The 136,606-nt window shown below is 41.9% G+C and overlaps 8 protein-coding genes across 11 annotated transcripts; 5 read left to right on the forward strand and 3 right to left on the reverse strand.

The window, feature by feature from the left end:
• Window positions 1-3,994: 3,994 nt before the first annotated feature.
• LOC124110369 (monocarboxylate transporter 13-like) lies at window positions 3,995-7,325 on the forward strand. Its single transcript, XM_046469681.2, has 6 exons — window positions 3,995-4,503; window positions 4,988-5,131; window positions 5,421-5,663; window positions 5,784-6,173; window positions 6,362-6,487; window positions 6,981-7,325. Exons 1-6 carry the CDS (start codon window positions 4,134-4,136, stop codon window positions 7,199-7,201), a joined length of 1,494 nt encoding a protein of 497 aa, XP_046325637.2. The 5' UTR covers window positions 3,995-4,133; the 3' UTR covers window positions 7,202-7,325.
• Window positions 7,326-21,706: 14,381 nt separating this feature from the next.
• On the forward strand, window positions 21,707-34,222 carry LOC124110371 (monocarboxylate transporter 13-like). The gene is made up of 7 exons (XM_046469682.2): window positions 21,707-22,171; window positions 22,322-22,465; window positions 24,560-24,802; window positions 27,354-27,746; window positions 27,857-27,982; window positions 28,263-28,442; window positions 34,072-34,222. Exons 1-6 carry the CDS (start codon window positions 21,787-21,789, stop codon window positions 28,439-28,441), a joined length of 1,470 nt encoding a protein of 489 aa, XP_046325638.2. The 5' UTR covers window positions 21,707-21,786; the 3' UTR covers window position 28,442; window positions 34,072-34,222.
• A 12,618-nt stretch (window positions 34,223-46,840) lies between these two features.
• LOC124110374 (monocarboxylate transporter 3-like) lies at window positions 46,841-52,096 on the forward strand. 2 transcript variants are annotated; one of them, XM_046469689.2, is made up of 6 exons: window positions 46,843-47,560; window positions 48,667-48,810; window positions 50,141-50,386; window positions 50,543-50,932; window positions 51,302-51,427; window positions 51,616-52,096. In XM_046469689.2, exons 1-6 carry the CDS (start codon window positions 47,005-47,007, stop codon window positions 51,804-51,806), a joined length of 1,653 nt encoding a protein of 550 aa, XP_046325645.2. In that variant the 5' UTR covers window positions 46,843-47,004; the 3' UTR covers window positions 51,807-52,096. The 2 variants fall into 2 exon arrangements, with proteins under 2 accessions (XP_046325646.2, XP_046325645.2); XM_046469690.2 differs by lacking the exon at window positions 50,141-50,386 and having other exon boundaries at window positions 46,841-47,560.
• LOC124110372 (zinc metalloproteinase nas-15-like) lies at window positions 51,704-82,663 on the reverse strand. 3 transcript variants are annotated; one of them, XM_046469686.2, is made up of 18 exons: window positions 82,471-82,663; window positions 79,699-79,849; window positions 79,160-79,262; window positions 70,392-70,504; window positions 68,436-68,556; window positions 68,068-68,137; window positions 67,720-67,923; window positions 67,485-67,620; window positions 66,627-66,749; window positions 66,334-66,477; window positions 65,951-66,025; window positions 64,580-64,720; window positions 63,133-63,297; window positions 62,283-62,408; window positions 58,077-58,346; window positions 57,731-57,871; window positions 53,880-53,993; window positions 51,704-52,868 (listed from the first exon to the last, which is right to left on the reverse strand). In XM_046469686.2, exons 1-18 carry the CDS (start codon window positions 82,504-82,506, stop codon window positions 52,753-52,755), a joined length of 2,349 nt encoding a protein of 782 aa, XP_046325642.2. In that variant the 5' UTR covers window positions 82,507-82,663; the 3' UTR covers window positions 51,704-52,752. The 3 variants fall into 3 exon arrangements, with proteins under 3 accessions (XP_046325642.2, XP_046325641.2, XP_046325643.2); XM_046469685.2 differs by lacking the exons at window positions 51,704-52,868; window positions 53,880-53,993 and adding exons at window positions 55,316-56,218; window positions 56,643-56,765; XM_046469687.2 differs by lacking the exons at window positions 51,704-52,868; window positions 53,880-53,993; window positions 65,951-66,025 and adding exons at window positions 55,316-56,218; window positions 56,643-56,765.
• Window positions 82,664-83,946: 1,283 nt separating this feature from the next.
• On the forward strand, window positions 83,947-84,622 carry LOC124110395 (histidine-rich glycoprotein-like). Its single transcript, XM_048391042.1, has 2 exons — window positions 83,947-84,164; window positions 84,289-84,622. The coding sequence occupies exons 1-2, from the start codon at window positions 83,947-83,949 to the stop codon at window positions 84,620-84,622; spliced, it is 552 nt and encodes a 183-aa protein (XP_048246999.1).
• A 67-nt stretch (window positions 84,623-84,689) lies between these two features.
• On the forward strand, window positions 84,690-88,221 carry LOC125377466. Its single transcript, XM_048391043.1, has 5 exons — window positions 84,690-85,117; window positions 85,222-85,817; window positions 85,910-86,489; window positions 86,622-87,272; window positions 87,471-88,221. Exons 1-5 carry the CDS (start codon window positions 84,690-84,692, stop codon window positions 88,219-88,221), a joined length of 3,006 nt encoding a protein of 1,001 aa, XP_048247000.1.
• Window positions 88,222-88,976: 755 nt separating this feature from the next.
• On the reverse strand, window positions 88,977-101,638 carry LOC124110373 (zinc metalloproteinase nas-14-like). The gene is made up of 16 exons (XM_046469688.2): window positions 101,452-101,638; window positions 99,885-100,044; window positions 99,238-99,337; window positions 97,435-97,544; window positions 96,873-96,993; window positions 96,586-96,655; window positions 95,418-95,621; window positions 94,605-94,740; window positions 94,175-94,294; window positions 93,386-93,529; window positions 91,728-91,865; window positions 91,279-91,431; window positions 90,612-90,761; window positions 90,156-90,356; window positions 89,698-89,844; window positions 88,977-89,463 (listed from the first exon to the last, which is right to left on the reverse strand). The coding sequence occupies exons 1-16, from the start codon at window positions 101,473-101,475 to the stop codon at window positions 89,360-89,362; spliced, it is 2,082 nt and encodes a 693-aa protein (XP_046325644.2). The 5' UTR covers window positions 101,476-101,638; the 3' UTR covers window positions 88,977-89,359.
• Window positions 101,639-102,352: 714 nt separating this feature from the next.
• On the reverse strand, window positions 102,353-103,822 carry LOC124110397 (trichohyalin-like). Its single transcript, XM_048391044.1, has one exon. The coding sequence runs from the start codon at window positions 103,820-103,822 to the stop codon at window positions 102,353-102,355; it is 1,470 nt and encodes a 489-aa protein (XP_048247001.1).
• Window positions 103,823-136,606: the final 32,784 nt, after the last annotated feature.

The raw sequence follows: 136,606 nt of genomic DNA on the forward strand, positions 1-136,606 counted from the left end.
ATTCGTGGTCAGGTGTAATTATACATCTACATACAAACGTATACGTTTCACCACCCGTGAATGAGCGAGTGAGTGGGTGAGTTGGGTTTAACGCCGCTTTTAACAGTATTCCAGTCATATCACGGCGTGTCAGCTTAATGTGCCCGAAGTGATGCAGGTCTCAGACGTTTACCACTTCGGTGAAACCCACGAGCACGGGTATGGTGCTGACAAACCTAGAAATCATGGTCGATACTGGAAAACTGTAGCTCTCATAAGAAGTTTCATGTCCATTATGGCTGTCCTTGACACAGTAGGGTTCTCGGTGGCATGGTGTCCAATGTTGATGAAGTTGTTCTGCCTTGAGAATCCACCCAAGCTCTTTGGGGGTCAAGTTCTGATTTTGCAATGCCAAAAGCTATGTTTGAGTGAGTGAGTGAGTGAGTGAGTGAGTGAGTTTGAACTACATTTTAGTCCTATCACGGCGTATCAACCTTACGCGGGAGAAAATCTCGAACTGAAGCGACCTTAAACAAGCTCAACACTAAAATGATTCCAGATATTTTAGTATCGAAATCAAATACAATACACAATAAAATGAGACCATGATTTCGATTTTCCAAGTTGAAAAAACAATGTGCTTACCCAGTGTTAGATCTGGGAAGTGGCCTCCCTGGTTCACCACTTTCAATTTTAGCACATCAGCCTTTACTGTCCGCAGATTAGCAAAGCTTAAGCATTCCTTTCTCTTCTGTCCATTTACCCAACTGTGCTGTGGAAGGATACCTTTTGTCTTAAATGTACATACATTACTACAAGCTAGTGGAGATCTATGTGCATGTATACAGTTAATAAAGTGGGACATACTCGGACTTAATTTAACTTAAAATTTCCAAAATTGTAAAGGATATTAGTTTCTAGTAATGATGATAATAATAAACGAATTGGGAACATATTACAGCTGGTACTGAAGTATGATAGTAGATGTTATGAACACCAACGATCTTGAAGGACGACAGGGGTAAGATGGGAAATTTCAGCTTGGATGGATCAGCAGTGCGTAAAACCGCCCTGATTTGTCAAACATTCATTCACTCGACGAGGTACACTGCCTGTGAGTTTCCCTCTGGCGATTTGAGGGAATCTGTCCCACTCCTCTTGCTGCCCTTGTTCAAGTACAGCCAACGTAGTCGGCGGCCTATGACGTTGACGCACATGTCTCCATATCATGTCCTAGACGTGTTCAAAGGTCTGGCCTCGTTACTGACCGTTACATTGTATGGATGTTGTGCTGCTGGTTGTCAGCATTGACGATTCGTGCACGGTGAGCACTGCCCTTGTCGTCCTGGAAGAGTTCATTTTATTTAATGACGTTAATGAAAGTCAAGTACCGTCGTGTGTCATAAACCTATTCTCATCTCTTCTAATGGCGATTACTCAGACATTTATTTTTCAAAATGGAATGAAATGCAGTATCATGCACGTGCTGTTTGTTGTGGGTCTCAACATATGTGTTTCGGATGTGTTTTGGCGATACTTTGATCTTGTGTTACTATGCTCTTAAATTCATTCGAAAGAATATTAGCTTGATAAAATTCTCATCTACTGAAATTGAGGTAGCTGAATTTGGGCACGTATGCTTCTCCTTGTGATTGCATCATATTTTGTTCAAATCAGATTTCGAGAAAGCTTTTGATACGATAAATAGAACTTTTATCATTAATGCATTAAAATTCTTTCAATTTGGACCATAAATTCAAAAATGGACGTCAGCATTTTTTAATGGCATGGAATCTAGTGTAGTAGTTTATGGATTTGCTAGTCCCTTTTTAAGATATTAAGAAGCTGTCGTCAAGGTGACCAAGTGTCGCCATATATTTTCATAAATTTGTGCGGAAATTTTGACAAATAAGATAAGAAAAAATCCTAAACTTAAAAGGAATTTAGATAGGAAAAATTGAACACTTACTGTCACAATTTGAAGATGATACATCTTTAAGTTTGGATGGAACAGAAAAAGGCCTTTATGCTGTATTGCACACATTGCAGATTTTTGCGAGATTTTCCGGTCTTAAGGTTAATGCGGTGAAAACCAAAATAATTTGGATTGGTTTAAAAAAAAGATCAAGATATAAACTATGGAAGGATTGGTATGTTAATGTTGATTTAGATAATATTGTAGTGGACAATTCTAAAATATAGTTTGAAAAATGAAAAGAGAAATGAACCTATGGACGGTAAGAAATTTGACTCTAATAGGTAGAAATATGGTCCTAAATAGCTTCTTGTTGTCAAAATTGAATCATGTTTTTTTCTTCCACACCCAACCCTCCAAAGGATGTGATTGATACTTTTCAGAAAAGACTTTTTTTAATTTGTATGGAAGGAAAATCCGGATAAAGTGAAAAGACAAATAATGTCTCAACACCCAAAACATGGCGGAATTAAAATGCCAATTATAAAGGATGTGATTGCATGGATCAGAAGATTTTATTGTTTTCACTCAAAATGGACTGATGGACTGAGTTAGTTGCTTGCTGTATTCCAAATAAAAGAGATTATGGCTGGCAGATGTCTCCTATGTTGATGTATGTATTGCGCCAAATACCATGAATGGATTTTGGAAGCTTGGGCAACATACTTGTCCAAAAAGAAACTGTCTATATGGTTTAACAGCAGAATACAAATAGGAATTAGCCCAATCTTTTATAAACATTGGTCAAGCAGAGGTAACACCTTCATTGGGGATTTAGTGGATAAATTTAATTTATTTGATGCTTTTTGTGCATATGTATGGAATCCAAACAAATTATATAGAATATTATGGAGTTTTGTAAGGTAAAGGAACACAATGTTTCCAATTCTATATCTCCTCGACCAACGATGTCACTCAATATATCAGATCTTCTAAACCAAAATATAGGTAGTAAAACATTTTACAAGACTTCATCAGCAGAGGAGTTTGTTAAATTTCATGGCATTGAAAAATGGGAAAGTATACTAAATAAGACATTTAGTGAAACACATTGGCAGGAACATATATTGATGGCAAAAGATGCACTCAGTTTAAGATTATTCACTTCATTCTTACAACTAACAAATATTTATATAAAATTGGATATGTTGATTCTCCTATGTGTACTTTCTGTACAAATCAACCTGAAACTATAATCCATATGTTGTATGATTGTGAACATGTAAGAAAGATTTGGGAGAAACTGTACATTTGGATAAAATCCGTTGTGGAAGGAACCATTGATTTAAACAGAGAAAATGTTTTGTTTGGATTTCAAGGCAAACACAACAACCCATAGAATATTGTCACTTTTAATAACAAAACAAGTAATATCGGACAATGTAGTAAGGGATTAATGCCACATTTTGAACACATACAGCATGAGATAATTAGTTACAAATTGTAACTATGCACACTATTTCAGTTTCTGGTCTTCTTTCCACACTTTGTTTAAAAACTAAATTGTAAGACACACTGATACAGTGCGTTGACTTTACAGGCAAGAATTTATATGTATGAAAAGACGTACATTTCTTGAATACCATGACATTTATATATAAATGATGTACCTGCTGAGATGAATAAAAAAGGAAAATAAAATAAAAATAAAAAATCACTAAAGATTTTTGCCATTCCGTCTGACAATGCTTCTGACGAAGCTGAGGACCAGTTAGGAACTATTTCAAATTTTTGTTGTCTCTAGTACATATACTTTTTTATATATTACATATCAGTTTTTACATAATCTAAGTCTGTGTTAATGTTACCAAAAAAACCAAGTTCTCGATCTCAAGAAAATAATCCTGAAGTAATCCATATGGTATGAAAATAAAATAGTTACAATAATGAATTTTGGTTAGATTATGACCAACCTACCCACCTTAATGATTGGAAAAGTAAATTACTTGTCACGGACGCACTATGGGTAGCACACATTGGGGCTACAATATCTAGACCAAAGCAGAACAAACAAGTGTGATACGTGTGGTCATGCACTTGCATTATTAAGGTATGTCCTGACATTCAAGACGCATATTCTTCTCTATAGGGTCGAGAGAACCGACACCATCACATTTATCAATAGATGTTCCCAGTGGGAGCATTACTGGTCCTGTGTAGTTTAGTTTAGATTGGTACAATGTCTGCCGGCGATGTGGCGGATGTTACTGGTGACTTCAGAATGGGTACATGGATGTGTCGAGATGGCAACAAGGGTCCCCGTGGTCCACTAGATGATGACAATGTTAAGAGCATTCGTCACAGCCACAGGCAATGTGTCGAAGACAGCAAATCTGTGGCAAGCACTCATGAGGGTACCCGTGAGGTTACTACAAGTAAATACCGGCAGATTGGATCGGTGGTCAGTTGTTTCGTTGCCAACATGTTCTATGGCGGTTTAGCAACGTCGTATGGTGTCATGTACACATACATGAAGGAATCTCTTGGTGTCTCAGAGGAGGAAGTGACTTGGATAGGAGCTCTTTTTGGTGGATTTTCTGGGATTGCATGTAAGTTAAACCAATTTCAGGATTCAGAATCTGATCCCATTAGGGTTGGCAGATATATTTCGTTGTATACGTTCAAGTTATAATTGCAAAAACTAGTAATGTGGTCTTTCATTTCATTTACGCAGGCAGCAAAAGTCCCAGCACATTTGACTCAAGTGGTTCAAGCATCACTCATTTAACATTGTGAAATTTGTTCCAGTTTCAGTTCCAAATGTATTAATTACAATTTATGGACACCAGAGTTAGGAGCTTTTTAATTACAATTTTTTTACTACTCATAAAAGATATATTTACTCGTGTGGTTAACCCTGAAATATTATATTAAATTAAACGCTCGAAAACCAACCATGTACAAATTACACATATAATCTGTTGTCCTGTTTTTGAGCTTGTGTTGTTAAACTCAAAATAGTTTATCAGTCATAATAAGCTGGAAATTATTGTACACAACAACCATATTCAACTCCATAAACCTTTATTCAAGCAATTATTGGAGTGGTGTGTGTGGATCGCCTCGGGAGTCGACTTACCACGTTATTTGGAGGTTTGCTGGCTGTCACTGGCTTTATCATCGGCAGTCAGGTGAACGACCTGAATGTGTTGTACTTCGCACTCGGTGTTTTGCCAGGTCTGTATCGCATCACTTCCTATTAATCAATGAATGGGGTGGTGAGTAACTAGTACTAACTACCAAACCCTAGTAACTCTTCTTAAAGGACAAATATAATACGCCAGCAGTTGGGTATTGCAAATACAATATGTTATCATAAAATTGTATCCAAATGTTTGGGGCCAGGAGTGTCGAATAATAAAGAAGCTTGGAAAATCATTTACTGGTTTTTAATGTGAATAAAGCAAAAATGACATTGAACCCATTAATCTTTGGAAAGTATTATATTTCTCGTTATTTTACTCAGGTACTGGTGCGTGCTTGACTTATACATCGACCATGGTACATGTCACCAAACAGTTTTCAAAATGGCGACCTGTAGCCGTTGGAATATCTGTAACGGGGATAGCTATTGGTATGTTGATGTGGCCACCATTATCAGCCGTAACTGCTGACACGACCGGGTGGCGGGGTACATGTCTCATCAATGGCGCACTGACGCTACACTTCATACCTTGCGCCATGCTGATTACTCCAAGAAACAGTACAAGTAAGTATACATTAAAAGTTTCTGATCTCAGCTCATTTCGAAAGATTTGTCGTGGAAAACTTTGCTATTTCAGTATCATATTGAAACCAATTTCACAATGTCCTTTCCCCATTCTTTAAGATTCTTCTGATGGTCCAGTTGTCTCCTTGAGTCAGACGTTGGTCAATTGTCTCCAGATATTCAGGATTCCAGGAGCAATAACGGTCTCAGTCGCTCACATCACCCTCGGCTTCAGTTACTACACTTTCTCCACCTTCCTGCCTGCCTACGTAACTGCCTCACTATCTACCATAACGACTTCAGAGGCTGCTCTCATAGTTTCTACTTCGGGATATGGAAGCATGGTTGGTCGTGTCATCTTTTCTGGAATCTCTATGGCGAGCAAGAAGGCTGCAAACTACATATTTATCTTTTCATTGTGCATGTGCGGTGTCACAGATCTCCTTGTACCGCTCTGTGAAAGATCTCTTGCTTTCTACATAAACGGGGCAGCATATGGGCTAGCTCTAGGTGAGATTTTCTTCCGTCGATTTCTACATTATTTCCTCTCCAAAACTACTGACGCAGTTCATTTATATCAAGTAAACTTTCTCCAGTTTTAGTAATCATATCTTTCAATCGTGAATTTTATCTGTGTTATAAAATTTGACGTTCGTATGTGAAAATAGCGAACTTTTAGGAACATCTCACTATTTCAGGTGGTTGGAACGGTGTGTATACACTAGTTTTAGTCAAGTTGTTCGGACTCACTAATCTGTCCAAAATATTCGGCATATGTGTGATGTGTCAAGGGATTGGAGCTTTCGGTGGAGGGCCTTTACAAAGTAAGCTTTTATTGGTAATTAACTCATATAGAGTAATACTTAAAGAATCCGACAGAGGTATAAACGTGCATCGCCTTGATTGATATACTAAGGTAGTACAAATATGATCAGTTTTTATCATATAATGGTTAGTTTAATCGATGCGATAAACAAATCTGATAAACTAGGTATAATGTTTCGATAAATATGCAAATGACGTTGCCTATCAGGAACAACTTTCATGCTACATACATCAATGTATTGACTTCTTTTCTCAATATACTATTGCCTAACGTTCCCAATATGCTTAGTTAGAGGTTTCCCAATGTGTAACCCAACAATGGATGCAAGTCATTTGAAACAAGGTAAATAACGGAACGGTATAATCAAAAAGCATGTTCCAGTTCACATCATGGCTAATTGGAGGTATCGGATGTACATGCTATACCTTCCCAACTTACATAGGCAAAACGTCTTCGATGAAACTAGCAAGGAAACTGCATGTTTTTTTCAGGTTATCTGTCAAGGTTACTTGACAAGGATATGACGTTCGTCTGTGCAGGGGGTTCTTTTATTGCCACAATGATGTTAATGCTGACAGTGGTTATGAGACAACAGATATCTTGCCCAGGCAAGCGGCAGTCATTCAAGGTTGGGATGCTTGGCATCAAGAACGACGGCTTTACTCCAAGCAGCTCAGACACACCACAGTCTAACGAACACCACTCCCACTAATATGATTCCTTGCTGTTGCTGTTGACAACGCAACCGGACACGGTTTGACAGGGACAATGTAACTGTACTGTTGGTAAACGTCTCATGCGGTATTCAGGATGCAATAAAACAGTATTTGTCAGGATTTTTTGGATTGTCCTTCCGTTTTTAAGTAGCACAGAACAGGATAATGGCACTGACAAATCCATGATGATCATTGGTTGGAATCAGAATTCGACCCCAGACACAACGGATCATATATACAAGAACTATTAAGGTTGAACCAGATACGCCAAGGGGATTTTCATAGAAAACACAAGACGATTGCACAACTTGGTCGGTTTCCAATCCAGAATTTCTATTATTTAAATTATTTCCATTCAAATATCTAATCTCATTTTTATTATACCTAACGCTAATGCTTGGGGTATTCTCATGAACTATATCTGTTTCCATTCGATTTTCGCGATATCACTGTGCTGTATATTGCACTTATGTTACGTACAACCTACATAAATTCGTTACTTGAGATTCTGCACGAAATCCTAATGTTCTTCCTCTACCCAGGTACCAGGCTTCAAGTTTGCTCGAAACCTACCACCGTGCGTTGGAACTTCCAGGTTCGCCCTGATAATGATTCTTGGTTTGTGGATGGTTTCACATGGGTTGCTAACTTGATGTTACACAATTGAAGCTTTGTTCCTCTGCCTAAAGGTAACAGACCCTTGGATCATTTGAAATGAAGGAATAAAATGGCAGTCGTCCTGGGATTATCATTATTTTCTTTGTTCAAGAAACATAATTGTCAGTTTTTATGGTCAGAAAGTAATAGTTCATTGTTTGTTCTAAACGGTAGAAATTCATTGTCTATTCGATTTTTTCGTGGTCTGAACCATTATTGATCTGCCGCACGTACTTTGAATATTGTAGAACCGCAACTCACACCGGAACTGTAATGTACACTTGTACTTATCATTATTTCGAAAGTCCTACCGACAAGGACTCTGGGGGAACAGATTGGATGCACATCTGGGATATCAGCCTGACAGAAACAATGGTGTGCATCATGGTGGTAAAAACTTGGGAATGATCCACAACAAGAGTGTGCTATCTTTCTCTTCATGATGAGAACAAGTATGATTGCCAACGTTACCAAATCCAGACGGAAAATCTAAATACCATTAACTTCTTTAATTACTGTAAATGCGGCGTTTCGGTGTAGATCCGTATACCGTTGTCAAGCAAGACATAAAAAGACAAAAAAAACATGAATCAAGTTGCAGTGTTGCTGCACGGACTCGAACTTCTGATAAACCATGACTGTCTGGGTTTCACTAAGAGTCAAACTCTTTCCACTGAATGAATAGGTTTTGTATTCACATGTGTATGATATTTTATAAGAATGATTTCTTGTAAGTAGATGCCTCTTTAAGGTTTATTATGCATAGACCAGTGTCAGGACATTATAAGTAGTTCCTATATTTATAAAGATAGAATACTGTTATAAAAAAAATGTCTGAATAGCTTCATAGTTACTTGGAGAATTCTTATTGCAATTTGTTTCGGTTTTCAAAACACGTTCACGTGACACGTTCTTTTCATAGATTCAGTTAAATAAGATGCATTTTTATGAACAAGGGAGACGTTTGGGCTTAATTGTCTAACCTTGGGTATATACCGTATAAACAGCCGACGTGACCAAGTATGGAGTTTATTGTATTTACTATTGTATTGTATGGTACTTAAGATTGCACTGCGGATTTCTTTTATTACTTTCTAAAAAAATGTGTTTTCCCCCTTTCTGACCTAGCAACCAAGCCCCATGAGCGCGTTCATTGCTGCTTACAACTGTCAAGAACTTTGCAAGTTCGCTTGTCTTCAGTATGAGCAACAAAACATTTTCATGTGACGCTTAACTTGACGGAGAGTTGTTCGAGATGATCAGAGAGCCTTTGGTTATTTCGATTATGACATTGGTGACTTTATCGTGGAGAAAGTTCCAGTTCAAGATGAAATAATTACAATCGTCTACTCGAATCGACAAGATGGCGCCTCTCTTCCCGCCCTTGCAAACTTTGACAAATTCAGTGCCGATTCCTGGGATTAGTGAATCAGTGTCACAGCGATATTTCATTGTGGAACCAGATGAAGCCGAATATGTATGTTCAAACCTCTTTTGTCAAACATGCGTGACACAGCACAAGGCAGTCGCAGTTAGGGAATGGTGCGGCCGCCATCCTGCAGAAGTTTGTCGAATCGAAAACAATGTTGCCAAAACTTCTGGACTGAGCTGGATAAACGAAGTGTTTGGAGAGATCGTAGATACTTGGACTGGAAGAAACGGATATTAAACGTTGCAGCAGATGAAGGATTGGTGAGGACAAAACGGGAAAGGGATCCAAGATTGTATTTTAAAACTTGTGCGCGATGTATATCCAAATCCCCCGAACGAAATATAGATCTAATGATCAAACTTCTGTGAAAAATGCGAGTTAGAAATGAAACCCGAAGACACGAAGTTTGTGGAACTGAGATTGTGCCATGCCGGGTTTTCTGCAGTGAGTGTGGAAGACGGCGGTGTTGTATCTAACTGTGATGTCATGCAGTGCTTGTGCGGGACGGGTTTGTTGAGTGACAATGGCCGATAAGGTCTCGCTAATTCTGTGTTTCTGTGAAGTTGTTTTGCGACTGTAACTACGCACAGAACTCTCGTTTCAGTGTCCACTCATGAATATAATGTGACGAAGTTGGGCGGTGTTGGACTTGCTACATTTGGTAGTTCGACTAATGTCTGACATGAAGCGAGAGAACTGGTAACTTTTGACAGAAGCTGTGGTATACCAAGTGTTGTGTGTGTCCGGGGAACTAAGTGCATTTTTGTTGCATTGAGATTGTGCATTCGGGGCACTTTTTCAAAGAGTTGGCGAAGTGAATTGACGGGACATGTGTCAATTATAGCCTTTGAATCGCCATCAAAACTTCCGTAGTTGTAGTCGGCCATATTGTTGTTCTCTAGACATCTCAGACGATTGTTTCTGGACTGCGCGTGATACATACGGTAACTACGGGAAACAAGACAAGACATAAATACCTGTAAAACTCTTTATTTCGTCAGTAAACTCTTTTTATCATGTGCTTTTTGTTTTTGTTGTTGGTTGGTTTGATACCCTAAAATATCACTAAAATGTTACTAGGCCTGATAACTTCATGATGATACAGGTGAGCAAAAAGGGAATTCAGTCCACTGTTCACTGGCATTCCCCGACATTCCGTAGGCATAAACGTAGTGGGCCTTAATTAATTACATTCATTGGGAAATGAATGCAATAACACGTGACCAATTCAGCTACTCTGAATGCAGGTATTACAATGAACACAACGAAAAATTAATTATAAAATACTGAACGTATCTTTGGTCGTTCCTCACTGACGTGGAAGCTTTACACCAAGTTGCATCAGTATCCGTATGTGTTTCTAGTAAAGCTTAACACACAAAACCTGTTCTCGGGGTTACCTGGGAATGCTATTTGGCACGAAAGCACCTTTCAGCTGTGCATGGACTTGGAAGGTGGTTATTAAACGCCACATGACTACTCCAGCAAAGAGACAACGTGTGAAGGGTGACGTGGAAGGTGTTAGCAATCGTGGCTACAATCAAGGCAGCCCTGATGCCACGGCTTGACCTCACAAAAGCATACCCTAAAATATAGTCATGGCATTTACATACTGTTAGGATGTTCTAATGAAATAGGATGTCTACCATACATTTTATACCAACGGAAAAAATAACTGAGCTTCATATAAAGTGGTGTAAATGTTAGGTTATTAATAATAACAACATCATTTTTGGTCATTCTTCTGATCAATATTTAATCAGGAGCAATAAGAGAGGGATGTTACAAAAACGCAATTAACAATGTTAATATCGGGTGTGACCACCATTTGCGTTGATACAGAAGTTTAGTTCAACTTAGCTAGTGTTACCGGTTGGTTCTGTCGTATATGTTTTTCCATCTCATCCCAAACATGTCCTGTGAGGGAAGAGGTCTGAAGAAACTGCTGGTCAGTGTTATGCTGCCTTATGAAATTAGTTGTGAAGCCACCCCACACCATAATGAGTATAACCTACTCATCTGCTGGGCCATCTGGTATAATGAGTATAACCTACTAATCTGCTGAGACATCTGGTACACATCTTCCCGAGGCATGAGAGTTACCTGACTTTAAAAGTCCAGTTTCAACCCTTGCCGAACTAGGCTGGAATTCCTGGGCTCGATCGTAGCGCCACCAGTGGCTATTACCAGTTATGTCCCTTCTAAACCTCTCCTATGGACCAATCAGATTCCACCTCTCGTATCACTTGCGTTTGCTTCACACAAAATGGTGGCGCCCAGTCAGGACGATCAGATCGATAATCAAGATCTGTATCGTGATAAAACGGGTCTTACATCGTGAAGTGCATCAAATCAAGGGAGCACCTTGATTAAAAACATGAAAAGATTTGGAAAATATCTGCTGACAACGAATTGGCGGTGCACATGCTTTGCAAATCCTGCAATCGATCGAAATCTGCACGACAGTTTACGAACCGGATTTCGATTTCGGTGCGCGATTTTGATTGGACTATGCATAGACTCGTTAGTCCAGCCAAAATGTAACTCCATAATACCAGCCTAGTTCGGCAAGTGTGGAAACTGGACTTGTATAGTCAGTTTACTCTCTTGCCTCGGGAAGATGTCTGGTACAATGTGTTTAACGTACTCATCTACTGAGACATATGGTATAATGAGTATAACCTACTCATCTGCTGGGCCATCTGATATAATGAGTATAACGAACTCATCTGCTGAGACATCTGGTATAATGGGTATAACCTACTCATCTATTGAGACATATGGTATAATGAGTATAACGTACTCGTGTGCTGAGACATCTGGTATAATGAGTATAACGTACTCATATGCTGAGACATCTGGTATAATGAGTATAACGTACTCATGTGCTGAGACATATGGTATAATGAGTATAACGTACTCATGTGCTGAGACATCTGGTATAATGAGTATAACCTACAATGCTAAGACATCTGGTATAATGAGTATAACCTACTTTTCTGCCGGGCCATCTGGTATAATGAGTATAACATACTCATCTGCTGAGACATCTGGTATAATGAGTATAACATACTCATCTGCTGGGCCTTCTGGTATAGTGAGTATAACGAACTCATCTGCTGGGCCTTCTGGTATAATGAGTATAACCTACTCATCTGCTGAGACATCTGGTATAATGGGTATAACCTACTCATCTACTGAGACATATGGTATAATGAGTATAACGTACTCATGTGCTGAGACATCTGGTATAATGAGTATAACGTACTCATATGCTGATACATCTGGTATAATGAGTATAACGTACTCATATGCTGAGACATATGGTATAATGAGTATAACGTACTCATATGCTGAGACATCTGGTATAATGAGTATAACGTACTCATGTGCTGAGACATCTGGTATAATGAGTATAACGTACTCATGTGCTGAGACATCTGGTATAATGGGTATAACCTACTCATCTATTGAGACATATGGTATAATGAGTATAACGTACTCATGTGCTGAGACATCTGGTATAATGAGTATAACGTACTCATATGCTGAGACATCTGGTCTAATGAGTATAACGTACTCATGTGCTGAGACATATGGTATAATGAGTATAACGTACTCATGTGCTGAGACATATGGTATAATGAGTATAACCTACAATGCTAAGACATCTGGTATAATGAGCATAACCTACTCATCTGCTGGGCCATCTGGTATAATGAGTATAACCTACTTTTCTGCCGGGCCATCTGGTATAATGAGTATAACATACTCATCTGCTGAGACATCTGGTATAATGAGTATAACATACTCATCTGCTGGGCCTTCTGGTATAGTGAGTATAACGAACTCATCTGCTGGGCCTTCTGGTATAATGAGTATAACCTACTCATCTGCTGAGACATCTGGTATAATGGGTATAACCTACTCATCTACTGAGACATATGGTATAATGAGTATAACGTACTAATGTGCTGAGACATCTGGTATAATGAGTATAACGTACTCATATGCTGAGACATCTGGTATAATGAGTATAACGTACTCATATGCTGAGACATATGGTATAATGAGTATAACGTACTCATATGCTGAGACATCTGGTATAATGAGTATAACGTACTCATGTGCTGAGACATCTGGTATAATGAGTATAACCTACAATGCTAAGACATCTGGTATAATGAGTATAACCTACTCATATGCTGGGCCATCTGGTATAATGAGTATAACCTACTCATATGCTGGGCCTTCTTGTATAATGAGTATAACCTACTCATCTGCTGGGCCATCCTGTATTATCAATTTAATTTAATCATCTGTTAGATCATCTGGTACAAACACTGTAGCCTTCTCATCTGCTGGGCCATTTGGTCGTGTATGTAGATTATTGAATGCTTTATAGTATGAATATGATATTGAATATTTAAACAGCAGCAATTGTTAGCTGTAAACTGACAATGTATAGACTTGTGGTGTGTTTTATTGGACAGTTTTATGTTTTATGTTCAAGCAATATACTGCCTATTATGGTACAACATTATTACATATAGAATGACTTTTGTTTTGTATTTACAGGTACATATAAACTGGTATGTAATTATCTACAAATAAACAGCTAAGTAGAGCTAACTCTGCAATGCTTACACTATAAATGCTTTGACTATAAAGACCATCATTCAGACCATAATATGCACATGAAGTAAGGAAAACCTCCTTGTGAAACAATGAAGAAAGGGAAGATCGAAAAGTGCCTGCTCTGCTTACATGTACCTTGTTATGTTGTTATTTTGAACGTTCCGCCCCGTAATGAGTGAAGTTTGTCTAATAAAATATAAGTTCAATTATGTCAAAACATTTATTTTTTCAATTTTGTATACCACTATCCTACACGCTAAACCTCCATTTCTTAAAACCTTGTTTCATGGGGCATTTGTCATTATATATGGTGACCATAGATATAGTTATATCTCTATCCTCAAAGGTTCAGGACAATTTGGAAACATGAAAGCAAATGCCATGTGAAGTTTACCAAGAAAACAATTTATACAAATGTGGACTTCCCAACAGATAACATGCATGTGAAATTTGGGGATAGAACATTTGGACAAGAAGTAGGCATCCAGATAAGGCCATTGGCGCCATCTTGAGCTCCCTTTCTTGGTGACCTGCTTCTGTAGGCATTTCACAAGTTCTGCTCACATTGGCAAAATATATATTGGGACTTTTGCCGAGAAGTTTAACATAAGCTTCAGGTATATCGATTATCTGATATCATTCAATAATGGTCAAATAGCCAATTCCCTTCCACTGATTTACCCACCTGGGCCTCCGACTCACCTGTTTCATATTTAGATGCATGCAAACAGATTCAGAGTCATTCAAAACTATCCACCAGACTGTATGGATAGAAGTGAGACTTCTCCAGTCTTTGGTGTGCACATTTCACAACTTGTATAATGATTTCAAAGAGCGTCATATGACTCTTGCTCAAAAGTTGTTTGATCAGGGTTACACCATTCAGTGAAGCTTTAATGGTAGACATGTGGAGGATATTTCCCAATTTGACGCATCAGTGACACAATTATGTCTAATGCAGTTCCACCATCATGACTTGTACCATATGTTCCCGCATTTGTTCAGGTGAACAGTGGACATGCCTTTGCATGTCGTAGCCACCGGTGAGGCAGGCAGGATATGCTCACCGCTTTGCGAACACCTAGAATCATCATTATTTGATAATGGTTCAGATATACATGCTTATGAAAGATAGTCGGAATCGTACGATGAACTCTAATTTTAGTTCTTATGATTAATTCTTTAATTTCTTATGATTATGGACATGATTATGTCGCTTGTACTAAGATGGTAGTGACCGAGTGAACATAATCGTGTCGTTAGCATTGTCTCTTCAGAGGAATCTTCAATGGCGTTCACACTGAAATTGTTCTCGCCCCACATGTGTGGTGAAATAAGAGCTGTATTTGATAAAACATAAAGTGCTAATCTATGGGATTGACGACAAAGAAGAACCCGAGGAAGCATCCTGTTGCGTCGCAAACGTACAATCAATGGAATTTGTAAATATACATCGAAAACCTAAATATACACCGAAACCTAAACATACACAGATAACCGAAATCTTAAATGAAATTCACAAAAATGCTGGAAAGAGAGTGAATCATCAGAGTATTGTGTACAAACACAAATTGGTGCAACTGCAAAGTGAGTGGTACGGCAATCGTCGCTAAAGGAACCACAAACCAGGAAAAGGACACATAGGTGCAACGTCACCATACCTTCGAAATCCATGGGTAGTTGACGATGTCCAGGACCATAAGGCTGAATCATCAATGGCTGTTACCACTAGTTAGTTAACGACACCCTGGACCATAAGGCTGAATCATCAATGGCTGTTACCACTAGTTAGTTAACGACACCCTGGACCATAAGGCTGAATCATCAATGGCTGTTACCACTAGTTAGTTAACGACACCCTGGACCATGGGGCTGAATCATCAATGGCTGTTACCACTAATTAGTTAAAGACACCCTGGACCATAAGGCTGAATCATCAATGGCTGTTACCACTAATTAGTTAACGACACCCTGGACCATTGGGCTGAATCATCAATGGCTGTTACCACTAATTAGTTGACGACACCCTGGACCATAAGGCTGAATCATCAATGACTGTTACCACTGATTACTTAACGTTATTCTGAACCATTAGACTGAATCATCAATGGCTGTTACCACTAATTAATTATCGACACCCTGGACCATTAGGCTGAATCATCAATGGCTGTTACCACTGATTACTTAACGTTATTCTGAACCATTAGACTGAATCATCAATGGCTGTTACCACTAATTAGTTAACGACACCCTGAACCATAAGGCTGAATCATCAATGGCTGTTACCACTGATTACTTAACGTTATTCTAAACCATTAGACTGAATCATCAATGGCTGTTACCACTGATTACTTAACGTTATTCATAACCATTAGACTGAATCATCAATGGCTGTTACCACTATGGAATTATGGGTATCGAATTTACAATGCCTTTCATAGAAATTGTTGAATATAACAAATGTTGGTTTATTAGGGCTTACACTTTCTTAGTAAAGTAAAAATTGCAATTGAGTGTTTTGGTTTGAATTCCGAACGGGAATGTACTTTACTGAGAAAGTGTAATCCCATATTTACTGAACAGCAATCCTAAAATTTTAACATTTTGACCAGTTATCATTGTGGGCCCTTATTGTGTATTTAAACAGTAATGGCCACGTATTGTCTTCAGATAACACCCGTTTTTGTGCAGGTGAATCGATCACAATCATGTGCACAGCACTATAGTGGCAAAAGTGGTTTTTCACGTGCAACTGGTCACGTGGCCATAATACTGCACATGTTTTCAGCCATACTTGTTAGCAGTCATTAACAAAAAAAGAGGGTAACGTCGCAAGGACGATGGGTTGTAGTCGACGGACTGTTTATGATTTACAGACGTGTCTACAGCAAACGGGTACCACCGCTGATCGCCTCTGCCAGGTCGACCACGTGTGACGTCACATGCAGAGGATCGTCAGATTGTCTTGCGTCACCTCCGTAACCGATTTTTGACGGCTACATCAACCAGAAATGAACTGTTTAGGGGTAGACTGAGTGCGCAAACTGTTCGAAACCGTCTGAGAACTGCTCACCTTCAAGCACGACGGCCATACTGCGGGCCGATTCTGAATCAATTACACAGACGTCAACGTCAATTGTTGGCACAGCGACACTTACGATGGACTCAGAGGAATTGGAATCAAGTCGTCTTCAGTGATGAATTCCGATTTAATCTTCGATTTGCTGATGGTAGGGCGATGGTGTGGAGGCGCCGTCATGAACGTTACGCCCAGTGTTGTGAACAGGTAGTTGACAGATTTCGAGGCGGAAGTGGCATGGTGTGGGGTGCTTTATGTGGCAATGCACGTTCCAGGCTTCTTGTCATCCGTGGCAACCTCAACGCTGCTGCTTACCGCGACCAGGTACTGGCACCAGAACTTCTGCCTTTTATGGCAGCATATGGACCCGGTTTGATCTTCCAACACGGCAATGCCAGACCCCACACAGCAATTTTGACAAGGAATTTCCTTCAGAATGCGGGAGTCAACGTCATGGACTGGCCGTCAAGGTCACCCGACCTCAATCCCATCGAACACGTCTGGGGTGCTCGTGGCAGAAGTCTGCGCACGCTCCAGAACCAACCACAGAATGTGCAAGATCTTGGCACCATTTTGCAGCAACAATGGCGTCGTCTTCCCAATCATGTGTTCACAAGCATCACAAGGTCCATGCGGAGGCGTTGTGTGGCAGTTGTCGACGCACATGATGGCAATACACGCTACTGAACTTGTGTGCCATCAGGATCTCGTGCTTGGGACTTATGATTTAAACTGTTGATGTTATTACCGAATACCGTAGGTGCTTGGAACAAATTATGGTTACCACAGTTTATTAAAATCCTTCTTTGGACATTAATGATTAAAAAATACCTTCTCTGATACATTTGTCCGTTGTATATCATATATGGGATTACTTTTAAAAATGTGAAGTTTTTAATTTGACTCAGTATATATACTGAACAGCAAAAGAAACGTCACAATGGATAGATATATGAGAAACCTTATTTGTCCAAACACTCTAAATATAATGTAGACATATTAAAAAGATTAAACTTAGCAAAACTGATCATCAAGGTTGAAATTAAAGTGTCAAATGTTCTAAAAGTGAAACACACCACTAGCTTCTGAGAAAATGGCATCACAAGTCAGTATCTCGTGTGTCCGCCATGTGCATTGATGACTGCCGTGCAACGTCGATACATGGAATGGATGAGGCGGTTGATGAAGGCTATTGACACTTGAGCCCACACTCTGATGGACGCCTGACGCAGTTCAGCTGCCGTCTTTGAATCTCGTCCCACAGGGGATCAATGGGATTAAAGTTGGGAGTGAGGGCAGGCCGCTGCATGGTTCTGATGCCATTCTCTTGTTGCTCTCGCAGAGAGGTCACGGGCGTTATCATGCTGAAACTCGTTGTTGCGGCGACGTGCCAAATGAGGTATGGCTTGTGGTCTCAAGACTTGATCAATGTACCGAGCAGCTGACACCATTGCCTCTCCCTGGACCGATGTTCTGGGAGACCACAGGGCCGACCCTCTGTGCAATTCCACCCCACACCATGATGCTCGGACCAACCCACGAGTCTGAGAGAGTAACGGCTCTCGTCTGAGAAGAGGACTCTTCTCCACTGCTGATGGCGCCAATGCTGGTGCTATGTTACCCACTGAAGACGGTCCCGGCGATGACGTGGTGTCATAATGGGTCCTCGGTGTGGCCTGTGACAGTTGAGGTGTCTGCTCGTCAATCGTCGATGCACGGTGTCCGAACTAATGTGTCGCAGGTGTGTCCTCATGGTCTGTCGTGCAGTAACAAAGCGATCTTGAAGATTCTGTCCCACAATCTGACGATCCTGACGTCGGGTGTTGACCCTTGGTCTTCCAGTACGTAGTCGGTCATCTGTTGTGTTGACGGTCTGGTACCGTTGCTGGAGCCTGTATATGGTCCTGACGTGGATTTGAAATGCATTGCTACTTGCCGGGCGGTTTGTCCAGCTTGCAATCGTCCAACGGCTTGGTGTCGCTGATTTCTTGTCAATCTTGGCATGTGGTAGCAATTCCATAACGAATGAATGTTTTCCGATCTGGGTGGATTTTTTTAGGGCAAGAAATGGGGGCATTTCAATTTACACGGAACTCACGTGCATCGGGTTACCATGGCGGTTGCCGTGATGCGTTTGGGCGATCGGTTTTGTTGTCATCTGCTTTGTTTTTTTATCATCAACTTTCATTTTTCCAGACAAGGTAATGTTAAATTTTAGAAAAAATACCCAGATATTCAAATGACAACTTTTCATGCAATGTTGCTTGGGGTGACGTTTCTTTTGCGGTTCAGTTTATTATTTTTTATACGAATCTATCCGAGTTCTCAATCATGAAATAACGAACTATGTAAACAACACGACTACTATATGTACCTTCAGTCTTTGAACCTATGGGACGTATGACTGTTTGCCCGCGAACTTTGTTTTATTTTTCTTCCTTTTTTTAATAGAAGAATATTAATATTGTGAATGGTACCTATAATAACTAATATAACATTTAAAGGCATTAGGATCTGCTAATATATACGGTCACAACACAGACAGAACAGTATTCAATGACAATCTATTTGCTAATATAGACGATTTTGAGAGAAACAGTTGTAAAGTGTGGAGACTGGAATCTTGTTTTTGTTTGTTTGTTTATTTGTTGTTTAACGCCCCATTCAGCAGTATCCCAGCTACATGACGGCGGTCTGTAAGTAATCGAGTCTGGACCAGACAATCCAGTGAATCTTGTCCTAGATCCGGCTATAAAAAAAACCATTCATGTACATATAGTAACAACTGACACTTGGTTGTGTAATGAAAAGAGAATTTAGAAATGTATTGACAATTTGGAACAAAACGAAACATAAAAAGAATTTACGCGGTGAGAAAAACAGCCCAGATTTGATATATTTTAACTTCTTGATATATATTTAACTGAACATTAGAGAGCACAATACTTCCAGAATAATAATTATTCAGCCCTGAAACGGACATTGTCGAATACTCCTACGAAACAGGTAAGTGATGTTGGAAGTTTAATTCGTCATTATTGCATAATGAACACTTCTTTCCACTTTCTAAATAAAAGATACATTTTGGAAAAGATAAAAAAAAATTCAACAAAGGTTCATTACTGTCGAATTATTAAAGCCAATTATAAAATACAAAGAAGACGAAATCCAAGGAATCTAAAAAGAAATAGAATCAAATTGATTTCAAACTGATTTCAATAAGTTAAAAGATAGTTTACAAACACTGCTCGAAGCGAGGAGTGAAACACACGAGTGTGCTGTAAAACTAAAAAACATCTCTACATAGCGGAGAGTGTAACACACGAGTGTGCTGTGAAACCAACAAACACCTCTACATAGCGAGGAGTGAAACACATGAGTGTGCTATGCAACTAACAAACACTTCTACACACCAAGGGGTGAAACATACGAGTCTGCTGTGAAAATATGAAACACCTCTACATAGGGAGAGATAAAACACACGAGTGGCTGTGAGACTAACAAACACCTCTACATAGCGAAAGATAAAACACACGAGTGTGCTGTGAAACCAACAAACACCTCTACATAGCGAGGAGTGAAACACATGAGTGTGCTATGCAACTAACAAACACTTCTACACACCAAGGGGTGAAACATACGAGTGTGCTGTGAAATTAACAAACACCTCTACACACCAAGGGGTGAGACACACGAGTGTGCTGTGAAACCAACAAACACCTCGACATAGCGAAGGATAAAAGACACAAGTGTGCTGTGAAACCAACAAATACCTCTACATAGCGAGGGATAAAATTCACGAGAGTGCTGTGAGACTAACAAACACCTCGACAGAGCGAAGGATAAAACACACGAGTGTGCTGTGAAACCAACAAACACCTCTACATAGCGAGGAGTGAAACACATGAGTGTGCTATGCAACTAACAAACACTTCTACACACCAAGGGGTGAAACATACGAGTCTGCTGTGAAAATATGAAACACCTCTACATCAGGAGGGATAAAACACAGGAGTGGCTGTGAGACTAACAAACACCTCTACATAGCGAAAGATAAAACACACGAGTGTGCTGTGAAACCAACAAACACCTCTACACACCAAGGGGTGAGACACACGAGTGTGCTGTGAAACCAACAAACACCTCTACACACCAAGGGGTGAGACACACGAGTGTGCTGTGAAACCAACAAACACCTCGACATAGCGAGGGATAAAATTCACGAGAGTGCTGTGAGACTAACAAACATCTCTACACATCGAGAAGTGAAACACACGAGTGTCCTGTGAAATTTACAAACATCTCTACATAGCGAGGGGTGAAACATACGAGTGTGCTGTGAAACCAACAGACACCTCTACATAGCAAGGAGTGAAACACACGAGTGTGCTGTGAGGCTAACAAACACCTATACACATCAAGGGGTGAAACACTCGAGCGTGCTTCGAAACTCACAAACATCTCTACATATCGAGAAGTGAAACACACGAGTGTTCTGTGAACATAAGAAATACGTCTACACGGCGAGGGGTGAAACACACGAGTGTGCAATGAAATTAACAGATTTGCGTTTGAATTGTGTGGCTTGTCACATACGGCCGTGACAAGAATTCGGCATTGCAAGAAAATTCTAGTTTTAGCTAGTTGATATGGTCAGTGTACGTGCCTGATCAACGGAATATTGGCTATAAACTTAAACGCTTTGGGTATATTGCCCTTTTGGATGGTATTTGCGAAGTGGCCATTTCAAATTGTTATCAGCGTGAATTCACACGATGCCCCTCGGTGATGATGGCAACTACAAACATGAGAACTGCGGCATCAGCCATGTTGGTGTTGACGGCGGCGTGTGTCACTGCATAAACCTAGAAGATGAAAGCGTCCCTCAATGCAACAATGAAAATGGCAACGGCATTTGTCACGACAACAGCACTGAGGAGGATTGTCCCAACAGCACGACTGAGAAATCAACTAGGAAACTAAGCACAAGATACTGGCAAATTGGATCCGTCTTCAGTTGTTTTATAGCCAATTTATTTGTTGGTGGCCTTCCAAACTCGTACGGTGTAATGTACACATACATGAAGGAACCTCTGGGTACCACGGAATGGGAACTGTCTTTGATAGGATCTCTCATGGGTGGATTCATTGGGTTTGCCTGTACGAAAATATACATATGTTGTTGAATCATATGTTTTGTTTATGTCAAACGTTTCGGGGAGACTGGAGTTTACATTTAAATTTTACACACATATATCAGTCCTCTGGATAATGCGTACCATTCATACAAATGATCGTCTTTTGTTCCAGGTATTCTTGGAACGGTATGTGTTGATTGTCTCGGGAGTCGGTTCACCACTTTATTTGGAGGGGTACTTACTGTAATTGGTTTTACTGTCGGCAGTCAGATGGACAACATATACGTCTTGTATTTCACACTCGGCGTTCTTCCAGGTAAATATGTAGAATGTCGTGATGTTTAACGCCGCACTAAGCATTATATCAGCCGAACGATGGCTGTCTGTAAATAATCCAGTGTGAACCAGACAATCCAGTGATTGATATCATGAGCATCGATCCACGCAACTGAGATACTATGACATGCATCATCCAAGTCATTTACGAAAAAGATAATTATGCTTCAGTCTGTTGAAAAAAATCAATTTGCCTGCCACAAAAATGGCATTGCTGCAAGGTGTTTTTTCTGTAAAAAAAATTCAGGCTCTTACTTTTAAATATAAATATCTGGCTTTAAGCTGTAGCTGAATAAATACCTAATCTCGACACAAAATCCAAATTTCGTGATGAATTTTGCAAGATCTTTGTTCCGTCGAAATGATGGGACGGTAAAATGGCAACTGTCATGTTACATCGCAGCACGTCATGCACGTGCAGCATGCCACGCATGCATGTTTCAAAATGCAGTATCTGTACACCGCAATTGTTGGTATTTAAAGTCACTGTCCTTCATTGTTGAATCATTATTTGTGAACATGGCACGAAGAAGGTTATCAGAGTCGCAAAGTTGGCGTACAATTCAACTGGGGTATCATTATACCGCAATCAGCAGACACGGTGAAACCAATGCTGTACAGGATCCCCCACGGTCAGAAAGACAAGGTGTGAGCAATGACATTGTAGCGACATTTCCTGTTATACCCAAATAGGCGGATGTCTACACATCCAGAAATATAAACCCTACGACCTCGTTTATGGGGGGTTCGGTAATGGTTTGGAGTTATCTATTACACGATTGTAAGCTGGATCGTGTAATAAATTCAACTAAGTGGTGTTCGGTACATTCGTAACGCTCAGCAACCATCTGTTGTTCCGTATTTGGGCAACACCTGGCCTGTGTTCATGGATGACAATGCTACGCCACATCGTTCTCGAGCAGTAGCAGCTTTTTCTCCAGAATGAGGCTACGGCGACACTGCCGTGGCCTGCCATGAGTCCTGACCTGAACCCACTGAAACATATTTTGATCACCTTGGGGACACGAGTACAGGCACTGTACTCACCGGTACAGATTCTGGCCCAATTGCTCAAGGGATGAGTCGAAGTCTGGAATCTGTTATCTGGACACGTGGCGGGCTTACCCGCTATTGATAATTTGTGTCATGAATGTCATCTTTGGACTGAAAATGACATTTTTCATCATCAGTCATGATGTGGAATTGTGTTCCTGACTCTGTAACGCCATACTTAGTTAGGCTACTGTTCTGGCACAAGTACAGTGCCACTGTGTTTTTAGAAATTTGATTAAATCAGGATAAACTTTTCATGTTTTCTTATTGTCAGAGGTTTCTTCTCGCAAACCACATTCGTTTTTCCGAGGTTATGTTTTCAGAGTTTCAATGCCAACGCTCGTACGACCAGTCATTGTAAAATATACAGGAGGTGCTTAACTATTTGCTGTGTGGGGATTTCGGGTAAGACTAGGTACTCAGCAACCTTTGCTGGTCGTAAGAGGCAGTCGAATAGATCGGGTGTTCAGGCTGTTGATTCCGTGTCATCGTACCGGACGGAGGGGCGGTCGGGTAGCCTAGTGGTTTAAGCGTTCGCTCGTCACGCCGAAGACCCGGGTTCGATTCCTGACATGGGTACAATGTCTGAAGCCCATTTCCGGTGTCCCTCGCAAAGACATTGCTGGAATATTGCTAAAAGCGGCGTAAAACCATACTTAATCACCCACTCACTCACTCGTACCAGAAGGAGTGGATCGTTGATTGCAATATCTATTACTGGATTGTCTGGTCTTGCCCCGATTATCTACAGGCTGCCGTCATGTAGCTGGGCTATTGCTGAGTGCAACAAACACACTACCACTGCGTGGGTTTGTTCGTAGACGTTGCATTGTACGTTGTATTGGTGAAAAATGGTCATACCATTTACAGTAAAGAGATATCATTTGTAAAGAAAGTTGTTGAGTGTTTCACTTCATCACGAGAACATGCAGCTATCATGTAATTTCCCTTGTGCAGTGAACTGCGATCAATCTTAAATAAAGCCAGCAAATATGTGTATCGGAAATTTACTTTCAAACAGGAATTGGCGTTTCCCTCGCCTACACCGCAACCATGGTGCATGTCAACAAACAGTTTTCAAAATGGCGGCCGTTAGCCGTTGGGGCATCAGTAACAGGGGTAGCTGTGGGAATACTCACTTGGCCCCCACTCTCTGCTGCTGTTGCCGACAATATGGGATGGCGGGGGACATTTCTCATCAATGGTGCACTGACGCTGCACTTCCTACCATGTGCTCTCTGGATAACTCCGAGCAACAACGCAGGTGAAACAACGACTTCTTCATTTCTTTGCTATTTATCATCAATATCATAAACATCATCCCCAAATGGGAAAGAAAAGATCAGTGTTGAGGCAATGACTAAATAGCTAATTGATTTTTGCTCAGCATGGAAGGTGGCCATGAACCTATGATACATAGAACAACATAATGTCTTAATGAAAAATATGAACGTGTTTTGAGCCATGAGTACTGTTCATATATAGATTTTAATCTAAATATCGATTTCTTTCAGAATTATATCAACATTATTGATAAACTGTAGCTCCCAAACAAACCCAAAGCCCAAACTGCATAATACAGAATGTAATTTTGAAACCCAATTTACCCTGCCATTACTGACACCCAAGAGTAAAAGATGTTACGATTTCTGTTGGATGACGGGTAACGGGCATACATAATTATGCCACTATTTTATACTACTTTTATAGTCAAATGTACACAGAGGGCATCTTCCACACTCTCGACACTGATTTTAGTTTTAACCATTTTTTAACAAAAATTATGCAAAATGAAAATTTCAGTATTATTTACAATTGCTGTTTACTAAAAACACTAAGTACTGTAATTTCTCTGTAATTGGAGGCATAATGTAAATCACCCTTTGTATGAACCTGAGGGATAGTTCCTTAAACATATACTCAACAATAAAAGTTCCCGTGACACCAATATTTTAGTGTATTTTTCAAACAAGAAAAGTTTGGTTTTCAATATTGTAGTACATGTATGGAATCAAGTCACAAAAACGCAACTGCTACAGAAAAGCATACATTCCATGCAAAATTGACTTTTATGCAAGCCCCATGCATTTCACAACCCAAGAATGGGTATAAAAACATGGGCGTTAACGGGATTCCATATGCATTGTTTAGCATCGTGCTGTCAACAACCACTCAGAAAAACGACAAAATTACGCAATTATTCAACATTACGAAATCCCACGCCTGGCCGAAAATGAGCGTCTGCGTGCCATTGGAATGCTTGAAGCAGCATCGAGTCAACGTGATGTTGCAAGATAATTTAACGTCCACAGAAACACCATTTGATGTTTATGGCAACGTTGGCAACAGACGAATGCAGTCAGAGACCATCCTCGGAGTGGCAGGCCATGCGTAACCAATAATCGACAAGACAACTGGATTCGAACAACACACCTAGGAAATCGATTCCAGCCAGCAACAGTGACTGCAAGAAGCATCCCTGGCCTTCGACGAATATCTTCACAAACCGTACGTCGTCGCCTCAGATGTGTAGGGATTGTCGCGAGAAGACCCGCCAGACGTCCCATTTTGACAGGAAAACACCGTCAAGCACGTCCACGGTGGTGCAGACAGCGTCCATGCAGTTCTTTTCACTGACGAGTCTCGTTTTCACCTCAGCCACAGCGATGGACGGATTCGAGTGTACCGACGTCGAGTTGAACGTTACGTCAATCATTGGGTCATGGAAAAAGATCGGTTTTGGGGTGGCAGCGTTATGGTATGTGGTGGGATTACAGCAAGACAAAGGACCCGCTTGATAGTTGTAGAGGGAAATCTCAATGGACAGCGCTACCGCGATGAGATCATCGGCCCTGTTGTTCTACCGTTTTTGCGTCGTCAGGGCCCAGGCATTACCTTTCAACATGACAACGCCCGGCCTCATATTGCTCGACTTGTTCAGGATTCTCTTCAACAAAATAACGTGAATGTCATCCCCTGGCCGGCTTGCTCCCCTTATCTCTCACCAATCGAGCACATGTGGGATGAGACGGATCGGCGCCTTCGACGTCAACCACGTGTTCCACAGACACTCCAGGAACTTCGAAACATGCTCCAGCAGATATGGACAGATATCCCACAGGACTTTGTGCGACGCCTGGTCCATTCGATGAGACAAAGATGTGTTGCTTGCATCGCAACCAGAGGTGGACACACACGCTACTGATTTGTAAATTGTCATTTTGGCATGTTCATGTTTGTCTTTTATGAAATCACGTTTTTTCTTAAGTCAGTATGGCAAATTAAACCATTTGAACACTTACAGGAGTCTTTTATCTGTCGCAAACCGAATATGTTTCAGATTTGGTAAAAACAACAACTTTGCATTAAATCTTATTCAATGTCACAGGAACTTTTGTTGTTCAGTATATTACTGACTTGGTCATACCACTCGAAGATTGATATATTTAATGTTGGGAGATGAACCTGAAAATGGTTTTCACCAAAAAGTTTTACTATCACGTTAGTTAATTTATCCATCATTTTGTCCTTTTTTATATGTTTTTAACTACAGAGATAATCATACCCCAACATGGAGGCTACACTACATTCGATGCTATCATCCACTTCACCATGATCTACACATCACCAATATTTTCGACAATTGACAATGAAGATTTAATAAAACGTTATTCCATATTTATGGATCATACCATGTAGATTCCACATGATTAATGTAAACACATGCTGACCAAGTTTGAGTTCAATACCTAACGTCAGAGCACTATATTGATAATCAGTTTATGATTATGTAATTCTTTACGATCTTTTTTCAGAATATTCCTGTGATTGCCCTAGGGTTTCCTTCAGTAAGACTATAATCAACTGTTTCAAAATATACCGGCTGCCCGGAGCAATTGCTTTCTCCATTGCTCAAGTGACCTTCGGGATTAGCTACTACACCTTCTCAGCTTTCCTTCCTGACTACGTAACAAGCACGCCTTTCAGCATGACGGCATCAGAAGCTGCACTCATTGTTTCATCGTCAGGATATGGTAGCATCGTTGGTCGTCTGATTTTCTCTGGAATAGCCATGGTGAATACCAAGGGAACTAGCTTCATATTGTTCTTTTCGTCCTGCATGTGTGCCATCACCAACCTGCTTGTGCCACTCTGTACGAGCTCCACGGCACTGCATATTAACAGTGCTGTAAATGGACTAGCTATAGGTGAGTTGGTTTCCAACACATTACGAGAAAGTAATTATATATTGTTGTTCAACAAGCTATTACCGATGTTCTCAATTTAATTATCTGATGCATTTACTTACTTATTTCAGGAGGTTGGATGGGCGTTTTTACACTTGTGCTTGTGGAACTGTTTGGCCTTAATAATTTGTCACAAACATTTGGCATGAACATGGTGTGTGAAGGAATAGGGACATTCGTCGGACCACCGTTACAAAGTAAGTTTTGAATGAATTTGAATAAACCCTTGTAAAATGTTATAATGTCAATCAAGTGAGTTAGTGATTACGTGTTGTTTAACGCCGCAGTCAACAATATTCCAGCTGTATTATAGTAGCCTGTCAATAATCGAGTTTGAACCATGCAACATGAGCCATGCCCTGAGGATAGGATGACACGACATCAGTCTCAGAGAATGACAAGCCTGATACTCGTTCACAATGAAAAGTATGTGTCTGTAGCTATGATAACTAAACTCGAGTTTTGTTGATGTTTCAGGCTACCTTGCAACGTTATTTGGGAAGAAAATTACGTTTTACAGCGCTGGAACTTCGTTTTTTGGGACAACAATTTTATTTATTGTATCGTTAATGCAAAATTATAAAACATCTTGTTCTGCATGTGTGCAATCTGCCAAGTCCAAGGATCTTGGTGTCGACAACACGGGTTTTAGTTGAGGTAAATCTAAGCACTAAAGTGACGATACTGTAGTGTACATTGGTGTATGTCCCTGTGTGGTTGCATATGAATAATGTAACTACTGCCGGCATGGTCCGCGGTATGACTTCCTGTGATGGAACATGACATGTACAATGACTTAAGTTCCTGTAGTGGTACGTGTTCTTTGTGATGTCTTCCTGTTGCTTCCAGTGTGGTGTGTGACATGGGTGGTTGTTTCCTGTGTGGTGGTGTTAGGCATTGGTGGTTGTGTCCTGTGTGGTGGTGTATGGCATGAGTGGTTGTTTCCTGTGTGGTGATGTGTGACATGGGTGGTTGTTTCCTGTGTTATGGTGTGTGACATGGGTGGTTGTTTCCTGTGTGGTGGTGTTAGGCATTGGTGGTTGTGTCCTGTGTGGTGGTGTATGGCATGAGTGGTTGTGCCCTGTCTGTTGGTGTGTGACATGAGTGGTTGTGTCCTGTGTGGTGGTGTATGGCATGAGTGGTTGTGCTCTGTCTGGTGGTGTGTGACATGAGTGGTTGTTTCCTGTGTGGCGGTGTATGGCATGAGTGGTTGTGCCCTGTCTGTTGGTGTGTGACATGAGTGGTTGTGTCCTGTGTGGTGGTGTATGGCATGAGTGGTTGTGCCCTGTCTGGTGGTGTGTGACATGAGTGGTTACTTCCTGTGTGGTGGTGTGAGACATGAGTGGTTGTTTCCTGTGTGGTGGTGTGTGACATGAGTGGTTGTTTCCTGTGTGGTGGTGTGTGACATGAGTAGTTGCTTCCTGTGTGTTGGTGTGTGACATGGGTGACTGCTTCCTGTGTGGTGGTGTGTGACATGAGTGGTTGTTTCCTGTGTGGTGGTGTGTGACATGAGTGGTTGTGTCCTGTGTGGCGGTATCTGGCATGAGTGGTTGTTTCCTGTGTGTCTGTGTGGTCGCAAAGACCACGTACCACTACAGGAACTTACTTCACAGTCCACTTGCCACAACATGAGTGATTGCTTCTTTTGTGGTGGTGTGTGACATGAGTGGTTGTTTCCTGTGTGGTGGTGTGTGACATAAACATAAGTGGTTGCTTCCTGTGTGTTGGTGTGTGACATGGGTGGTTGTTTCCTGTGTGGTGGTGTGTGACATGGGTGGTTGTTTCCTGTGTGGTGGTGTGTGACATGAGTGGTTGTTTCCTGTGTGGTGGTGTGAGGCATTGGTGGTTGTGCTCTGTCTGGTGGTGTGTGACATGAGGTGTTGTTTCCTGTGTGGCGGTGTATGGCATGAGTGGTTGTTTCCTGTGTGGTGGTGTGAGACGGGTGGTTGTTTCCTGTGTGGTGGTGTGTGACATGAGTGGTTGTTTCCTGTGTGGTGGTGTGTGACATGAGTGGTTGTTTCCTGTGTGGTGGTGTGAGACATGGGTGGTTGTTTCCTGTGTGGTGGTGTGAGACATGGGTGGTTGTTTCCTGTGTGGTGGTGTGAGACGGGTGGTTGTTTCCTGTGTGGTGGTGTGTGACATGAGTGGTTGTTTCCTGTGTGGTGGTGTGTGACATGAGTGGTTGTTTCCTGTGTGGTGGTGTGAGACATGGGTGGTTGTTTCCTGTGTGGTGGTGTGTAACATGGGTGGCTGTTTCCTGTGTGGTGGTGTGTGACATAAACATAAGTGGTTGTTTCCTGTGTGGTGGTGTGAGACATGGGTGGTTGTTTCCTGTGTGGTGGTGTGAGACATGGGTGGTTGTTTCCTGTGTGGTGGTGTGAGACATGGTTGGTTGTTTCCTGTGTGGTGGTGTGAGACATGGGTGGTTGTTTCCTGTGTTATGCTCTGTGGCATGAGTGGTTGTTTCCTCTGTGGTGGTGTGTGACATGAGTGGTTGTTTCCTCTGTGGTGGTGTGAGACATGGGTGGTTGTTTCCTGTGTGGTGGTGTGTGACATAAACATAAGTGGTTGTTTCCTGTGTGGTGGTGTGAGACATGGGTCGTTGTTTCCTGTGTGGTGGTGTGTGACATGGGTGGCTGTTTCCTGTGTGGTGGTGTGTGACATAAACATAAGTGGTTGTTTCCTGTGTGGTGGTGTGAGACATGGGTGGTTGTTTCCTGTGTGGTGTTGTGAGACATGGGTGGCTGTTTCCTGTGTGGTGGTGTGTGACATGAGTGGTTGTTTCCTGTGTTGGTGGTGTGTGACATGGGTGGGTGTTTCCTGTGTGGTGGTGTGTGACATGGGTGGTTGTTTCCTGTGTTGGTGTGTGACATGAGTGGTTGTTTCCTGTGTGTTGGTGTGTGACATGGGTGGTTGTTTCCTCTGTGGTGGTGTGTGACATGAGTGGTTGTTTCCTTTGTGGTGGTGTGTGACATGATTGGTTGTTTCCTGTGTGTTGGTGTGTGACATGGGTGGTTGTTTCCTGTGTGGTGGTGTGAGACATGGGTGGTTGTTTCCTGTGTGGTGGTGTGAGACATGGGTGGTTGTTTCCTGTGTTATGCTCTGTGGCATGAGTGGTTGTTTCCTCTGTGGTGGTGTGTGACATGAGTGGTTGTTTCCTCTGTGGTGGTGTGAGACATGGGTGGTTGTTTCCTGTGTGGTGGTGTGTGACATAAACATAAGTGGTTGTTTCCTGTGTGGTGGTGTGAGACATGGGTCGTTGTTTCCTGTGTGGTGGTGTGTGACATGGGTGGCTGTTTCCTGTGTGGTGGTGTGTGACATAAACATGAGTGGTTGTTTCCTGTGTGGTGGTGTGAGACATGGGTGGTTGTTTCCTGTGTGGTGTTGTGAGACATGGGTGGCTGTTTCCTGTGTGGTGGTGTGTGACATGAGTGGTTGTTTCCTGTGTTGGTGGTGTGTGACATGGGTGGTTGTTTCCTGTGTGGTGGTGTGAGACATGGGTGGTTGTTTCCTGTGTTGGTGTGTGACATGAGTGGTTGTTTCCTGTGTGTTGGTGTGTGACATGGGTGGTTGTTTCCTCTGTGGTGGTGTGTGACAGAGTGGTTGTTTCCTTTGTGGTGGTGTGTGACATGATTGGTTGTTTCCTGTGTGGTGGTGTGAGACATGGGTGGTTGTTTCCTGTGTGGTGGTGTGAGACATGGGTGGTTGTTTCCTGTGTTATGCTGTGTGGCATGAGTGGTTGTTTCCTCTGTGGTGGTGTGTGACATGAGTGGTTGTTTCCTCTGTGGTGGTGTGAGACATGAGTGGTTGTTTCCTGTGTGGTGGTGTGTGACATAAACATAAGTGGTTGTTTCCTGTGTGGTGGTGTGAGACATAGGTGGTTGTTTCCTGTGTGGTGGTGTGAGACATGGGTGGTTGTTTCCTGTGTGGTGGTGTGAGACATGGGTGGTTGTTTCCTTTGTGGTGGTGTGAGACATGGGTGGTTGTTTCCTGTGTGGTGGTGTGAGACATGGGCGATTGTTTCCTGTGTGATGGTGTGTGACATGGGTGGTTGTTTCCTGTGTTATGGTGTGTGACATGAGTAGTTGTTTCCTCTGTGGTGGCGTGAGACATCGGTGGTTGTTTCCTGTGTGGTGGTGTGTGACATGGGTGGTTGTTTCCTGTGTGAGACATGGGTGGTTGTTTCCTTTGTGGTGGTGTGTGACATGGGTGGTTGTTTCCTGTGTGGTGGTGTGTGACATGGGTGGTTGTTTCCTGTGTGGTGGTGTGTGACATGGGTGGTTGTTTCCTGTGTTATGGTGTGTGACATGAGTGGTTGTTTCCTCTGTGGTGGCGTGAGACATCGGTGGTTGTTTCCTGTGTGGTGGTGTGTGACATGGGTGGTTGTTTCCTGTGTGAGACATGGGTGGTTGTTTCCTGTGTGGTGGTGTGTGACTTGGGTGGTTGTTTCTTGTGTGGTGGTGTGTGACATGGGTGGTTGTTTCCTGTGTGGTGGTGTGTGACATGGGTGGTTGTTTCCTCTGTGGTGGTGTGAGACATGGGTGGTTGTTTCCTGTGTGGTGGTGTGAGACATGGGTGGTTGTTTCCTGTGTGGTGGTGTGAGACATGGGCGATTGTTTCCTGTGTGATGGTGTGTGACATGGGTGGTTGTTTCCTGTGTTATGGTGTGTGACATGAGTGGTTGTTTCCTCTGTGGTGGCGTGAGACATCGGTGGTTGTTTCCTGTGTGGTGGTGTGTGACATGGGTGGTTGTTTCCTGTGTGAGACATGGGTGGTTGTTTCCTGTGTGTTGGTGTGTGACTTGGGTGGTTGTTTCCTGTGTGGTGGTGTGTGGCATGAGTGGTTGTTTCCTGTGTGGTGGTGTGTGACATGGGTGGTTGTTTCCTCTGTGGTGTTGTGAGACATGGGTGGTTGTTTCCTGTGTGGTGGTGTGAGACATGGGCGGTTGTTTCCTGTGTGGTGGTGTGTGACATGAGTGGTTGTTTCCTGTGTGGTGGTGTGTGACATGGGTGGTTGTTTCCTGTGTGGTGGTATGTGACATGAGTGGTTGTTTCCTGTGTTGTGGTGTGAGACATGGGTGGTTGTTTCCTGTGTGGTGGTGTGAGACATGGGCGGTTGTTTCCTGTGTTATGGTGTGTGACATGAGTGGTTGTTTCCTGTGTGGTGGTGTGAGCCATGGGTGGTTGTTTCCTTTGTTATGGTATGTGACATGGGCGGTTGTTTCCTGTGTTATGGTGTGTGACGTGAGTGGTTGTTTCCTGTGTGGTGGTGTGAGACATGGGTGGTTGTTTCCTGTGTGGTGGTGTGAGACATGGGTGGTTGTTTCCTTTGTTATGGTATGTGACATGGGCGGTTGTTTCCTGTGTTATGGTGTGTGACGTGAGTGGTTGTTTCCTGTGTTATGGTATGTGACATGGGTGGTTGTTTCCTGTGTTATGGTATGTGACATGAGTGGCTGTTTCCTGTGTGGTGGTGTGAGACATGGGTTGTTTCCTGTGTGGTGGTGTGAGACATGGGTGGTTGTTTCCTGTGTGGTGGTGTGTGACATGAGTGGCTGTTTCCTGTGTGGTGGTGTGAGACATCGGTTGTTTCCTGTGTGGTGGTGTGTGACATGAGTGGCTGTTTCCTGTGTGGTGGTGTGAGACATGGGTTGTTTCCTGTGTGGTGGTGTGAGACATGGGTGGTTGTTTCCTGTGTGGTGGTGTGTGACATGAGTGGCTGTTTCCTGTGTGGTGGTGTGAGACATGGGTTGTTGTTTCCTGTGTGGTGGTGTGAGACATTGGTGGTTGTTTCCTGTGTGGTGGTGTGTGACATGAGTGGCTGTTTCCTGTGTGGTGGTGTGAGACATGGGTTGTTTCCTGTGTGGTGGTGTGAGACATGGGTGGTTGTTTCCTGTGTGGTGGTGTGTGACATGAGTGGCTGTTTCCTGTGTGGTGGTGTGAGACATGGGTTGTTTCCTGTGTGGTGGTGTGTGATATGGGTGGTGGTTTCCTGTATGGTGGTGTGTGACATGGCTGGTGGTTTCCTGTGTGTTGGTGTGTGACATAAGTGGCTGTTTCATGTGTTGTATTGTGTGACATGAGAGGTTGCTTCTTGTGTGGTGGTATGTGAGATAAGTGGTTCTTTCCTGTGTGGCGGTGTATGATATGAGTGGTTCCTTCCCTTGTTTTGGCGTGTGACATGAGTGGTTGTTTCCTATGTAGCGTTGTGTGTCATGACCAGTTTCTTCAAATGTGGTAGCTTCATGTATGCTTCTTTGTAATATACGTGACCTCTTCCTTTTTAGTGGTCTGTTTGGGTATTTCGTCGTTTCCTAATTGCGTGGATCGATGTTCCTGATGTCAATCACTGGAATGTCTGTCTCCTTTGTACTCCAAGAATAGACTGCTGAAGACACTCCCCATCTGTGACATGTGTGTTGAATAATTGATTAAAATTAATATATTTTATAAAAAATGGTTATTTTTGGTCTAATTTGTTTCGAGACACAAGAATAATATATTCAGACAGACATGTTTATTCAGTAAAAGGCCAATGGCCCAAAATATAGACATGCGAGCATGACATTTACAGGGCACAGAATTTATCATTAATTATTTTGTGAGCATAATATAAGAATTTACAAACTAGAAATAATGTTTGCTCATTATAATTACTAAGAATATTTATTACATGAGAATTACTGTAATGAGTAGGCATAGGAAGATTAACAAGGTATTTTTGTCTTAGGGCAGAATATAAATTACAATTAAAGAGTACATGGAATTCATCCTCAATGACATTAACACCCTTACTGACTGACTGACTGAGTATGGTTTTACGCCCCTTTTAGCAATATTCCAGCAATGTCACGGCGGGGGACACCAGAAATGGGCTTCATACATTGTACCCATGTCGGGAATCGAACCCGGGTCTTCGGCGTGACGAGCGAACGTTTAAACCACTAGGCTACCCAACCGCCCCAACTCCCTTACTACTACAATAGTTACAGAATCTGAGTGAACGGTCTGTTTTACTGTATCTGCCAGTTTCTAGAGCTATTTTAAAATTTGAACATCTGAATTTAGTAAAAACAATTCTTAAATGGGTAGGGAGTGGACATGACAAGTACCTTTCAACATTTAACATGGATTTAAAATGCTTATAAAGATCACATTTTGGAGAAGAGTTTACAGAAGCATTCCAGAATTGCTGTAAATTATCTGAGCCTTTGCTTAAAATGGAGAATAAAAGCTTTAGAGTCACCAACCTCTTGATTGAGCCATACAAAACCAAACCCAAATTGGAATAAAATATTTCTAACTTTAGTCGCCCAAGTTACCCGCCCAACATCATCTAAAGATTTAAGCATTAAATAGCATTGGGAAGGTAATCTGTGGGGTTGAAGATGTAAGAGCCTGCACCAATAATTAATTACTTTAGTCATGTAAGTGAGTTGTACAGGAAACCTTCCACATTCCCCTAAAACCATATTTGAGCAGGTTGATTTGTTTACTTTTAAATAATGCTAACAAGAGGCGATTTGGACAGATTCGATTTTTTTACAATAGCAAGTACCCCAAATTTCAGAGCCATGGGTTAAGATGGGGGTGACCATAGAGTCAAAAACCTTAAACAGATCTGTATAAGTGATATTACCAATTTTCCTTTGAAAAGAGATAATGGCTAAAATTGCTTTGGTGGCTTGGGATGCTAGAGTAGTTTGTGCCTTACTCCATACAAGCTTAGGTGTAAACATTAAGCCAAGATATCTATAGCTTGAAACAGTTTCAAACTGCGAAGATGGCCACCTTGCCTAAATACAATTACTTTTGGGTTTTTTAAGTTAATTTGCATGCCTGTTTTATTACAAAATATTTCCAAAGCATTAATTTTCTTTTGAAGCTGGGCACAACTATCTGAGAGAGCAGAAACATCATCAGCTAAAAGAAGAACACATAAATTATCTATATCAGGAGAAATATGAATACCTTTACCACCTCATTCTTCAAATACTGTGGACAAATTATTACTAAAAATTAAGAACATTTGTGGGCTTAAGATACAACCTTGGCGAGTACCTACATTACATGGAAACACTTGAGATAAACCTTTGGCTGATCTTACACAGGATGATAAACCACTGTACATGGAAACTAGGACAGTATAAATGGGACCCGATATACCTACTTTCTTTATTCAATCTAACAGAACATCGTGTTTTACAGTGTCGTTTCGAAAAATCAATAAAGAGGCAGTAAAATCTTCCCTTCTTTTTGCCAGAATATTTTGTTGTAATAGCTTGTAATGTAAACATATGGTCAATAGTAGAATAGTCCGTTCTAAAACCAGCCTGAGCTTCACCGAGGATGTTATTGGTGTCACACCATTGCTGTAATCTGCTGTTTAGGATAGATGTAAAAACCTTGCATAAAGTATCTATGAGATATTCCTCTGTAGTTGTCTGTATTTGATTTATCACCAGAATTATGTTATGGACAGATTATACTCTTACCCCATGAAGATGGGAAGGAACCAGTAGAGAATATTTGATTAAAAATCTTGGTGAGAATAGGTGCAAGAAGGTTACTGCAGGATTTAATAAATTCATTTGGTATGCCATCTGGACCTGGGGATTTGTTGTTAGGTAGATTTTTTTATGTGGGATAATACTTCTTGTTCAGAGATGGGATGGTTTAAACTATCGGAGGCAGAGGGGGCAGAATCATCATAGAGTGGATACTGGGTGTTATTGTCAGTGGATAAAAGTGATCTAAAATGGTCAAACCATTGCTGACATGAAATATTTTCAGAAATTGTGTTACCAAATTTGTTTTCTTTAATGGTTTTCCAGAAAAGACTTGGGTCAGATCTAGCTGCGACTAATTTGTCCCTCTGAGTTTGTAGATACTGCTGTTTTTTGGAATTGAAACTTTTCTTAAACAAGCGTCTAAAGCGGTCTAGATCAGCATTGTGGTCTCTATGGGCTCTGAGAGCAGCATACTTATCATGTTTCAAGTTTTCAAGATCTTGGTCCCACCATGGCGGCTGACATAATTTTAATGGTTTGCGGAATTGTGTATAAAGCTTTTTGGTATGGTCAGCAGCACATTGAATAATATTAACTATATAAACTAGGGGACTCTCTACATTTGTATCAATCATATCACATAGTTCAGATTTAATATCATAAAAGCCAGCTTTAAAATTATCAAAGAAAGTGTTACCAGAGTCTCTACTCCAGACATACTTATACCATTTACATGGCTCAGTACTGACATCTTGCGGAAGATCATTTTGTGGCAATTTACAATCAGGTTCATATAAACAGTTAAAATCTAGATTAAGACTGCAGTATAATGGAAAGTGGCATGAATTATCTCGTGTACCAATACCAAAGTCAGTTACATTGGCAAACAGGGATGATGAAGCTAACATATAATCAACAACACTTGCTCCATTGTGTGTTACACAAGTGAACTATCATGTTCTGACTAAAGGGGTAACTCAGCCAGGTAAAACAAGAGACGACTAGTACAATATACACAGATTTATTTACATGAACATCATATATATAAGTAGCTAACAAATATATATAACAATGGTGAGCACACATGGACTTCCCAGGGACCGAGCATGTACCTAGGAAGGCGAGAGCAAGTCTGAAGACACTTACTTACTTACTTACTTACTTACTTACTTACTTACTTACTTACTTACTTTGGAGATTTAACGTGCGCTTTCCGACTGATGTGTAGGTTCTGTTGACCAACCATATTAAGGATTAACATTTATGTCAATGTTATTATAAGGTTTGGAACTATTTGGATGTGTATCCTTTGACGCTAACTAGTTGGCAGGTGACATCTATTGTTTTAGATAATTAGCACTAGGTAATTAGGGTAGTGTCTAGACTTATTGAATACAGAGGTAATTAAGTGGTAGAGACAATGTTATTTTAGGGTTATGTTTACTTAGTTGGATTATGGGGATTAAGGTTTGTTTACATTGATACTTAGACACCCAAATTAAGTCATAGCTTACATGGCATGTAGATTAACAATATTTCAATAGAGATAATTATTGAATGTTTTGGTTTATGTGACAAGTATTTATGGTTTAATATTAAGGTGATTTATAACATTGCAATGATATCATATTTTGATATTTTGTGCTTTAAAGTATATTTTATGAACAACTACCACTAAAGTTTTTCTAACAGTTGTTTTTAGTAAATAGCATCATTACAAAACTTATGTACATATTTAATGCCCATGATATCACCCTCCGGTCCGAGAAGTTTGGTCTCCAAACTTAAAAAGTTTACAATAGTATAATTATTTAATCTATGGATGTACAATCATCAACATTTTTAACATAATATATACTTGTACATAATGGTACAATTGATACTGGTCATTTGATGGTATGCAGCATAGCATGATTGGAGTCCATAAACCGAGCCTTTTAAAAAAAGTCACAACTGCAGGCTGACACTGTGGGAATGGATTGTTGTTGGTTTCCAAGGGGAAGAATGTGATCTTGTCCATTCCACTTGGGTGTTGGCCTGTAAGAAGTGTTCATCCCTCTTGTCAGTGTGTGAAGGGGGCCAAGGCTACGGGTATGGACTTAGCACTGTACATGGATAGGGTAGCTGCATACAACCTGGATAATTGGAAAAAAAAGGTGTAAATTTTTGTCACATTAGCATTGTGATTTTGAATCATTGTGCCAGTGCAAAGTTTGTGTTGTGAGTTTGACTTGTGCAAGTGCTTTTCGTAGCATGTTAGTTAGAATTAGTATGTGCTCCTAAATGCATGTCACAGACATTGATTGATCAGTCCACTTTCAATGAAAGGGCGCAGATGACATAGTTTCTGTGAGGAAAATTTCATAAATCAATAAACATGATTAAAGAATTGCTTGTATACATACCTCTCTTCATTCATGGCTTGTATTCTTCTCAGGAAGTCACCCACCTGTCTTGTTGAAACATGTTTTGTGCTAATCGAAACAATAAGGTGCGAATGGGTGGGTATCGTCATGTGTTTGGTACACTATGATGTGACATTCTAGTTGTGGTTCATATCCCTTCTTGGAAGCATATGTGGGTGGTTGTGGTCTAGGGTATGGTTCAAAAAGCTCTGGCATTAATCCATCTGTGACTTCAAGGAGATTATCCCAACTTTCAGCTAGGTAATTTGCTATATGGCATGGGCTGACAGATTCAAAATAAACCGTCCAAAGTCCAGATGTGGGATCCGAAGGACGTACCTTCACAAAGCAGTCGTTATCAGGGGTTATTTCGATTCCCATAACTTCTTCCACATCATGAAATATTTGTCTTAAATGTTTAGGGTATGGTTGGGAACGGGGTGTTTGTGGGCCAGGTTGAACTGAGTTAACATTGGAGCCTTGATTAGGCTGATTGAAAAACTTATGCTTTTCGAGGGGCTTTTTCCTACGTTTACCTGACATGCTCTTTTTGATGTGAAAATCCCTTCTAAGACTTTCTGGTATGCTCACATCATACTCCCATGTAGTGCCCTTGGTGAGATCCTTCCATTTTACTCTGTAATATAACTTACCATTGCTTCGCTTTGAAGTGACAATTTTGTCTATGTCTTCTGCACTGAAAGCATGTGGGGGGTTGTGGTTGGTGGACGTTTGTGATCAGCTAGTCTTCGGTGGTTTTGGAGCTCTTGAGGGCTGTGATACTTTTGGTGCTTTGTTTGCTTTGGCATGTTGTTTCTGGGTGTTTGTAGCCATTTGTTTGTTTGTTGGTGGTGGTGTCGGGGACTTCGGAGTTTGTTGTTGACTTGTAGGACTTTTTCCTTTCTTTCCCTTGTTCGTACCCTTGTTCGTATTTTTACCTGTCATCGTCATGTCGTGGTCTGGTGGTGATGGTGTTTGACTGGTAGAACATTTTTCTTTCTTACCCTTTTTCTTACTCTGCTTCTTTTTATTACCCGTTGTAAGGCCTGGTGGTGACGGTGATTGACTGGTAGGACTAGGAGGGGGCCCTGTCTGAAGGTCAGGATCCTCATCAATTTCTTCAGGGTCAATGTCTTGATCATTATTGACAAGCGGCTCAGGTGGATAGGCTGGACGATCAGCAGGGTCAAAGTAGTGTTTCAGTCTGTTTGCATAGACTAAGGCCTTGTGTCGCTTATCATCTGAACATCTTCGTAACTGATAAGTATAGTTGGATCCTAGATATACAATGTAGTAAGGGCCATACCATTTCTTAGGTAACTTGTTTGAAAGACCCTTTTCAACTTTCTGACAGTAAAGCCAAACGCGGTGGCCTGGAGAAAAATCTGGTTCTTTAGCTTTACGATTATACTGCTCTGAGTACACTGCTTTGGCTCTAATGGTATTTTCTGCTGCAACTGCCCTGGTTACTTCTAAATCCTGCAGCAAGTCAGACAAGTAGCTCTTGTGGTTCTTTTCTAAATTTTCCTTTGGAACTAAGGCAACATCTTGTGGTGCTCTCATTTCCCTGCCAAACAACATAAGGTAAGGAGATTTTTGAGTTGAAGAATTTGGAGCCATTCTATAAGCCATCATGATACCTGGGAGGAACTTGGGCCAATTTGTCTGTGACTTGTCACAGTAGGCTTGCAGGGACTGGCCGATGTATGAATTCATCCTCTCGACACAGCTGTTCGTTTGAGGATGATATGGAGATGTGTGGACCTGCTTGATTCTGAATAATTCACAAATGGCTTTAAGTAGGTTAGACATAAAATTTTGACCTCTATCCGAAATCAAGGTACGTGGACTTCCAAAAAGGCATAATATTTCCTTCACCATGACATCTGCTACTTCACTGATTTCCTGAGTTTTGAGAGGAAAAGCCTCATACCATCTGGATGCAGCATCTGTACAAACTAAAATATATTTAAACTTGTCTGGAGTAGTGGGGAGGGGGCCTAAAATGTCCACATGCCATCTTGTGAAAACTTCTTCAACTGGCAATGGTCGTAGTGGAGCTTTCTTACCATGATAGTCTCGCTTTGTCTGTTGACATACTTCACAGGTCTGCACATATGTTGCAACATCTGAATACATGCTGGGCCAAAAGTACTTGGGTCGTATGGTGTTGTGCATCCTTTCTTTTCCATGGTGACAACCGCCAAGCTCGGAATCATTGTTAGCAAACAATAGATCTTTGCGTAGTGTACCTGGAACAGCTAGTTGCTAAGGAAATTTCTGCGAGTGACTTTTGTGGCGCTGTTGGACAAACCTATATAATATGCCATTATCTATTTCAAAAAGGCTAGATTCTGATATTACCTTGTGCCTTTGCTTTTCATCATCTTGAAGAATGCTATCTTCCTTATAATCAAATATTTGGCTAAAATGGGGACAAACTCTTTGTAAGTGGCGCAGATTTGGGTGTGATTGAAGATTAGCTTCAATGAGAGCATCACTTGTAACGTTGGCATCAGAAGCATGTAAAGAAGCAACAACATTTATTGGATGAAATGGATGGTAATCTTCTTCATACTCAAAAGTTGCTGACCAATGCTTGGTTTGTTCCTCTGGTTGTACTGTGAGGATAGATGTGCCTGTTCCTGAGGGTAAATGGTTTTTGTTAGTTGACATGCTGTTGGTATGCTTTGTATTAATGTGGGTACCACCTGAGACTGTGTAGATTGTTTGTTCTCTATCAGGATTTGTCTGACTGCCACTGTTGATGTTGACTTCATACTGGCGACGTGACAAGGCGTCTGCATTACCATGGGACTTGCCACTCTTGTGAATGATATCAAAAGTGACAGTTCAAGTGACCATCTACCTAATCTGCCTGTAGCATTTTTTATTGATTTAATCCATTTCAATGCTAGATGATCTGTGAACACAGTAAATTTTGAATTAGCAAGGTAAGGTCGGAATGTTCTAATAGCCTCAAGTAATGCTAAACCTTCTTTTTCTGTAATACTCCAGATCTTTTAATTTCCCTGTAGAGCTCTGCCACCATATGCTACGGGATAATTGTTATCTTTTTTATCTCTCTGAGAAAGGACAAAACCAATAGATGAATCTGAAGCCTCTGTTGACACAAAAAATTTCTTTTCAAAATTTGGATAAGCAAGTACAGGTGTTGTGCACAGGGCTTCCTTCAGTGCATTGAAAGCCTTGTCACACTCTGGAGTCCAGTGAATTTTGGCCTTAGAAGAACCTACACCATCTGGATTTGCACTACTTTGTAGAAGCGAGTTAAGAGGCAGGGATAATTTGGCATAATCTTTGACATACCTGCGATAGAAATTGCATAGGCCGAGAAATGAACGAACATCTTTTTGTGATCTAGGTACTGGAAAGTTTTTTACTGCCTCTAACTTACAGTTGTCTACTTGCACACCATTCTTGGAGAGAACATGACCTGAATAGAGTACCTTTTCAGTAGCGAAATTGCATTTTGATGGTTTTAGAGTAAGACTGGCCTCTCCTAGAAGCTGGAACAATTGCTGTAGATGTGCAAGGTGGTCATCAAAAGTTTTGCTGAACAAGATAATATCATCAATGTAAACTAGGGCTGTTTTCCAGAGTATTTTGCCAAGGAATTGTGTCATTAGTTGCTGAAAACACATTGGCGAGTTCAATAAACCCTGTGGTAACCGCTTGAACTGGTACAACCCTTGGTGAGAGATGAAAGCAGTCTTGTGCTTAGAATCTTCATGTAAAGGAATTTGAAAAAAAACATTTACTAAATCTAAGGTAGTAAAGATGTTTGCCTTGGCATCCGTGATACTGTCTATTACATCTTCAAGAACTGGTAGAGGCCATGACATCGGGACCGTGACAGAATTTAGTTTGCGATAAACACAAACAAACCTGAAAGGGCCATCACGTTTCTTAATGAGAATAATTGGTGCAGCGTACTGAGACTTGGATTCTTCAATCAAATCATTGTCTAAGAACTCTTGAATTAACTGTTTGGTTGCCTTTCTATTAATAGGTGACTGACGATATGGCCGACATTTGACTGGTGGTGCATCACCTGTTTCAATGTGATGATAATGAAGAGTCGTCTTACCTAGTTCAGTCATATCTTTGGCAAACACATCGCAGTGTTGACCGAGGAACTGCAACAATCTTTGTTTTTGGTCTGGTGTGAGATCTGCTTGGGATAGGTCAATACCAAGGTCTAGGGCAGTCCTGACATAATCAGTAGTGTCATCTGTGTCATCTGTGGTGACTGTGTTTACTGTTGCATTTTCCATGGGATCAATATCATAAACACAATCAGAGTCAATGTAACTATACTTACCAACAACTGTGTTTTTGGCGATGACTTTTTCCATGTGTGAGGGATTAATAAGTCTAAAGATACCATGGGTGTTTTTTGCTATGCATAGGGTTCTGCCTCCTGCTACTTCATTGTATTGGGTTAAAGACACTATCGGTTTGATAAGGATCAAGGAGCCATATCTGACATGGGGAAGGATGATTGGGACCTGCATCTCACTGTTGGGGGGTACAATAACTTTGTCAGTTGTACGTTCTAAACCAGAGACATTTTGACTTGAACTGTTGATAAAATTCACATACATCCTATCTGAACTGCTGTTGAGAATTAGGGCGCTACAAGAGAAGTCTATCACAGCATCATTTTCCTGAAGGAAGTCTGTACCTAGGATGACAGAGGGATGTAACCTAGAGAGTACATAGAATTTTTGTGAGAAATCCTTACGTTCAATGCAAAACGGTAACACAAGACACCCTAGAACTGAGTGGATCTCACCCCCTACTCCTGTCACATTAGAGATGTTTGAACTCTCATATTTATGGTTAGGGTAGACTAGTTTAACAAACTTTTGTGAAACACATGAGATTGATGCACCTGTATCGACCAAACAATTTGTATGATATGTAATCATGTTGGCCTTGACAAGGTTTTTTGTCAAAGGTGCAATTAAAGAGACACTAGGGATTTCACTCTGTTTGGAGTTACTATTCAAAGCAAACCTTACCTCCTGTTAAGCCATATTCAAGATGTAGCGATATATTTTGAAATAACCAAAAGTATAGAACAAAGTTATCAACAATGTAAGCGATACTTACAATCTTTGATGAACTTGAATCTCCTGGAGGAAGCTGTGTCTTTCCATTGTTCAGTCTTGGTGTTGATGCTGGTTCACCATAACATCAGTAAACTGATGTGTTCATATAGCAAATCTATGATGCACTAGGTCTCTTGGTCGAAATCGTAAGGATTCTCCGCCAACTATACGCCACTCGTTTCAACCTAGCGACTTCCATTTCAGACTACCTTGAAAAATATGTTGACACAGTTCTCGATCAACAGTCCGGAATGTCTAATATATGGTTGAGATTGTATGGCACTGCTTCCCACATACGGTGCAACGCCTCCTCTATTCAAATGTGTGTCCCACGGAAGCGAGAGATAGGCGATAATTTTGACGGATCAGTTGTACGGGCTGTAACTGTCGTTCGGAATACCCCCGTGTTAACGTTTTCGAAGTTGCATGATTAGAAATCACATTCCAACTGTCACTTTCATGATCTGGTAAGCTTAATTTACTGATAACCATTTACTAAAATGTTGGCCCACATTGTTTCCATCATATACTCACACGTAAAAGAAACGCCAGTCGAGTATGCAGTATATATGTTATTTATTTTTCAACAGTAAAGACAAGGCATAGGGCAAGATTGACAAAAATTTGACTGCAGACAGTTTAATGGATTAAAAGGCAGATGACATAATTGTTGTTTTTTTCAAATGTTAAGGGCTTACACAGTTTCGGGTCAATACCCAAAATGTCAGTCAATACCTGGTGTGACCACCATAAGCATTGATCGCTGCCACACATCTCCTGTACATTGAGTGGATCAGACGATTTGTGAAGGCCCTAGGGATCCTCCTGCATACATCCAGAGCAGCTGTGCATAGTTCATCGGCAGTTGTAGGGACTGGGCGCACATTGTGCAGACGCCTTTGAACCTCATCCCACAAGTGTTCGATGGGGTTCAGATCAGGGCTGAGGGCTGGCAACGCTAGAACACAGATGTTGTGTTGTTGCAGAAAGGCCATGGTACCTCTGGCAACGTGTCATCAGAGAAGATGACACGCCTCTACTCACGATGACGCCAATTGTGATGACCCTGTACCCACTGAAGTCGTGCTTGTCGATGCTGTGGTTGGAGAACAGGACGACATGCTGGTCGGCGACATTTGAGGTTGTTGGAACGGAGACGTCAGATCACAGTGTCCCGGCTAATGTGTCGATTATGTGTTCCTATGGTCTCTCGAGCAGTTTCACTTGCAGTTAGGAACGGGTGTTGACGGGTAATCTGCCGATCTTGTCGAGGTGTGGTGACCCTATAGACGACCGCTCCAATGAAGGTCATCTGTGGTCTGTGTTGCATTGTATCGATGCAGGAGACAGTAAATTGTGGTTATGTTAACGTTGAAATGACAGGCAACATCTTGGACAGACTCTCCATCTTCAAAACGTCCGATAGCCTGGTTTCTCTGAATTTGAGTTAGGCATGGCATTGTTGACCAAGGAGTGGTAGGTCCAAGAATCGGCCACAGTTTTATACCCACTACAGTTCGTGACAGTTCGTGCATTTTCGATTTCGCGAGAAATGGGTGCTTGATACCCACATATTCATTGTAATGGTGTGTTTTGGCGATTCGTTGAATTAGTTCTGATAATCAATTTCTAAGATGTGGGCCCACTTCTTACATCATATATATAGTGATGGAAACAGGTGTGCCCACATTTGTAAATCGCTAGGCTTCATTGGTTTGACAAAGTCATTTAGTGGGCTCACAAAAAATATTTTGTATGGATATGTAGCAATATATTTTATTCTCATTTTGTTATATTGATTGGAAATGCCTTTATAAATTATTGAGTGTGACGTTACCTCCACGATAGGTACACAAAGTCTAAACCTGTACATAATGTCTACATTTAAATCAAACTCGGACATGATAGAAGCCTATGACCTCAAACTTTTCCATGAACTCGTTCAATAAAAGGAATAACTCATAAATATTAATGACCCCACCTAGTTTTGCGATGTTCGTAGAAGTGAGTTCTGCTGTTCTTTTCTACGAATTTGTACTTTCTAATCTAATTATAAGTCATAGGGGTTTATATGCGAAGTACTAAGTCTCTACAACAAGTGCGCTTTTGTTCGAGGGAAGTCCCACCTTGAACTTTCGATAAGTCAAAGCTATATTAGCTCCCTTCTAGCTCGCTTCTCGAACCCCGAGGTAATGTAAGTCCCCATGATCTCAAACAAGGTGGCCTAGCTTTGGTTACTGGTGGCCTGTAGCCCGTGTTTTAAAACTGTTTACATGATGTTGTTAAGCTCAAATATGTTTCATGAATTGTTTTTAAATATAACTTTGCATAAATGACACAATTGTTAATATATTAACTTGGTCTCATCTCTATATGGCTGTAATAATGCCGATGCAACGTTAAATTTTAATTCACTCGCTCACTCACCCTTCTCGAACCACTGATGATGCGGTTTCGCTGGAAATGAGAAAGGAAATCTCAAACTGCGTCGCACTCTCGTTTCCATCTATTACATACATGTCAAAAGTAAAATGCGAGGCAAAAAAATTATACACTTGAAAATTGGATTGCACAAAAGGCAACACACGTTATCGAGTTGTTACTAGGCTAAAAACAGTCGCCAATAACAATGCAAACTTAAGATCCAAATCATAACTCTGATACCATACCAAATACATCTACATCAAATAACCACTTCTTGTTTGTTTCATTATTATTATCCCCAAACATGGGTGTATATTTCCCTTTGAACGGTAGTGTATCACCTGATATGAACCGTCAATGTGACACTGCATTTTAGCCCCGCGTTGATCGTATTTCTCTCTTAGTAAACATGTTTTGTTTAATCGTATTAATTAATCTCTGCTCACACACTAGCATGTCTTCACATACACTATACACTAAGTACATCTACTCGGCAAGCTAAGCATAGTAACTGGTCGTGCCATTTCAGTCAACAACTCATTTTGCAAGCAGTCCTGTCTATATAAAAGGGCAAAGCTTCACTACGACATAGTTAAAACGCGGTTTGAGGTCAAATGAGCGACAGATGCTGTAGAAACTAACAATATTGCAGTTCCTTAAGAACCCACAGAACACATTGGAGAAAACATTGGAGGAACCCATCTTGTTCTCTTCAATCTTCATCCAAACTTTCGAACGTCATCATGACCTCTGTCTACATCATCTCACTCTCATCATCACGCGACTGCTCCTACACTGAGCAAACCTCTCACACCTCAGAAGCCTCCCAGAGCGGTCAACCTCCTGCTGTAAAACATCAGCTCACAGCCAGTTCACAAGAAGAGTTTGATGTTTCTCTGGGTAACGGTTCATTTCTTGACAAAGATACCCACAGTGACAGAGTGGCCCAGGTCGACATATATGAGGCAAATCGGAACAAGTCACCATTTCAAGGTCATGACAAAACTTGTAGCCATAGACTCGAGGATGTTGACGTTTCCTTCTGTGACAACACGTTTGCCGATATTGAGGAGACAATCAGCAGCATGTCCCCCAGGAACCACCCCATTGCTCGTTTCCCCTCCATATCAATTCAGGACGTGGGGCTAGTATTTGTCGGATTTGTGCTCCACCTTTTTCCCCAGGGGCTTGGGAACAGCTACGGCGTGGTTTACACTCACCTGAAGGAAATGGACGGGTACTCAGACTATCAGATGTCCTGGATTGGCTCGCTTATGGCAGGGATGTTGGGCGTCGGAGGTATGATCGTCAGACATGTTGCAGGCTTTCAATTTATGCTTTTATGTTGTGTTTTCTATGTGCTTGAACCAGACACACACTCTCAGATCAACTCTATTTTGCATTATCTGCCACGTTTCTTATGCAAGTCACACCCTTATATCATATGTACAAATAAGACTATTCATCGTATTGCCAAAAGTCGTTACCATAATGCTAACCTTTGTTTATCATTAGCTCATTTATCAGCACTCGTTTCAATAATGCCAGATATTAAATATAGCACACAAATAATGACTGCCTTCTTGTGTTGGGTTTCAAGTGATAGAATGTTCAGTGATAAGAGTTGAACGTAACCCATGTGAAGTCTTTGTGGAGGGTTCTAAGAGTGTGTTCTGGGATTCCATCAGCGTCTGAAACAGGCGTGGAGTTTCTGAACAAAGTTTGATTATCATTTTGTTTTGCTAGAGGATGCTTCTACTTGAAATGGTGGACCACAACAACACACAACGTTTCATCGTCGTTGTAGCTATGGTGACAGTATTGATGAACTAATAACGTGATCATATAATTAGATACTTCGAATGAAAATAGACAAATTTAAATCTCGTTTACTTCTCTCGTTAATAGCTATAAAAAGTTCTTAACAAATTCAACTTCCAATTGATGTAATCATTATCAGCCGTAAGCTTTAAACTACATCTTTTAGATAATGAAACTTGCACAATATAGAACCTTAGAATTGCAAGTTAAATCTTCAATGCGTTCACAATTCACAATCCTTTATGAATCACCTTTATTGTCAGTCTTCTAGAGGTATTGTCAATACAGATTTAGACAAAATATAGATTTTTCGAAAATATATTACCTTGCTTGAAGACTTGCTAAGTTCAAAAATTGTACTAATGGGGTTTAACAGGTTGGCTTGAATACTCGTAAACAGATTAATACGAGACTTCTTACGTAATATGAACATTTGTTTTGTTGATTGTGTATATATTTTTTCGTTGTAAGGATGAGCAATGTGTACGTATTGAAATAGCAGAAAGGAAACCTGTAGGAAAACACAATGTGTTTTATTTATTTGTCACTGTGTGTCTTTTAAGAGAGATTTTTTTTATTTTTAGCTATTCTAGGTTCATACCTTATAGAGGGTGTGGGATGGCGTCTGACAAGCGTCGTTGGAGGCCTTTTTTTAACGCTAGGGATGGTCCTGAGTGCAATGGTTACGAACTTGTATCTCCTCTACCTGTGTCTCGGTGTGATGCCAGGTAAGCTTCATGGTTCTCTGTGTTCCGTCATATTAACCTCTGATGCTAGGTAGGCTTCATGGTATTCTGTGTTCCATCATATTAACCTCTGATGCCAGGTAGGCTTCATGGGACACTGTGTTCCGTCATATTAACCTCTGATGCCAGGTAGGCTTCATGGTACTCTGTGTTCCGCCATATTATAAACCTATTCTTTGGGATCGCTATTAAGTAAGAGACTTCTTTCTATAGGCATTAAAACCTATTGTGAGGTTTTACTTTCCAGTCGGGTTAAATCTCATAAACAGGGACGTTGTAATGTCCCTGGGATTTTATAGGATATTCAAGTCATATTTGCTATAATATCCCAGGGATTTTATATAATGTCCTGGGTATTTTATTAATGTAACTTCCGTTCAGATTGTAGCATGTAATGAAATGTAAAATCAAACGACAAATGTTTTCCTTATATTCCCGAGGATCAAACTCGCAACCTTCATATCTGTAGCCCAGTGAGTGTACCACGAGGCTACAGAGGTGTTGATATGCCCAACTGGTTTTTAGAATGTCCTTTTCAAAGATCCGTACGCCAGCAACAGATATTTTACGCGCGTTTCCTAAGGTTCATGGAAAGTATGTTCGAAACATAAAAATGTTGATAAATGTTGTTTTAAGTTTCTTTTTTTCGGATTATTTTGGTAGACAGAGCATGCCCCCTTGGTTTTTCCCTCTCCCCAGGGCATGCTCTGTCTACCAAAACCTCGTAAGCGTGTTGTCTCCAATACTTAACCTCTGATGCCAGGTAGGCTTCATGGTACTCTGTGTTCCATCATATTAACCTCTGATGCCAGGTAGGCTTCATGGGACTCTTTGTTCCGTCATATTAACCTCTGATGCTAGGTAAGCTTCATGGGACTCTGTGTTCCGTCATATTAACCTCTGATGCCAGGTAGGCTTCATGGTACTCTGTGTCCTGTCATATTAAACTGCGATGCCAGATAGGCCTTATGGTTCTGGGTGTCCCGTCATATTAACCTGCAATATATAGCAAGCTCCTGCGTCCAAATAGATCCATTTTAGATGTCCCTTGTGTTAATGACTATCTTTGTGCAGTCAGCAATTTTGCATGTATTTACTAATGAAACAAATCTATCTCATGGATTCGATTTCAAAATTGTTCGTGTTTTATTTTGTCAATAGGACGGCCACTGTCCATGTACATCTTTTCCTTATGCAGCAAACTTATGTAGTCTTTTGTGTATTAGGAGTCACTCGTTAATGGGTTAGATGATGCTGTTGATAAATGGCACAGTTATATTTCCTGTCTTGATTATTCGCCATATGTTCCCAGGTATTGGTGCAGCTCTGTGCCAGCTCGCAGCTATTGTCTGCATCAGTCATCACTTTGGAAAAGGGTTGCCACTCGCGCTGTGTTTCATGGCGACTGGTGGTGCGGTGGGAATGCTTGCTTTTCCAATTCTTTGGAGCCTCGTTCTTGAAAACTTTGGGTGGCGTCGCGCTCTGCTGATTATAGGCGCCATTGCTCTCAACAGCGTCTGGTGCTCCCTCCTCCTGCAGCCGGATCCCTCCCTCCCTAGTACGTGTGTTCACGTCAGTCACTGCCGTCAGTCTTATGATACATGTACTTAAATTTAAATGTGCAGTATTCACATAACAATTACAATTTCAGTAGTGCATACCCTTGCCTGTTATGAATCATGTTGTAAAGAGAGATTTGATATTTTTGTTTTAGAAAAGAAAGCGATATCGGCAAGCCAAAGGAGTCGTTGCCTCCCTGACCGTGTCATCTTGAAGCAGCGTCCACTCTTCGTCTTGTTTCTCCTGTCAGCCGTGTTCAGTGGCGTTAGTCTCTTCATTTATGGATCTTACATTCCGGAACACGCCATAACAGCTGTACCAGATGTCACGTCCACTGAGATCGCAATATTGGTGTCAGCCATTGGTGGGGGCAGTTTCTTTGGGCGAATCCTTTTTGGCAGCCTTTCCATGACATCGCCTAGAGCTCCACTGATTCTCTTTACTACGGCTTTGGGCTTGTGTGGAGTTTCTGACATACTTGTGCCCATCTGCAGATCCTACATTAGCCTGATGTTAAACAGCACACTGCATGGTCTTTTCCTAGGTAAACCGATGATTATTAGGTCATATTTTAAATCAAGATTGTCTTTCATGTAAGGGGATTTCAACTCGTTTAGGTCGAAAACAATAAAGGAAACTCATTGTTGTACTAGCTCTTTCCCGCGTTGTTTGAAACATTTTTATAGGACTGACAAATCAGTTTAATATCTTATGAGATGCCAATGAAATCTCTTATTTTATGAAAGTTAACAGCAGCCTTGTTGTTGATTATTTTTACCTGCAACAATACAATAATTGAGGCAAATCTTGGTGTCCCCTGATCTGCTACAATATATAATGCTAAAAGTTGTATAAACTCAACTCACACATCACGAAGATAAGCATGAATAGCAATCAAAATTTGTTACCACAGGTGGATGGACAACTATTATCTCCCTTGTGACCGTGAGCTTATATGGCGCAGAGAAGCTGTCTTTAACTCTCGGGCTGATCTTCCTATGTCAAGGCCTCGGGTGTGTGGCAGGACCCCCGCTTGCGAGTGAGTCAGTGTTTCACTTAATCACCCTTAAGTCATGTCATCATAGTGAATCTTCATGCAATTAATTATTATGAATCGAGGCAGAAAATATATTCCATGTGTTCATTGCACAATGTTGTTGCATAAGTTATAACATTTTGACCGCCCCCATGACATTGCTCTGTGTTATTTTTCACCTTTCCTTCCAGACATGCTTGTGCAGATGACGATGAGCACGGAGGTGTTATTCTACTTTGCTGGCTGTGGATTCCTTCTTAGTGTACTTTTTATGTTGCCTTTGTTCACCGTCAAGGCTTACACCAGTAATCACATGACCAAAGATATCAAAGAAGGGGAGACAACTGGAGAAACAAACCTTGCTTTTGTGGAAGGTGGTTAACCTTGGGTCAAACTCTGGCCTGAGTGAATGGATCTCATTACCAATGTACAGACAAATACTAATATATAGTGATATACATCTTTGAATACTTTACATGTTAATAAAGGTTATCCCCTCTATGTTACATTTGTTATTTCAGCTGTCATATTCTGTCAATGTCACATTATATACATCAACAACGTACTACTAACAAGCACTACAGTGATATATGTATTTTATGGATGTTAATGTATCTGTTTATGTGGACGATCACTTACAATGTTTGCTGTAAAATAAACTGAATGACACCAGTGTGTTAGTTGTTCGATCCATGTTCTCTCCAATACTGAGTTTCCTCAACAATTCCTACATAATGTATGTTTTATTAAAGTGTAGGACTCAAGTTAAACGAGAAAAAAGTTGTTCTCCTAATCCAGAATGTAATAAGGCACTGCTACTTGTAATGTTATAGGGTGCCGTGAAATTATTTCTAAGAACGCGATGCGAACAATTTTCGAAGTTGTCAGATTGCGGATAAAGAATTCAGTGGATCTTAATTACTACTTTATTCGAAAAAAAAAATATGATGCTACTGTGAAACCTATAAGTGAACCACAGATACACATTGCAACAGCCACATACAATATAGCTAAACATATTTCTATTTAACAACAGTTTGGGCCTTAAACAAATATAAAACATGAAATTATGTGTCACCTTCCCGCCTTGGTGGTCCTCCTATGGTTTTGACGTTCAGTTCGATTGAAGAGGGCCTCTCAAATTTTGCTTACTATCTGCTATTTGGCAACGGCCTTGTAGTCCCATAAGAACATGCATACATGTATATTGTAACAGAACAACTTAATAGGTGCAGCCATACAACGGATTTTTCATTGTATCTAGGGCATGACATCACATACAAATGAAACATATCTCCATGTAAGTGAATACATCCTCTGCGCATGCCCTATGACCTGCAGACGTTACATGACCTCTGGCAGTGACGTAACATGTAGACTGGATTCGTAATGCAGTGATTGGCTCTACCCCAAACCGAACATAAATACTGCTCGTCTCGACAACCTGTAATTGCAATGAATAACAACATTAGGGAAGCATCAATATATCACAAACAAAATGTCATGTCACCTTTACTTAAAGGTGTGTTGTTTTGCCGCATGGACGGTAGCAGAAGTCAAATGTGTACGATCAGGGGTACATTTGGGATGATATTTTATTTTTGCCTTTTTCCATGGGCTGCTTTTGTCACATTCATAAACAGCTATAGTTCATCCACAACTAAGTCATTTAACGTTTGGCTATACTTTTATGTTCAGTTCGGTTTACAGTAACGACCGACCGAAGCCCAGGAAGTGCAAAAGAATAAATTTAAAGCAAAATGCAATTGTGCCCAGATAACGACAGTACAAACAGGTGGTAACATAGTTATAGTTTGATAGCTTTCATAACAGTGTCTACTGGTTTTGCTAATTTCTTAAATCATGCATTTCCGTGGGCCAGAAAGAGGCCTTATCATTCTTTGAAAGTTTAAGAAAGAAGAATGGCAAGTTTTCCTTGATAAAAAAATAATAATACCAATTTCTCTAATATATTATGAATTATATGTTTCAAAACCGTTCGGCCTAAATAGATTAAAACATCCAACTTCTGTATTTATGATCGAGTGGTGTACCCGACGACACAGTTCGTAAGATCCCATACACTGCGCCAATGACACATGTGAAAGAATTATCATGACTAGTTCACAAAGACAAAGTTCCAAAGAGTTAGGTTTGGTGAAACAGGGTTGTGTTATATCCACCTGTTCGGACTCTCAGAACTGAGTGACGTCACAAGGAGGTGACGTCATGACTTGAATGTCAGCTGACGTGAATGTTTTTTTACAAGACGGAAACAATGATGTAGCTGAGTCTACATATCACTGACCATTGGTCAATACAGTCCCCATGTTCTTTACACCACATGCAATATGACACGACGTGGCTAAGTGTTCAGCGTTGATCTGCTAACCACATTTAAACTGTTACCTTAGCAGATTAAGATAGACAAAACATCCAAAAGCAATGTCCTCACCGTTGCAGTTGTTGCACGATTTCTTGCAGTAGATGAGGTTGTATCCGGGGTTGCTCTCACAGAAGCCGTACTTCGCCCAGTTGGCGCATCCCCCATCTCGGTCGTTGCACTGGGCTGTTGAACATACAGCAGTTAAATGATCAGACTCCGCACACGTCCCATCTATCTGAGCTGAGCATTGCGAGAAACAGTGAGAGAAGCCTCGAGCTATACGGCGGATACACATCAATGGTGGATGGTGTATTTACACGTCTGTGGATGGGGGGGGGGGGGGATATCCTGGGAATAGCGAGGTGTAAGATGAAACATATATGCAATCAGGGAAGAATGTTGTTTGCAATAATTACAGCTGCTCACGTGATTTTCTCATTTGGCCAACATTGACCATACGATATATCGTAGACTTGTCATATAATACATTCATTTACACCTGCATTGATCATAGAATTAGTTATAGACAATAATCTGTGTTATGTAAATGTGGGCCCTTGGTGAAACGTTTGTGTGTTTGTTGTTTAACGCCACACACAGCAATATTCCAGCTGACGGCGGTCTGTAAACAATCGAGTCTGGGACAGACAATCCACTAATTGACATCACAAGCATCAATCTGTGATGCATACTATAGCATAAGACATGTGTCCTCATGTGGTACCCTGTCATGCATACTATAGTATAACACATAGGTGCACTTGTGGTATCCTGAGATGTATACTATAGTATAACACATGAGTGCTCTTGTGGTATCCTGTTATGCATACTATAGTATAACACATGGGTGCTCTTGTGGTATCCTGTGATGCGTACTATACTATAACACATGGGTGCTCTTGTGGTATCCTGTGATGCATACTATAGTATAACACATAGGTTCTCTTGTGGTATCCTGTGATGCATACTATACTATAACACGTGGGTGCTCTTGTGGTATCCTGAGATGCATACTATAGTATAACACATGGGTGCTCTTGTGGTATCCTGTGATGCATACTATAGTGTAACACATGGGTTCTCTTGTGGTATCCTGTGATGCATACTATAGTATAACAAATGGGTTCTCTTGTAGCATCCTGTGATGCAAACTATTGTGTAACACATGGGTTCTCTTGTGGTATCCTGTGATGATTACTATAGTATAACACATGGGGTCTCTGTGGTATCCTGTGATGATTACTATAGTATAACACATGGGGTCTCTGTGGTATCCTGTGATGTATACTATAGTATAACACATGGGGTCTCTGTGGTATCCTGTGATGTATACTATAGTATAAAACATGGGGTCTCTGTGGTATCCTGTGATGATTACTATAGTATAACACATGGGGTCTCTGTGGTATCCTGTGTTGTATACTATAGTATAACACACGGATGCTCTGTGGATCCAACTACCACGCCCGGTTAGTCGAAGCATCACAAATACATATAAAACATCGTCGTGTATTAAAAAAGTATTTATTTGCGAACTGTTAAAATAATTCAATATACATGACATAATTAATTACATAAAGTGTAAAACATACGTCATCGCCCGCGATGAACTTCATGTTAAATAAAAATAGGCAAAAGATAAATATTCAATAACACATCAAGGATAGTTCCCCTAAAGATCGGAAAAGACTGGGTCCAACCCTTTTCAGGTGAGATGAAATGGGCTTAAGGTCGCACTCAAGAATTATTGCACTTATAAGGTTCAAAAGATTTACGACGATTTAACAGTGTTATTCCATTGATAAACCAAGCCGCAGCTTAGCATTGATAGCCCACTCATACACAGTATACCTTGATTTAGCCCCTCAATGCCGAGTGCCAGGCAGGGTAACAATAAGTACCATCTTTTTACCTATTTTGGTGTGACTGAGACAGGGGAGAGAACCGCTCTCCGGGCAGACGCTCTATCCACAAGACTACATGGCGGTCCAACCTATTTCAATAAACATTTATCTACACTATTTGTATTCAAAATAAAATAATTGAAGTTGAAATTTCCTTTTGTGATGGATGTATTGTATTATATTGTTCATATTTAATTGTCACGATAACCAGTACCTAGTCAATAAACAAAATGAATTGAGTTCAGAATAAGGGAGATAATTCATACATGTAGAATGTGCCCAAGGTTTCCTAAAATCCATACTTCTTGTCATCTGTTTAGTTGAGTGTCCCTGGAAACCCACGTCTCTCACTGACGAGTCTATAACGAGTGGTGCATTTGATATGTTCAAGAACTTAGAGACATTTCAAAACGTAATGAGCAATGGCTGGCAGGACAACTGTGAGGGCTGACAGAGTTGCACATCCACTTGTAGGGCGGCCGGTTGTTGTGTCTCCTGTCTCTCCTGCAACATACACAAGTACCGTGTGTAAGTGCTGGTTTAGTGGAAGCAAAGGTAGGTATGTGTTTGTTTTAGTCAATACCTGTAGTGGACAGTGGTGGAGTTTTACGGGTCTTAATGCCTTGAAACAATACAATGTGTACAATGATAACCACTTTGCATTTCATGGATGGTCGGGGAAAATAATAGGTCCTCAGTATAAAAGGCTGCTGAATAAATCGTCTGAAATGATGATCGTGTGGAAACAATGAGTGATGTGCCTGACTATGGTATACAGTATACCGACGACGTGGATTGTCTTCATGCTATCAACACCCGAGTAATCGGGTCTAGACACTTGGTGGTCTGTTGTGATATAGCTGTAACATTGCTGGATGACAACATGCCCCATCTCACAGCTACCCAGGTAACTACGTTAATTCTGTACCTTCGTCCACAGTGCAGACTCTACACGACTTCTGGCAGTTGGCCAGCATGTACCCGGGGTTGATGTCACAGTGGCCGTGTTTAGTCCACGTGCTACACAGGAAGTTCTTGTTCACGCATGGCCCTGAAAGGGAGATAATTCCTGTTCAACTCAATCGTATGTTTACAGTATTTGCACAACGTTTATAACAATAACAACTGTCTCGTTTGGAGGAAGAAATATACATTCACATTGACACATTTCTTTTCTCTTTCTTCTTTCAGAGAAAATAATGTAAAATCGTGAAGAGAATGATAAATATGTGCTTTATTCAAAAGGGAGTTATAGGTTAAACTGCTCGCAATAAAATCATTTTTCATGCAAAAATGTGAACTTAATTCCTGATTACCTTTAAGTGTCTTCGTTCGTTGACAGATGAGGCAGTGAAGCGGTGGTTTGTTAGTAGCGAGATATTATTCTTGAAGCACAGTTCCCGGGAAATCAACCGCTTTTACATAAATTATTAGTATGGCATTTAAATGTTAAACGTTATCAATCTCAAGGAATTAGGAATAGACTTCAATATTGTTTGCATGTATGGGGTATGAACGCAAGAACCGGTGTACACGGTGTAAATCCGCGTAGCCAATTAGGAAACAGTAGTCCGTTTGTGGGCGTGGCCTAATCTCTCTTTTTTCGGAAACATAAATGCAAACAAAACTGCTTGGTTAGCCAATCAAATGCCACGGAATCACTTGCAATTAATTAACTGAGACAAAAATGATAAGTGTGTGATGATTAACTTTACATACTTCTTTACATGCGTCATAAGCATGTGAAGGTAATGAAGACGTGGGATGTTACATGCAAGACAATTCATCATGTATGTTACAGGACAATAAATACAGAAATATAGTAGTAATGCATCAAAAGTGTTACCAGTTATATCAGTTATCCCGTGTAGCATTATTTTGCAGGAAAGACATCAGGTTGTCAAATGTAGCAGTACATACTGACGAGTTAGTCGCTGTACTACTTTTTTTTCTATGTTATGATGTGTTGGCAGCTAGTGAGTCGTGGTGATATTAACGTCCACAGTGTTGACTTACCGTCCGGGACGATTGTCTGCGTATGGCAGACTTTACACGCCTTCCGACAGTTGGTGAGCATCCAGGACGGGTTGATGTCGCAGTGGCCATTCATTGCCCACGTCCTGCACTCCACATCATTATGACTGTTTTTACATGTCTCTGTGGAAAGATGCAACTGACGTCATCGATACTGGTACACAGTCAGTAACATTCCGTGACTTATTCAAATTTTTTTATTGTTCTTATTCTTCGATTATAGTTTTAATCAATTTTCAAATAAAATTAAGTGATGATACCATTGTCGCTTCGTATCAAATATACCAAAGAGCATAGAGTAACTACTTGATAGATAAGCTTTACTCACTGTCTGTTCCATTTGTTCCAGTTCCGGTTCCGGTTCCGGTTCCGGTTCCGGTCCCAGTGCCCGTACCCGTACCGGTTCCAGTTCCAGTTCCAGTTCCAGTTCCAGTTCCAGTTCCAGTTCCGGTCCCGGTGCCTGTTCCCGAACCAGTTCCTGAACACTTGTTACACGATACGGCACAATTGTTTGCCATCCAGTTCGGATTTTTCTTACATTCGCCTTCAGACGACCAGATGTCGCATTGGCGATCCTCATACACATTTTTACACGTTCCTGCAATATAAAGTATTAGATTCGATGTACCTTGTTTACCACATATTTTGATATTTAATGTGTGTGACATGATGACCAATAGATGATGATCCAATCATTTGTGATTTAAAAGTGCGCACGGCCTGCACAAACAGCTTGAACAAATGAGACTTCCTCGACACTTACTTTCTTCCCAGAAACACTCTGTCATAGATACACTGAGGGGCAAAGGAAACTTTAACATCCAGTTGAGTTTATTATATGTTTGATTTTCAATTACAAATATCTTAAGTTAGCGATATTTTATCCCCAAAACGAACTGTACTGGCGCTCAGTCAGCACTAAAAGACTACTTCTACAAGGTTTTAATTTTTAAGATAAAAACTTTAATTTAAAAATAAAATATTTTTTTCGCATAATACACAACTGCTAGTAGGTGTCTTAGATATCTTATCTTTAAAAATCAATACATTTGCTTTTTTTCGGCATAATGTAACAACATTCAAAAAAGGTAGAGGTCATGTAGTTGCAAATTCATTGCTTAACCCCTGTCTTCTTTAAACCAGTTTATGTTGACGGTGCACGTATTGTATTACATTATTGACAGCATTGTGTTTTGACATTGTAAGTATTGTATTACATTATTGAGGGTAATGTGTGTTGACATTGTAAGTATTGTATTACATTATTGAGGGTAATGTGTGTTGACATTGTAAGTATTGTATTACATTATTGAGGGTAATGTGTGTTGACATTGTAAGTATTGTATTACATTATTGAGGGTAATGTGTGTTGACATTGTAAGTATTGTATTACATTATTGAGGGTAATGTGTGTTGACATTGTAAGTATTGTATTACATTATTGAGGGTAATGTGTGTTGACATTGTAAGTATTGTATTACATTATTGAGGGTAATGTGTGTTGACATTGTAAGTATTGTATTACATTATTGAGGGTAATGTGTGTTGACATTGTAAGTATTGTATTACATTATTGAGGGCAATGTGTGTTGACATTGTAAGTATTGTATTACATTATTGAGGGCAATGTGTGTTGACATTGTATGCAATGCATGTTGACTGAGGTTAGTGTGTGTTGCCATTGTATCCAATGCAGGATGATTGAGGGAAGTGTGTGTTGACATTATATGTAATGCATGACTGAGGGCAGCGTGGGTTTAGATTGTATGTAATGTATTATGATTGGGGGCAGTGTACGTTGACATTGTATGTACTGTATTATGATTGGGGGCAGTGTACGTTGACATTGTATGTAATGCATGATTGAGGACAGTGTGTGTGTTGACATTGTATGTCATGCATGATTGAGGACAGTGTGTGTTGACATTGTTTCTACTGTATTTTGACTGAGGGTAGTGTGTGTTGCCATTGTATACAATGCATGATCATTGAGGGCAGTGTGTGTTGACATTATATGTAATGCATGACCAAAGGCAGTGTGTTTTGACATTGTTTCTACTGTATTTTGACTGAGGGCACTGTGTGTTGTCATTATATGTAATGCATGACCGAGGGAAGTGTGTGTTGACATTGTTTTTACTGTATTTTGACTGAGGGTAGTGTGTGTTGTCATTATATGTAATCCATGACTGAGGGTAGTGTGTGTTGACATTGTATGTAATGCATGATTGAGGACAGTGTGTGTGTTGACATTATATGTAATGCATCACTGAGGGTAGTGTGTGTTGACATTATATGTAATGCATGACTGAGGGCAGTGTGTGTTGACATTGTTTCTACTGTATTTTGACTGAGGGTAGTGTGTGTTGCCATTGTATACAATGCATGATGATTGAGGGCAGTGTGTGTTGACATTGTATGTAATGCATGATGATTGACGGTAGAGTGTGTTGACATTGTATACAATGCATGATGATTGACGGCAGTGTACGTTGACATTGTACGTGATTCATCACTGAGGGTAGTGTGTGTTGACATTATATGTAATGCATGACTGAGGGCAGTGTGTGTTGACATTGTTTCTACTGTATTTTGACTGAGAGTAGTGTGTGTTGCCATTGTATACAATGCATGATGACTGAGGTCAGTGTGTGTTGCCATTGTATACAATGCATGATGATTGAGGGTAGTGTGTGTTGCCATTGTATACAATGCATCATGATTGAGGGTAGTGTGTGTTTCCATTGTATACAATGCATCATGATTGAGGGTAGTGTGTGTTGCCATTGTATACAATGCATCATGATTGAGGGTAGTGTGTGTTGCCATTGTATACAATGCATGATGATAGAGCGCAGTGTGTGTTGCCATTGTATACAATGCATGATGATTGAGGATAGTGTGTGTTGCCATTGTATACAATGCATGATGATTGAGGGTAGTGTGTGTTGCCATTGTATACAATGCATGATGATTGAGGGCAGTGTGTGTTGACATTGTATACAATGCATGACGATTGAGGGTAGTGTGTGTTGCCATTGTATACAATGCATGATGATTGAGGGTAGTGTGTGTTGCCATTGTATACAATGCATGATGATTGAGGGTAGTGTGTGTTGACATTGTATACAATGCATGATGATTGAGGGCAGTGTACGTTGACATTGCACGTGATGCATGACTGAGGGTAGTGTGTGTTGCCATTGTATACAATGCATGATGATTGAGGGTAGTGTGTGTTGCCATTGTTTACAATGCATGATGATTGAGGTTAGTGTGTGTTGCCATTGTATACAATGCATGATAATTGAGGGTAGTGTGTGTTGCCATTATATACAATGCATGATGATTGAGGGCAGTGTGTGTTGCCATTGTATACAATGCATGATGATTGAGGGTAGTGTGTGTTGCCATTGTATACAATGCATCATGATTGAGGGTAGTGTGTGTTGCCATTGTATACAATGCATGATGATAGAGCGCAGTGTGTGTTGCCATTGTATACAATGCATGATGATTGAGGATAGTGTGTGTTGCCATTGTATACAATGCATGATGATTGAGGGTAGTGTGTGTTGCAATTGTATACAATGCATGATGATTGAGGGCAGTGTGTGTTGCCATTGTATACAATGCATGATGATTGAGGGTAGTGTGTGTTGACATTGTATACAATGCATGATGATTGAGGGCAGTGTGTGTTGACATTGTATACAATGCATGATGATTGAGGGTAGCGTGTGTTGACATTGTATACAATGCATCATGATTGAGGGTAGTGTATGTTGACATTGTATACAATGCATGATGATTGAGGGCAGTGTTTGTTGACATTATATGTAATGCATGATGATTGAGGGCAGTGTGTGTTGCCATTGTATACAATGCATGATGATTGAGGGTAGGGTGTTGCCATTGTATACAATGCATGATGATTGAGGGTAGTGTGTGTTGCCATTGTATACAATACATGATGATTGAGGGAAGTGTGTGTTGACATTGTATACAATGCATGATGATTGAGGGCAGTGTACGTTGACATTGTACGTGATGCATGACTGATGGCAGTGTATGTTAACATTATATGTAATGCATGACTGAGGGCAGTGTGTGTTGCCATTGCATACAATGCAAGATGATTGAGGGCAGTGTACGTTGCCATTGTATACAATGCATGATGATTGAGGGCAGTGTGTGTTGACATTATATGTAATGCATGATTGAGGGCAGTGTGTATTGACATTATATGTAATGCATGAATGAGGGCAGTGTGTGATGCAAGATGATTGAGGGCAGTGTGTGTTGCCATTGTCTGTGATATGCAAGATGATTGAGGGCAGTGTGTTTTGACATTGTATGTGATGCAAGATGATTTAGGGCAGCGTGTGTTGACATTGTAGGTGATGTATTATGATTAAGGGCAGTGTGTTTTGACATTGTTTGTATTGTATTGGACGATTGAGAGAATCGTGTGTTTGCATCCTCCAGAAGGATGAGTGTTTCAGCTATAACCTGCTGCTGCGACTGTCCTCACCGTCCTCGCACTTGTTGCAGGACTTCCTGCAGTTGGGGATCATCCACACTGGGTTGGCGCTGCACTCCCCCTTGCTGGCCCAGCGCTTACAGGCAGCCTTGTCACTGTGGCGGTCCAAACACACACCTGTACACCATAGTAAACGATTATAGTCGCTGTCGTACATATACCCTGACACATGTACGCACAATACCTTAGTGTCTATTTGATACATCTTTATAATCACCTTTCAGTGATCGGACAACTGATCAATGATGACAAACACATAACCGCCACAGCTTCAACAACTTCGGAAATCTCTCTCGTCACGTTTATCGTGTGGGCCATCTTGACGTCTTGTACTTGATGTACATGTATTAAGACGTGCTGTCACTGTGAGAGACTCACTGAGGTAGTTATTATTGAAATACATTTCTTGGAAACAAACTACAGCAGATGTTCCTCTAAAGTAAGTTGAGCATACATACGCGCATGTCACCTCTCTATTTGGGGAACTATTTCAACCCGCGAAACAGCTGGTTGTTGTATGGCAGTCAATGTAAACATGAACTCATGTAGAACTACATCCCTCAACATATAAAATAGTGAAAAATTAAGAATTGAGTTTCACTTGGTGTGAGTTCATTGGAGTAGGAACCTTGATTGGGTAAGTGTCAAATAGTGTATGATGGTTGACGCAAGCTCCGACGTTCATACAGTGTGGCCCTCTCATTCTATGAAGGTTCCAACTACAACGAACTCACACCAAGTGAAATCAATTCTAAAATAAATAACTTTGATGGTGTTTGTTTGGTAATATATCTCACATGTAGCCTTGAAATGATAGCCGACAAAAGATGGATCTAATCACCTTCGTCTTCGTTCTCCTCCTCGTCGTCGTCGTTGTTGGTTGACGTGTGGCAAACCTGACAAGATCTCTGACAATGTTTGGCCATCCATTTGGGGTTGATCTGACACTCGCCCTCCACCGCCCACTTGTCACACTCCACACTGTTGTGCTTGTTGTTACACTTAGCTGAAGAAACAACGTCATACTTTGTCATTCTATGGATGCACTTATGTCTTATGTCCACCCTGTGTTGTAACAAATGATCCATCATCACATCAAGGCGCTGAACCAAATATGTTTCTAGGCCCGGTTTCACGAAGCCATCGTAGCGATCAAGTCACACCCTGCCGCCCCAGTAGAAACAAGGTACCTACTCTCAGGCCGGGTCTCTTTACTCATCCCCCCACCACTCAAGTCACACCCTGCCGCCCCAGTAGAAACAAGGTAACTACTCTCAGGCCGGGTCTCTTTACTCATCCCAAATCCAATCAAGTCACATCCACCCGCCCTAGTAGAAACAAGGTTCCTATTTTCAGGCCGGGTGTCTTTACTCATCCCTCACCACTCAAGTAACATCCACCCGCCCCAGTAGAAACAAGGTACCTACTCTCAGGCCGGGTCTCTTTACTCATCCCTCACCACTCAAGTCACATCCACCCGCCCTAGTAGAAACAAGGTACCTACTCTCTGGCCGGGTCTCTTTACTCATCCCCCATCCACTCAAGTCACATCCTACCGCCCCAGTAGAAACAAGGTACCTACCCTCAGGCCGGGTCTCTTTACTCATCCCTCACCACTCAAGTCACATCCACCCGCCCCAGTAGAAACAAGGTACCCTCTCTCAGGCCGGGTCTCTTTACTCATCCCCAATCCACTCAAGTCACATCCACCCGCCCCAGTAGAAACAAGGTTCCTACTCTCAGGCCGGGTCTATTTACATTCCCCCATCCACTCAAGTCACATCCACCCGCCCCGGTAGAAACAAGGTACACCAAGGTACCCTCAGGCCGGGTCTCTTTACTCATCCCTCACCACTCAAGTAACATCCACCCGCCCCAGTAGAAACAAGGTACCTACTCTCAGGCCGGGTCTCTTTACTCATCCCCCATCCACTCAATTCACATCCACCCGCCCCAGTAGAAACATGGTACCTACTCTCAGGCCGGGTCTCTTTACTCATCCCTCACCACTCAAGTCACATCCACCCGCCCCAGTAGAAACAAGGTACCTACTCTCAGGCCGGGTCTCTTTACTCATCCCCCACCACTCAAGTCACACTCATCACCCGCCCCAGTAGAAACAAGGTACCTACTCTCAGGCCGGGTCTCTTTACTCATCCCTCCATCACTCAAGTCACTTCCACCCGCCCCAGTAGAAACAAGGTACCTATTCTCAGGCCGGGTCTCTTTACTCATCCCCCATCCACTCAAGTCACATCCACCCGCCCCAGTAGAAACAAGGTACCTACTCTCAGGGCGGGTCTCTTTATTCCCACAGGCGTTGCACGTCTTCTTGCAGTTCCGGGACATCCACCACTCGTTGGTGGCGCAGTCGCCATGTTGCCTCCATTTGGCACACTTCTCGGCAGAGTAGATATCTTTACATATACCTGGTTATGTAAAACATTCTGTTACGTATTTGTACACAGGACATACAAGTGAGATCAGACGAAAAGCATACAGTCCAACCACCACGTGTTCTTAGCCTTCATATGTGAGGGCTATTTACAGACATCATACTTGCATTGATCATAGAATTAGGTTATTGATAATAATCTTATTTATGTAAATGTGGGCCCTTGGTGTAACGTTTGTTTCTTTGTTGTTAAACGCCACACTCAGCAATATTCCAGCTATCTGACCGCGGTCTGTAAATAATCGAGCCTGGACCAGACAATCCAGTGATTAACATCATGAGCATCGATCCACGCAATTGGGATACGATGACATGCCTCAACCAAGTCAGCAGCCTGACCACCCGACCCCGTTAGTCGCCTTTTACGACAAGGCGTGTGGTAACCATCCAGATGTTACTGAAGTCCTGTGTGCAACGCGGTCTTGGTAACAGTAGTCAGGACTTCCCAGTAATTTACTAAACTGTACAGACAGGTATGTGAGCTGCAGGTACTTCGACATAGGCTATCAGCAATGCAAGACATACGTTGATCTGTATCAACTGAAGATAATGACAATTTAAATGCTGATTTATTGCAATGAGTAGGCAATCAAGTTCTATCGTGTATGTAGAGAGGTGCACGGACATGTCACAGACAAACACAGAGGAGAAAGGAATAGTTCAGACCATGCATGTATGTGTACATTCAACACGTGATGGCGGGCTAGGTGACTACAGTGTCGCTACAAGCATGTTCAACAAGGCTACTGGGTTAGCTGCCCAGACAGTTTGCATGCATTGAAAGTGTATAGGGGTCTGTGGCAGACACGTCGTGGCACATACATCAGTCAAGTGCGGATCCAGGATGTGTTCAAAGCGGGACATTATCTTTGAATATACTGTTTGGAGGGGTGAAGATCGGGGTGTTTGTTGTGATTTTAATACCTTCTGTACCTGCATCTATCAGTTACTTTAAACTGTAACTTTCGCATAGCTATCACAGAGACACATGTTCTTCAAACACGGATGCCCCCCTGGATCCGCCATTGTCATATAACAGATTACACACACACAGTGTACCAGGCAAGAGTAAGGATCAATCCAAAGAATGCGGACGGGATTTTCATCATTAAATGTTACAAAAACCCTTCCCGAACCCTGTGGTGGGTATTGTGTGTGCGAACATGCTTGGGACACAAAACCAGGAAGTTCAGGCATAAAACACCTATGATCCAGTCCTTTGGAACAATATTTGTAAAAATCCCAAACCACTGCCACGCCCATGTGGTGAAGTGGTTCTCTGAAATAAACAGTGGGTTTGTTTATTTAACGTCAATGTGTTCTCACGTAATCACTGATTCCAGAAACATGCAAATTCTTCAAATATCAGACTGATAAGGATATATATTCATGTCATAGTTGAATCCGTTTTCTGATCCTACATCATACATGATAAAATAAATGGCATGCTTTATGGATGGATATGACCTTTAAATGCAAATAGCTTCACCTCATTGGTGAAGACTGATTTTATGTAAACATGTTTCCCCTACACTGCATTCTTCTTCAGCGGTGTAACCCAGACTGACACAGCATACATCAACCTACCTTCCTCCGCCCCGTCAGTCCTCGGCCCGCACAGTTCACAGGCTTTCTTGCAGTTCTTGGTCATGAATTTGCTGTTGCGGTCACACTCCCCGGAGTTCGCCCAAATCCAACACTGCCAGTCGTCGTACACGTTGCTGCAGGTCTCTGAAATGTCCACGTTGCCTATGGTTCGTCTTCTTTATACTTATATATGCTCTATTTTTTGCAAGCTTGTAAATTTCTGTTTTTTATATTGTTATTTGCTACAATTTTCTTTCAGGCGTTTTAGATTAAATGCTGGTTGGTAGACATACCATCATTGGCAGCTTGTGTGGTCTTGCCCTCCTGGCAGTCACGTGACCCGTCGGGACAAATACAGCGACATGTCTGGTCCAGGAAGCCGCCATCTTTACACCGGATGTTGGCCGGACACCCGTCTGGAACATAATGCAACTCGTCATAGCAAGGTAAGCCGACACTTTGAGAGACAACAGGGCACAGAGTGCATGAATGCATGTTTAAGAGGTGCCTGCATTCATAACTAAATAAAGTAGTCTGTTTCACGTGTGACTTGAAAGTCACATGCAAACTTGATGTAACTACCTGTATGTCAAGAAGTAGTTATACGTGCCTGGACACGGCTTTTTACAGCTGCCTGATCGGACTGATGCGTCTTCGCAGTTATTGTCAAAATATTCACCAACAAGTAACGAAGATCTACACGCTTTCTGGTAGGCATGTGCATTGTACGTTTAGAAGTTTGAAGACACAAAACATAAGTGAATAAAAGTAGCAAAACCGTTTCCGTAATCACAAGAAATATCTGCTAACAGCACAGTCCTCGGTACGATTCCGACTGTATCATGATCATGTGTTTATGAATCATATTTGTAACGCGTGTTAATGACGTCAATCACGTTGTCTATCACGGTGAATACAATGCACTGCACCGATTTCCTCAGTTTATCATTGCGGCCTGTCAGTTATCGAGCCAGGCACACATGTGGTTGAAAGCATGCGCCACGATCCACGCCGTCGGGACACACACACATTGCATGGTTCCACCCGGTCCTCCCATTGTCAGCACTTACGACAAGTATGGGTACTGCTGATCTGTTGTCTATAAGAAGTAGCATATTGAATACTTCATGCAGTATACGAAGGCCGCTCACCTCCACACTTGTACATGAGATTGACCGTCTTGATGTCAGAGAGGGCCAACTCCTTGAGGAACACCTTGCCAATCTCCTCCTCCCTATCGGCGTCCAGAGCCTGGATAGTTTGGGCCCGCCCGTTGTACGAGAACGCCTAGAAATGCAGGGTAGAGGTGTCAGGTCAGTTGCCTTTGTAAATATACGTCGTGCAGCAACTCGGACATCTGAATGAAAGGCAACTGTGTGTACTCACCGTGATACCGTAGTGCATGATAGAGGAGTATTGGTAGTCGACGCCGTACAGGTTCACCTTGGCTCGAGAGTACGTGTTGAACCATACACGCATGTGCGGAGCAACGTTCTGGAAAAGGATGCGAATGTGGTCGTCTCTGTCTGGGCGCTGGTGCTCGTGGACAAGGCCGATGGCATGACCAATCTCGTGCAGGTACAGTCCTCTCTGTGGGTATAGGGAACATCGAAGTAGAAACCATGGCAACATCCGCCAGGTAATCAACGTAAGGAATCCCCCAGGGGTTATAGTTAGTGAACACTGACCTCTTGATAGATAGTCCTAGTTTGGGCAACATTCATAAATACTTACAAATCTGCATCCTGGCGCTTCTAGATTGAGTGTCTGAACTCCTCCGACCATCCCCAGCTGGGAGCTACACCTGGAGTGGAAGGTTACATCAGATATAGTATATACATACATTATATCACTTTTGTGTTACAGCAAGATTAACTGGAATACGGTCCTCGGGGAAATATCTGAAACTGATTTCAGATTTGGCAAAAAAAGATCTTATGTCAGTGTGTTACAGATGAAGCTACATGTCGAAAGACTGGCCTGTGTGAGCATAGATGTATTTAACCTACTCACAAATACCAGTCACCTGGGGAAAATGTTTAGCAGAATGTACTAGTTGTAACATCTTGTAGATCAGCCTGGTATCTTCCTGAGAGACTCACCCTTCTCCATTCTGGAAGCGGACAACGTTAGGATCTGCGGCCTGAGCGGGTCGAAACTTGAGGCACGTGTACCGCTCCCACTCTGTCATCGCCTGCTTGATCATGAACCTTTCCTTCTTATCTGGCACAGAAGTGACAGGTAATCACCGTGGATCTCATTGCAGGTGTACAAACAACGAGGTCAGGTCTAGACACTAACCTTAAGCGATCGTAGCAGTAATGTTCAATGTCTGAAACGTTGGTGCCGCAATGGAGGTTAATATGAGCATTAAAGTGTATTAATTACAAATTACGACAGCTTACCAGTTTTACTGTGGTACCTTCATATTTTTTCTACTGCAGTTTTTTAGCTCTCGGGTCGCTTTCAACAAACTTCCAGTCATGTCACGACGGCTTGGAGTGCAGCGTATCCGTGGCTGATAGCTTTAAGATGAATCTGCGTCCTCGTGGTATAAAGTTGCACAAATCCAACCAGGCCAGTTAAACGTTAATCAGTTTGACTATGTGAGAAGCGTAGGACGCTATAACATATATTAAATGTTGGTTGAAAAAATATTCTGGCGAGACGAAGGATGACAATTGTCAACATTCCCTAAGTCACTGTAGTCCATGTTCGTTATTGTTCCACATCACTACTCCACAGACGTCCCGAATATGGATGTGTGCAGGACGGGACACATCTGCCCGAGGCAGGCGTGCTGCTAGCCTTTTTCAAAGTCTAGTTTTCACCCTTGACATTATCTGTTCAAACAAGTGAGAGTTCTATCACACATATCTATAGTCCATTCAGAGAAAGTCTTACAAAATCAAGATCCGGGTTCAGAAAACGTGGTCCCCGCTGTTATGGCCACAGCCGTCGCCTGTGGAAACTGCGCTGACATATTTCCCAAAATTAAGCGAAGACAAATATTTTCGAAGTGGTTCACAGATTTTAATCAACTCGCAACTTGCAACTTGTTCGTCAGCGATGAAATCTCGAATCCTTTCGTTATCTTATCGACCGCTATATGGTAGTCGTCTCTGTAAAACCATTCGAAATACGGACAACAATCTGATTGGACGTCGCGTTTTCATCACAAGGGACACTACTCGTGTTCTACAGGGCGTGGTGCCACGATCGAGCCAAGACAGGTTTGAAATGGCACGGGTGGAAAGCGCAGTGTTTGATGTAGTCTAGTGGACACGTTTGCCTCGGGAAGCAGGCCACACATATCCGTTTTGTCAATATAGGTTTAGTTGACTTAGTGTCAGTTACAATACACCATGCTTATGTTTGTTATTTAACAGTTAACCAGACCCTAGTTTTATCCCTGCGGCATCTTAACATTCTAGACTGCAATGATATACCAGTGGCTGATATCATGAGCAACGTCCCTTACTGTCGGGGTACGATGACACGCAATCCACCAAGTCACCGAGCCTCAGCACGAGATCAATAGTCGCAACGTACGACCAGCAGCAGTGTCCTGTGTACCTATACTAACCCAGGTTCTCGTGGGGAATGTTTTATATTTCTCCCGGCTGATTTATTTTTCAATGAATAAATATTCACACGGAGTTTGTTTCTGCTATGTCCATTAGCATCCATTTTTTAGAATACGCAAACTGTTCAGTTACAAGGCGTGACAGTTACAAATGTAACACATCGGAAACAGATATCACATGTCAGCTATGCTATGGCTCCATCTGTTTGGGTGTTATAAGTTTGATATCGGATAGATAAAGCTTCACAGCATATGAGGACGAAATTTTAAAAATGCTTCAAATGTAGAAAATATGTGTATCAGCGACACGGACGGAAATAAGCCTGAGCGCATCGATGTGGGGTGCAGATTTCCATCCACAGATGTGCAAACTCAGTCCATTGCTCGTCCGCCCTGCATACAAAGGGCATTCTATGTGGCACAATGATGAGTACAGTGATACAAGTGTTTGGAACTCGGTATCTGGCCTTACCGAAGTGACCCGGGGCAAATGTATAGGGTATCTCGGAGCTGGTCCATCGCAGTAAGACATCTCTGGCCGCCTTCCGCTTCTCCCGGCCTGATGTAGAGTGCATCTTCTTGTCACTGCAAGACACAACATAATAATCCAATACATACCAGCGTATCAGCCGACCTCGATTCGTTCAAAGATATATAGTGTTGGGTATTTGTGCGTTGGTTTTTTCTAATATTCAAGTTTGTAAATATTCAGAAACTGTTCACTCGTTTAGATGACACACCAAATGCCTCCCACATGTTTAAGAGCGTGGACCAGGGGTTCAAGGGAAAGGAGATACATGAAGAATGGACAATCTGACTCCGTTATAGAAATGATCGGACCTGCTGATATGGACGGACAACAAACCTTTCGAGAAGTTCTAACTGTGACAGAGTCAGTGATCCGGGTTGTATTGCTCTCCATGTTTGTACTTTCGTTACGTTAAAAAATTAGCTTGGGTCAGAGATGTTTTCATGTTCCAATAATGGAGAATTCAGCCTATTTTATGTAGCTGTCTTTTGATGCGGTGATATTTATAAGTCCAAAATCAACAAGTGCTGAAAAAGTCAATCTCTAATTCTCATTCGCACATGATAACCTTCACAACGATTTCAGGTTTTATCTTTTCTTCTGTCCTGTAGTGGATCTGCAGGGTTCCGCATTATGCAGTCTGTTGACCTGTTGCAGTCTGCATTTGTTATTACGTTTTATGTTACAAAAACACGACCTGCAGATTGTTATGTCTTATAACAATCTCTTCTTCTAGATAGTAAATTAACAGAACAAAGAGTATATTCAGTAATGTGGGCCTAATAGTTAATTAGTCCGTGGAACATGTGACGTTGTTAAGGAATATCTTAGCATATCCACACAATAGCAAGTGTTCCCACACTGTCAAATATTTAGTGCTTCAAGTATTTCAAAAAGACCATTATTAGAAACACTATTTCTGACAGCGGTCAAATATATGACACGAATTTTCAAATGGTTAAAACATTTAAACCCTTTGTTTCAGAACGATGTTATGTCGAGGAGAAATAGCATTATAGGGTAGTTACAAATACCCCAACATATTCACCGTCCATTGCCAACAGAAAAACATAGCATTGTAACATTGTAAAGTTTATTTCAAATGTATACCACTGTAAGACTTCATAAAATCTAGGTATTCATTCATGAAATATAGTATCAATATTGATCTACACACACAGCTCTGAATGACACCGGTCGAAATATTAAAATTAATGACCATATATGGAATCGCTATCATCGTCATAGTTTTCCGTAGAAGTGTGCCTTGTGTTGAATGTCTCGCATTCCACCAATCAACTCACCTGAAACGTGTGACCGACGCAGTAAGAAAGGTATTGTAAGCCACTCCTACGCTGATTGGCTGGTAACATCACACGCTCTGTACATACATGTACCTGTCCTCGCGTTACAACGAGGGGTTTATTCGTAGGTAGAGCCCACAAAGAGTGACATTCCTAGTCAGTGGGAAGGTTAGTGCATCCAGGTACTCAATGACTTAACGTTTCCATATAAAAAGTGATGTCCGGCCATACCCATTTCTAGACATGTGTTTACTCACAATTTAATTTAAGGTTGGGTTTCTACAGGGGTGTCGTCTACCGCCACCAGCAAACACATAGACATAGAAGCTGGTGAAACTTTCTCACATGCAAAGTAAAGGAGTTTCCCTTCATGTACTGGCGAGCGTAGATGACAGAAGTCGTTACTTTAGTCCTTTACAGCTTTATCGTCGTTTACAAAAAGTAAGAAATAGGTTTTGTAGTAGTAGTAGTTTGTTGTTGAGAACGCTGAAGTAAGATGAGCATACTGTAGATCACATGTTCGCAATCAAAGGAAATGTATTGGTTGTTGAAGAGACTTTAACCGTGTGTATATATAACGCGATTTGCCCGTCATTCAAGTCACAACAAATCTGCAGCCTGAAATCACGAAAGCCTGTGAATCGTGATATAAATATTCCATTTGAGTGGAGAGCGAACACTCATTAAATACACATAGAAAGGGGACAATGTTCACATCATCGATGTCGGCCTCTGAGTTGAAGCAACAACCACAAGGCGGTTTGTATAGAAACAGGAAACGTGACTTATCTATCAGGGACAATGCCAGGATGTCAGATGATACTGTAACTAAACCTACGAGCGTATCGTGGTGTCACCATTGTCCCTTCCTCGCAACGGGTAGATCTTTGTTATGCGTCCACATCAGGAAACGCAGGAGACATCGATAGAAAATCGGTTCTCACGAAACATACATTCCCCATTTTCACATCCTGACCCAGTGCGGTCATCTACGTCAAAAAGGTCATCAGGCAAAATCTCAGTTACCTACACTGGCCACCAGTGTACATCCCTCAGTTACCTAAACTGGGCACCAATGTGCATCCCTCCTATACTGGGCACCAATGTACATCCCTCAGTTACATATACTGGGCACCAGTGTACATCCCTCAGTTACCTACACGGGCCACCAGTGTACATCCCTCAGTTACCTAAACTGGGCACCAATGTGCATCCCTCCTATACTGGGCACCAATGTACATCCCTCAGTTACATATACTGGGCACCAGTGTACATCCCTCAGTTACCTACACGGGCCACCAGTGTATATCCCTCAGTTACCTACACGGGCCACCAGAGTACATCCCTCAGTTACCTATACTGGGTACCAGTGTGCATCCCTCCTATACTGGGCACCAATGTACATCCCTCAGTTACATATACTGGGCACCAGTGTACATCCCACAGTTACATATACTGGGCACCAGTGTACATCCCTCAGTTACATATACTGGGCACCAGTGTACATCCCTCAGTTACCTACACGGGGCACCAGTGTACATCCCTCATTTGCCTATACTTGGCACCAGTGTACATCCCTCAGTTGCCTATACTGGGCACCAGTGTGCATCCCTCCTATACTGGGCACCAGTGTACATCCCTCAGTTACATATACTGGGCACCAGTGTACATCCCTCAGTTACCTACAAGGGGCACCAGTGTACATCCCTCATTTGCCTATACTTGGCACAGTGTACATCCCTCAGTTGCCTATACTGGACACCAGTGTACATCCCTCAGTTACCAAACACTGGGCACCAATGTCATCACTCAGTTACCTATACTGGGCACCAGTGTACATCCCTCAGTTACCTACACTGGGCACCATTGTACATCCCTAAGTTACCTATACTGGGGACCAGTGTACATCCCTTAGTTACCTATACTGGGCACCAATGTCATCCCTCATTTGCCTATACTGGGCACCAGTGTACATCCCTCAGTTACCTATACTGGGCACCAGTGTACATCTCTTAGTTACCTACACTGGGCACCAATGTACATCACTCAGCTACATGGGCACCAGTGTACATCCATCAGTTACCTACACGGGGCACCAGTGTACATCCCTCAGTTACCTATACTGGGCACCAGTGTACATCTCTTAGTTACCTACACTGGGCGCCAGGGTACATCCCTCAGTTACCTATACTGGGCACCAGTGTACATCTCTTAGTTACCTACACTGGGCACCAATGTACATCACTCAGCTACATAAGCACCAGTGTACATCCCTCAGTTACCTACACGGGGCACCAGTGTACATCCCTCAGCTACCTATACTGGGCACCAATGTACATCCCTCAGTTACCCACAAGGGCCACCAATGTACATCCCTCATTTGCCTATACTGGGCACCAGTGTACATCCCTCAGTTACCTATACTGGGCACCAGTGTACATCCCTACGTTACCTACACTGGGCACCAGTGTACATCCCTCAGTTACCTACACGGGGCACCAGTGTACATACCTCAGTTACCTACACTGGGCACCAGTGTACATCCCCCAGTTACCTACACTGGGCACCAGTGTACACCCCTTAGTTACCTACACGGGGCACCAGTGTACACCCCTTAGTTACCTGTACTGGGCACCAATGTACATCCCTCAGTTACCTATACTGAGCACCAATGTAAATCCCTCAGTTACCTATACTGTGCACCAGGGTACATCCCTCAGTTACCTATACGGGGCACCAATGTACATCCCTCAGTTACCTATACTGGGCACCAGTGTACATCCCTCAGTAACCTACACTGGGCACCAGTGTACATCCCTCAGTTACCTACACTGGGCACCATTGTACATCCCTAAGTTACCTATACTGGGGACCAGTGTACATCCCTTAGTTACCTATACTGGGCACCAATGTCATCACTCAGTTACCTATACTGAGCACCAGTGTACATCCCTCAGTTACCTATACTGGGCACCAGTGTACATCTCTTAGTTACCTACACTGGGCACCAATGTACATCACTCAGCTACATGGGCACCAGTGTACATCCCTCAGTTACCTACACGGGGCACCAGTGTACATCCTTCAGTTACCTATACTGGGCACCAGTGTACATCTCTTAGTTACCTACACTGGGCGCCAGGGTACATCCCTCAGTTACCTATACTGGGCACCAGTGTACATCTCTTAGTTACCTACACTGGGCACCAATGTACATCACTCAGCTACATAAGCACCAGTGTACATCCCTCAGTTACCTACACGGGGCACCAGTGTACATCCCTCAGCTACCTATACTGGGCACCAATGTACATCCCTCAGTTACCCACAAGGGGCACCAATGTACATCCCTCATTTGCCTATACTGGGCACCAGTGTACATCCCTCAGTTACCTATACTGGGCACCAGTGTACATCCCTACGTTACCTACACTGGGCACCAGTGTACATCCCTCAGTTACCTACACGGGGCACCAGTGTACATACCTCAGTTACCTACACTGGGCACCAGTGTACATCCCCCAGTTACCTACACTGGGCACCAGTGTACACCCCTTAGTTACCTACACGGGGCACCAGTGTACACCCCTTAGTTACCTGTACTGGGAACCAGTGTACATCCCTCAGTTACCTATACTGGGCACCAATGTAAATCCCTCAGTTACCTATACTGTGCACCAGGGTACATCCCTCAGTTACCTATACGGGGCACCAATGTACATCCCTCAGTTACCTATACTGGGCACCAGTGTACATCCCTCAGTAACCTACACTGGGCACCAGTGTACATCCCTCAGTTACCTATACGGGACATCAATGTACATCCCTCAGTTACCTATACTGGGCATCAGTGAACATCCCTCAGTTACCTATACTGGGCACCAGTGTACATCCCTCAGTTGCCTACACTTGGCACCAGTGTACATCCCTCAGTTACCTATACGGGGCACCAATGTACATCCCTCAGTTACCTAGACGGGGCACCAATGTACATCCCTCAGTTGCCTATACTGGGCACCAGTGTACATCCCTCAGTTACCTATACTGGGCATCAGTGAACATCCCTCAGTTACCTATACTGGGCACCAGTGTACATCCCTCAGTTGCCTACACTTGGCACCAGTGTACATCCATCAGTTACCTACACGGGGCACCAGTGTACATCCCTCAGTTACCTATACTGGGCACCAGTGTACATCTCTTAGTTACCTACACTGGGCGCCAGGGTACATCCCTCAGTTACCTATACTGGGCACCAGTGTACATCTCTTAGTTACCTACACTGGGCACCAATGTACATCACTCAGCTACATGGGCACCAGTGTACATCCCTCAGTTACCTACACGGGGCACCAGTGTACATCCCTCAGCTACCTATACTGGGCACCAATGTACATCCCTCAGTTACCTACAAGGGGCACCAATGTACATCCCTCATTTGCCTATACTGGGCACCAGTGTACATCCCTCAGTTACCTATACTGGGCACCAGTGTACATCCCTACGTTACCTACACTGGGCACCAGTGTACATCCCTCAGTTACCTACACTGGGCACCAGTGTACATACCTCAGTTACCTACACTGGGCACCAGTGTACATCCCCCAGTTACCTACACTGGGCACCAGTGTACACCCCTTAGTTACCTACACGGGGCACCAGTGTACACCCCTTAGTTACCTGTACTGGGCACCAATGTACATCCCTCAGTTACCTATACTGGGCACCAATGTAAATCCCTCAGTTACCTATACTGTGCACCAGGGTACATCCCTCAGTTACCTATACGGGGCACCAATGTACATCCCTCAGTTACCTATACTGGGCACCAGTGTACATCCCTCAGTAACCTACACTGGGCACCAGTGTACATCCCTCAGTTACCTATACGGGGCACCAATGTACATCCCTCAGTTACCTATACTGGGCATCAGTGAACATCCCTCAGTTACCTATACTGGGCACCAGTGTACATCCCTCAGTTGCCTACACTTGGCACCAGTGTACATCCCTCAGTTACCTATACGGGGCACCAATGTACATCCCTCAGTTACCTAGACGGGGCACCAATGTACATCCCTCAGTTGCCTATACTGGGCACCAGTGTACATCCCTCAGTTACCTATACTGGGCACCCATGTACATCCCTTAGTTACCTACACTGGGCACCAGTGTACATCCCTCAGTTACCTACACTAGCACCGGTGTACATCCCTCAGTTACCTACACGGGGCACCAATGTACATCCCTCAGTTACCTACACTGGGCACCAGTGTACATCCCTCAGTTACCTATACTGGGCACCAGTGTACATCCCTCAGTTACCTACACTGGGCACCAGTGTACATCCATCAGTTACCTACACGGGGCACCAGTGTACATCCCTCAGTTACCTACACTGGGCACCAGTGTACATCCATCAGTTACCTACACTGGGCACCAGTGTACATCCATCAGTTACCTACACGGGGCACCAGTGTACATCCCTTAGTTACCTATACTGGGCACCAGTGTACATCCCTCAGTTACCTACACTGGGCACCAGTGTACATCCATCAGTTACCTACACGGGGCACCAGTGTACATCCCTCCTCAGTTACCTATACTGGGCACCAGTGTACATCCATCAGTTACCTACACGGGGCACCAGTGTACATCCCTCCTCAGTTACCTATACTGGGCGCCAGTGTACATCCCTCAGTTGCCTACACGGGGCACCAGTGTACATCCCTCAGTTACCTACACTAGCACCGGTGTACATCCCTCAGTTACCTACACTGGGCACCAGTGTACATCCCTCCGTTACCTATACTGGGCACCAGTGTAAATCCCTCAGTTAGTTACACGGGGCACCAGTGTACATCCCTCAGTTACCTACACTGGGCACTAATGTACATCCCTCAGTTAGTTACACGGGGCACCAGTGTACATCCCTCAGTTATCTACACTGGGCACTAATGTACATCCCTCATTTACCTATACTGGGGACCATAGTACATCCCTCAGTTACCTACACTGGGCACCAGTGTACATCCCTCAGTTACCTACACTAGGCACCAGTGTACATCCCTCAGTTACCTACACTGGGCACCAGTGTACATCCCTTAGTTACCTATACTGGGCAACAATGTACATCCCTCAGTTACCTACACGGGGCACCAGTGTACATCCATCAGTTACCTATACTGGGCACCAGTGTACATCCCTCAGTAACCTATACTGGGCACCAGTGTACATCCCTCAGTTACCTACACTGGGCACCAGTGTACATCCCTCAGTTACCTACACTGGGCACCAGTGTACATCCCTCAGTTACCTATACTGGGCACCAGTGTACATCCCTCAGTAACCTATACTGGGCACCAGTGTACATCCCTCAGTTACCTACACTGGGCACCAGTGTACATCCCTCAGTTACCTACACGGGGCACCAGTGTACATCCCTCAGTTACCTACACGGGGCACCAATGTACATCCCTCAGTTACCTACACTGGGCACCAGTGTACATCCCTCAGGTACCTACACTGGACACCAATGTACATCCCTCAGTTGCCTATACTGGGCAACAATGTACATACCTCAGTTACCTACACGGGGCACCAGTGTACATCCATCAGTTACCTACACGGGGCACCAGTGTACATCCCTCAGTTACCTACACGGGGCACCAGTGTACATCCCTCAGTTACCTACACTGGGCACCAGTGTACATCCCTCAGTTACCTATACTGGGCACCAATGTATATCCCTCAGTTACCTATACTGGACACCGGTGTACATCCCTCAGGTACCTATACTGGGCACCTCTCATATACTACTTATCATTGAAGTCGTATGCTTGGCATCTGGCTTGGCCGCTATAAGACCTACCAGCTGTGCATCTGGTAACAGTCGCTATAATGGACCTACCAGCTGGGCAGCTGGTAACAGTCGCTATAAAAGACCTACCCGCTGGGTAACTGGTAATAGTCGCTATAAAGAACCTACCTGCTATGCATCTGGTAACAGTTGTTATAAGACCTTCTTACTTGGAATCTGGTACAAGTCGCTATAAGACCTGCCTGCTGGGAATCTGGCACACGCTGAAATAAGACCAATCTGCTCGGCATCTGGTACACGTCGCTATAAGACCTACCCGCTGGGCATCTGGTAACAGTCACCATAAAGGACCTACCCGCTAGGTAACTGGCACAAGTCGCAAAAAGACCAACCTGCTGAGCATCTGGTAACAGTCACCATAAAGGACCTACCTGCTGGGCATCTGGTAACAGTCGCTATAAGGGACCTACCAGCTGGGCATCTGGTAACAGTCGCTATAATGGACTTACCAGCTGGGCATCTGGTAATAGTCGCTATAAAGGACCTACCCGCTGGGCATCTGGTTACAGTCGCTATAAAGGACCTACCTGCTTGGCATCTGGTACAAGTTGAGGAACTGTTCCTGTGTCAGCATCATGTCTAACTCGGCAAGGATGTGCTCCCCTGGGGCGACCATCCTGTGGGCGGCAACTGTAGTAAACATACAACAATACTTCAATATCTAGCGTCAATGATATCAACGAAACGAATCTTGTAATAATATGCTAGACTTACGATTGCCTTAGAGCTAAGTACTGTTGACAAGATCCACTCGCAGGCCTTTCTTTACATATCTGTCATTGACCTCTAAAGTATGGTAATTTAAGGACAAACGTTCACAACATTGATGTTCGTCAACAATGTAACAATAGCCACACAAACATTGAGAGTACTGTTGTACGTATATTATCGTCTAGGAGCCAGCAACCAGATATGGTCGTTGGATGAGGTTTGGTCAGGCGTTTGGACATGTTTGGCTAGGGTTACTTCAAAACTATATCTGATGAATCCCTAACTATATACATCTGCTCTAAATAATGTTCAACACAAATAGAGTGTAGGGCAGTCACCGCCGTGCACCACTCACCGTCAATGCCACCCAACTGTTTGGTCAGAATCTGGTCTATGGTGAGGTTTGTCGGGGGGTCGAGGGTCTTGAAGCTCCCAGGAGGTGGGTACTTCTTCTTTGGGGGTGTTTCTTGCCGGGGACGGGCGTGTGTTGCGATCCCCAGACACACCTGACAACAGTGTACACGTAATTAGCTCGCGGGATGATGACGGTACGAAATGTAACAAAAAGGTGTTTCCAGTTTTAACAACAAGGAGGGGATCTCTCGACAACATTCTGATACAGCTGTAACTTTTACAAAGAGAGAGTCAGGCAACATGTGCAGGATCGCTGATTGCTGGAGCTTCCTGTCAGCACATAAATACAATACTGTGATCCGATCATCATAAAGTTGCAATTCACATGGTAATACATAAATAAATAATGTATAATAATAAATAAATGACAAACATTATTTGATGACAATCTTTCATTCCACGACTGTTGATGTTACATCATAGTAAAGAAATAAAAGACAAGAGCTTACTCTCAGTGATTTCAGGGAGTCATTGAAAGATCGCAGAGAAGGATTAACGACTGTTGCTATGGTTATCGAGGGAAGGAAGTTGGGATTTTATGAAACGCCTAGACATTTTCGAGGTTTTTTTATAAGACCATGTATATTGTTAACAGAAGCATGACCTGTCTGCCTGCTCGGTACGCTGTGTCAGATACTACAGTTTCAAAGTATTACATAATGGCCTGGACTACTTAATATCATGGAATCGGATAAGAAAGGTCAGCGTTTCTTTCAAGACTGAACGTAACTCTTTAATGAAATATTATACCCCATCATACTTGCATTGTAGGCCGAAGCTAAGCCGTACTTTAACATTTTGCACAATGGCATCGTATTTGATTTCAATTACACACTAGAGTTGAAACCGAGTTCATTATGAGGGGATATTTCCCGGCAGCAGACCTGCTCAGCTCGAAGTATGCCCGACAACGTTATGTATGTCCTTTTTTGTCTCGAGGTCAAGTCTGTGTCCTATTTGTGTGTCTTTGTTGTGCTAGACTTTAATGTGTAATTGATTTACTTCCGAAGCAAAATGTGCCCCAGTTTCACATCCTTCTCGTAAAAGTCGACAGTGACCTGTTTCAGTTTGTCTTATTCTACTCCAACAACACAATTCGTTGCCCATCCTGACTGGATCGTCTCCCCCGTCTTTACATAAGTCAGAACCCACTATCGTATTGATTACAACCTCCAGTCGAGCATGGCTGATATAAACATTCAAATAACTGAAGCGTGTTGATATACATATTACGTATAATATATACAGATGATGTGAATATACAAAACAACCATTTAACAGCCGATATGTCACACGATTAAGGCAATAGTCGAGTGGTAGAGGCTTGTCGTATGGAGGCTTGACGTGAACGGCAGTTTGCTTCCCAACATGGACAGTCAACACCAGGCGTATCTGCTGTCAGCACCTGCAGCGACTACTATCCTATTGGCCGTTACGTCATGAATGTGTACACATGCAGTGCGTTAGTGAAGCTAACTAGTGATACCCGTGTGCCCGTTACCGTATATAACTTCCTATTCACTGTTCCTATTCTGTTGTACACGCGATTCATGCATTGTCTTCAGCATGTCTATTGTTGTTTTAATATTGAAACTGTCGCATTTACGTGGCCGTTCAAGGGAATCGGAGCAACCTTTTTAAGGGGCATTTTGTTTTGAGATGAGCATTTTTGTTAAATGTCTAGGAGCTCGTTTTTTTCGAACGGACACAAGTGCTCTTTTTTTAAATTATCAAAATACCGAACGGTATTCTTTTTAGACCCTTGTCTGAAATAGACGAACACATCATGATGATCTATAACGTTACATAGTAACTCACTTACTTATATACAAACACAACATGTTAACTACGTATGGCTCGATCCTCTTACGTCCAGTGCTACAACCGCAGCATGTGTGGGATAACTGTGTTTGTTTGCAACAGAACCTGCCTAAATATTATTGTAAAACTACATGTCCTACCATGAGGCGAGTTTTACGAAGAAAACATGAATTCTATTACATGAATGAATTTCCCATTGAATCATATTATATATTGGCAGCATTGATCACTGTGGAATTGTAGGCGCGCCATATACCCGTCTCAAGAAACTGTTTCGTATGAAACTGCATGAAATAACAAGAAAACAAGTGAATATTAAATTGAAAACACGGTATGTTGTTCTAAAGCGTGGAGAAAAACAGTCGCCACTTAATACTGTATACTACACGTGACCTCGCCGGCCAGACCATTTCCGTGCTGGCTCTGCTGGCCTCTTAAATACCTCGCGTATAACTGATACAAACCTAGCACGGGCTCCAGTACATAGAATATTCCTACCAATCAGCATTATGTTGTATATCTTAAACCACATCTCAACCTTGTGCCCTTGCCTTGACAATGTTAACATATCAACACATATAAGTTCAAACCAACTTTGACGTCACTCATATATCCATGGACGACACGTGTTTTTATATTGCAGTACCACTGTAGTCAGTTGAATTTGTATAAAAAATTAAAATACAATTTGAAAATACAAGCGGGAAAACTGGTATGCATTGTTTTCTTCCATTTTTCGCACACGGTGACAAGTCTACAATCAATGGCATGCCTAGCATCGTGAGAGTTCTCTTAATAGATAAAGCATAGTTATGACAGAGCTTTGTGATAATTACTAAAACATGCAGATGTCACTGACCACATTTTGAAAAATGAACTCCCCAGTACTTACCACCAGCGCGATCGAGACCAACAACTTGCTCCGCATGTTAAAACTTTTAAAAGCCAATTTCGTCTGTTTCCGTGTTATGTTTTAATGTTTACAGTGTGTGTCGTGGTGTGAATGAAGACTCCGACATAACGCCACCTATTTATCCCAGTGAGGAGGTGCGTCAACAATGACCTGTTTTCCTCAACCCATGGAGCGGAACAACGAGTCATCGTGGGCACATCGCGTTATAACAGGGCAAGCAGTGTGACGTCACTCACGGGGTTTTCATTCATGATCATTTAAGCACAGGACATTGAGAACTAAACCTTCACATCAACCTACATATGTTTTATTTTGGACGACGAAAGAATCTCTTCATTACATGTACATGATACGTCTACAAGCAAACTAGAATTCTTCTTTCTGGCGATGAACTGTGGCTGTATTTTCTGCCCTCTCCATGACAGCACAACTGAAATTTTCGTTTTTAGTAAGAAAGAAAGAAGAAATGGAGTGGCGCGATGATTTTATTACCGTCTTCGCCATACTTGTGGTCCTGCGCAGATACCAATCCATGGTACGACAAAGAATATCGAATAATCGAAAAAAATGATAAATACAAAATTCTTTGGAATAGGCCCGTATACAGCCTTGGCCCTATCCAGGCCAACAAACCTCATCTTGTCCTTTTTTTGATAAATTCAATGAAATCATTTATATCATTGAACTTTCTGTACCTTTGGGCATGTATGTGATTGACAAGATTCAGGAAAAACATGGCAAATGTGCGGACCTCGCTTTCGAATTGTCACGCTTGCATCCCAAGTACCAAGTTGTCCGACTCCCCATTGTTCTCGATGCCTTAGGTTTGGTACCTCCCAATCTGTTGACCGACATTGGCTGGAGGCTGAAGGCTCGAGTCTACATATTCTCCGAAAAGTTATGGGTGGGTTCCATTAGACAGTACTTCCTGGGAGAAGGGCCATTCGCTGTCCGGGTTGTGTGTAATAATCATAATAATAATAATGTGTGTATTTATAATGCGCCAAATCCTCACGTTAGGCATTGCTAGGCTACCATCAAGGGAAGCCTACCAGAGATATTGAAAAACAGTGAAACAAAGTACTGACATCCACTGATACAAGGACGTATGTTCCTGAGATCCATCTCTTCACCCGAGTGTCGGGCTCCATTGCCGTGTGATATGTAGAACAACGTATGCAAAAGAGAACTCAGTACAAACAACTTCATTTTTACGCTAATCAACACGGGAATTAAATGTTAAGCAAAATATACGTATTATCCTGGCATTGTTATTCATATATATATATATATATATATATATATATATATATATACTAAGAACGTTGAGATTAGCTCAAACGTGGTCGAGTACATAAACAACTTAAACTCCATAAACTCCCACAACATTTACTTAGTCACATCGTACGCCCACAATTAATTATCCTCACAGTCTAAATTTATTAACTGTGAAGGATGTTCTTCAACTATTACAACACTTCAACCATCTGCACTTCGGTTGGCAGTGCGCATGACGTAACGCCACGACCTCTGACCCTGACCCTCGACATCAGTCAGTGCACAGACACCGCCAAAGGGGAAGGACAGACACCGCCACAGCAGAAGGACAGACACCGCCACAGCGGAAGGACAGACCACGAGGCCATGCTCTGTAGTCGTTACTGGGACAGTCTGTAGATGTAACTGTAGCCTGTAGATGTAACTGCCAACAACATCTGTGTACAGACATTACGAGGCAGCTGTGTACAGACACCACGAGGCAGCTGTGTACAGACTCTAAGAGGAAGCTGTGTACAGACATTACGAGGCAGCTGTGTACAGACATTACGAGGCAGCAGTGTACAGATACCACGAGGCAGCTGTGTACAGACACTACGAGGAAGCAGTGTACAGACACTACGAGGAAGCTGTGTACAGACACGAGGAGGCAGCTGTGTACAGACATTACGAGGCAGCTGTGCATAGACATTACGAGGCAGCTGTGTACAGACACCACGAGGCAGCTGTGTACAGACTCTACGAGGAAGCTGTGTACAGACATTACGAGGCAGCTGTGTACAGACATTACGAGGCAGCTGTGTACAGACACCACGAGGCAACATCATCGGTAATGAATCAAACATACTCGTAAACTCTCCACATTTCCCCTCAGCAGCGTCTGTGGAGAGTTTACGAGTATATTTGATTCATTACCGATGATGTTGTTGGCAGTGTGTACAGACTACACGAGGCTGCAGTGTGTACAGACACCACGAGGCAGCTGTGTACAGACACCACGAGGCTGCATTGTGTACAGACACCACGAGGCAGCTGTGTACAGACACCACGAGGAAGCTGTGTACACACACGAGGAGGCAGCTGTGTATAGACATTACGAGGCAGCTGTGTACAGACACCACGAGGCAGCTGTGTACAGACACCACGAGGCACCTGTGTACAGACATCACGAGGAAGCTGTGTACAGACACGAGGAGGCAGCTGTGTACAGACATTACGAGGCAGCTGTGTACAGACACCACGAGGAAGCTGTGTACAGACACGAGGAGGCAGCTGTGTACAGACATTACGAGGCAGCTGTGTATAGACATTACGAGGCAGCTGTGTACAGACATTACGAGGCAGCTGTGTACAGACACCACGAGGCAGCTGTGTACAGACACCACGAGGCTGCAGTGTGTACAGACACCACGAGGCAGCTGTGTACAGACACAACGAGGATGCTGTGTACAGACACGAGGAGGCAGCGGTGTACAGACATTACGAGGCAGCTGTGTACAGACACCACGAGGAAGCTGTGTACAGACACGAGGAGGCAGCTGTGTATAGACATAACGAGGCAGCTGTGTACAGACACCACGAGGCAGCTGTGTACAGACACCACGAGGCACCTGTGTACAGACATCACGAGGAAGCTGTGTACAGACACGAGGAGGCAGCTGTGTACAGACATTACGAGGCAGCTGTGTACAGACACCACGAGGAAGCTGTGTACAGACACGAGGAGGCAGCTGTGTACAGACATTACGAGGCAGCTGTGTATAGACATTACGAGGCAGCTGTGTACAGACATTACGAGGCAGCTGTGTACAGACACCAAGAGGCAGCTGTGTATAGACACCACGAGGCTGCATTGTGTACAGACACCACGAGGCAGCTGTGTACAGACACCACGGGGAAGCTGTGTACAGACACGAGGAGGCAGCTGTGTACTGACATTACGAGGCAGCTGTGTACAGACACCACGAGGCAGCTGTGTACAGACACGAGGAGGCAGCTGTTTACAGACATTACGAGGCAGCTGTGTATAGACATTACGAGGCAGCTGTGTACAGACATTACGAGGCAGCTGTGTACAGACACCACGAGGAAGCTGTGTACAGACACGAGTAGGCAGCTGTGTACAGACATTACGAGGCAGCTGTGTACAGACACCACGAGGAAGCTGTGTACAGACACCACGAGGCAGCTGTGTATAGACATTACGAGGAAGCTGTGTACAGACACCACGAGGCAGCTGTGTACAGACACCACGAGGCCGCTGTGTACAGACATCACGAGGAAGCTGTGTACAGACACGAGGAGGCAGCTGTGTACAGACATTACGAGGAAGCTGTGTACAGACACCACGAGGAAGCTGTGTACAGACACGAGGAGGCAGCTGTGTACAGACATTACGAGGCAGCTGTGTACAGACACCACGAGGCAGCTGTGTACAGACTCTACGAGGAAGCTGTGTACAGACATTACGAGGCAGCAGTGTACAGATACCACGAGGCAGCTGTGTACAGACACTACGAGGAAGCAGTGTACAGACACTACGAGGAAGCTGTGTACAGACACGAGGAGGCAGCTGTGTACAGACATTATGAGGCAGCTGTGTATAGACATTACGAGGCAGCTGTGTACAGACACCACGAGGCAGCTGTGTACAGACTCTACGAGGAAGCTGTGTACAGACATTACGAGGCAGCTGTGTACAGACATTACGGGGCAGCTGTGTACAGACACCACGAGGCAACATCATCGGTAATGAATCAAACATACTCGTAAACTCTCCACATTTCCCCTCTACAGCGTCTGTGGAGAGTTTACGAGTATATTTGATTCATTACCGATGATGTTGTTGGCAGTGTGTACAGACACCACGAGGAAGCTGTGTACAGACACGAGGAGGCAGCTGTGTACAGACATTACGAGGCAGCTGTGTACAGACATTACGAGGATGCTGTGTACAGACACGAGGAGGCAGCTGTGTACAGACATTACGAGGCAGCTGTGTATAGACATTACGAGGCAGCTGTGTACAGACACCACGAGGCAGCTGTGTACAGACACCACGAGGCAGCTGTGTATAGACACTACGAGGCAGCTGTGTACAGACATTACGAGGAAGCTGTGTACAGACACCACGAGGCAGCTGTGTATAGACACCACGAGGAAGCTGTGTACAGACACTACGAGGAAGCTGTGTACAGACATCACGAGGCAGCTGTGTACAGACACCACGAGGCAGCTGTGTATAGACACCACGAGGAAGCCGTGTACAGACACTACGAGGAAGCTGTGTACAGACACCACGAGGCAGCTGTGTACAGACACCACGAGGAAGCTGTGTACAGACACTACGAGGAAGCTGTGTACAGACACTACGAGGCAGCTGTGTACAGACATTACGAGGCAGCTGTGTACAGACACCACGAGGCAGCTGTGTACAGACACCACGAGGAAGCTGTGTACAGGCATTACGAAGAAGCTGTGTACAGACATTACGAGGCAGCAGTGTACAGACACTAGGAGGCAGCTGTGTACAGACACAACGAGGCAGCTGTGTACAGACACTACGAGGAAGCTGTGTACAGACACCACGAGGAAGCTGTGTACAGACACTACGAGGAAGCTGTGTACAGACATTACGAGGCAGCAGTGTACAGACACTAGGAGGCAGCTGTGTAAAGACACCACGAGGGAGCTGTGTACAGACACTACAATGAAGCAGTGTACAGACACCACGAGGAAGCTGTGTACAGACACTACGAGGAAGCTGTGTACAGACATTACGAGGCAGCAGTGTACAAACACCACGAGGCACCTGTGTACAGACACTACGAGGAATCTGTGTACAGACACCACGAGGAAGCTGTGTACAGACACTACGAGGAAGCTGTGTACAAACATAACGAGGCAGCTGTGTACAGACATTACGAGGCAGCAGTGTACAAACACCACGAGGCAGCTGTGTACAGACACTACGAGGAAGCTGTGTACAGACATTACGAGGCAGCAGTGTACAAACACCACGAGGCAGCTGTGTACAGACACTACGAGGAATCTGTGTACAGACACCACGAGGAAGCTGTGTACAGACACTACGAGGAAGCTGTGTACAAACATAACGAGACAGCTGTGTACAGACACCACGAGGCAGCTGTGTACAGACACCACGAGGCAGCTGTGTACAGACATCACGCGGCAGTTGTGTACAGACACCACGAGGAAGCTGTGTACAGACACCACGAGGCAGCTGTGTACAGTCACCACGAGGCAGCCGTGTACAGACATCACGAGGCAGCTGTGTACAGACAACACGAGGCAGCTGTGTACAGACACCACGAGGCAGCTGTGTACAGACATCACGCGGTAGTTGTGTACAGACACCACGAGGCAGCTGTGTACAGACACCACGAGGCAGGTGTGTACAGACATCACGATGCAGCTGTGTACAGACACTAGGAGGCAGCTGTGTATAGACACCACGAAGCAGCTGTGTACAGACACCACGAGGCAGGTGTGTACAGACACATCGAGGCATCTGTGTGTACAGACATCACGAGGCATCTGTGTGTACAGACACCACGAGGCAGGTGTGTACAGACATCACAAGGCACCTGTGTGTACAGACATCACGAGGCATCTGTGTACAGACATCACGAGGCATCTGTGTACAGACACCACGAGGCAGGTGTGTACAGACACCACGAGGCAGGTGTGTACAGACATCACGAGGCAGCTGTATGTACAGACACCACGAGGCAACAGTGTACAGAATCACGAGACAGCTGTGTGTACAGACATTACGAGGCAGCTGTGTAGAGACATCACGAGACCGCTGTGTGTACAGACACCACGAGGCAGCAGTGTACAGAATCACGAGACAGCTGTGTGTACAGACACCACGAGGCAGCTGTGTACAGACATCACGAGGCAGGTGTGTACAGACATCACGAGGCAGCTTTGTACAGACATCACGAGGCAGCTGTGTACAGACATCACGAGGCACCTGTGTGTACAGACATCACGAGGCAGCTGTGTACAGACATCACGAGGCAGCTGTGTACAGACATCACGAGGCAGATGTGTGTACAGACATCACGAGGTGTCTTCACGACGCACTCGGTACACCTTACACAGTTGGTCCACTCGCAGAATGCAATTTTATTATTAACACTATCTTAATACTAGGTTCATGAATAACAAAAAAATCTCAATATATCAAAATAATTTATTTTTTGAAATATAGAAAATATTGAACATCCCACATACACATTTTCAATAATTTATATTATCGGTCAAATACATCAAGTTGCAATAAATACAGTTTCCTGGTGGGACAAAAGTATAAAATATCACAGGCATTTTTTTCTCACATTAACAATATAACATCCACCAGGGGTGCACACGTACACACTAAAGGTATATTGACCGTAGTAAAAACACCAACGGTGAACAGACCGACAGACAGAATCTCCCTTCGGTGCCAGTATAAAACTTGTATGTATAAGAACACTTGTATTGGACACTAATATGATAATGACGTTTGGTAAGTCTTGTTACAATTATTCGACCTGTAAATTCTTCGCTTCTTAGTTTCTCAGAGATGACTGGACGCGAGGACGAATAGAAGTGTGAAACACGTCAGTAGCGTGAAGGTCGGTGGTCGCATGACTCCAGATCCACTCTTTTTACATGTGCAATCTAAAATGAAAAATAACTTCAGCTAGTGATTGGAAAATCAACGGTACATGTTTGTGATGTAATAGTATAAAACCCTCAAGCATGGCTGCAGCAACATCTCAAAGTCGATCACAGACGTAGTACAATGCTATGATGTTTGTACCTTGTGCGTCCAGTTTGAATACCCAAAAGGTCTTCATGTTAAAGCCTATCTATATCACTTAAGCGATTAATAAACGTTTATTCTATGCCCACCTGGTGGTGACGGTGTGGCCTTGACCTCAACACACAACCGACATGCTTTGCGGCAGTTATGGTGCATCCAATCTGGGTTTATCTCGCAGTGTCCCGTGCTGGCCCACACTCCACACTCAGAGTCGTCGTGAAGATTAGTGCAGGGAACTGAACAAAAACATGCTTACTCGTACATTTTTCATAACATAATTGTTATACACCATACGTTAAGATGAAATACCGTACAACCCATTAAACATAAGACCATACCAACTGTTTCCAAATCACAACCGAACCTAAAGAACAGCCCGAATGTTTTTAATGAAGTATGTAGCGCATCTTTTTGTTTAACTTCTTGTGCACTTTGGCGTGTATACGTAAAGATATATTGTTATACAACACATTTAATTAATGTACTATATGACATGCGTTAACAAATACATCGACCAGATATATCATTAGTAACAAGCAATTTTTACCTTGCGGGCCAACGGTAGGGTGGGTGATGTCGGGGGTGATGTCGGGGGTGATGTCGGGGGTGAAGGGCGTGGTGACGGAGTCGGGTACACAGACGTCGCAGGACACGGCACAGTTGTCAAGCATCCAGTTGGGGTTCTTCACACATTCGCCAGTGGCAGCCCACGACGAGCAGCGGAGGTCGGTGTCCACACACTTCACAGCTTAAATACCAACACACACACACACCTTATTCACAGAACCCCACTTCACGTCCATTCTTCATTGCAAAAAGGATGAGGAAGGTTTTGTCGACCTTTATCAAAATTAATGTTAGCCAATGTGTAGTTACATTATGGTCGACTGTTTCATTACTTGCAATCGTGATAGGTTCAAGCTAGCACCACGTCACATTGCTATAATAGGTAAAGGCGTGTTGCTTTACACTGCTCGGGTGTGAGGACAGAAGAGCTACTCACGTTTGGTCGTGACGACAGATCCACCACCGCTACAAATGCCACACGACTTCTTACAGTTGACTTGCATCCACGTGGGGTTCGCCTTGCACTCCCCGGCCCTAGCCCAGTCAGCACACGCCTGCTTGTCACTGTGGATGTCCACACAGTTTCCTGGCAATACATAAGTGTGGTTGTGGACTATCTCGTCAGTAGCAGGAACAGCAGCAATATTTCTCAAAGATATTCTCCATATTGTTGGAAATAGAGATCACGTTAGTTATACATTCATCTAGAATGGTGGGATTCTGTAGAGCCAGTTGCTCTCATGTCAGTCAATCATGATGTATCTGTAGGAGACAGTCTTCAATGGATATTTTGGACGTAGCATCGGGTCTTTTCCCATTATAAGAATTGATCTTCAGCAGCTCATACTTGTCGTAAGAGGCGCCTAACGGGATCGGGTGGTTAGGCTCGCTGACTTGGTTGATGCATGTTATCATATCCCAATAGGGTAGATCGATGCTCATGATGCCAATCACTAGAGTGTCTAGTCTAGACTCGATTATTTACAGATCGCCGTTACTTAGCTGAAATATTGCTGAGTGCGGCGTTACACAACAAACAAACAACAATCTCCCATTGTAAACACCCTGACATGTGGCAATTCATTTAATGGGTAATATCCTACCTTTAGTTTCGTCAACGACTGGAGGGGTTTGGTCACATGTCTGACATGACTTGCGGCAGTTGATGAGCATCCATGCAGGGTTGATCTTACACTCGCCGTCAGCCGCCCACTTGTCACACTTGGAGGAATCACTGAACTTATTCTCACACTGAGCTGCAGGGGAAACAAAATAGTGCCATCAGAATCAAACACGTCAGCGACAGGTTGCAGCTCCGCGTGTGATTTGACATATATGATTATGTACCCCAATACTGCCTCTGATATAAACTTTCTATGTACTACTACTACTGCTACTACTACTACTACGTTAAACGTTAAAACAGGTCTGGTTGTGCAAGACGCCGATATAATGGGCGAGTGGAGTTTAAATAATATAAGGATTTGAGATGGATTTGAAGGATTTTAGTAAAGGATGATGAAGAATTTACATTAAGAAGGCGTTTTCTTACTCTCTGATCTCTGGCTTTTGTCAACACAGGCGTTGCACGTCTTTCGGCAGTTCAGGGACATCCACCACTCGTTGGCAACACAGTCGCCATTCTTCTTCCACTTGGCACACTTCTTGGGATACAGATCTTCACAGCCCACTGTAATCAACATGTGTATGTGTGACGAAGTGTACTCACACTAAATACGTCTCTGATGAAGTGTACTTACAATAAATACGTCTTTGACGAAGAATACTCACACTAAATACGTCTCTGATGAAGTGTACTTACAATAAATACGTCTTTCATGAAGTGTACTTACAGTAGATACGTCTTTCATGAAGTGTACTCACAATAAATACGTCTCTGATGAAGTGTACCCACAATAGATACGTCTTTGATGAAGTGTACTTACAATAAATACGTCTCTGATTAAGTGTTTTTACAATAAAAACGTCTCTGATGAAGTGTACTTACAATAAATACGTTTCTGATAAAGTGTATTTACAATAAATACGTCTTTGATGAAGTGCACTCACAATAAATACGTATCTGATGAAGTGTATTCACAATAAATACGTCTCTGATGAAGTGTACTTACAATAAATACGTCTCTGATGAAGTGTATTTACAATAGATACGTCTTTGATGAAGTGTACTTACAATAAAGACGTCTCTGATGAAGTGTACTCACAATAAATACGTCTCTGATGAAGTGTACTTACAATAAAGACGTCTCTGATGAAGTGTACTCACAATAAATACGTCTCTGATGAAGTGTACTTACAATAAATACGTCTCTGATAAGTGTATTTACAATAAATACGTCTCTGATAAAGTGTATTTACAATAGATACGTCTTTGATGAAGTGTACTTACAATAAAGACGTCTCTGATGAAGTGTACTTACAATAAATACGTCTTTGATGAAGTGTACTTACAATAAAGACGTCTCTGATGAAGTGTACTCACAATAAATACGTCTCTGATGAAGTGTACTTACAATAAATACGTCTCTGATAAGTGTATTTACAATAAATACGTCTCTGATGAAGTGTACTCACAATAAATACGTCTCTGATAAAGTGTACTTACAATAAGTACTTCAGTAACGAAGTGTATTTACAATAAGTACGTGTGTGTCGAAGTGTATTTACAATAAGTACGTCAGTGACGAAGTGTGTTTACAATAAGTACGTCAGTGACGAAGTGTATTTACAATAAGTACGTCAATGACGAAGTGTATTTACAATAAGTACGACAGTGACGAAGTGTATTTACAATAAGTACGTCAGTAACGAAGTGAATTTACAATAAGTACGTCTGTGACGAAGTGTATTTACAATAAGTACGTCAGTCGAGAATGTAGATTTACGTCGAATTATTATCCTCAATACCCATGTTGGAATAGGTCTTCAGCAACCCATGCATGCCGTAAAAGGCGACTATGCCTGTCGTAATGCATGTAAGGGTTGATGCATGTCATCGTATACCTATTGCGTAAATCGATGCTCATGATGTCAGTCACAGGATTGACTGGTCCAGCCGTGTCGGTGTTTTTGTTGAGCAAGGTGCCTGTTATATATCTGAAACATTTTCCTTGATTGATTTCCGACTTAGAGTCAGTTAGGAGTATCACTCTGAACTTTTTGCATTACAGCAATCTATGAACTGCTTACCACTTGCAGTCGGCGCCACGGTGTAGGAGCACAACTGGCACGCCCTCATGCAGCCCGTACTCATGAACTTGTTGTTTCTGGTGCACTGGCCGGAGTTGGCCCACACGGCGCATTGCCAGTCGTCATAGGCGTTGCTGCAGTCACCTACAACATGCACTGTGTTGAATTCCCGTCTGAACGTGTTTCTACTCAAATGACAGTCGATGAAATTAGAATAATAGTGATTGATAACCTTGACTGGTGTGTTGACGTAACATAATCTCACACATTTGATAAATTCTGCTTCCCGAGAAATGGAATAAAACCGAATTTACTGCAATACATCAAAGTGATAATCTGACAAAAAACATGTTCTAACCAACACATGTTAAGATGCAAGATACACCTGCTAATTATTTAAAGTATCAGAATGACTCCAATCGCTTCAGTTTAATGATGTGTGGATGCCATGTGTTCTGAGTGGGTGAATGAGTGAGTGAGTGAGTGAGTTGGGTTTAACGTCGCTTTTAACAGGATTCCAGTTATATGATGCAGATGTCAGATTACCACTTCAGTGAGACCCACGAGCACAGGTAAGGTGCTGATAGACCTAGAAACATAATCGGGGCGAACCAGGATTCGAACCCACAAGCATAGGTTTCTGGCGGGCCCAAGGGACACAGCTATGCACAGCAAATCGCGGCGCCTTAGACGACTGGGCCACCCGCGGACATCTCCCATATGGTATAATCCTAGCCTTGTAACAGTTATACTACTCGACTGTGAAAACAAGCGGGAGTTGGGCCCCACCATCAGTCTCGGGTGCCTTGTAGCCCACTTCACAGTCACGTGTTCCGTCCGGGCACACACAGCGGCAGGTCTGGTCAACGAAGCCGCCATCTTCACACTTGACTGTGGCGGGACAATTTCCTGTAATGCACAGTGAGGTCATGTGAGCCAACGTTAAGAATTACTGCACACAGATTTGATTTATTAGGGCTAAATCAAACGAATCCCTATTCAGTGACACCTGTTATGATGGTTTTGTTCAGGCGATACTTTTTAACATCGAAGCAATTTCTTTGAGAAGACTTCATTGATGATCTTGCAGTTTAATCAGTAACCCCTGTGAGAGTTGCACCCCGCTGAATGATCCGACACGCCAATTAAGGATCCATTGATTAAGATCTGGTCGTGAAGTAAATGGTATGATGCTTTAACAGAAATTACACCGTTTTACCTGCACAGTTATACATGTTGTTGACGGCCAGCACATCATTGAAGGAGAGCTCCTTCAGATATACTTTCCCAATCTCCTCCTCTCGAGCTGGATCCTTGGGACGAAGCGTCTTCAGTTTACCATCTCTAGAGAACGCCTGAGGATTGAAAAAAACCATCATAATTGGAAATGGAATATAAGAAGAAGTGAGGCTTTATGAAAAATAGTACAGAGCGTGTTTATGTATGTTTACAATCGGAATATGGAAGGTTCATGGAAACCTTCATTAGGATTGACAATAAACAAGTAGTCCAGAAAGATGTTGCATAGATAAGCGGCACTGTCCAATTGGAATTTCTAGCAAGTTTAGGTCAACTCCGTAAATCCACTGTGATAGTCTACGAACTCAAAATGTATTGTATAGATCAATTTAGGAGAGACATAATCTCAGATTCATACCTGGTACTTATAACAATATCTAAATTTGTTTGTTTGTTGTTTAACGCCGCACTGAGCAATATTCCAGCTTTAGGACGGCGGTCTGTAAATAATCGAGTATGGACCAGATAATCCAGGGATTGACATCATGAGCATCGATCCACGCAATTGGAATACGATGACATGCATCAACCAAGTCAGTGAGACTGACCACCCGATCCCGTTAGTAGCCTCATACGACAAGCATAGTCGCCATTTACGGCAAGCATGGGTTGCTTAAGACCTCTTCTACCCCGGATCTCCTCGTGTAACAATGTCTAGGCATTGAATGGCAATGGGCACGACACTGATCGTAGTGTCCCGCTTGTTCCCGGGAGCCCCTGTCTGTGTGCTCACCGTGACACCGTAGTGCATGATGGAGGAGTACTCGTACTCGGTGTTGACAAGGTCAACCTTATCCCTGGGGTACTTCGTGAAGGAGAATTGGAGACTCGGGGCGACGTTCTGCAAGTAGATGTCCACGTAGCTATCCCTGTCTGGACGCTGGTGTTCGTGGATCAGGCCGATAGCGTGGCCGATCTCGTGCAGGTACAAGCCTCTCTGTCAACACAGAGGTCAAAGTGAAGTGAAGTGAAGTGAAGTGAAGTGAAGGTCAAGGTGAGGTGAGGTGAGGTGAGGTGAGGTGAGGTGAGGTGAGGTGAGGTGAGGTGAGGTGAGGTGAGGTGAGGTGAGGTGAGGTGAGGTGAGGTGAGGTGAGGTGAGGTGAGGTGTGTGTGTGTGTGTGTGTGTGTGTGTGTGTGTGTGTGTGTTTGTGTGTGTTTGTGTGTCTGTGTCTTTTAACTTCTTTGGTATGACGCGGCCGAGGATCGAACTCGTTTTCCCGGCAGACGCTCTATCCTCTAGGCCACGGATGCGGTTTACAGAGGTCAAGGTTAGGGGTAGCACGCAACACAGGAGTATAATATTAAGGTAATTGTTTAATGTGGAGGCAGCATCACCTTCACTTGAATGTATATGCAGGCACGTCGGCTGAGCTGCAATTTACTTGACCTCTTGGTAACTTACACCGACGGAAATGCAGGGGCACTTGTTTTGAGCGGAAAACACGGAAGTGCTCTTGTTCTGTCTTAGGAATTACGTCCGGGGGGGGGGGGGGGGGGATGGATGGGGTATGTATGTTCACGTTATATATGCTATTATATGTATCTTCACATAAAACAACAGATGTGCTGCGGCGTGTGACTGAAATTTGAGTGAGTGAGTGAGTATGGTTTTACGCCGCTTTTAGCAATATTCCAGCAATATCACGGCGGGGGACACCAGAAATGGGCTTCACACATTGTACCCATGTCGGGAATCGAAACCGGGTCTTCGGCGTGACGAGCGAACGCTTTAACCACTAGGCTACCCGACCGCCCCTTGAATTTGAGGACTGAACGACAGAAAAAAACTACCACTGTATTTGGTAACAAGAATTAACCAGGACGAATGCGATCTTAAAGATTATTACATACATATTACAACGTATTACATACATAGGAAGCAACACACAATTTCTACTTACGAATCTACACCCGGGTGCATTCAACATGAGCGCCTGCCTGCCCCCGACCATACCCAACTGGGAGCTGCACCTGTAGCACACAATCACGTGAGTCACACTTGCTGTGTAGCGGTTAATTACGGAAGTAAATTAACAATAATGTCTTTAGTTTATTCGTACCAAGACCGACTGTACATATCAGGTACCAGTCCAGCTTAGATACATAATACGGTTTTGTAAGAATCCACCTGATTTACGTATGAACTTGTAGTTTCATCCGACGTCATTAACTGATGAATCCTACTCACGAGTCTCCGTTAATGAAGTCCACGACGTTGGTATGAGAGGGCGTAGCTGCCTTGAAGTTGAGACACGTGTATCTCTCCCACTCCGTCATGGCCTCCTTGATCAACACCGTGTCTTTAGCATCTGGAAAACAAAACACATTTCAAAATCATTTGTCATATACTCAGCGTATTTATACAACGACTGAGTGCTGCATTTCATTTTTAACAGGAAATATTGAACATGATCAGGTGTTCAGGCAACTGCAGTTGAGTTGTAAGGGGCCTACCATTTAATATTCTGGGTGGGGGTAGGGGGTTTGGGGGTTAGGGGGGCTTTCCCTAAATATTCTAGAAAAAATATAATTATGCTTCAGAGACTTGAAAGGAAAAGGAAATTGTCTGCAAAGTTTTTTTACATTATTGCAAGGTGTTATTTTTACAACAAAAATATTCAGGCTCATGGTATTAATTTTAAACATATCTGGTTTTGCAGTTACATCTACAGACAAAATCCAAAATTTACGCTCCAGGTATAGCATTAAAGTCTAGATATGTACTAATGACATTAAAAGTATAAACTTACCGAAGGTGTTTTCCGCGAACGTGTACGGGATCTCTCCGTGGAACCATCTTAACATGGGGTCTTTGACCGCCTTCCGCTTGGAGCGTCCTCGCGAGCCAGCTGTCACAACACTGCAGTGGAGAACAGTTGATACATCACTAAACAACCACGTCACATCATATTTACAAGAACATTATGCAGAGAAATTGAAAGTTTCCTGATACTGAATTTTTACTTGGCGTGATCCTAATATGAGATACACTGTCTGTAGATAGATCACTGATCGTACGTTCCAGGAGCTTACAGAAGATATCACTACAGCCCAGTTGTCAAGCCTCGTATCCTCTACAATAGAGGTTATACCACCTAGTAATGTCACAGCTAAAGCTGTACAACATAGCAGTTGGTGCCTTATCATGTCATCGCACGCGTCATCACACATTAAGCACTGTCAACATCTATTAAACGCAACAGGTTTTATAGATAAATTTTCTGTTTGTACACAGGTGGGACAATGGTGTATGAATGAATATGTTACCCGTTGGAGTGACATGTATAGAAAGGAAGAGGGGCGAAATAGGCTTAATAAATTGAGAATGTACCGATGTTACAAACAAGTATTTGGGACAGAATACTATGTTCCAAATAAGATGGCCAGAAGCTATAGATCGGCACCAGCCAAGTTTAGATGTGGCGTGGCTCCTATTCGAGTGGAAACCGGTCGGTACGAAGGTGTAACTGTCCACAATAGAAAATGTTTTCACAGTAAAGACAGCGTAGAAGACGAGGTCCATTTTTTGTTTCACTGCGTATTATATGACGATATCAGGGCAACTCATTTTAATGAATGTACAGTAAACTACGGTTATAACGAACACGCTTACAACGAACTGACGGATATAACGAACTTACTTTTTTGGTCCCGACTATTTGTTGTAGTTATGCTGTATAACCAGGATTATGCTTATAACGAACTACGGTTATAACGAACTAAAACTAGTAGTCCCTTTGAGTTCGTTATGACCGTAGTTTACTGTATTGCTAAATATTATAATGTTTTAGATATACCTGATATCGACAAACTTTGTTTAACTTTCAGTGACTCCAGTGTGTTTTATACTTGCCAAAGTCTGCTTTTTAATACTTAATCGCAGAAAACATTTTTACATGGATAACGTTTTACTATATCATCTTTATATCATTTTTGTATAAATTTTATGATAATTTGTCTCTCATAATTCTATTGAATGGTTCTGTACATTCTATCTATGTCAAGTTATACAAAGCTGATTTATGTATGTACAGAAGTGAGACGTTAATAAACTATTGTCTGTCTGTCTGTCTGTGTTATTGGTAGTTTTCCTAGCTTCGCAAGTGCATACCTAGGTCTAGTTGACACATTGTACAAAATACAGATATTCCACAGTCAAAGTGTTACAAGTTTACTGTGAATTTTAGTAAATCCCGAAGACACGTGTGCCAATGAGCAGTTTCGTGTTCTGTTATCTTAGTCTGCACGGTTTTGTTCAACACATTCTAGGATGGAAAATGGTAGTTCAGCCCCGAGTGGTTTATTCTCCCAGCAGTGTTCATGTACGATAAACAACGACCACGAGGCGTTTATTTCTCTTCAGACTCTTCAGGTATAATGAAACCTTTAACGTAGTGATAGGAAAATTATGTCGCTTATGTCTGCGTGAAAGGTTTCACGTTAAAGGCTTCATTACACCTAAAGAGCCGTTGAGCGGCGAAAGATCTTTTGTGCATAAAGTTTTGACAAGTGGAATCGTGTACTCGGGGAATACGTAGTGAAAGTGTACGTACCTGTCTGTGCCGTAGAATGCAGCATACTGCTCTGGGGTGAGTCGAAGGTCTAATTCTGCGAGAATCAGGCCGCCAGAGTCCATCATTTTGTTTCCAACCTCTGAAATAGACACACCGCTGTTCAGTGAAGGTAGCCACATCCTTACGAGCATCCTCTGTAAGTATCAGCTTATCTACATCCAGGTTTGAGTTTACTAGAAACGATGATTACATATTCTACCACTATGTAGTGACAGGAACTACAAGTTCTATTTTTAGCCGAACTTTCTAAATCGTAGGATATTATTTTATTTCTAAGAATGAATCACGATCCCTTATAGTTCATTAAATTATCAGACATGAACAGATCATATATGCTACTGCAGTGAGGGGGTCGGTATACTTGAAATCCACCCCGTGAAGATCCGGGGAGAGAATAAGGCTTCAGCGACCCATGCTTGCCGTAAAAGGCGACCATGCTTGTCCTAACGGGATCGGGTGGTCAGGCTCGCTGTCTTGGTTACTGCATGTCATCATATCCCAACTGCATGGATCGATGCTCATGATATTAATCACTGGATTGTCTGGTCCATACTCGATTATTTACAGACCGCCGTTACTAAGCTGGAATACTGCTGAGTGCGTCGTTAAACAACGAACAAACAAACCTGAAATCCCCCCGAGTTGCTGGGTCATTATCTGGTCCATCGTCAAGTTGGTCTCGGGGTCAAGTGATCTAAACCCGCTTCCATGAAGGGGAAACTTCCTCTTCGGTAGCCCTCCAGTCCCGGGGTTAGGACGCGCAAGGGTCAGCACCACACACCATGTCTGAACAGACATTGACATTAAAGCCATAAAACATCAGTATATTTAACTAACGAACATACAGGGTCAGTTGGATGATATCACAAAGTACAGTTAATGAGTGAGTTGGGTTTAACGCCGCTTTGGGCAGTATTCCAGTTATATCACGACGTGTCAGCTTAATGTGGGAGGAATACCCGAAGTGATGCAGTTCTCAGACGTTTACCACTTCGGTGAAACCCACGAGCACGGGTATATGGTGTAAGTTGCCATACACAGACATACATGATGTTATGTGAGTAAGGTTTTAAGCAATATTTCAGCCACATCCTTTTTGGGTTTCATATATATTGTACCAGTAGCCAACGCTTTTAACACATGGCTAGCCATACAGACAGACAGATAGAAAGATAGGTTGATTGTCATCTTGCAGTTCACAATTTATGCCGATAATGCTAACGAATGGAACAACGCCAAAATCTCGCCAACATATCGCTGGCCAGTCAAATGTCAATTCAAAATAACCAAATCAGTTCGTCTGACATGTTTAATACCATCCCACACCATGACACCACCGCCCCCATAACGATCTTAGCCAAGAATTTTGCCCTGGCATACATCTCGCCGCTACGTTGCCGAGAAAGTTTTCTGCCATCTCTGAATCGCAAGCAAAACCTTGATTCGTCCGTAAACATGGTGAAACGCCATTGGCGCAAAGCCCGTGCTGCTCCTGGTTAGCCCACTCCAATATTTGAGGCCTATGGTAAGCTGTTAGGGTCACAACTTTCACAGGGTGCAATTTTCTTCCTGTTATTGTACGGAATTCTCTATTGATAACAGGAGCAGATTTGCATCTATTGCGTAGTGCAATTAATGTAATGAAACGGTGTCGTTTATTAGGCCTGCCATTCCCGGGTCTCATTGTGAACCCAGCCGTTTCACGGTACTTGTCCCACAGTCGAAAAACAACACTTTTAAGATTTGTCAATCATTCGGTCCACTTAGGATATTGACGTCTCCACTCTATCGTGCCCACAATTCAACTTTTGTCTGTTCATTGAGATACAGTCTCGGAAGCATCTTTAAGCGTGTTCGTAGCTCAACTGCATTACTGGTTGTGAGTTCCCCTACAGACGCACACACGTTGGCTTCTATGTGCACGCGCATCACGTGCTATTCACTCACGATGTGAAATTTCATAGTGATTAGATGTTGCGTTCAGATGCGACGCCACGGTATTGCAAATGTACACCTCAACGATACCTACATTCAAATCATAAGTTCCCTTATTTTATTTGTCGATGGTATATATAGTACATACATGAATATATATAGACATATATACTGACACATTGTAGTATTTGTACATATATTGTAACTTACAAATAAAGTATAGATAGATAAAGGCAGAATATATAAGTGGAGACTTACCAATATACCAATAGCTTTGATCATGGTTGAATCCCTCTTGGATGTAAGATAGTCAACAAATACCAACACGTAATGTAAATTACACAATAAATAAGTAGTTACGGCTAGATTCGTCAGTTGTCGGTGGCCAGTATTTCATTGACATGACAAGTTCGCGTCAGGTTTTATATCACACGAGCACGGAAATGGGAGCAACGGTGACTTGGTGACTGTTAGTCAGAACTCCGGAAGCTATGGCCAGAACAAGTCCGGAATATACATCGCCGTGTAATGAACGCCGTGCGTGTCACTGAAGTTGATTGTATCAATGAATGAAGTGAACTCGTGAGCCACGGTACATAGCTGAAAGGTCAACATAATGCGATTTGTATACATTTATTTTCAGATGGCCACTGTCAGAAACAATCGCCGACAATGCCTGCATGTTATAATTATAATCATCGATTTAATGGTACTTAGTTCGTGATTCACAGATATATTTAAAGACTCACTGAGTATTCTGATACCCAATGTATGCACCACTTTTGCTATGAACATTTAAGGTGGTGTAATCAACTGAATTGGGTTCAACTGTGCGATATAAATTGATGCATTACAGAATACTGGACACCACAAAACAAATCATTGCCAGAGAAACTCTCTGAGTTAAATATTGGACAAAAACAGAATGACCCTTTTTAATTGTGTCGTTAACTGACGAAAAGTAGACATGAGTCATATGGGCCGATGTGTAGTGAAGAAACGGCCTCCTCTTTCCTCGCCACCCTTCACTTTCCTTTTCCCGCTTGCTTATCTCTGCTTTGCTCGCAGCGGCTGTCAATGTTCCAATTTCCTCTCCTCTAGACCAGTTCGATGTTCTTCACTCTCTTCTCGCATCTCGCCACTTGCATCTCTGCTGTCATCACTGCTGACTTCTCACTGCTGTCATCTCTTCCCCTTTTCTAACTGTGCTCGCTGCTCCCTGCCCGCCTCTCGCCGCTTTCTTCGCACTCGCTGCTCCCTGCCCGCCTCTCGCCGCTTTCTTCGCACTCGCTGCTCCATGCCCGCCTCTCGCCGCTTTCTCGCACTCGCTGCTCCATGCCCGCCTCTCGCCGCTTTCCTCGCTGTGCCCGCTGCTCCCTGCCCGCCTCTCGTCGCTTTCTTCGCACTCGCTGCTCCCTGCCCGCCTCTCGCCGCTTTCTTCGCACTCGCTGCTCCATGCCCGCCTCTCGCCGCTTTCTCGCACTCGCTGCTCCATGCCCGCCTCTCGCCGCTTTCTTCGTACTCGCTGCTCCATGCCCGCCTCTCGCCGCTTTCTTCGCACTCGCTGCTCCATGCCCGCCTCTCGCCACTTTCTTCGCACTCGCTGCTCCATGCCCGCCTCTCGCCGCTTTCTCGCACTCGCTGCTCCATGCCCGCCTCTCGCCGCTTTCTTCGCACTCGCTGCTCCCTGCCCGCCTCTCGCCGCTTCCTCGCACTCGCTGCTCCATGCCCGCCTCTCGCCGCTTTCTTCGCACTCGCTGCTCCCTGTCCGCTTCTCGCCGCTTTCCTCGCTGTGCCCGCTGCTCCCTGCCCGCCTGTCGTCACTTTCTTCGCACTCCCTGCTCCCTGCCCGCCCCTCCTCGCTTTCTTCGCACTCGCTGCTCCCTGCCCGCCTCTCGTCACTTTCTTCGCACTCGCTGCTCCCTGCCCGAGGCTCGCCGCTTTCTTCGCACTCGCTGCTCCCTGCCCGCCTCTCGTCGCTTTCTTCGCACTCCCTGCTCCCTGCCCGCCTCTCGCCGCTTTCTTCGCACTCGCTGCTCCCTGCCCGCCTCTCGCCGCTTTCTTCGCACTCGCTGCTCCCTGCCCGCCTCTCGCCGCTTTCTACGCACTCGCTGCTCCCTGCCCGCCTCTCGTCACTTTCTTCGCACTCGCTGCTCCCTGCCCGAGGCTCGCCGCTTTCTTCGCACTCGCTGTTCCCTGCCCGCCTCTCGCCGCTTTCTTCGCACTCGCTGCTCCCTGCCCGAGGCTCGCCGCTTTCTTCGCACTCGCTGTTCTCTGCCCGCCTCTCGCCGCTTTCTTCGCACTCGCTGTTCCCTGCCCGCCTATCGCCGCTTCGCACTCGCTGATCCCTGCCCGAGGCTCGCTGCTTTCTTCGCACTCGCTGTTCCCTGCCCACCTCTCGCCTCTTCGCACTCGCTGTTCCCTGCCCACCTCTCGCCTCTTCGCACTCGCTGTTCCCTGCCCGAGGCTCGCCGCTTTCTTCGCACTCGCTGTTCTCTGCCCGCCTCTCGCCGCTTTCTTCGCACTCGCTGTTCCCTGCCCACCTCTCGCCTCTTCGCACTCGCTGCTCCCTGCCCGCCTCTCGCCGCTTTCTTCGCAATCGCTGCTCACTTCCCGCTTCTCGCGGCATTCTTCGCACTCACTGCTCTCCGATCTCTTCTTGTCGCTTGTACTTCTCTCCTTAAAGAACCTTTCTCTAAGATGGTATAGCTTCGTCATTTTTATCAATAAATACACTATTAGGCTCGAACTCTGCTCTGGAAGTTTTGTTCATTGATAAACTGAAAATAGATATATCTCAAGACATGCTTATCTTTCTCTGGTTTTGAATAACTGCTCTGAAGTCATACGGAAGTGATCGTTTGTTTGCTGTTTCTTGATGCATTTGTCCACAATAAAAATGTCATTCTGCTTGGCTTTATTTTTGTCACCTATTCCTTTGATACACGGAATAAAAAATATGAAACCTTTATTAAATAATACACCTGCCTTTAACACAGGGCAAATAACCTCAAGCAGTGTAATATGAACGAGATGGACACATGTTATATAACTCAACGTTGATATTTTGTTGCACATTTTTACTGGAAGATATGAACCATGTGTGTGACAACGTTCATGTAAGAAACATGTTTAATATTTACACATGTTGCAAAACAAGTCTTACCACAAGTTACATGTTTAATGAAACGTTTACACAGCAGATTGAAGTTGCATACTTCCACTCCATCTACACTGTAAAACTTTAACACGCTTCTTGTCCCATAGTTTTGACATGTTTTTTCTTGTCCCATAATTTTGACATGTTTAGGTCTAAATGCCTATACACCCTTGAAATTCATTGTAGGTAATTTGAATAAGAGGTCCATATACCCTCGTTTGGAGTCCACAATCCTCTCTGAGGGCCGGTTTATGTAAAGTAGATATAGACGGCGTATTTCGGCGACACCTGCCTTTCTCGTATCATGCCTTCGTGGAACATCCTATGTCACCACTAATACAATACAGATCTCAGTCTGCTCGGATTGTGTGTCTAGGTTTTTACCAAACTTTCAAATGTTCAACACTTGTACCTCTTCGAGCTTTGCTGCCTCATCAACCTGACACGCCATGACATGTCTGAAAGAATATTCAAACGGACGTTCAATCACTCTCTCCCACACTGTAACAATGTGTTTAGGACACAAACCTTAACACGTTCCATGTCCCATAATGTTTACGCGTTTAGGTGTGACCATATTTAGGAGCAAACGTGTTTTTGGTCTAAATGTGGAGAAAAAAACGTGACCACCAATCCCGACCCTACTCCACCCCTGACATTCTTTGTAGGTAATTTAAAAAAGGGTCTGCTTCTTTAAAAAATAATTTTCGCGTTTAGTGGGGATATAGAAGTACCAGGGGTCGTTCAAAAGGGTTAAGGACTATCTTATTAATCATACCTACTTTTCGTATTTATTATTAAATCCCCAATCATCATAATACGGCAACCGGAAAGTGCATGTTGTACCAAGATGCTGGCGTCGGTTGATATAGTCAGTCGCTCATCGTGACAGTGAATATGAGTATCATATTTGTCTGTGAAACAACTGAACCAGTTCTTGGTGGGAAATGACTACAAGACTGAGCGGGTTGCCCAAATACACGTCAACATGCAGGATTCGCCAGATCTGGTCCTTCGTTGATGAACTGAAGGGAATCGTGTGTTTGTTTTACCGTCAACATCATGTAACATGATGTTTCATCCATATATAGTAATGTTGAATGGAGCAAGTCTTCAGACTGTCGCATCATATCCTTGTCGTGTGTGTACAGCTACCACGGTTGGTGAATCACGAGGATCTGTCTCATCAGATCTACTAACATGGAAACTCTTCCTAAACTTGACATCCTCCTACGTCACATACTAAAATAATCAATGTCTCATCACCCTTCTCAATGGGATACTATGCGAACATGGTAGCCCATAACATGGTGAATGTAAACAGGGTTTTTTCCAAGACCTCAGTGACGATTATTTCTGCGCTGAGTGACCATAACCAGACACGATTTATATGTGGTCGTGGTAGGGATTAGGTTTTTGTTTGTTGTTTAACCTCGCACTCAGCAATATTCCGGCTACACTGTAAAAATGTGTTTAAATCTAAACACAAACTCTTGTCCAATGATTTGGACATGTTTTCCTTGTCCCACAAGTTTGATATATTTAGGTCTAAATGCGTAAACCCCCTTGAAATCCATTGTAGGTAATTTGAAGAAGGGGCTCGTGGACCCGCGTTTGGAGTCCCCAATGTTATCTAAGAGCTGGTTTATGTAAAGTAGATATATGACGTGCTGACAGCACACCCTCGGCGTATTCCTTGTTGTAAACCAGCGAGAGTGTATACCCCTACTTAATCGAGCCCTCCATGTCCTGATTCAGATTGTCAATAACAGTACACAGATTTCCCCTCACGCCGCCATTATACAGCTTCTTCTTCGACCATCATGTGAGACATTATCAAAGGCACTATCAGATATTATCCACTTCAGTATAGTGGTACACACTTTCTTGTAGACTACCCAAAAGCCTTCTTTGTATGCCAGATGCACGTAGTCTGTACGTATTTTCATCTATCGGGGTGATGCACGTAGTATGTACGTAGTTTTATCTATCGGGGTGATGCACGTAGTCTGTACGTAGTTTTATCTATCTGGTGTGATGCACGTAGTGTGTACGTAGTTTCATCTATCTGGTGTGATGCACGTAGTATGTGCGAAGTTTCATCTATCTGGTGTGATGCACGTAGTCTGTACATAGTTTCATATATCTGGTGTGATGCACGTAGTCTGTACGTAGTTTCATCTATCTGGTGTGATGCACGTAGTTTGTGCGTAGTTTCATCTATCTGGTGTGATGCACGTAGTCTGTACGTAGTTTCATCTATCTGGTGAGATGCACGTAGTATGTACGTAGTTTCATCTATCTGGTGTGATGCACGTAGTCTGTGTGTAGTTTCATCTATCTGGTGTGATGCACGTAGTATGTGCGTAGTTTCATCTATCTGGTGTGATGCACGTAGTCTGTATGTAGAATCATCTATCTGGTGTGATGCACGTAGACTGTGCGCACTTTCATCTTTCTGTCGTGATGCACGTAGTATGTACGTAGTTTCATCTATCTGGTGTGATGCACGTAGTCTGTACGTAGTTTCATCTATCTGGTGAGATGCACGTAGTCTGTACGTAGTTTCATCTATCGGTGTGATGCACGTAGTCTGTGCGTAGTTTCATCTATCGGGGTGATGCACGTAGTATGTACGTAGTTTCATCTATCTGTCTAGATCCACGTAGTCTGTGCGTAGTTTCATCTATCTGGTGTGATGCACGTAGTCTGTACGTAGTTTCATCTATCGGGGTGATGCACGTAGTATGTACGTAGTTTTATCTATCGGGGTGATGCACGTAGTATGTACGTAGTTTTATCTATCTGGTGTGATGCACGTAGTCTGTGCGTAGTTTCATCTATTGGGGTGATGCACGTAGTCTGTGTGTAGTTTCATCTATCTGGTGTGATGCACGTAGTATGTACCTAGTGTCATCTATCTGGTGTGATGCACGTAGTATGTACGTAGTTTCATCTATCTGGTGTGATCCACGTAGTTTGTACGTAGTTTTATCTATCTGGTGTGATGCACGTAGTCTGTACGTAGTTTCATCTATCTGGTGTGATGCACGTAGTTTGTACTTAGTTTCATATATCTGGTGTGATGCACGTAGTCTGTACGTAGTTTCATCTATCTGGTGTGATGCACGTAGTTTGTACTTAGTTTCATATATCTGGTGTGATGCACCTAGTCTGTACGTAGTTTCATCTATCTGGTGTGATGCACGTAGTATGTACGTAGTTTCATCTATCTGGTGTGATGCACGTAGTCTGTACGTAGTTTCATCTATCTGGTGTGATGCACGTAGTTTGTACGTAGTTTCATCTATCTGGTGTGATCCACGTAGTTTGTACGTAGTTTTATCTATCTGGTGTGAAGCACGTAGTATGTACGTAGTTTCATCTATCTGGTGTGATGCACGTAGTATGTACGTAGTTTTATCTATCTGGTGTGATGCACGTAGTTTGTACGTAGTTTCATCTATCTGGTGTGATCCACGTAGTTTGTACGTAGTTTCATCTATCGGGGTGATGCACGTAGTATGTACGTAGTTTTATCTATCGGGGTGATGCACGTAGTATGTACGTAGTTTTATCTATCTGGTGTGATGCACGTAGTCTGTGCGTAGTTTCATCTATTGGGGTGATGCACGTAGTCTGTGTGTAGTTTCATCTATCTGGTGTGATGCACGTAGTATGTACCTAGTGTCATCTATCTGGTGTGATGCACGTAGTTTGTACTTAGTTTCATATATCTGGTGTGATGCACGTAGTCTGTACGTAGTTTCATCTATCTGGTGTGATGCACGTAGTATGTACGTAGTTTCATCTATCTGGTGTGATGCACGTAGTCTGTACGTAGTTTCATCTATCTGGTGTGATGCACGTAGTTTGTACGTAGTTTCATCTATCTGGTGTGATCCACGTAGTTTGTACGTAGTTTTATCTATCTGGTGTGAAGCACGTAGTATGTACGTAGTTTCATCTATCTGGTGTGATGCACGTAGTATGTACGTAGTTTCATCTATCTGGTGTGATGCACGTAGTTTGTACGTAGTTTCATCTATCTGGTGTGATCCACGTAGTTTGTACGTAGTTTTATCTATCTGGTGTGATGCACGTAGTATGTACGTAGTTTCATCTATCTGGTGTGATGCACGTAGTATGTACGTAGTTTCATCTACCTGTAGTGAACAAGTGGGGTCATCTGAATCCAAACCCGCAACATTACCGTTGTTGTCTCAAGTGTTTTGTGTCTGCGCAATTTCCAATCTGAATCTCAGATTTTGTGCAGCAAGGGCGGGTAAGTCCACACGTAATGCAGTTGCATGCCAAGTGAACTGTTCAATTAGCATACTATCTACAGCTTAAGATATTTGGCTAAAACACGAAAAGAGAAACAAATAAGTTTGATTTGAACGTAGATGGTTTCATACCTATCCTGAGGTACCATGGCGTGAGTGGCGTTATAGCCAAGTCTGGCACCCAATATATTTAACGCGCTTACTAACATCATGAGGAATGAATAGGACTGAGCTAATGTCAAGGACTGGTAGGATTGGTAATCACCTAATGTCGTGGATTCGTATAATCAGCAATGAGCTAGTTCTGGACTAGTAAGAATAGGAATGAGCTAGTCATGCACTAGTAGCCTGTGGTAGGTTTAGCTATGAGCTAGCCAATGGACCAGTAGGGTTGGCAATGAGCTAATATAATGGACTAGTCGGGTTAGCAATTTGTTAATGTCATGGACAAATAGGAGAAATCATTGTTCTCATTGAGTCAAGAAGGTGTGAACTTCTACTCCATTGAATAATAGCTGGGTATTCTCGGTCACTGGGACACCGCGTGCACTTGGTGGTTATCAGTTGTACCAGAAGTAAACACGGTAGGACGTGCGTTAGGACTGTGGTCATTCATGACTTGTCAACAAATCCTTGTGGAAACCCTGAGTCACAACCCCTTCCCTATGACGCTGGGGTTCGTCTAGAACGTTTCAATGTGATTTCATACTTTCAACATGCTCTCCGTTACATGCGTTAAGGAAGCGAAATATAGACATTTCATTAGTCACTAATGATCTGCAATACAGAGAATACTTAGAAACATATCTTACATAGCACATTGAATATCAACATGAAAATTGCTTCACTGCATTTGAGACGACCCCTGCGAAACTTAAAAGAAAGTAGTAAATGCGTAATTCCTGTATACTATGAACTCGCGGTAGAAAGGCATCCTCTTGTGAATGGGTTACTGGAGCGGGGGTCCTATCAATGGCCGGAAAGTGTGCAATAATTGTACAATTTGGAAGAGATCAGGTTCTTGCACTAAATGTTAATTCAAAAACTCAAAATGAACGCAGTGACACCTTGAGAGTGCAGAGCACTAGCAAGGAGCTGTGCAGACATATAACAAGACGGAGCCAAACTGTATAACAACTCACGGCCATTACAAACAGTTTATTGAAAACAAAATTCTTAAACTTAACGAATATTCATATTCAATAAAGGAGTTAATATCTGAACTGAACAAAAAGCATTAAGGATCATGAATAGTTTTGGGGAATTTTCTTTATGAAATTATGTCTTCACAACAAATAACATCCCCAAATATATGCACGATCCTTAAACAATTGTTCAGTTTATACTACAAAGTAATTCATTTTATAAGACACACATGCTCATTATATCAGCCATGTAGTTCGCTAACTCAAATCGAGGCCAGTTTAATCTGTAATTGTGATTCATTCTTTGAAAGTGTTTTACATTATTTCCTCGAATGTCATAATTACATCACGGAAAGTACTGGTACTCGTACATGAGGTTTCCAAATATGACATAATATTTAATCAGAAGAATATTCAATTTATCGCCCCAAACTCAGATGACAGTTTCCACAAATTCGCTTTTAAAGCTGTGCCAGTTTATCCTCTGTCGATTGAAAGATTTAATAAATATATCCTTTTATCCTTGCAATGTGTGTTGTAAATATAACATGTTGATCGAATGAAGGTATCCATTTCTCATTCTGTACTTTTGAAAGGAAAGGATCAGTAAAGTCCTGGGCCCCGTTCCACAAAGCGATCTTAGCTCTAAGTTGGTTGTAAGTTCCATACATTAACATAAGCTTATGACAGTCGTAACGCTAAGATCACTTTGTGGAACGGGCCCCTGGCATTTTTCCAATACTACTGATTATCAGAAAAATAGCAAATAGAAACACATACAAGTGATGCATTATTCTATATCGGGTAATATGGTGGCATAAAGTGACAGTGGATTAAACAAACATTAAATTTACCACACATTATATTCTAATCGTCAGCATATCGTTATTGTTCCAAAATGCTAATGCCTTGTTTAGGTAAATAAACACGGATTTCAAAGTCTAGTTGTTATCCTCAGATTCGTGTTGATGTTAGCAGTAACCAGATACAACAGACTTCACATAAGCCATGTAAGCAGTATGCATATTGAATTAAGCTGGAGATGGACATATTCCTAAAGACAAGCCCATAACACTGGGGGTCTTATTGTCCAGTTTAAGCTCACGGTGACTATGTTTCTTCCAGCAAACAACTTTTATACACTTGAATGTTTTATAACTATGTTAGACAATATTTCACACTAGTCACTGGTGTAATTAGAGGAATGTGTGTGTGTTGACACAAATATATAGCGTCAGCGCCAGAGAATAACAAGTTTTGATTATCCGGCGAAACAGGTTCCATTGGGCAAGGTACGCGGTGAAAGATATAGGAGTTGATCGCTGAAAATCAGTGATGACAACAGGAGTTCGCGAAACAGAAAGCGTCACCCGCCACCCGCACGTACTAGCAATCGTGGTGAGAGGTGTCTGCGCGCCTATTTCGTCATGTTCTTCATATGAGTCAAGTAGTTCCTCCAGAAAAAATGACAAACATGCCTATATACTAACTCCAACATCTATTTATACTGTGTTTAAATTGTTGAAGTTGACAAAGAAGTAAGTTGTCACCCCAACAGTGCCAGAAAGTTTGTTATAACTAAATATAGTTAGTATTTTAATCAAAAAGAATATACATGCAATTATCGGAAATGCGTTACTGTATCGTCAGTATAGATAATACATACAAATAGTGATCATGGTTATTAGAAATACACCATTAATGTAGAGAGTATTTCAGTAAAACCAGATAACTATTAGCAATACTTTATTCAGGTGAGGTGAAATCGGGTGTAACGTCACGTTCAAGAACAGAATATATGTTGTTTCATAAGAAGACAGAGCCCCTCGTCCCGTATAATACAACGTGTAGAGGCTTTAATACAATTGCAATACATGTTTAGCAACGGCCCTCTTTTATACTATAACTGCACGTGCATTTTTACGGGTACCCGAGAAAGGGTGTTTAGCTATTTTTCAATGCTGCACGTGCATCTTCCAAACCAACGGGTTGTTTTTAATTGTTTGATAGTCTCAATGAGCGAACACTTTAACCACTTGGCTACCCCCAACGCCTTGAAAGATGGCCAATCAGGAATAATCTGAGTAATAAAAACTATATAGAAGTAATAGATTACTATCGATAAGTATCAGGAATAATCTCAGTAGTAGTAATTGGTTGGCCAATCAGAAATAATCTGACCAGTAATAATTGCTTACTAAACCAGTAACTAGGCCAATCAGAAATAATCTGACCGAAATAATTGGTTACTAAACCAGTAACTTGGCCAATCAGAAATAATCTGAGTAGTTGTAATTGGTTTCTATATCAGTACGTCGGCCAACCAGGAATAATCTGACAGAACAGAAATAATCATGTTTGGAATACGACCCCTTTAGGTTGAATGCAGGAATTTACCCGACAGCGATATTCCGGTTCACTGGTGGCGTCTTCAAAAATAGTCTTCAGAAATTCGTCACCACCAACAAAGGAGCAGAATTATCTGACTTACTTGTCGGTGAACCTAATGCTGACATGTATTATCTGAATATAAGGGACCGACCATTCGCTTTCTCCTTCAGATAAAGAATTATCTGACATCTCACATGTATCTTCTATGTCCATAGCTAAACAAGGATGAGACTATTATTTACAGACCGCTGTCATATTGCTGGAATATGTACTGTTGCTGAGTGCGGCGTTAAACAACGAACAAACAACTAATAATAGTTTATAGTACAGAGCTTTTTTGGCATCAGTTGATTGAAAGTATTTAACAAGGGGGACTAAGTGTCAAAGAGTATCTGTTCGTGCAGTGACATTGTTCCTTTTTACTGTTTTATCTCTGGGGAAATTACTCCCATGAAACAGTTTTCACGAGGATGACTTTTCCCCGAAACATTTACCCTGGCAGTATGTGTTCCCGACAGAACTAATTACATGTGTAACTGATCATCGCTGAAAAAAAGCTCCAATTTTGTTTGTTTATTGTTTAACGCCACACTCTGCAATATTAAAGCTCTATGGCGGCGGTCTGTAAATGATCGAGTCTGGACCAACTGGCCAATCCAGTTATTGACATCATGAGCATCCATCTACGCAGTTGGGATACGAGGACATGCATCAACAAAGTAATGCGACAAACATGCATGGGTTGGTGAAGATCTATTCTCACCCTCATGGTCTGTGTGGAATTAGGAATCCATCAACACATGGGTTTCGGGTTTTGAATGGTTAGACCGAGAGAAGGGTATATGGTTTCTGCTTGCTCTACTTGTCAGGACTGCCGAGTGACCCGGCCTATCACAGTATCATGGTTGTATAAATAAATTGAAAGTGATTCTAGAGCACTCGATTGACTAACCAAGCACTTGTTTGGCTGTTTATGTTTCTACGAAGTCGACAATTTACTCGGATTTACACAGTGTGCACAATTGATTTTACGTTTAAACGTAATTAACATGTTGCAGTCAATTTTCACACATGTTTACGTTTCACGCAAGTTTACACGGATAAGAGTCTTGCTAGGTGTGGTAACTCTTTCTCTGGCTGCTCCCTGTCAACAATTTTGATTTCGACTTGTGGCTACACGGTGTAGGAACAAGTCAAAATCAGAATCGTTTAAAGGGCAAGTTCACACGAAAGTAAACCTATTTTTCTTCCTACATCATGAAAAGTATTTGGTTAGTAGTTTCAGAGGGGCGGTCGGGTAGCCTAGTGGTTAAAGCGATCGCTCGTCACGCCGAAGACCCGGGTTCGATTCCCGACATGGGTACATTGTGTGGAGCCCATTTCTGGTGTCCCCCGCCGTGATATTGCTGGAATATTGCTAAAAGCGGCTTAAAACCATACTCACTCACTCACAAGTAGTTTCAGAGGCAAAACAATAACAAATATCTCATTTTATTCATTAAATCGGTTCATATTTTTCGCATATACCGAGAGTTCTATTTCCATAATAAACACACCATGGCTTATGCCCCTTGCAATTTGATGTCATTGGTGCCAATTGATAAAGGAATGACGTCATAAGTTTTTATTGGACTCGTTTCACGTGGTGTAGGTACAGGTGTGTGATTCTCTCTTCTCAGAAGCGCAGCCTATTGTTCTGTTCTGTTCGGTGCCGTGCTGTTCAAAATACAACGCTAAGCACAATTACTCTAGAATTATTTCGTTTTCCAAAATCGCGACTGAGAAGACAACAACGCATGGATAACGAACTGTAAGATTCGCGGTGATGGTTGGAAGGGTCTGTTGTCTGAATTGCGCTTCTTCGTTCATTTGTGTTGCGCATATTGACACTTGCCGAATTGCTGTTGTGTTCCGTGAGAGTTTATACCTGCTGGTTCTAAAACTGATCTGAAGCGGATGGTGTACCATCCTTATATGAAAACGAGCTAAACGGACAGCACTCTCATGAAGACCTCGCTGACTGTGCTGTTTTTGTAATCGAACGAAGCGCTTCATGGAAAATTTGCTCACGTGAGGCACTGTCTTCATCAGCTGATGAACGTCACCAAATATAACTTCACAATCCTTATATTGAAAGATACATATATCATAACAAAACAATCCATTAAACATCAAACTTTAATTATTTGCAGCGAACTATATCAACGCGGAGATTCGTGACGTCGTGACGTCATCCGTCCAACCATTCCATTTGGAGTGACATCCCTCGGTTCACAGGACCATGTAACCAAAAATAGTAACAAAAAAAAACTCGCAGACGAGGCCTCGTCCACAATTTTTTTGCGAGTTTATTTTTTGTTATTATTTTTAGTTACATAGTCCTGTTCTTGGTTTTACAAACGGCAGAAAATAACAGCTACGGCAATGTCATTCGCTTGAAATAAAAGTTGCACCCAGTAAAGTTTGCGTTGGAAACAAGTCCAGACCCGGCTGATGCTGAAAATAGATTGTTATTAACGTTCGGTGAACTTTGGGTGTGTTTGAGTCATACTACGGCGGCGCGGTTGGATTTCCCGAAGCAATAAAAGACGTTGTGGAGCTCAGTGATTCCTTTTGGTAAGTCGAGCATTCTGTTATAGCTTCGAATGGACACTTCATTTCGGTGACCCGACATATACCTGATCTGTCTGGCTTAGCCTATTGAATCGATGTCGCTCTAAATTTTCCAAAATGTTTTTTAATGTTATTTTTAGACATTGATGAACCCCCCTGAAGTAGTTCTGTGTGTCTCCGCTCAATTGACAACGTAACCACGTGACATACTGACGTTCATCGGGAAAATCTATGACACTAAGCTTGATAGTGTTCACCTGGGCGAGGTCACCCGCTACTGTCAATATTCTGTCATTACAGACGCTCTTAGTCTAATTGTCATGTACATGCATCAATTTCAAACGAATTCAGCTCATTATCGGAATTGAATTTCATAAGCGTATTCAATTATTGCTTGTTATCAATCATCACCAAATGTCATTATATAAACATAATATACAACATAGATAGCACAGATATATATCGGTGTGTTGTGGTATTTTAATGCCTTTTTATCTCTTAGCAAATAATCTTATGACCCAACTGAGCAAAAAATCATTTTGCTTGATGCTGCTATGATATTATTCATATGATCAGTAGTTTCACCTTTGGGTAGTTTGTTTTAATTGTTTTGTTCGTTTGTTGTTTAACGCCGCACTCGGCAATATTCCAGCTACCTTCTGTAAATAATCGAGTCTGGACCAGACAATCCAATAATTTGACATTGTGAGCATCGATCCACGCAATAGGGATACGATGACATGCATTAACCAAGTCAGCGAGCCTGCCCATGTGGGTAATAAGATATGATAGGTTTATACTATTTTGACAATTTACGCTAGTTAGTACCCGGCAATATTCCAGCTGTCTTCTTTATAGGACGGCGGTCTGTAAATAATCGAGTCTGAACGAGAATATCCAATGACTGACCCGTGAAGATCCGGGGTAGAATAGGTCTTCAGCAACCCATGCTTGCCATAAAAGGCGACTATGCTTGTCGTAAGAGGCGACTAACGGTATCGGGTGGTCAGGCTCGCTGACTTGGTTGATGCATGTCATCGATCCCAATTGCGTGGATCGATGCTAATTATATGAAGTGACGTGTCAGAGCTGGAGCTGAAACAAAAGAGACCAACGCATTATATGAAGTGGTACTCACAACTGGAGCTGAAACATTAGAGACCAACTCATTATCTGAAGTGGTGCGTCAAAACTGCAACTGAAAAAATAGAGACCAACCAATTATATGAAGTGGTGCTCACAACTGGAGCTGAAACATATGAAACCAACTCATTATACGAAGTGGTGCTTCAAAACTGGAGCTGAAACAATAGAGACCAACGCATTATATGAAGTGGTGCTCACAACTGGAGCTGAAACATATGAAACCAACTCATTATACGAAGTGGCGCATCACAACTGGAGCTGAGACATTAGAGACCAACACATTTAATATATGAAGTGTTTATTTGTTTGTGTGTTGTGTAACGCTGCACTTAGCAATATTCCAGCTATATGGCGGCGGTCTGTAAATAATCCAGTGATTGACATCATGAGCATCGATCCACGTAATTGGGATCGATGACATGAATTGACCAAGTCAGCGAGCCTGACCAACCGAATACGTTAGTAGCCTCTTACGACAAGCATAGTCCCCTTTTACGGCAAGCATGGGTTACTGAAAACCTATTCTACCCCGGATCTTCACGGTTGTTATGAAGCGGTGCGTCACAACTGCAGCTGTAACAATAAAGACCAACGCATTATATGAAATGGTGCTCACAACTGGAGCTGAAACATTAGAGACCAACGCATTATATGAAGTGGTACTCACAACTGGAGCTGAAACATTAGAGACCAACGCATTATATGAAGTGGTGCTCACAACTGGAGCTGAAACATATGAAACCAACTCATTAAACGAAATGGTGCATCAAAACTGGAGCTGAAACAATAGAGACCCACGCATTATATGAAATGGTCCTCGCAACTGGAGCTGAAACATTAGAGACCAATCCATTATATGAAGTGGTGCTCACAACTGGAACTGAAACATGTGAGACCAACTCATCAAATGAAGTGGCGTGTCACAACTGGAGTTGAAACGTGTGAGACCAACTCATTATATGAAGTGGTGCATCGCAACTGGAGATGAAACTAAAGAGACCAATGTCAATGTATCTGTTCATTTGAACCTGAAGCTGAGAGCTTTTAAATATCTATCAGTATATGTGCTCTGAAAATCACACTTCCAGACGACCTCAGCTGACACTACAACTGCCTTTCTACGGTAACTGGGGTATCATTGGGTGTGGACAGCACCCGCAACTCATTCTTACACTTCACCATGAATGCGGAAGGTTATACTTTCCCTATTACTCGGAACATTCGGACCAGCAAAATACACCCCTATATCTACTGACCACATTCTTCACAGAGAAAGTCCAGCATAGCATGGCTTTCTCAGCATTGAGCCCACATGACCACGGACAGTTGCAATGTGTAACCCATGTCCAGGCACCTTGGTCGTCTAGGTATAACCTACAATTGTAGAAGGACATGTTTAAATTCAGTCAAAGTCACCGTGACTACAGAAACTATATGCAGTTAAAGTAGCGCTGAGTTTACACAATAATATTGAACAAATGATTCTGTCTGGAAACAAAACCTGCATCGTCTATGTGATGCGTCTCAACTGGATATGAATCAGAAAAAATCAGCTCATGCTAGTAGGAAGTGGCGAGTCACAATTGTAGCTGAAACAATAGAGATCAACTCATTACATGAAGTGGTGCATCGCAACTGCAACTGAAACATAAGAGACCAACTCTTTATAAGAAGTGGCGCATGACAACTGGAGCTGAAACAAGAGAGACCAACGCAGTATATGAAGTGGTGCTCACAACTGGAGCTGAAACATATGAAACCAACTCATTATACGAAGTGGCGTGTCACAACTGGAGCTGAGACATTAGAGACCAACACATTTAATATATGAAGTGTTTATTTGTTTGTGTGTTGTGTAACGCTGCACTTAGCAATATTCCAGCTATATGGCGGCGGTCCGTAAATAATCCAGTGATTGACATCATGAGCATCGATCCACATAATTGGGATCGATGACATGCATCGACCAAGTCAGCGAGCCTGACCACCCGAATACGTTAGTAGCCTCTTACGACAAGCATAGTCCCCTTTTACGGCAAGCATGGGTTACTGAAAACCTATTCTACCCCGGATCTTCACGGTTGTTATGAAGCGGTGCGTCACAACTGCAGCTGTAACAATAAAGACCAACGCATTATATGAAATGGTGCTCACAACTGGAGCTGAAACATTAGAGACCAACGCATTATATGAAGTGGTGCTCACAACTAGAGCGGAAACATATGAAACCAACTCATTATACGAAGTGGTGCATCAAAACTGGAGCTGAAACAATAGAGACCCACGCATTATATGAAATGGTCCTCGCAACTGGAGCTGAAACATTAGAGACCAACTCAGTATATGAAGTGGTGCATCAAAGCTGGAGCTGAAACAAAAGAGATCAACCCATTATATGAAGTGGTGCTCACAACTGGAACTGAAACATGTGAGACCAACTCATCAAATGAAGTGGCGTGTCACAACTGGAGTTGAAACGTGTGAGACCAACTCATTATATGAAGTGGTGCATCGCAAAATACACCCCTATATCTACTGACCACATTCTTCACAGAGAAAGTCCAGCATAGCATGGCTTTCTCAGAATGGAGCCCACATGACCACGGACAGTTGCAATGTGTAACCCATGTCCAGGCACCTTGGTCGTCTAGGTATAACCTACAATTGTAGAAGGACATGTTTAAATTCAGTCAAAGTCACCGTGACTATAGAAACTATATGCAGTTAAAGTAGCACAGAGTTTACACAATAATATTGAACAAATGATTCTGTCTGGAAAAATAACCTGCATCGTCTATGTGATGCGTCTCAACTTGATATGAATCAGAAAATATCAGCTCATGCTAGTAGGAAGTGGCGAGTCACAACTGTAGCTGAAACATTAGAGACCAACTCATAAAATGAAGTGATGTGCGTCACAACTGGAGTTACATCGCTGGAGACAAACTCATTTTTTATATGTAAAGGTGCGTCACAACTGGAGCTGAAACATGAGGTCAAATCATTTTTGAAGTGGTGCTCAAAAGTGTAGCTGAAACATTAGAGACCAACTAATATGAAGTGGAGCACCAGAACTGGAGCTGAAACATTAGAGACCAAATCATTACATGAAGTGGTGCTCACAACTGGAGCTGAAACATTAGAGACCAACTAATATGAAGTCGAGCATCACAACTGGAGCTGAAACATTAGAGACGAAATAATTATATGAATAAGAGCATCACAACTGGAGCTGATACATTAGAGACCAACGCATTATATGAAGTGGTGCTCACAACTGGAGCTGAAACATATGAAACCAACTCATTATACGAAGTGGTGCATCAAAAATGGAGCTGAAACAATAGAGATCAACGCATTATATGAAATGGTCCTCGCAACTGGAGCTGAAACATTAGAGACCAACTCAGTATATAAAAGTGGTGCATCAAAGCTGGAGCTGAAACAAAAGAGATCAACCCATTATATGAAGTGGTGCTCACAACTGGAACTGAAACATGTGAGACCAACTCATCATATGAAGTGGCGTGTCACAACTGGAGTTGAAACGTGTGAGACCAACTCATTATATGAAGTGGTGCATCGCAACTGGAGATGAAACTAAAGAGACCAATGTCAATGTATCTGTTCATTTGAACCTGAAGCTGAGAGCTTTTAAATATCTATCAGTATATGTGCTCTGAAAATCACACTTCCAGACGACCTCAGCTGACACTACAACTGCCTTTCTACGGTAACTGGGGTATCATTGGGTGTGGACAGCACCCGCAACTCATTCTTACACTTCACCATGAATGCGGAAGGTTATACTTTCCCTACTACTCGGAACATTCGGACCAGCAAAATACACCCCTATATCTACTGACCACATTCTTCACAGAGAAAGTCCAGCATAGCATGGCTTTCTCAGAATGGAGCCCACATGACCACGGACAGTTGCAATGTGTAACCCATGTCCAGGCACCTTGGTCGTCTAGGTATAACCTACAATTGTAGAAGGACATGTTTAAATTCAGTCAAAGTCACCGTGACTACAGAAACTATATGCAGTTAAAGTAGCGCTGAGTTTACACAATAATATTGAACAAATGATTCTGTCTGGAAACAAAACCTGCATCGTCTATGTGATGCGTCTCAACTGGATATGAATCAGAAAAAATCAGCTCATGCTAGTAGGAAGTGGCGAGTCACAATTGTAGCTGAAACAATAGAGATCAACTCATTACATGAAGTGGTGCATCGCAACTGCAACTGAAACATAAGAGACCAACTCTTTATAAGAAGTGGCGCATGACAACTGGAGCTGAAACAAGAGAGACCAACGCATTATATGAAGTGGTGCTCACAACTGGAGCTGAAACATATGAAACCAACTCATTATACGAAGTGGCGTGTCACAACTGGAGCTGAGACATTAGAGACCAACACATTTAATATATGAAGTGTTTATTTGTTTGTGTGTTGTGTAACGCTGCACTTAGCAATATTCCAGCTATATGGCGGCGGTCCGTAAATAATCCAGTGATTGACATCATGAGCATCGATCCACATAATTGGGATCGATGACATGCATCGACCAAGTCAGCGAGCCTGACCACCCGAATACGTTAGTAGCCTCTTACGACAAGCATAGTCCCCTTTTACGGCAAGCATGGGTTACTGAAAACCTATTCTACCCCGGATCTTCACGGTTGTTATGAAGCGGTGCGTCACAACTGCAGCTGTAACAATAAAGACCAACGCATTATATGAAATGGTGCTCACAACTGGAGCTGAAACATTAGAGACCAACGCATTATATGAAGTGGTGCTCACAACTAGAGCGGAAACATATGAAACCAACTCATTATACGAAGTGGTGCATCAAAACTGGAGCTGAAACAATAGAGACCCACGCATTATATGAAATGGTCCTCGCAACTGGAGCTGAAACATTAGAGACCAACTCAGTATATGAAGTGGTGCATCAAAGCTGGAGCTGAAACAAAAGAGATCAACCCATTATATGAAGTGGTGCTCACAACTGGAACTGAAACATGTGAGACCAACTCATCAAATGAAGTGGCGTGTCACAACTGGAGTTGAAACGTGTGAGACCAACTCATTATATGAAGTGGTGCATCGCAAAATACACCCCTATATCTACTGACCACATTCTTCACAGAGAAAGTCCAGCATAGCATGGCTTTCTCAGAATGGAGCCCACATGACCACGGACAGTTGCAATGTGTAACCCATGTCCAGGCACCTTGGTCGTCTAGGTATAACCTACAATTGTAGAAGGACATGTTTAAATTCAGTCAAAGTCACCGTGACTATAGAAACTATATGCAGTTAAAGTAGCACAGAGTTTACACAATAATATTGAACAAATGATTCTTACTGGAAAAATAACCTGCATCGTCTATGTGATGCGTCTCAACTTGATATGAATCAGAAAATATCAGCTCATGCTAGTAGGAAGTGGCGAGTCACAACTGTAGCTGAAACATTAGAGACCAACTCATAAAATGAAGTGATGTGCGTCACAACTGGAGTTACATCGCTGGAGACAAACTCATTTTTTATATGTAAAGGTGCGTCACAACTGGAGCTGAAACATGAGGTCAAATCATTTTTGAAGTGGTGCTCAAAAGTGTAGCTGAAACATTAGAGACCAACTAATATGAAGTGGAGCACCAGAACTGGAGCTGAAACATTAGAGACCAAATCATTACATGAAGTGGTGCTCACAACTGGAGCTGAAACATTAGAGACCAACTAATATGAAGTCGAGCATCACAACTGGAGCTGAAACATTAGAGACGAAATAATTATATGAATAAGAGCATCACAACTGGAGCTGATACATTAGAGACCAACGCATTATATGAAGTGGTGCTCACAACTGGAGCTGAAACATATGAAACCAACTCATTATACGAAGTGGTGCATCAAAAATGGAGCTGAAACAATAGAGATCAACGCATTATATGAAATGGTCCTCGCAACTGGAGCTGAAACATTAGAGACCAACTCAGTATATAAAAGTGGTGCATCAAAGCTGGAGCTGAAACAAAAGAGATCAACCCATTATATGAAGTGGTGCTCACAACTGGAACTGAAACATGTGAGACCAACTCATCATATGAAGTGGCGTGTCACAACTGGAGTTGAAACGTGTGAGACCAACTCATTATATGAAGTGGTGCATCGCAACTGGAGATGAAACTAAAGAGACCAATGTCAATGTATCTGTTCATTTGAACCTGAAGCTGAGAGCTTTTAAATATCTATCAGTATATGTGCTCTGAAAATCACACTTCCAGACGACCTCAGCTGACACTACAACTGCCTTTCTACGGTAACTGGGGTATCATTGGGTGTGGACAGCACCCGCAACTCATTCTTACACTTCACCATGAATGCGGAAGGTTATACTTTCCCTACTACTCGGAACATTCGGACCAGCAAAATACACCCCTATATCTACTGACCACATTCTTCACAGAGAAAGTCCAGCATAGCATGGCTTTCTCAGAATGGAGCCCACATGACCACGGACAGTTGCAATGTGTAACCCATGTCCAGGCACCTTGGTCGTCTAGGTATAACCTACAATTGTAGAAGGACATGTTTAAATTCAGTCAAAGTCACCGTGACTATAGAAACTATATGCAGTTAAAGTAGCACTGAGTTTACACAATAATATTGAACAAATGATTCTTACTGGAAAAATAACCTGCATCGTCTATGTGATGCGTCTCAACTTGATATGAATCAGAAAATATCAGCTCATGCTAGTAGGAAGTGGCGAGTCACAACTGTAGCTGAAACATTAGAGACCAACTCATAAAATGAAGTGATGTGCGTCACAACTGGAGTTACATCGCTGGAGACAAACTCATTTTTTATATGTAAAGGTGCGTCACAACTGGAGCTGAAACATGAGGTCAAATCATTTTTGAAGTGGTGCTCAAACGTGTAGCTGAAACATTAGAGACCAACTAATATGAAGTGGAGCACCAGAACTGGAGCTGAAACATTAGAGACCAAATCATTATATGAAGTGGTGCTCACAACTGGAGCTGAAACATATGAAACCAACTCATTATACGAAGTGGTGCATCAAAAATGGAGCTGAAACATTAGAGACCAACTCAGTATATAAAAGTGGTGCATCAAAGCTGGAGCTGAAACAAAAGAGATCAACCCATTATATGAAGTGGTGCTCACAACTGGAACTGAAACATGTGAGACCAACTCATCATATGAAGTGGCGTGTCACAACTGGAGTTGAAACGTGTGAGACCAACTCATTATATGAAGTGGTGCATCGCAACTGGAGATGAAACTAAAGAGACCAATGTCAATGTATCTGTTCATTTGAACCTGAAGCTGAGAGCTTTTAAATATCTATCAGTATATGTGCTCTGAAAATCACACTTCCAGACGACCTCAGCTGACACTACAACTGCCTTTCTACGGTAACTGGGGTATCATTGGGTGTGGACAGCACCCGCAACTCATTCTTACACTTCACCATGAATGCGGAAGGTTATACTTTCCCTACTACTCGGAACATTCGGACCAGCAAAATACACCCCTATATCTACTGACCACATTCTTCACAGAGAAAGTCCAGCATAACATGGCTTTCTCAGAATGGAGCCCACATGACCACGGACAGTTGCAATGTGTAACCCATGTCCAGGCACCTTGGTCGTCTAGGTATAACCTACAATTGTAGAAGGACATGTTTACATTCAGTCAAAGTCACCGTGACTATAGAAACTATATGCAGTTAAAGTAGCACCGAGTTTGCACCATAATATTGAACAAATGATTCTGTCTGGAAAAATAATCTACTTCGTCTCTTGCGTGTTTCCATGTTGATGGTGTAGTGCCTTTTGTCCATATTTTGTTTTATAATTGTAAAAGTAAATTTTGATGGGGTTTTTAGTTAAAATAATGTAGCTTATGTTGTCGAGACCTGTGGGTGAGGCTGTATTCTTGTTTTTATGGCTGTTTGTAATTCATGTATGTTTGTTGATAGGTAGTTGGGTGTGGTCTGGTCTTTTTGTGTATGTGGGATGTTTATATGCTGTTTTGGAATTGGGGGGTGATAGTTGGTGGAGCTGCTGGTTTTGGCGAAATGGTCAGCAGTAACATTAGCGTTTTCTTTATTTGTTGATAGGTCTTAAATGTTTGTTTAAATTAGGTTTTTTTTAAAGTACCTTTTATGGCTTTAATTTTTTTCCACAATTTCCTAGTATTATTATTGCCAATTTTCAAGGGATTACAAAAGGATTGCCAGTATCTTTTTTGCTTTGTTTTGAGTTGTTTTGTTCTGTTTCTAATATTTATGAATAAAATAGTTTAGAACGGCCCCTCTTTGGGTTATGGGTGTAGTTTGTCGATATTGTGGGGATGCATTTTAAGGCTATTTCCAGGGTATGAAACCTCCAAAAATTTCAGCCAGACCACAGGACTGGCTAGCTGAAATACTTGCCAGCCCTGACCAAAACCTGCCTGCCCACTATAATCATAAGTTTCTCAGGATAAGCTAACGGGATTTCTTTTTGGTTACATTTTATCATTCATCTTTACATGTGAATTAATGATTATCATCGGAAAATATTTAGAATATTGTCACATATGAAATATAACCCGACCGTCGGGCAGGGGGATTTGAAAATCTGGCAGCCCGAGTTGAAATCAACCCGTCTCGGACGGTCGGGCAGGCAGGTATTTCGAACACTGCTAGCGCTATTTCATGTAATTTATTAGTTAGATTTGTTTTCAATGGGTCTATGTTTGTGTCATGTATCTGGTATATGTCTGTTTGATTGCAGAGTTTTGTAAATAGTTGCCAGTTAGCTTTTTTTAAATGAAATTATATATGCTGGAGAGAGTCCGAGGGGGGTTCAGTTGGGGTGGGTGTGTGGCTTATATTTAATGAATTTTTCATTGGGCAGTGGTCGCTGCCCCAGGCGTCATTATAAAAAGTTCTTTTTTAAAAGATTACCAGTAGTTACTGTTATGTCTACTGCTGTTGGGTTTTGAAGATGATTTATTGTGTACCGGGTGGGTTGGGTGTCATCTAATGAAATAAGGTTGCCACTATCTATCCAGCCTACCAATAGTCTTTCATATTTATCTGTGTAATTTTGTGTGCCCCACAATGGATAGTGTGCATTCAGGTCCCCGAGGATAATGGTATTGGGTTCCATAACAAATGTTAGAATTTCTAAGTAGTCGTTATTATTCGTAGAAAGCATTCGATCAAGTAAAAATGACTGCGTGACGAATCAACTATTTATACACAATAAAAGAAACTGCCTTATTTTAGCAACAGTGCTATTACATGCCATTTGAAATGTCTAATTAGCAGACACATTAGAGTAAGTGACATGTACGTAATCCCTATCAATCAAAGCTGTCAAAAAAACTGAAAATTATATGGTTTAAACATATTTATTTTCACAAAAATGTGAAAATGGATTGATAAACATGCGACGCGCTTATGTCAATACCGCTCCATTACACAGAAGACATAATACAATAAATACATCAATGGAGGTTAGATGTAACAAATGAATTGTATATGCCAAGCTAGATGTGTATATATAATGAACATATTTGCAGTTAAACCATGTTGATGTTAAACCATTCATTTAATTGAAAATCTGCCAGTTTTCAGTATAAAGTATTAAATAGAATCTAATGTTTGGATTTGCTCTTCCTTACTCAAATACGAATTTCAGCATATCACTGTTTGTAAAGAATAACCATGTTGGTAAAGATGCATCTCATTTCGAAGAACATAGTAATTTGTACACACAAAAAAGAAGTGTAAAGCATCTTCGGTATGATAATCCAAAATATATCTATCATACTGATCTGCGTTAAGATCGCTGCAGCCAGGACTGAGGCGACTGTGAATAATTTGACATAATTTGTTTCCATAATTTAAATCCCACTGTATACCATTATCTCCCATTACGTGAAGCAAATTCTTCAATTGTGTAACGATCTCTGGCCCCGTTAGGTTTTCTGGTAACATATTCAGAAGTTGTGTTGTAGCTATCATAAATGAATCTGCATAAGCTTTTGTTTTACACTTAACTGTATGGATAATAAGCCTACAAAGATATTCCGGGGAGAAATTGTTATCCATTTTGTATAACATTACCAATTTTGAATTGTATCTGCTGTCTTTTAATGATTTACTATTTGTTTCATTGTAAATCTTCTGATGACCCGTGCCCCGACAACGCCATATATGGTTCTAAGGGCATCTAAATTTAATGTTTCCAATAAATTAGCTTGTTCATTAGTACAGTTGTCCCAAATATGACAGCAATAATCAAAAATTGGTAAAATAAATTATTTGTACATAGTTTCACAGGTAGATCGTGATAGACGATATTTATAACTTCTTAAACAATTAATCAGAGGACAACATTTCCTTGCAATATCATCAATGTGCATTTTCTACGTACAATTACTTCGTAAAGTAATACCAAGGTGCTTATGACTTTGTACATCTTTGATTTCTGTGCCATTCATATGTAAGTTAGGTTTGCGACTAGGGTTTACTTGTCATCTGAAAATCATATCTATCAAGGACACACCAAATTACCAAGTTTTATTCATTACTATATTTATTACAATGTTAATACTTTAGAGATACCTTTTTCAGAGGAGAGGGCATACACACAAGAATTATATTGCTTCCGTGTGTGAATACAGGTTATGCTTGGCATGTCAGTTCTCAGCTTCATACCGGTGTTATATCTGAATTTGTATATGGAAGCATGCGTATAGCATGGCAATTACTTGCTATTGGTCAGCACACAAAATACGGCCAAACAATTTTGGGCACCGCTTTTGCAAGTTGTTTAGTACAATAATGTGTTATTAAAATCTATTTCCATTTGTTTTCACAATTTTCCCTATACCATTGTATGCATGTTTATGTTGCTTAATCGTATTGCATTAGTATTATTATAGTATTATGTTTCTCCTTCCCAATCTAACGTTATAACATTTCAGGTCATTACCATCATCTAATACCCTCTTGGTGCAACGGGACCATAAATGGTCCCTCACTTTTCACACCCACGGGGGAACATAAATTGTCCCGTGAAAATGTCCCTTTTCAACTATACATTAAGATTTCAAAGACTGAGTGCGCATAATTAAAGTTATAACCATCATCACCCTAATCATCTCAGCTTTAACATCGTGTAACTCATATTTTTATAAATAATTATGAAATATGGCGAAATTAGTAAAGTGGTTACCGCGCTTCTCGTTCTTTTTCTGCCATGTTGACGCAATTCTTTTTATTATGCACCCATGTCACATACACGTAACTATTATTATATCAGACAGCCAATATGAAAAGGGAATATATCAAACTGGCCGGAAAGATGTACTGTTCCCCACTGTACAGTTATTGGCGTGAGACTACCATCGTTTAGTCCGCAACGGAAGTTATCTACTCTGTCATGGCGATTTACACGGCGCTAGAGACGAAACAATAGTGCAGATTGTCTTTCTGTTTATGATGCTGATTTACAGAAAATATTCAAACCTAAGATGTGGAAATATAGCTATGATCGTTAATATAACGGTCGTATAGTGTATATTTATTGGCAGGAAGTCCATGATCAAAACATAAACATTCAATGGACAAGCCCGAAGTGACCGACAGGGCACGTTCGCATCATAGCAGTGCCGCGATTTCTTGTCTACCAGTTGTCCTACATGCTCGCCCGTTTCTACAAATAACTGCTGCTTTTTCACATGAAATGACTTATAGTCATGTGTTATTGCTCTGACTACCTGACCGTGTGAATGTATTGCCCTAACCGTTTCAAATTTTGTCGCAAAAAGTGAATTCAAGAGTGTGGCCACGGCATCTAATGTTGCTATATTGTAAACAAATTGTGTCAAGGTCGGTTTCACATGTGGTAGCTCGCCCTCGTTTTTGTCGACGGTACAAGCGATACAAACATAAAACAACTATTGAATACATCGACATAACTAAAACGATGTTTGTTTGTTTGTTTGTTGTTTAACGCCGCACTCAGCAATATTCCAGCTATATGACTGCGGTCTGTAAATAATCGAGCCTGGACTAGACAATCCAGTGGTTGATATCATGAGCGTCGATCCCCACAATTTGGATACGATGACATGTATCAACCAAGTCAGCGAGCCTGACCACCCGATCCCGTTAGTCGCCTCATACAAGCAGTCACCTTTTACGGCAAGCATAGGATGCTGAAGACCTATTCTACATCGGATCTTCACGGGTTCTAAAATGATGACAGCAATACTTCTTTTTTTTTGCATTTGTTCCGTGAGTCATGGTACATGATGTGATTGTACAAGATAATTGATAAATACACATAATAAATCTCCTCAGAAAATGGAATAGTTTATCATTGGACGACTGCTCGTATTTCCAACATTCTGCCATGGATGTTAGATCCAATTAATATAAAATTTACAAATTATTGATGTAGACTGTACTCTCGATTAACGTATGATAATCTATTGCAAGTCTTCAACTCTTATTGGATATGTTATTTGAAAAGTCAGCAGTGAGTAAACGCTTTATTTTTTTGTTCAATGACGTTAAAATCTTCTATTATTTTTGTGTGTGTAGGCTAAATAGACGGTCGGTGATTTCCCGCCGCTGTGGACAGGTGCGCGTGATTTGACCTCGCATGTTGTGACGTGGATGACGTCATTTCAAACAGCTGATCTAATGTTGTGGTCGTATAATGGATACACGTGGTTTCGGTTTCCAAATAATGATGTTATCTCTTTGACAAAACTGAAAGTAGACTAGTACATCACGAATGGGAAGATTACCACGGCGACCGACGAATGAATGAGACCGTTTATAACTAGACTAACACTGTTAGAATATTTGGAGCCTTTTCTAATTTTGGTATGTTGACGAATGTGCTTTTCATATCTATTTAAAGGTTTGATATTCCAAGAAAATAATGTGCATTTAGTTGAGTAAGGGAATGGAATGTTTTACAGTGAGAAAGCTGATCAAATACTTCGATCAGTGACATACGTAATTAGTAATAATAACTTTGTTTTGCATCCTAAGTAAGAAATAGAATTTGCAAAAAGAAAAATTTGTCTGAGAGCAAAATGAATGCATGCTTCTGATTCTTTTTTCACGATTTTAAATTGTGTATGTTCCCCCCATGATGTAGTTTAGCTAGGCCAAAAGAAATAGGGAAAGACATAACAACTGAAAACCATTAATATTAAAGATTGTGTTAGATCAAAGTTCAATACCAAGAATATATGACAAATAATGCCATTACTTTCATTCACCAAGGATCATTATCTATTTCAAACTTTCCTTTCATAGAGTGGGATGAAATGGAAAACTCTACTGGAAATATACTATCACGAATGTATTTCAATGTGCATGTACATACCTAGGTGTAAAATACTTCTAAAGTCGTATTTATAAAACAATATGAAGGAAAAAGTTGTAACTCAAGGACTGACCATACAAGTATATTTTGAGCAAAGGTCTAAGTGAGGCAGCCAAGTTCGAAATACATGCTGAGACGAGGATGTATGTTTTAGTGGTCATTGTGAAACAAATTTGTTCAGAGTTTTGAGCACATGAACTGTATATATACATTGAACACTACTTCAATCGAAGTAATTCATATTTTCGTTATTGTCTCTTTCACTTGATCTAGGTATTACTTATGATTGTTCCGCAAAAACAATAATATTACCTCCTTTCACCTGTGCAAGTTGTCCTTTCCTTGTATTAAATATAGCCTACTCCATGCTTCTTGAGCTTTCAAATTCAAGTATTAAAATGGTCCAATTACATCTCGTTTCATGCTTTTTGTAAGGTACATTTAAACCATTAACAACACTTCATAACACCCGAAGTATAATTAAGCAGTCTGTGTGATTTCACAGCGAAGCAATATGCTTGTATGACATACAGCGCCCAGGATACGAATGATCGAAAATAGGTTTGTTGAATAGATTTCAACCCATGAAACGTTTCAACGATTTTGATTGAAGTTACATGTACTTACTCTGGTTGGTAGTACGCTATAACCTTGTTAATTATTAAGAAAGGATAATGATGTCAGATATTAAGCGATGTCAATTTGAGTATTGTTAGGGCTGTTTAGCGATATTTCACATTTTGTCCTTTCTGTCCGATGTCAGTTACCTCGAAGTCACTAATGACTGAGTACGGACATGGAAACCTATATGGACGTAACCGGGATTTCTTCAAGATATACATTCCAAACTTTCATTCGTATTGTAACATTCTCTTTGACAGTCTGCATACGAACTAATCACGACCACTTCCGTCAATTATGTTTTGATGTAAAAAACACTAACAATTTCATCGAGATTTTATATCGGTACTGACTTCTGAGAACCAATTATCGCCAGCTCCCCGTTATAGCGCGCACGTGATTGCATCTCATTTTACTTTTGCTCGTTTTCATTAGAAGAGAGAAATATTTATTCGAAAATGATGAATAAAATGGACTCTTGTGAGGAAATAATTAGAAAAAACACCATAATCACCTTGCTGAAATACAACTTTAGAAAAGGCGCGTAGGCTGTGTCACGTGAGTATATCATGCGAAAATATATAATCAAACAACACGATGATGCATTTTCAGTTCTGTCATCGCTTTCTATCTGTCTGTCATTTCTTCCCCAAAATAAATTCTGAAATCTATTTGGGTACACATGCATTATACGGGACACCAATCCGCCATGTTTGTTTGATGGTACCAATAAAGTAGATCGAATTTGGGGAATATTGGTTTTTGTCAGTTTGCTGACAAATTGATAATAGCATTTCTAATTCATTTTGATGAAAAATAATTGAGTGCGTTACCCGAGATACTAAAAAACGCAATTTGTTTAACTAAAGCGGTGCACGTCATCCCGTGGCATGTGCTGTTAAGACGATGGCGATAACTGGTACAGTAAGTCGACGGGAAAGTTATATTTCCACTGTTTTCATTCCCTATCGTAGCGTTAAAATAAATCAGCGCATTTGCTCATAGTTTCACAAAAATATAAGTAATTGGTACAGTCAACTTTGTACCCGGAATATGTCAGAAACAACATGAAAAAAATAACTGGTCGGTGAGCAGTAAACATTAACCACGGAAAATTCTCAGTGAATGTGTACAGCGACATAGATGTCATATGTCTATCACCGTTAGGATATGTACTTTCCAATGATATGAATTATTGAACAATTACATTTCAAACCATAGCGCTTACTTGACTATACTTGCCACATTCGGGTGCTTCCATATTACGATTAATGTAGAAAAGTAGGAACCTTACAATAGCAGCACTTTTATCGATGGCTAGGCAGTGCATATAGGCCAGTAGAAATATTGAAACACCTTGACATTTTTTATAACAGACAAATTTTATGTTAACATGAATCATATACATATTCTGTCACACCATACCAACCCCAACCAAAATCAACCTCTGGCAAATATAATTTTAACCATTTTATTTTTCGGGACAAAAATGGTGGAAAAAGGGGGAAATGATTTCTTCATTGAGGCTTTAATCAGGATGTCTTTAAACACATAATGGTGATTATTTGCCATATTTGGTGAACATATACAGATGATTATGATGATAGGAAAAGGAATTGGGATTAATTGTTAAGGAAATTAACAATTAACAAGGTGATGTGTTGAAAGGACATACTTTATTTGTCTCGCTTTAAACATACTTACATCAACTGTCAAAATGTTGGTCTTCATTCCTACTTGAATGTTTGCAGCAACTTTACGATTGAAGTAAATATTTAGAAGCAGAAAAAGGTCCATTCAAAATTAAGTCAAGGTGACATATCCATATTAGTCAGGTATACATGCTCCCATAATCATTTTTTGGGGTAATGACATATGAACATGAGAATACTTTTGATACACATATTGTCTGTTATCGAAAATGTCTCGGTGTAATTAAATTAGGGGATTTTCCTACTGGCCTAATATATTTTTTGGATTGGTTGACTTCAGATACTGTTGGAAAGACAATGTTGTGACGTGGATGAGTTCACGTCAAACAGCTGATCTAATGTTGTGGTCGTATAATGGATACACATTGTTTCAGTTTCCAAATAATAGTATATTCTCTTTGACTGAACTGGAAAGTAGACTAGTACATCACGAATTTGAAGACTACCACGGCGACCGACGAGTGAATGAAAGATAGAGCTGCAATGAATGGTTAAAACGGTCATTTCGCAGCAAACACTCTGTATATACGACTTGTTCGTACGGGTGGAGTTTAGAAATGGTATATTAACATTGCATAATTGTGTTGAGCAAGCCGTTATAACGGCAACGAAACTGTTATCTCTTGTTAACCTCACTGGTGTTGTATGGAGAAACCATGTTAAAACTTTCGCTCCTGTGACGAAAATCCGGGTCTTGTACCCAAATTGGGTAAAATGTGCGAACCCCATCCTTGGTCTTCCCTTCGTAATGCGGTTGAAATATGATTATAATTGTGTAATTGGTTAAGTTGAAAACACCAACGACATAGGTGTAAGCTCATAAACAGAATTTAGAATCAATATGTTCACACACACACACACACACACACACACACACACAGAGTGACAGAGAAATGCTCTTACCGGCCCGATGCCCTGGTGCTGTTTTGTATTGAATATAACATCACATCATCAGCGAATCGTTACAGTCACAGCGAGTATTCGTTTACACAATTATATGATCACCAACAGATTTTTAAATTACATATTGCTGCACTTACCATGTCGTTTTGTTCAACGTCCTCTCCAGAGTGAAAACATACGGCAGGGCAGGAAATCAAGCTGAAAAATGTTTCTTCGTGAAAAGTCTTCATAAAGTAGCGCGTGAATAATGTAAACGTGAGAAATAGGGGTCTTAGCCCATTGTAATCTCGATTTTAAATGAATTATAAACAGCTTGTTGAACTTAATTTAACATGCACCGGTGCATTTGATAAAGTAAGCGTCGTCTGCTTCGATCCATAGAGTCTGGATTACGCGCAGGAAAAACTCGTGCAACGGAAGTGTTTCCCGATTGGCTAAGCTCGTAACCATGACGTCACGTGACGATTCTGGTGAACACCTGCATGAAATATACAACACTTCTAACCTGATTTGACGTTTGTTTATATAAATAATCTTAACCGACAAAGCCATTGGCGGCGGTTTTTGTCTAGCGAGGTTAAAGCGTTGTCTCGTCACACCAATTCACCACATGGGTACACCATATAGAGCCGATTTTGACGCCCCTCTCCGTAATATTGCTTGGATTTGGTTCCAAATTTCGCAAATGATTTTGTAATAATAAATGGTAGTTTTTAGCGGTTTTCATTGTAATAGAATGGAGATGTAATAACAGTGGATGATCGACCATGAGTTGCCAAGTGCCTTAACATTTTAAAGCATTTTAATCATAATGATGATTGTGAAAAGAAAATAGCACAGAATTATGAACAATAAGTATAAAGTACCACACGAGCAAAAACGTATTAACTGAGGGTCAAAGGAGACTGAGTATACCGAGTGTGTTTTTTATGTAATGGAAAATTATTGAAAGAACTGTTAAATTTGATAACGTCTATTTAACCATCACTCATTCCTGCAACAGTTTGTGAAAAGTAATCTGTGGCTGAATACATATTGGTGGAAAATATATTGGTTCGATAAAGACTAAGATAGGAAATGAACTTGCAACCACATGACCCCTAACATGTTTGAAGTGTTATTTATTTATGCCGATCTTTTTTATTGATTTTCAAGATAAGATACCAGAGATACCCAACAATGAAATTCATATATAGTCGGTCCTTAGAAAGTATATATTGTGAGCCAGTTTTAAAGAGACCAAATAGCTGGGTTCATCACTACATTCCAGTTCAGTTTCAAGTATCCAATGGTTCAGGGGATAATGATGGGAGGGGAGAGGTAGCCTTGTGGTGGTTAAAGCGTTTGGTCGTCACGCCGAATGCCCGGGTTCGATTCCCCACATGGGTACAACACATGCTTGTCGTAGAAGGCGACTAACGGGATCGGGAGGTCAGGCTCGCTGACTTGGTTGATGCATGTCATCGTATCCCCAATTGAGTGGGTCGATGAAGGGACACCAGGGTTTTACCGGGGGCAAAATATTGCGCCCTGTACGCATAACAATTATGAGTGGACGCAAATAATATCCATTGGACACACAGGGATATGGATGCTGGGATGATTAAAGTGAAACTATAAGTTTGATTTGTATGATATTTCTGAATCAACGTTCGGACATTCCATATCAGATTTCTTTACTCAGTCATTAAAATCCGTTTCAAACAAGAAACACCACTCCGAAAGAAGCAAAAGGCCTCACACACATTTTGTACATTTGTTTGCTGTGATCGATGTTGTGATCACGCCGTCGGAATACGATGACACGCAATTTAACCAAGTATTCTAGTCTGACCACCCGATCCACTAAGTCGACTGTACGACCACCATAGGTAACTGGGGACCTACATGTATTCTAACCTGGAAACCCACGGGGCGTTGAGAGTGGTAGGGTGAAAGGGGCGAAACAGCTTCAGGTGTATGACGGCTATGGGGTACCAATGCCAAATGCAAAAATGATTGGGTGTTTTGGTGTACAAATATGTATACGTATGAATACTGTCTGTTGAGGAGTGTGTGTGTGTGTGTGTGTGGGGGGGGGGGGGGGGGGGGGGGGGGGGGAGAGAGAGAGAGAGAGAGATATTAGAATAATTTTAGGTCGTCGGATTTATCAGTACACCATAGAAGGCAGGTCGACAAAAGCCTAATATTAGATATTAGATCCGACAACTACGGGGGTTTGGGGTGACCCAGGCGTCTTAGTGTTGGCGCCACGAAGATCCGGGGTAGAATAGGTCTTCGACAAGACGACTAAGAGGCGACTAACGGGATCGGGGGGTCAGGCTCGCTGACTTGGTTGACGCATGTCATCGATCCCAATTGCGGGGATCGAAGCTCATGATATCAATCACTGGATTGTCTGGTCCAGACTCGATTATTTACAGACCGCGGTCATGTAGCTGGAATATTGCTGAGTGCAGAGTTAAACAAACAAAAACAAAATCTTAGGCGCCTCAATTGGCTGTGCAGAGTTGCGTTCATTGGGCACGCCAGAAACCTATGATCGTGGGTTCAAATCTCGGTTCGCCTCGATTATGTTTCTTGGTTTGTCAGCTCCATACTCGTGGGTTTCACGTCTGAGTTCTGCAACGCTGGCGTTCCAAAGGGACGCTACTTTGCTCAGCGAATTGCGGCGTCATACGAATTGGCTACCCGTGCCCTCTCTTGACATAGAAGAAAATATATATATAATGTGAATGATATACAATATATAGCAGCATTTGGGAACAGTTTTTACTACAAAGGTGTTACAAGATATTCTGGAAAACCTATCAGAAAAGCGCGAGGTGGTGATATGTAAGCATGTAGCCAGTGCTTGTGCTATTTTCTTCAGCCTTTTTCCCCGGCATTGCACTTGCCTAAAACTACCTCATCCAGCTTCAGTCGTCCTGTATTACAGAAATTTATAAAAAGAAACAGCAAATACTGATTGTTGTCAGAGACCATAAAACAAGTTTTCAATGAAAACAGTTTATTTCAATGAGCATAGAGAAAACCAGTGCACACATCGGATGGAAATCATTCACGAATCACCTCGACAACACACCTCGATTGAATAACTCTGATTCTTCAACAATTTCTGCAAATCTCAAAAGTGAACCTCTTGTTTATGAAGTGTAGATAGTTTCTGAAATGAAAAAGTGTCTTTTATTAGGCGCACAGTACAAAACATTACAAAAATATCATACCATTTAAATAAATATTTTTGTCATTCAATCTGGAGGGAAGCCTATAGAAGAAGCAATTTATATTGATGATATATGCATAATTTTTATACCATGTTGATTATTCAAATATAGCCAAAACAGTTTATAGTTTCCTCAACGTTGACATGATGTGTTTATTACTATTGGTTTGAATACTTCTTGAAATATTGTGAACATGTTTCAACATCACTGATGTAATTTCATAACCTTATAAGTTGCATATGTTTTCATAACTGTCTCGCCAAAAAACATTTACGGTACTGGAGATTTATTTTACATGACAGATTTGTTTGTTTTGCACGATAGATCTTCAAATGCATAATAAAATAAACTGATGAAAGCAAATCATGTTATCATTTTTCTAAACTTTATTTCAAGTGTTCATATAAAATAGGGTGGTGGGGTAGCCTTGTGGATTAAGCGTTTGATCATCACACTGAAGGCCCAAGTTCGTTTCCCCACATGGGTACAGTGTGTGAAGCCCATCTGTGGTGTCCCCCTGTGTTATATTGCTGGAATATTGCTAAAAGCTGCTTAAAATCCTATTCACTTCACTCAGATACAAAAATGATTGCAGATTTCATAAACCATCTTAATCTGAAACTGTTCCAGATGATTGCTGAAGGGAACAACACTAAATAATTATTATTATGATTTACCCATTCCTTGATTGTGGGGTTCTAAGGTAATTCCTTTGGTACATATACATCTGTTTCCATATGGGGTTTTGC

The sequence above is a fragment of the Haliotis rufescens genome, unplaced genomic scaffold (genome assembly GCF_023055435.1).
Source record: "Haliotis rufescens isolate VD_foot unplaced genomic scaffold, xgHalRufe1.0.p SCAF_9, whole genome shotgun sequence".
NCBI classification, from domain to species: domain Eukaryota; kingdom Metazoa; phylum Mollusca; class Gastropoda; order Lepetellida; family Haliotidae; genus Haliotis; species Haliotis rufescens.

Bases quoted from the DNA above. Each gene is read 5' to 3' on its own strand.
- LOC124110373 (XM_046469688.2), bottom strand. From the start codon at position 101,475: ATGATCAAAGCTATTGGTATATTG. The intron at 99,338-99,884 runs GTTTGTTTGTTC...TGTCTATTTCAG, and splicing joins GCAACTCGGGGGGATTTCAG to AGGTTGGAAACAAAATGATG. The intron at 91,866-93,385 runs GTAAGCAGTTCA...TGTTGATTACAG, and splicing joins CGTGGCGCCGACTGCAAGTG to TGGGCTGTGAAGATCTGTAT.
- LOC124110372 (XM_046469685.2), bottom strand. From the start codon at position 82,506: ATGCGGAGCAAGTTGTTGGTCTCGATCGCGCTGGTG. The intron at 79,850-82,470 runs GTAAGTACTGGG...CACTGTTGTCAG, and splicing joins TGGTCTCGATCGCGCTGGTG to GTGTGTCTGGGGATCGCAAC. The intron at 63,298-64,579 runs GTAGGTACCTTG...TTGTTTCTTCAG, and splicing joins TAAAGAGACCCGCCCTGAGA to CTAAGTGTAACAACAAGCAC.
- LOC124110374 (XM_046469689.2), top strand. From the start codon at position 47,005: ATGACCTCTGTCTACATCATCTCACTCTCATCATCACGCGACTGCTCC. The intron at 48,811-50,140 runs GTAAGCTTCATG...ATATGTTCCCAG, and splicing joins GTGTCTCGGTGTGATGCCAG to GTATTGGTGCAGCTCTGTGC. The intron at 51,428-51,615 runs GTGAGTCAGTGT...CTTTCCTTCCAG, and splicing joins GGCAGGACCCCCGCTTGCGA to ACATGCTTGTGCAGATGACG.
- LOC124110395 (XM_048391042.1), top strand. From the start codon at position 83,947: ATGTTCTTCAACTATTACAACACTTCAACCATCTGCACTTCGGTTGGC. The intron at 84,165-84,288 runs GTAGATGTAACT...AGCTGTGTACAG, and splicing joins AGTCGTTACTGGGACAGTCT to ACATTACGAGGCAGCTGTGT.
- LOC124110369 (XM_046469681.2), top strand. From the start codon at position 4,134: ATGTCTGCCGGCGATGTGGCGGATGTTACTGGTGACTTCAGAATGGGT. The intron at 4,504-4,987 runs GTAAGTTAAACC...CCTTTATTCAAG, and splicing joins TGGATTTTCTGGGATTGCAT to CAATTATTGGAGTGGTGTGT. The intron at 6,174-6,361 runs GTGAGATTTTCT...TCACTATTTCAG, and splicing joins AGCATATGGGCTAGCTCTAG to GTGGTTGGAACGGTGTGTAT.
- LOC124110397 (XM_048391044.1), bottom strand. From the start codon at position 103,822: ATGCCGCGAGAAGCGGGAAGTGAGCAGCGATTGCGAAGAAAGCGGCGA.
- LOC124110371 (XM_046469682.2), top strand. From the start codon at position 21,787: ATGCCCCTCGGTGATGATGGCAACTACAAACATGAGAACTGCGGCATC. The intron at 22,172-22,321 runs GTACGAAAATAT...CTTTTGTTCCAG, and splicing joins TGGATTCATTGGGTTTGCCT to GTATTCTTGGAACGGTATGT. The intron at 22,466-24,559 runs GTAAATATGTAG...ACTTTCAAACAG, and splicing joins CACACTCGGCGTTCTTCCAG to GAATTGGCGTTTCCCTCGCC.
- LOC125377466 (XM_048391043.1), top strand. From the start codon at position 84,690: ATGTTGTTGGCAGTGTGTACAGACTACACGAGGCTGCAGTGTGTACAG. The intron at 85,118-85,221 runs GTACAGACACCA...TGCTGTGTACAG, and splicing joins AGACATTACGAGGCAGCTGT to ACACGAGGAGGCAGCGGTGT. The intron at 86,490-86,621 runs GTACAGACACCA...TGTTGTTGGCAG, and splicing joins AGACATTACGGGGCAGCTGT to TGTGTACAGACACCACGAGG.